The sequence below is a fragment of the Sorex fumeus genome, unplaced genomic scaffold (assembly GCF_029834395.1).
Source record: "Sorex fumeus unplaced genomic scaffold, SorFum_2.1 ptg000151l, whole genome shotgun sequence".
Classification (NCBI taxonomy): Eukaryota; Metazoa; Chordata; class Mammalia; order Eulipotyphla; family Soricidae; genus Sorex; species Sorex fumeus.
Window position 1 is genome coordinate 4,064,429 of NW_026606208.1, and position 144,179 is coordinate 4,208,607.

The 144,179-nt window shown below is 41.0% G+C and overlaps 2 protein-coding genes across 4 annotated transcripts; both read left to right on the forward strand.

Annotated features, from left to right (window-relative positions):
* The first annotated feature begins 55,021 nt into the window (after positions 1-55,021).
* Positions 55,022-68,185, forward strand: SERPINB12 (serpin family B member 12). Its single transcript, XM_056106991.1, has 7 exons — positions 55,022-55,189; positions 58,536-58,667; positions 60,409-60,549; positions 61,554-61,671; positions 65,123-65,265; positions 66,731-66,898; positions 67,781-68,185. Exons 1-7 carry the CDS (start codon positions 55,022-55,024, stop codon positions 68,183-68,185), a joined length of 1,275 nt encoding a protein of 424 aa, XP_055962966.1.
* A 19,463-nt stretch (positions 68,186-87,648) lies between these two features.
* LOC130016308 (serpin B13) lies at positions 87,649-110,201 on the forward strand. 3 transcript variants are annotated; one of them, XM_056106983.1, is made up of 7 exons: positions 87,649-87,813; positions 88,850-88,915; positions 101,936-102,064; positions 102,439-102,556; positions 103,221-103,363; positions 103,554-103,709; positions 109,806-110,201. In XM_056106983.1, exons 1-7 carry the CDS (start codon positions 87,649-87,651, stop codon positions 110,199-110,201), a joined length of 1,173 nt encoding a protein of 390 aa, XP_055962958.1. The 3 variants fall into 3 exon arrangements, with proteins under 3 accessions (XP_055962958.1, XP_055962959.1, XP_055962960.1); XM_056106984.1 differs by having other exon boundaries at positions 101,942-102,064; XM_056106985.1 differs by having other exon boundaries at positions 101,945-102,064.
* Positions 110,202-144,179: the final 33,978 nt, after the last annotated feature.

Consider the following 144,179-nt stretch of genomic DNA (forward strand, 5'->3'; position numbering starts at 1 on the left):
TATTAGATCAGAATTATATCTCTATAGCAACTTAAGTGCTTTTTATAAGCATACATATGTATATATGTATAGGCACACATATGTATACACATATATATGTATATATAACAGACATGCATGTATGTATACATATATATGAAGGAGAGGCTTATATATTATTAAAAGTTCACTTCACATTGGATATAATACCCACTTGGTCGTTGGGGTGATAGTAGACAATTGGCAGGGACTTCTAACCAACTTAAAGCTTTGCATGTCTTATACTGAAGACAGACAAGGCGGATGTTTACAGCCTCCAATAAAGAATGTTATGGATGCTAGAGGAACGTGCTTTATCTGATGTGACAGTGGGGAAAGGAAAGGAACTTGAAACCTTTGAAAGTAGTTGTCATACACTGCCATGATGCGTATTTTTCAGTCTGTGAGTCTAGTACTTTGGGTAGCAAGTTGATAACTTACACAAATAGCCATACTTAAAGTTGGCTTGTAAGTCAACCATATTGCAAGTATATGTACTAGCTTACTACCCAAGAAACGCAATCTGTGAAGATTCTATGACATTCCTTCCCTCCTTTCTTTTCTGCTGTTTACTGTAAATAGGTTAAACTTTCTACTGTTTCTGAAGGATAAACATTGGATTTTCTTAATGCTGACAACAATAAAATGCAGCATGTCCTTGACTAACATCTTTTTGCTCAATATTGTTTGTATTTAACCATAAAAAAATTTAATTTCCACATGGACGGCTGTCTGTGTGGAGCTGACACATTCCTGCCTAGTCTGGCAGGTTTTTCTCCAAGAAGAACTCTAATTCCTTCCCATATCGGGGCATGGGGAGGTCATTTATAGGTCTCAACTATCCCAATAGAAGTGAATGTGTGTGTGTGTGTGTGTGTGTGTGTGTGTGTGTGTGTATGATGCACCTGTGATAGAGGACTTCCTGTCCTAGCTAGGGGCCTGCCATGAGCTCAGAGCCGCTGGACAGACTTGGGCCACTCAAGGCTCTTAAAAGGAATAAGTGGGTTGAAAAATGAAGGAATGAATGAAGAAACACTACTGTTTTAGAGAAATGTTCTGGATCTTTATTTAGAAATTTGGTCATGCTTTTTAATCCAGAAATCTACTTCATAAATTAATCACTTGCTTGTGTCAATGAAACTCTTCACATCGCTTTTGTTCTGAATCTTTTTGCTTCAAGTAGCGGTTTCCAAGACCCTAATGCATGACTTCAAGTGAGGATCCACTATGCTATTGAACTGCTCAGTGTTTACTCAGCTAATTTTAAGTACAATTAAGGCATGTATTTACAAAAGCATACTTCTTTCCAGGGCTGGAGCGATAGCATAACGGTTTGGGTGTTTGCCATGCACGCGGCCGACCCGGGTTTGATTCCTCCGTCCCTCTCGGAGAGCCTGGCAAGCTACCTAGCATATCCCACACACACGGCAGAGCCTGCCAAGCTCCCTGTGGTGTATTCGATATGCCAAAAACAGTAACAACAAGTCTCACAATGGAGATGTTACTGGTGCCCGCTCAAGCAAATCGATGAACAATGGGGGGACAGTGCTACAGTGCAGTGCTACTTCTTTCCAGACAGGTAATATAGTAGGTGAGGTTCTTGTCTTGCAATTAGATGACCCTGGTTTGATCCTGGTCACTGAGCACTGCCAGGAATGTTCTCTGAGAACAGAGGCAGAAATAAGCCCTGAGCACTGCTGGCATGTTTTCCCCAAATACAAACAAAAGCATAGTTCTTTATGGAAAGGGTTGTGTAGATTATGAAGAAAGCAGAATTATTACTCATTCTACACTACTTCCCTTGTCTGCCTTTCTCCCCATTAGCTCGGAACTCTTGTTTATTCTGAGCCTCTTCAGCTTTTTCATCCCAAGGAGGAGAGAACTAAGGAAATGTTAGAATGGCTTTTAACCACATAAAAGTATTGGGGAAAAAGAGGACAAATGGAACTTTTCTCCATAGTTCCCATTTTGGGCTCATGCCTGCAACCCTGAATTTTATAAGCAAGCTATAGTCTCAATGGAGTACATTTTTCTCAATGTTCTGTACCTTTGAAGATTGGTTTATGTTTAGTATGGTGTTTATGATCCTAATTCCACATGGCCTTTTTCCTGTGTTCTCAAAAAGAATGTGTCCTTGCTTGCAGTAAATGTCGAGTATAAAAAAAGGGGACAAAGGCCCTCACATTCTACAAAGAAAAGATCATTTATGTAGAACTGCTGGGGCTGGCTCACATCAGGCTTTGCAACCCTTGGCTTATTATTCCCCCTTCTCCAGGCTATGAGATAGAAAGCCAGAGACGTCTGTTTCGGAGCTCGGTGAGAGTTTAGGAGAGGAGAGAGCCTGGGACCTCTTTACACTGCTGTTACAAAAGTGTCTCCTAGAATTTAGAAGAGACTGGCATTATGGGACAACATTTCCCTGGGATAATCTCATTCAGGGGTTTTCAAGCAGATTCAGTCTCATCCTTCATCGGGACATTTTTTTTTCCTGTTACCATTTAGGGAAGGGAATGATCTGGAACGCAGAGGATAGAGACCAGGAATGTTGATAAACACTACTATGCACAGCACAGGACCCCAAAGCGTAGCACCATCCAGCCAAAAGTGTCAACAGGACTGAGGAAACTGGGACTCTGAGGGAGAGAAGATGGGAGAGGGACCCACAGCAGAGCCAAGAGAGAGGGCTGGGGCAGGAGTGGAAGGGCTGGCAGCTGGTGTGAGGCGTGGAGGGGCAGGATTATTCTCAGATTCTACACTAAACGACCAGGGAGGCCATAGAGGCCCAAGGGAGGCTTCAGAAACCCTGGAAGTTTGTATTTGGCCCATCTTGCACCAAATACCTGATTACATGGCACCAGTCCAGGCAGCTCTTTCTGCACGCCCCCCCCCCCCCCCGCCCCCAACTTCCTTCCCTTGACCCTCATGTAGAAACTGAGTTTGAATGCAAGAGCATGGCAGCTAAATAGTGCAGAAGCCTCCTCTGTTGCCTGTGTGTGTGTGTGTGTGTGTGTGCAGATCCCAACTGGAGAATCTTGACATCAACAGGCACACTGAGGATCAACATGCAGAGTGTCATACTAAGTGAAATGAGTCAGAAAGAGAGGGACAGACATAGAGAGACTGCACTCATTTGTGGAATATAAAGTAACAGAATGGGAGACCAACACCCAAGGATAGTAGAGACAAGGACCAGGAGGATTGCTCCACAGCTTGGAAGCCGGCCTCACATACTGGGGAAAAGGCAGCTCAGATAGAGAAGGGACCACAAAGTAAAGGGTGCTTGGAGGACCTGTTTGGGATGGGAGATGTGGGCTGAAAGTAAGACTATAGACCAAACATGATGACCACTTAATACCTGCATTGCAGACCACAACTCCATAAAGGAGAGAGAGAGTAAAAGGGAATTTGCCTGCCACAGAGGTGGGGTGGGGGGTGGTGGTGGTGGTGGGAGGAATATTGGAAACATTGGTGGAGAGTGGGCACTAATGGACGAATGGGTACTCGATCATTGCCTGACTGAAACGTAAGCACAAGTTTGTAAGTCTGTAATGGTACCTCACGGTGATTCATTAAAAAAAATTTATGAAAAAAAAAGGCACACTGAAACTCTGAATTAAAAATCTGGGCTTCTTCATTTCCTAAGTGTCCTTTTATTACATGAAAGTGTCCAGAGAAGCTCTACCCCAAAACCTGTTTCAGAGATTTGATTAATGGGAGGTAAGACGCAACAGAGAGAATTGAAAAGAAAGAAAGAAAGGTAGAAGTTGTATTTTCCTAGCACCTGCCAGTATGGCTCATCAATAAACCCCTTTTACAGAGATGTTATCTTTGTTTCTTGAAGGTGGGGGATGCTCAGGAATTACACCCTGGGTGCTGGTACTCAGTGCTTACTCCTGGCTCTGTGCTCAAGGATCACCACAGGACCGTGCTGTGTGCAAGGTGTCTTAAGCCCTTGTCCCCTTGAATATTCTTCTGCTTCCAGATAGCTTATCTCACATAATGATCACATCAAACATGAGGAGGACATGATGGTCTTATTTTATAAACTGGATCCTGATACAGAACTCAAACCTAACCTTCACTAGCCCTGTGACCTTGAGCCAGAGGTCAGATTTGAACTTGTGAAAATGGAGGCTGAGACTGGAGCTCCTCCCTGTATCTGAAATTACCATCTTCTAGCTGGGTCCATGGATACTGAAGGCATGTGGAAGAGGTCTCTTCTCTGCACGATCGACTTCTCAAATACTTATCTTGGGAGTCCTTCTCCTGTCCATCAGTCACGGTCACGGTCATCACGGTCCTCCCGTTGTTCACCGATTTGCTCGAGCGGGCCCAGTAACATCTCCATCGTGAGACTTGTTACTGTGTTTGGCAAATCAAATACGTCACGGGGAGCTTGCCAGGCTTTGCCGTGAGGGTGAGATATTCTCGGTAGCGTGCTGGGCTCTCCGAGAGGGGCAGAGGAATTGAACTCGAGTCGGCCATGTTGGCTGCGTGCAAGGCAAATGCCCTACCCACTGTGCTATCATCTACAGCCATACCATCCTGAACGTGCCCTGTCAATCAGAACTCTTCTATATGAAACAGACCTGTTAAGGCACAGCTATTGAATGTTTTTTACGGGCCTACATTGGTATCAAAGATAAGGGACAGATTTGGCTCCACTTACTTATTCTCACAATAACTTCAGGCCTAGGACTGTATGCATATCTTTCACGAGAAAATCTGAGCTCCAAGGAATTGGGTGATGATGCATCCAAGTTGGTAAACAGCTGAGTTGGACTCCAGATCTTTCTGCCCACAAAGCCCCTCCCATCCCCTCCTCCCCATTCACTGTGACTCGTCACCTTTGGAATCTTACTTTGACACATGGATCATACCCAGAGTTGACAAGGCAACCAACCCATCCCCGTTCTTTAGGAAACCAAGAAATAAAACCAAGAAATGGGACAGATTGATTTATCCCACCAGGATGCCCCCAGCAGCAAGACCTGTCCCCTGCCCTGGGGAATGCACCATTAATTGGGTTCCCTGGAAGACAGAGCACTTCTCCCTGAACTGCCTGGGCCCAGAAGCTTTTGGAAGGGAAATGATATTTCAGCTGGAGTCTCAGCTATGTGTGAGAAGACTGCAGGATAGGGAGACTACGGAGGGGAGTTGGGTGTGAGAGGAGTGATCCAACTGTTATCACAGGAAGAACTGGGGATGCATGCCAGGCCTGAGTGGACGTGAGGCTTACCTGGGCCAGCAACATGAGCATCCTGAAGCACCCAGAGCTGCAGTGTGGACTGCATCACAGGACAGCTACGTGATGCGCATAGAGTTAGAACATCTCTGCATGTATATGCACACAGATGCACACATATGAGGGGGTCATACATCACATGCAGTGTGCCAAGGGCCACCAAGCAGCTTTCTGGAGTGCTTCTCCATGTGTCTTTCACTATGATCATCACTGTTATAGATTCTTTTTTTTTTTTTTTGGGTCATACCCGGTGATGCACGGCTCTGCACTCAGAAATTACCCCTGGCGGTGCTCAGGGGACCATATGGGATGCTGGGAATCTAACCCGGGTCGGCTGAGTGCAAGGCAAATGCCCTACCCACTGTGCTATCTCTCCAGCCCTCGTTAGTGATTCATGATGACCTTTTCCAGTTAGGACTCACTCCAACCCCTCTGCCGTTGTTGCAGTGTCTAAGAACTGGTCATTGCACGAGGCAGGGTGCTGCCTCACTCAGCTTCCACTGCAGCCTCTGAGCTCATGTTTGAGAAGAAAAGAACTGAGTTCAGAGACAAGAAGGAGCTTGCCCAGTACCTGGCTGCCAATGTGGGACCGGCAGGGAAAAGCCAGCTCTCTGCTGCCAGAGTCTGTGCCTTCCACCCGCGTGGAGCTGCTGGTTGGTGTTCACTTACTTGGTGAGTCAGACCATCTACCTTCAGGGTCTCCTTCTGCTTCTGTTAGAGCGTTATTTTATTTTATTTCAGCCCAGCCGAGCTGGGTTCAATTCTTCCACCTCTCTCGGAGAGCCTGGCAAGCTACCGAGAGTATTCAATATGCCAAAAACAGTAACAAGAAGTCTCACAATGTAGACTTTACTGGGCCCACTCGAGCAAATCAATGAACAGAGGGATGACAGTTCTAATTTTACTTTCTTTTTTTTTTTAATTTTATTAGTGAAACACCATGAAGTACAATTGTAGACTTACAAATTTTTGTCCTTGGGTTTCAATGATCGAGAATCCATCCCGCCACCACTGCCCATTCTCCACCACCACGAATCCCAGTATCCCTCCCACCCCCCCATTCCCTTCATCCCACCCTGCCTCTGTGGCAGGGCATTCCCTTTTGTTCTCTCTCTCCTTTTGAGTGCTGTGATTTGCAAAAGAGGCATCGAGTGGCAATCATATTAGGTCTATAGTCTACTCTCAGCATGCATCTCCCATCCTGGGAGCATCCTCCCAACACCTTTTCCTTGGTGTTCCCTTCTCTATCTGAGCTGCCTTTTCCCCTAGCGTGTGCGGCTGGCCTCTAAGCTATGGAGTGAACCTCTTGGTACTTATCTCGGCTATTCTTGGGTGTTGGTCTCCTATTTTGTTACTTTATATTCCCCAGATGAATGCAATTTAAGCGTTATGTTAAATGGAAGACAAACGAATGTAGACACAAACAAACCTTAGTTAAAAATTTGGTACAAGCGATCATACTGAAAACATTTCCTTTTCGAACATTTGAGTTCAATGTCAGATACTTTTTGAAAATTCAGATTCTCTCAGTCAATTGTAAACTATTTTATATTTCCACTCAAATGGAAAGACTGCTGCTCTCCTCCTCCTCCTCCTCCTCCTTCTCCTCCTCCTCCTCCTCCTCCTCCTCCTCCTCCTCCTCCTCCTTCTCCTCCTCCTCCTCCTCCTCCTCCTCCTCCTTCTCCTCCTTCTCCTCTCCCTCCTCCTCCTGATCCCTTTCCTCCCCCTCCTTCTCATCCCTCCCCTCCTCCCCCTAGTTCCCCTCTTTCTCCTCTTCCTTTCCCTCCTCCTTTTCATCTTTCCTCTTCCTTCTCCCTCTTTTACTCTTTTTCCTACCCCTCCTCCTCCTCTTCATCTTCTCAAAACTGTCCCTACAACATTCTTGCCGTGGGCCCCAGCCCTGTCCCAGAAATTTCGTGGATGGAAGTCACTTTCTGATAGAAGTCACTCTCTCTGTCTTCTCAAATTTATGCTGCTCAATTAGAGAGGATTAAATTGAAGGGAAAGAAGCATTTTACTCACAGTGACTACCTCGAGCCAAGTCCTGGTCCAGGAAGAGTGATGGCTTCCCTCCCCTCAGGGATGAGAGAGGCACGGCTGTGTCCTGGGCCTGCTCCCAGGCTTCTGAGGGCCGACTTTGGGGTGTTTCTTGAAGCCTGAGTTCATGGACTCTATCCCGTGAGCCAGAAACTCCTGATGCTACACACAAATCATAAATAAATATTTTTTCAATAAATAAGAGTACGGTGTCTGACTGGACAGGGATTTCCTATCTTGAATTGTTTTAGTAGTATCTTAGACCTGGGATTTAGATCATTCTCAGTCTATAATCAAAATATTGCAGAAACAGAGCACCTTCCAAGACTCAGTTTTCGGTGCTTTTAGCTAGTTGCAGTGATTAAACCCCAAACTGTCAGCTGGAAAGACATTTAAAGTACTGAAAAGAAGGAACTGAATAAATTTAAGGAGGCTCAAATGTGTAAAAGATTTAATTTTGAACTTTTTATATCTGCAGTTTAGAGTATCTCACTGTGGGAATTCTCTTTTAGTGGAAGTTGTTTTCGTTCTTCTTTTTCTTCTCGTTTGCTTTTAGGCTGCACCCAGCAGTGCTTAGGGGTTATTCAGGGATCTCTCCTGGCAGGGCTTGGGAGACTGTGGTGCCAGGGATGGAAGAACTTGCTTCTTACTTGGATACAGTTACTTTTTTTACCAGAATGGAATAAAGCAAAGTTCTTTGATTTGGTAAAATGTTCAGAATAATCACACATTTAATAGCAGCTTATTTGATAAGTTTTGTATTGTTGAAAAAATGTTTTTAAATGGAGACCAAAGTACATCTACACAATGGAATACTATGCAGCTGTCAGGAGAGATGGAGTCATGAACTTTGCTTACAAATGGATAGACATGAAGAGTATCATGCTAAGTGAAATGAGTCAGAAAGAGAGGAACAGACATAGAAGGACTGCACTCATTTGTGGAGTATAAAACAACATAACATGAGGCTAACTCCTAAAGATAGTAGATACATGGGACAGGAATATTGCTCCCTAGCTGGAAGCCTGACTCATGAGCAAAGGGGAGAAGGCAACTGGAATAGAGAAGGGATCACTAAGAAAAAGATGACTGGAGGGATCGATCGGGATTGAAAGATGTGTGCAGAAAGTAGATAAAGGACCAAACATGATAATTTCTCAGGGTCTGTATTGCAAACCATGATGCACAAAAGTAGAGAGAGATTATGGGGAATCATGTCTGCCATGGGCGCAGGGGAAAGGTGAGAAGGGGCGGGGGGATATTGGTGGTGGGGAATATGCACTGGTGGAGGGATGGGTGTTTGATCATTGTGTGATTGTAACCCAAACATGGAAGCTTATAACTATCTCACGGTGATTCAATAAAATTAATTACAAAAAATGGAGACCAAAGGATTGGACCTATGACAATATTAACTCCAGATCATTTTAAGTGTTAGAACACAGAAGCTAATGGGGGGGCAGAGAAGGAGCAGAGAGAGGCTAGAGGCAGCTTAAGGTCAATGGTGGAGGGCCCTGGGCACTTTGGTAGTGGTGAAGGGACAGTAATTTTGTCTAGTGAAACCGTAATAATTCTCACTACTGTAACCAAGTTGCCTAAAACACAGCTAAAAAATAAATATTTAAAGGGAAAATATGCTCTGAGCTTGCAGGTTTCTCTCTGTGGAAAGACTATATTATCAATAATTTCAATTTTAGTAATTACAAGATACAACTTTAAGATGACTTTTGACCATTTTAGGAAAAAAATAAAATAATAAATCACATTAAAATGGCATACTCCAGAAAAGTACTAGTGACATATTTAAGTACAGTAGGCCTAAAACACTTAAAATTTTTTTTTTATAATTTTATTTATTGAATCACCGTGAGAGCAGTTACAAAGCTTTCGGGTTTAAGTTTCAGTCATACAAGGAAACACCCGTACCTTCACCCGTGCCCATTCTCCACCACCCAAAACCCCACTATACCCCCATCCCACATGCAGATGATTTCCACATTACTCTCTCTCTACTTTGTTTACATTCAATATTTTGACAACAGACCCACCATTATTATTTGGGATTTTACCTCAACACTCATATCTGCTGAAAAGGCAACAGTAGATAAGTTATTTTCTATTGCTGGTTATGAATAACACATGATGTTGCGTGGCTACAGTAGTGGTCGCGTGATTTTGAAATTTCAAAATTTTAACAATTAAATCTGGAGGGATTTCTGCCAAAACCTGCTGGGTTTCGAGATTTGTTCCTGAGTCTCTTGGATCATGGCCGTTAAGCAGCTTGATCAGGAGCCAGAGAGGCCGTTCGTGGGTGGTGACTCGGGATCTTGTTGGGATGAGGAGGAAAGGGCTGGCTCCACCCCAATCACTGAGGGCCCAATCCTGACTGTCCAATGGCCTCTGGAGGATGGTGTGGCCACTGAGCCACCTAAGGGTAGCACTGGAGGGACAGCACCCTTTCCTCCCTGGAATGGCCCCGCGACAGTAACCTACTGCATAGTCTGGATGCATTTCTGCCAAAAGCCACTGGGTTCCGAGATTTGTTTCTGAGTCTCTGGGATCATGGCCGTTAAGCAGCTTGATCAGGAACCAGAGAGGCCGTTGGTGGGTGATGCCTCAGGGTCTTGTTGGGATGGGGAGGAAAGAGCTGGCTCTACCCCCATCCCGTGAGGCCCCGTGTGTCTTGTCACTGTGGGCCCAAACCTGACTGTCCAGTGGCCTCTGGAGGATGGCGGCCACTGGGCCACCAGGCGGAACAGGCCAAGAGGCCTAAAACATTTTTTTAAAAATTATTTTTATAAAGTTGTTCACAGTAATTTATTACATTTAATATTCCAACACGAATCTCACTACCATTACACTTCTCCCACCACCATATTTTGAATGTTTCCACTGGATCCCCAAAGCCTGACCCCAAAGCAGGACCTAAATAATTGATTTTATATAGCTTGTTATGAATAATCCACTAAAAATGATCCAAAAAAGTTTCCTTAGGAGAAAGTATATGAAAATGGTTGAGTTTCACCCTGGAGCCACTAGGCCATTGTCTTGGTACATCAGTGGTGGAGAGTATCAGATATTGCTCTGGGAATTGTAAAATTTTAAATATGGTGATACAGCTGGGGTTAATTTAAATTTATTTTTTTTAACTGGATGGTGACTTTGGGATTTGGAGACATGTTGCTCATATTGCTCTCTTCTGAGAGATTTATTTGTTAGTCCCTGGATCATGGCTATTAATGAGCATATATGGAGCCAGAGGCAGTCGTGGGCATGACTGCCAGGCAACCAGAAGCACAGGGAGATGGTGGAAGGTCGCTCATTCCTGACTCCATGCGAGCCTGGGGATTTCCATCACAAGTCCTGCATACCTGGTTTATTTCTGCAGATTCACTCATGGATGAGGCTCATCCAAGCCTGTGCAAGTCGGTCGTGAGCATGGTGGTGAGTGAGTTCTGGAGGTTTTTGGCTGCTGGGGCTCTATCAGGGTGAGTGTGAGGACTCATCAATTCCCCTTCAGGTTGCTACAAATGAGACAGACTGAAGCAAGGTTTGGAAGTAGCCAACATTTTTTTAAACAGTTTTTTTTTTGTTGAATCACTGTGACATAGACCTTCACAAAGCTGTTCATGACTAGGTTTCAGTGATACAGTGGTCCAACACCCATACCTTCACCATCCTATGGTTTTGTTTTGTTTTGTTTTTTGCTTTTTGGGTCACATCCGGTGATGCACAGGGGTTACTCCTGGCTCTGCACTCAGGAATTACTCCTGGCGGTTCTCAGGGGACCATATGGGATGCTGGGAATCGAACCCCGGTTAGCTGTGTGCAAGGCAAATGCCCTACCCGCTATGCTATCTCTCCAGCCCCCATCCTATGTTTTAAATGTTTTAAAACATTTTAAAAATCACACAGTAATTATTCTGCTTGTTTCTTTTAAATAGTTTACTGCTCAAATAATCAATTTAAACATTTTTTTAAATATTTTTCTCCAAAATATTTTATTTACACACAAGGTGTGGGGGTAGGGTCTGGGTTAGAATTCACAAATACATGTGATTTTAGATAATTTTATTCCTCAGTGGGAGAATGCACAGTTGGCATGTATGAATAAAATTGAGTTTGATCTCTAGCACCATACATACACACACACACACACACACACACACACACACACACACACGTGTAGGATGACATTGGTTTGTCCTTTTCGCCTAACCACAGGGAGCGTAAGGTTTATTGGGTTACTCTCATCACAGTGCTCCCATTCCTCTGTGTTTATTTGTAACTTCTTTGTGCTCTGTTGACTTGTAAATATGGTTTTCCTCTTCTCCTTAATTCCTTTGCATAGTTTATTCAGAGCAATGTCCTTTTTGTATGGACACAAGAAGACAGTAAATGCTATGCTTTTGTAACATGGGAGCTAATTGACTCTGAATGATATTTACCTCCTGGGCATCTGTTCTCTTGACTTAAGCCTCAGCTGCCCTTACTTCCTAGCACCCCCAAAGCAGGGGTCCGACGAGGATGGAACCAGGGCAAGCGGTGAGCTATGTGCTACCCTGGTATCGAGATGGGCCTGGCCAAAGTGCCATAATGCTTAACTATATGTTAAGAGCATGGTCATGGATAAATGCTGTCATGATTCGAAAAGTAATAACTAGATTCAGACCCTGCTAGGGTTAGGAAAGATTAATCCGGCCTGAGCACTATAGTCTGAGTCTGTGGCGAGATGTTCCCGGGAGAGTTGCTCTACAAGCCTCAATATATCTCTTACTATGTCCATACAAAAATAACTAATATTAAGAAGTAGAGTTAAGATGTTAATGAAGTTATTGGACTAAGGAGAAGAGGAACACCCCTAGATGATGTTTCCACCCTTGAGCCGGATGGGCAGTCAGTAAGGGCTTTCTTATGTTGATTTTGCTACTTAACTGGGTGTAGCATCTGCCCAAGTGTGGGGCATGGAGAGATGAGAGAGTTGGAGGAGAGGAGAGAGAAAGCAGGGTAGCAAGATGGAGCGCAGAGAGACTGGCAAGGGGGACAGAGGGAGAAGAATGGAGAAGAAGAATACAGGAACAGGCAAGTGGGAGGAATGGAATAAATGGCAACTGATCAATCAACTAGCTTGGACCTCGTTTCCTCCTCAGTCTGCCCCAATGGCATGGGCCACCCAGGCTGGGGGAGCAGCCTGAGGCCCCCCGAACCCAGGCAGTAAGGGGGAGAGCTTCTAGGGCCTCCCCTGGCCACCTGGAGATTACACACACACACACACACACACACACACACACACACACACACCATTAAAGAAACGTTAAAAATAGAATTCTTCAGCAATCAAAAAATAATTATTTTAAAGGTTCACCTATGTAATAAAGCCAGTTTTTCAGTCAAGCAAAGTTTTCATATAGCTTTATATACATACCTATCCATACCTGTATTGTTACTTATTTCTGGGGTGCTTTTCAAAAACATTTTAGTTTGGAAAATTAATTATATGGTACATTCCTATATAAACTCTATGAAAAAATATTTTTTCTCTGACATTCTCTAAGAAAAAAAGGAAAGATAAAGAAAACCAAGTACTATCATGGGAGAGTCAAAGTACTATAAAGACAAGACGTTTTAATGTCCGGTTCTCTTTCATCCCAACGTTACTGCTTCCTGCAATGCAGACTGTTCTGAGTTGTCACCTGAACCTTGGCTCCATAGAGAGAATTTGTTTCTATCTTTGAGCTGATGGCAAGACTGGAATAAAGACATAACTCAAGAAATAGAGTAGAGAGTGGGAATTCACTGGAGAAAGGTTCTAGAACGCAAGTGCACTTGGTGAAGCATGTGAACGGGGGTTGATCCAAACTTGGTGCAGATATTCTCGCTCATGGTTAATCCGTGTCTGAGTTCTTCCAATGATCTATGGAAAAATGTAATGAAACCCAGGAGCTAATATGCTGGATTCCCCAGAAACTGTTTTAAATTTATGGACAAATGAAATTCCCGAGAAAACTGTTTTAAATTTATGGACAAATAAAATTTATTCCTTCTCGTCTCTATTTCCCCTGTAAAAATATTATCTCTAAGGCTCATTACGACTTCAAGATGATGATCATGCAGAAAACAGATTTTCTCTTTCCTTACCTGCTTACAGTGGATGGTGGTTCTCATAAGTCTTGGATGTGCATGGTAATGCCTCTATTAGCCAACCTCTAACTCTTACTGTCCACTAGAGGGCACTGCCTATCACACTATAACTGCTGCCCTTGCTTTCAACTGTCCATTGTAACAGTTTGTCTTGAAGACACATCAATGTAGGCATGAAGACTTCCTGCTTCTTACCTGGCGATGCACAAGGGTTATTCCTGGCTTTGTACTCAGGAGTTACTCCTGGCGGTGATCAGGGGACTATATGGGATGCTGGGAATCGAACCTGGGTCCGCCGCGTGCAAGGCAAACGCCCTACCTGCTATGCTATCTCTCCAGCCCCAAGACTTCCTGCTTCTCTGCAAACTTTCTGAGGTGTTTTTTCCCAGTTCTCCCAAGACACACTGCTCTGCAAAGCTCCCTTCAATGCTAACTTAGCTTGCAGTTTTTTTGTAGGGGGTGTACAGTGCTATTATTTATACAATTTAATAGCTTGGCCCCCATTACTAGCTAGCTTAGTGTCAATCACTCTCATGTATTTCTCGCCCAGGTCTTTCTGTCGAGTTCCAGCCACATCTCTAGCTGCGCTGAGCACAACTACAAGTGCCATCGACCACCCACATAAAGTTGTCTATTTTTTTTACTTTGGGGTCACGCCCGGCAATGCTCAGGACTTACTCCTGACTCTGTGCTCAGGGATCACTCCTGTGGGCTCAGGGGACCATAGGTGGTGATTGAATCAAGCTTTACTGTGTTCAAGGCGAAAGCTCTCCCCTTTGTATTGTGACTGTGGCCCCTTCCTTTCTTGTTCCCTTTCTTTGTATGGACCGTCCACCCACAAATTCACCTATTGTTTGCTTTTGCTGTTCCCTTTCTTTAAATACACCATCCACCCGGGCCCAAACTGGAGTCACATCATTTTCCACAACAGTTTTCTTCCTTCACCCCACAGAATGAACTGGTCCACCCCAAGATCTCTCCAAATTGCCCACTTTGATCCCAATCCTAAGACCTCTCTTCCAGATAACAGAAACAGATTCCTAAGTCGACTCATTTTCTTTCCTTACATTCTTTTTCCCCCCATTGTACTATACACATGCATGTATGCACACGAGTATACATATATGTATATATGTAATATAAGCATGCACATGTAGGTATGATATACAATTACATATAGACATGTAGCACCGTAGCACTGTCCTCCTGTTGTTCATCGATTTGCTCCAGTAGGCCCAGTAACGTCTCCATTGTGAGACTTGTTGTTACTGTGTTTGGCATATTGAATACGTCATGGATAGCTTGCCAGGCTTTGCTGTGCAGGCAAGATACTCTTCGTAGCTTGCCGGGCTCTTCGAGAGGGGTGGAGGGATTGAACTCTGGTTGACCGGGTCGGCCGCATGCAAGGCATACGTCCTACCCGCTGTACAATTGCTCCTGCATATATGTAGGTATATATATATATATCCACTTATGCATATATGTGCCTATATATTCTCCTCTGAAGAGGTTTTCCCAAATTAGTATATATAAATATACAGCTTATGTATTTATTCATTAGCTCCTCCTTACCCCAGAGTAAGGCCCATGAGGGCCAACACAGTGTCCATTTTGCTGTGGGAAGTGTCCTTAGAGCTTTGAGTCTTAATACTTGTCTAATAAGTGTTTGTCAAGTGGGTGAATTCACTGCTGACCCAATCAGAGGAATGCTCTCTGTTGCTTCTCTTAGATCTTATTGTAAATGCTACTTACAAGGTGGAGATACTCAGAGATACCATCAAATAGTGATTTCCATGATCCCCATTCTGATATTAAACGTGAAGTCTGTTCTCTTTCATGACAATGGACCTACAAGATTTGGGGGGTCTGATCTAATCTGTGAAGGGGTTCAATCACCTATAGATCCTACACAGTATGATCTCGAACAAGGGGAACTGAGGACACCAGGAGTATTTCCCTCTTTCAAATCCCTTTCTGGCACTGTGCCTTGCATTCCAGTAATTGTGCAAATCCTCAAAGGATGTCTATAATGTAAAGTGGTTTTTAAAACATTATCTAATGGGAGAGGCAACCTATTAACTAGAAAACACATGAGCATGGGCTGGTTTATCTGATCATTTCGCTATCATTCTCTAATATCCCGAATATGCTGGTCTGGACGAGGAGGAGCTGTGTACATAATAAACACAGAAAGGCTGCAGGCACTGTGGGAAGCTAGACCTTTGGGAGCTTAGTAGAAAATAAAAATGAGAAAGACATTTTCGAGAATAGGTGAGCGAAGTAGAAAGCTTTCTATTTAAAATTTTTCCCCCCCTTAGGTCTGTCTGGCTTTGCTGTTAAGAGAGCATTTCAACAGTTCTAAGAATTTCTCAGCTGCTGTTTCTTCAAGTTTGTTTCTCATCCATTTCCTTCTTCTAGAGCTAAAAACAGACACGTAACTTCTTATTCTATTATCTTCATCTATTACTCTTCCTTTTATATTTTCATCTCTTTGTATCTTTATACCTTAATCTCCACTGCTTGTTCATATCTTTCATTTCATGAATTCTTTCTTCAGCTGTGACTAAACTCTATGTAGTTTTAAATTTCAGACTATGAGATTTCACTTTTTAAATTTGTTAATTTTTTTTACAAATATTCCTATGCATAGATGACAGTCTTATGACTTACTCATTTTTGTAAACTCCAACTTTTGAGTTTTGGGGCGAACATTCCACATAACATTGCTTTATTTTATGCTTATGAGAATTTCAATAGCAGAAAACCTTGGGTTTCTAAATCTATTGTTTCGTTTCTTCTGATCTTGCATGGTAATTAACTGGCAATATTTTACTAGAAAGAGTAGGTATATATCAATCTGTGGGAATATTAGGGGCCTAAGCAGAAACTGTGTTTCTCTTCAGTGGTTTGTATTTTCATTTTTGAGTCAGAGAGTGCCACTGATCTAATCTATGATTTACTTAGCACCATTTCAGAGACCAGAGCTTAATGTGGAAATTTAGGAATTAGATTTCCCACTTTTCCAGTTTTCTTACCCTTTAAGCTTCTCTTTCAGCTCCCAAGGTTTTGTTGTTGCTATTGTTTATTTTTGGATCTTGGAACTGTGTTGTGCAAGATAATAGCTCCTATTACGTGATTATGAAAATTATGTGCAATTAGAAATAGAGTTTCCCAGTTCAAATCAACCCCATTTCCAGAGATCAATGGATACCTGTGTAGATGGTTATCAAAGTGCAAGCATTTCTATTGACCAATGCTGTTTGTGAAATCACTTTTACATCAGAGGAGCCCAGCAATGCATTAAAACCTGTGCTTTGTAGGGTAAGCTGTCTTAGAGAGGAAGACTCTCTAGAGAGCCCAGTGTTCCATGCTGCCAGGGGTATAATCTGAAGATCATCTTCTGGATACAACTGCTGCAAACAAGGAAAAAGTGGTTGAGATTTTTCATAGGCCAGAGGGTTTGATCTTCCTGCCTACTACCAGAATCAATAAGACAAGGCTGCAGCACATGGGTCAGAGGGAAGAAAGACTTGAAGGAAGAAATACAGCCAGAACGCTAGTGCCGCCTGGGAAATGTCGAAGACTGAACTGAGCCACTGGCATTGGAGAAAAGAGGCCGTTATCACACTGAAATTAGGGCTAATGCTGAGAGAACATTCTGGAGGGGAGAGAAAGAGGAAGAGGGAAGTAAAATACGATTTAGGTTTCTAATAGAGCAGAATCCTTTGGAGAGTAGCGTGCAGAGGCCAGAAAGTCAGAGCAATGCTGTGCCCAAGCGTGGCTTCCACGACAAGAGAGACCAGGGAACTCCACCCACTGGCCCGTGTGTGTGCTCCAGGTGTGTAGAGCTGGGGATGGGGCTTATCTGGGTTTGCTTCCTTAGAACCAACTCAGCAGAAAGGTGCACATGACAGGAAAAGTCAACAGAACAGCCCTGGCTGGGTCACTTGGCAATCTGTTGAGGATCTGCTTTTGCTGGGCACGTGCTGGATACTTCAATTGTCATTGCTGCAGCCCCTAAGGCCAATCAGGTAGGGACTAAAGTCTTGCTGCTCACTTTTCCCTCCCTGGACTTTTAGCCAATTGCTCTATGCTTCCTCCTCACCCTCATCCCTGCCATTGCTCTTAACTGCTACCTTCCTAGCTTGGTTCCCTGGTTGCTGGTACCATTCGATGCATTGTTGCAGCTACCTGATAAGTTGGGAGACTTTCTCAGGGCTTGGGGGGAATCTAGCACAGAAGGCTGAGTGCTGGTGATGGACTACTCCTCTTTTGCTTGCTGTGGTTCACTCTTGTAGTTCTAGAAGTTTCGTGTTTGCATCAGTATCTCCTGGGAGTCTCCTTAAGACACAGAGGACCAGTCCTAGAGGCCCTGGATCATTATTTAAGACAAGGCTCAAGAATAAAGATCTTGGAGAAGAATTGCAGTGTTTGGAGGATGTTTTTGAAGCTTCCATGTTGAGAAGCTGTGTAAGCCCCACTGGGGCGGATGAATCTTCCAGACTTCTTGCTCCCCAGGCCCCTACCTGTTTCATGAGACTGGAGCAGCTGTGGGTAGGCAGGGTACAGGTAGGTAGAAGGTGTTTGTGACAGATGAAAGGAAAACAGCCGAAGGGCAGATGTGTTTGGGGAGTTCCGAAGAAGCCTGTGTGATTGCCGAGTGCTGCAAAGGGATGAGAGGGAGTCCACCTGAATGGGAAGGGCCTGGCCAGCTACCCTCAGAGTATCCTTGTAGCTGGCCAGGAGATGTGCAAATGTACATTGGCAGATGAACATACAGAGTGAAAGGTGGGGGAAGACTGAGACTGGGATTTTGCGGGCATTGGGGAATATGATCCCAGGCTATTGAAATGGTACAGAATAAAAGGGGTGTGTGTGTGTGTGTGTGTGTGTGTGTGTGTGTTGGTGGTGGTGGTGGTGGGTGAGAGAGGACTTTGACCAGTGAAGTGTGAGAAGGAACAGAGTAAGGAACAGAATTTTTAGATAGAAGCACGGGTTCTTGATATCCAGTTGAAGGTGTGGTAAAACACAATGAGAAATCAACAAGGTGTCCAAAATTGGGAATGCCAGTGAATAAACTGATATCATTGTCACTGTCCTCCCGTGGTTCATCGATTTGCTCGAGCGGGCCCAGTGACGTCTCCATTGTGATACTTGTTACTGTGTTTGGCTTATCGAATACGTCACGGGTAGCCTGCCAGGCTTTGTTGTGCAGACGAGATACTCTAGGTAGCTTGCCGGGCTCTCTGAGAGGGGCGAAGGAATCGAACTTGGGTTGGCTGGGTTGGCCACGTGCAAGGAAAATGCCCTACCTTCTGTGCTATCACTCCAACCCCTGATATAACAGTTAATCAAACTCTTCAGCATGGTCAGACACAGGAAAAGAAAGTATTCAAGGAAATAAGTGGAAGTCATCTTTGGATGTGAGAGTTTGATTTGTTGACAGTTTTCTACTGGCCCACGACTCAGTACTTTAATATATAATCATACAAAAGAGTAAATGATCTGTGAGCATTTTTGCATAAACTGCTGTAAAAATATTATAAACTCAATGTGTGATATGTATGTGAAGGTGAATTGGAAATGTCGGAGGAGTTTCAGTGAACACACAAAATGAAATAAAATAATCGATCATTCAAACACTAATGTCTGGTTCATCATTTGGGGACACAAAATTTATTTTATACACTACATTTTCTGATAACAGATGACAGTCTTATTACACGAATGTCTTAATTACCTTCTCTAAGTACCCTCCCCTACAATACTTTGTTTTGTTTTCATTTTTGGACTCCACCCAGTGGTGCTCAGGCTTTACTCTTGACCGCACTTAGGGACCACTTCTGGCAGTGCTCAGGGGGCTATATTGGACACAGGTCAGTGTAGTGCAAGGCAAGCACCCTATTGCTGTACTCTTGGTCCAACTCCCCACAATACTGTGAAAATCTGCACAATGCTTGCCCCAAGGAATCATTACTGGTTACCAGACTGTTGATAGCACTGTAGCACTGTCTTCCCGTTGTTCATCGACTTGCTCAAGCAGGCACCGGTAACGTCTCCATCGTGAGATTTGTTGTTACTGTTTTTGGCATATCAAATACACCATGGGGAGCTTGCCAGGTTCTGCCATGCGGGTGGGATACTCTCAGTAGCTTGCCGGGCTCTCCAAGAGGGAAGGAGGAATCAAACCCGGGTCAGCTGCGTGCAAGGCAAACACACTACCTGCTGTGGTATTGCTCCAGTCCTGCTATGGCTCCAGCCTGACTGTTGGTAGAAAACGGAAAAGCCATCAGTTCTGCAGAGGACGCCCAATCTCGAGACAATCTCACTACCCCTGTTGAAATGTGGGCCTCCTGGAGCCATTGCATCATTTGCCACCAATTAATTCAGTTGCCCTGAGCACGGCAAGGCCCTGCCCACACTGGTAGATCAGCCCTCTCTGCCAGACCTCTCTCCACGTTGAGCCAAGGCGGTTTCTGCCATTGCTGGTGTGACCGTGATTCAGGGAGAGGATGGGATATCTTTGGCTCTGTCGTGAAGTCTCAGCTGTCATTCCATACTACCCTAAATTGGAACTCTCATCAGCTATGCTGCCATTTTTTGCCTCCTTTTTTTTGCTCACTTCTACACACTCAAGATCATATTCTAAGTGGTGCCATGGGATGGCAAAGTTTGTACCTCGCTTTCTTCGCAGTTTCCAGGTGTCAGCCTTTGAAACAGGGAATGACGGCCCTTCTCTTGAGTGCAGGCCTTGCTTCTACTGCTTGTTCCATGACACGTATTGTTCCTCTGTTCCATTTATTGGATATCGATCATCACAGAATTGGGGAACTCCAGAAATTCCCATTACACTGCTGTCCTCAAAACACATCTTATCTTCAAAGAGGTGCCTTGTGTGCCTGCTATCACAGCATCAGTCAGCAAGTACTTATCTTGCACCCTCAATTATGCAACACATTGCACTCATAGATCTAGACCCTCCCATCAGGCTTTACAGGTGACACGTGTATAATTAAGTGCAGCACCTTTGCTGAAAGGTAATAATTAGAACAATATATTTAAATGGGAGGGGTGGGCTAGTGAGGGGGTTCAGAAATCTTTAAGAGGCCGTAGACTCTGAGCAGTCTGGAGACTCAGATTATACTTAACACACAGTCCTGGTCAGCAACAAGTGTCAGATACTGCCACACACATCGCGTTTATTTATAAGAAATAGAATTCATACCTCAGTACAGGCTGTACAGGCAAAGACAACCAATGATTCTTGAACATTATTAGAGTTCCCCAAGGCACGATAAACCTCAATCTTTATTTTTAAACTGTAGCCTGAAGGGCAAGGCATGTGGGCTCAGAGGTGCGGGAGTCTGCCAGGCGTCTGGTGTTTGCTCCCAATGCCTGGGAGAGTTCAAACAGTGCTTATTGGGAGTAATGAACTTCCGCTCATTCTCAGTAGCGGAAGGACATTTTTCAGTTTCCTCTTGTCTTACTAATTCTGCAATTTTTGAGTTTGAATTGCTGATGTCAATATCTGGATTAGTAATTTGTGTTGGCTTCATAGGGAGAGAGGAAAAAATAGCCCTGAACATGGGTAAATTCTATTCTTTTCAAACTTGTTCTGGGATGGAAAACCATAGTATTTTCATGATTGATCTCAGATAGCACTATCTTTTGGATACAAAATACAGGCATATAGGTTTTGAGTAATATAAGTCTCAGAGTAAAATGAAGTGGGTTTGAATATCCCTATTTCAAATTCAGTAATCTTTGGCAATGCCACTTAACCTCTGTTTACTAGTCCTTAGCAAAGAGATAGTATTGCTTATCTCCTATTCAGGATTTAATGAGCTAAAGTAAGAAAAAAAATTCTTAGTGTGGTCAATGGAGTCCTATGTATGTAGCTGTTAGAAAAGATGAAGTCATGAAATTTACATACATGACATACATTTACATACATGAAATTTATATACATGGAAAGTATCATGCTAAGCAAAATGAGACAGAAAGAGAAGGAGAGACATCGGAAGATTGCATTCATCTGGGAAACGTAAAGGAACAAAATAGGAGATTAACACCCAAGAATAGCCGAGATAAGTGCCAGGAGATTTACTCCATGGCTTGGAGGCCAGCCACACATGCTAGGGGAAAAGGCAGCCCAGATAAAAAAGGGAGCACCAAATAAAGGGTGTTGCGAGAATCCTCCCAGGATGGGAGAAGCATGCTGAAAGTATACTCTAGACCGAACATCATTGCCACTCAATGCCTCTTTTGCAAACCACAGCACCCAAAAGGAGAGAGAGAACAAAAGGGAATGCCCTGCCACAGAGGCAGGGTGGGATGGGGGGGTGGGGGGTGGGAGGGCTACTGGGATCACTGGTGGTGGAGAATGGGCACTGGTGGAGATGGGTATTCGATCATTGTATAACTGAAACCCACGTGCGCGAGCGCGCACACACACACACACACACAAATACTTAGTGTGGAGCTGATAACAGTAGAAATCCAGTAGAAATTGCTATTTTTGCTTTCTCCACTCTCCTTTAAATACTATAATTTTGTTATTTATGATATAAATAGCTCACAACACATACTAATGATTTAAGAAATTCTTTTTTTTTTTTTTTTTTGCCTTTTTGTGTCACATCCGGCAATGCACAGGGGTTACTCTCCTGGCTCTGCACTCAGGAATTACTCCTGGCGGTGCTCAGGGAACTATATGGGATGCTGGGAATCGAACCCGGGTTGGCCGTGTGCAAGGCAAACGCCCTATCCACTGTGCTATCACTCCAGCCCCAAGAAATTATTTCAAAGGAAACTGCCTTATTGTAGCCAGTGGGGCGTGCGGAGCCACAGAGCAGAAAGGCAGCCACTATGGAGTGTGATGTGTGATGCTGGCCTCCTGGTTGCCCACACTGACCTTGCTGGGGTCAGGGCTCATAAGAGTCTGCACGAGCCCCTGTGAGGTGCAGATACCCTGGGCACACCAGCCTCAGCTATTAGAGAGCCTCTGAGATCCACTCGATCTGCCTGGTGTGGGAGCTTTTCTCTAACCACTCAAATGTTCAGGGCTTCCCTACTCAAAGTGAACGAGATTCTGCTCTTTGCTGGCAAAGGAAAATATGTTCCACCCTCAACCCAGGTTTTTAGGTTCGTTGTTCTTAGAGAAAATAAGTTGAAGAGATGAACAGTGAAGCAAAAATAGTTTTATTGAAGAAATATGAGGAGCGAGAGGATCCCATAAAAGAAGGGAATTGTACAGCCTCAGCTGGGAAGTGGGCAACACCCTTCTCCTCAATCCTCCACAACACACACATGCGCGCACACACACACACACACACACACACACACACAGAGCAGACAGGTGTGGGTGAATCTCGGGAGTGGCCTACTTGCTTTGCAAAGCTATTTTTTTTTTTTTTTTTTGGCCAGGCTGCCTGGACGTGGGCCTTGCTGTGCTGATCAGAGCTCATTGTCCAGTGAGTAGGCCCTTGGCCTTGCTTGCTAGGCCCAATCCCAAGTACCACATATTGTTCCCTGAACCCTCCAGAGTGATCCCTGAGCACAGAGCCAGGAGCCATCCCTGATCACCACTGGGTGTGGCCCAAACACAACAAGAATCTATTGAGTGTGTGTTGGCCATGGGGAGAACTTTGAATTTATAGTCATCTTCTTTGATATTCTGTTCAAGACCTTTTTTTTTTTTGTGCTGAATCATCTCTTTTCAAGGGGGTCCAACCCTCTTCATTCGGGCTTGTCTCATTCAGAGTCTTATCATCCTTAGTTCTCATGGAGTCATCTCCAGAGGAGGTCCAGCCTTTGTGCTTCCTGGCTGGTGACTGTGTAACTCCTTTTCAGATTACATCTTGGCTATGTTACTTCCTGACACTCGTTGCCAAGGGGCTCCTCGCTATCTGCCTGCCTGTCTAAGTCAATGTCTTGTAATACCTTCTTTCTGTGAGCTGGGGAAATGTGGTCGGGGAAAGCTTTGATCCAAATTGACACTCAGGAGATTGTGGGAGCACAGCTTGAGAGCCTCTAGCCAGTGTGGTTTATAAATGCCCCTTGTTCCATAGAATATGGTAATTGTGTGATAACACTCCCATTGATTTTGAAGGTTACTTTAAAGGGATAAAATCACTGTAATTAATACAAACACTTCACATAGTGCTCAAGACAGTTGGGACACTTTTGCCTTTATTCCTTGTAGTCTGTTGGGTACAATTCTTTAGACGGTAGATAACTGAGAACCACTTGGGAGGTGTCTCCCTCCCTAAGCCAACGTCCTTAGATATATAGGACATAATCATATGTCCCAGTTCAAAGTTTCAGGGCGCTTATCTTCAGTTTGCCCACACCTTGACGTCTTCTTTCCTGAGTCTGAAAATACTCCCTATTGCTATGTTAATGGCTGTCCCTCAAGGCTGGAGGTTTCTGTAGAAGGTAGAGTTTACCATGGGAAATGTTCGACTTATCAGATCAGCTAGTGACTTGCCTTTTACTTCAAAGGAAATGATGAAAAGCCAGTTTCTAGTTGCAGCCTGAATGTTGGGGGTTTGGGACATAGCAAGAGGGTATTCATTCCACTTGATCTTAAGGGTAACCCATCTTGGGTTGGATGAACAGTGGGGATTTGGTGGGGGGAAGATAAAAACCTTGATTGAAGTTTATATAATCTAAGTTTTGTTTTTCTCTTGCCCTGTACTCATCCTCAAGACGAGGGTTGTATGAGACTTCATTGTCTCCATGAGAGTTGCTGTTGGTTCTTAAAGCCCAGTAAGAAAGAGTTTTCTAAAGCTCTGCCATCACAGACTATATTGTGCTACCTCTAAGGGTTGACTGACAAATCATTCTGGCTTCTGGGTGATGTTTGAAAAGGTAGATCACTTTATATTTAGAAAAACAAATGAAGACAGAACCAATAGCTCAGGAACATGGTAACAGAGATTAATAACCCCCAAATTATTCTTGCTTTCTTTAGGAATGAAGGTATATTTTTAGTATATTTCTAAATCTCTCTTAATTTCAAAAAGACAATGTTGGTTAGATAGAAGTCCTTTTAAGATGTAGCTTTGGTATGTCTTAATGTACATGTCCATTAGCTTTGTCAGTCAAAAACTAAGTTGTCTTAGTTGGGGCTTAGTCATGAGTATGACATTGAAAAAGAACTTTCAACTTTGACACTACAGTGACTATTCCTTTCGACACTCATGTAAACAAACTGACTGTTATGCCTCACATTGAAACTGAAATTGCAGAACATCAGAGGGGATTGTTTTCTTCCTTAATTTCATCAATAATAAAAAAAATAGAGTTATATGATCTTCTTGAAAATATGTTAATCTTTGGGGTTCTTTTCATTTTTAATTAGGTTTTCTTTTTTTTGGACCCCACTCAGTGATGCTCAGAGCTTCAGGGATGACTCCTGGTGGGCTCAGTTGATCAGATACAGTGCTGAGGACTGAACCTCAGTCAGCCGCATGAAAGGCAAGCACCTTAGTCTCTGGACTATCGCGCCTGCCAATCTGTGATTTTTGAAGGTTAGTTTGTTTAACACATTTCATAGGAATATTTGCACCATTCCTCTCCCCTTTGAATAAATCTCTCAACTGCTGTATTCCCAGAGTCAGAGGGCCAATTCTTCAAGGGGGAAGAATGTTAAAATTTGCACAGGTCTTTGAGAAACGCACGTGTCTGGATGGAATGGGAATGAGAGCTCTCCACAGCCTCTTTCTAGGCCTAAGCGTGTGTAGTCTTTCCAGTGTTTCAGGCTATGTAACAGGCTTCCTTGTTTATTTATGTATTTATTTACTCTCTACCCACCCTAAACATTGTGGCCTACAAAGCTGTTCATGATGATGTTTTACAGGCATTCAATACTCCGACGCCAATTCCACCACCACTGTCACCTTCCCTCCACCATTGTCTCCATTTTCCCAACCACTCCTCAAGCTTGCCCCGTAACAGTCCCAAAATAATTTATTTGATGCTTCTTGTTACCACTAAATGGCTAATGGAATGATTGAAAAATGTTTTCATCAAGGAAAAATTATTGTATCTTACTGTGGGGACATTACCTCCTTGTCTGTGGTTTTACTCAGCTGTTGTTGCAGTTAACCTTCTGTGTTTTTGTTAGTTGAGATTGGTTGGTCTCTAGGTTACATCCAGTCCATCTACTACCATGATGTCAGTGTTGTAGATGTTGGAGATGTTGTGTGGCCGCATGCTTCAGAAGATCCAGAATTCTTAACTGGGCAATCCAGCTGGAGTTAAATTTTTAACTGGGCAGTGGCTTTGGGGTGTGGGAGTGGCTGCCAGCGCTTTGTTTGGGAGGGAGTTGGCCCGCCCACCTCTGAGAAGCTCAGAGGTCTTCACTGGGAACCCATGTCCAAGAAAGTTTTGCCATTAGATGATCTCTTTTGAGTTTTATTTGAGTGTCTGAAACAAGGCTGGTAGATCAGTTTACAAGGAGGAAATGGTGGGATGTGGGCCTATGTAACAGATTTAAATCAAGAAGATATTGGCTGAATACAAAAGTATTGAATTGTTCAACAAATTCTACCCTATGCATCTTTTCTTGGGGCTAGGGGCCCACAATGAGACAACTGTGTCCAGAGTTTGTAATCCAGAATTGCGCCCAGATTTCTTTCTCATAGACTTGAGGCTAGCTAGGCTTGCTTTTTCTGTATGCTATTTTAAGTGGATACCCTGATCACTAAATTTTCATTCTTTATTCAAATTTTTTACAACATTTTAAAATTTTCCTTCATGATTATGTCTTCATTTATACCCTCAGTATTTGGTTGGAGGGAAAAAAAGAAAAATAAAGTGCCAAATTTTATTTCATAAAACTGTGTGAAAAATATTGGATTTACTTAATCCACTAAATTAGTTGCTTTCTTACTGACTACATAAAATTATCTTCTTTGTGGAAGCTCAGATAGAGAAGGGAACACCAAGTAAAGGATGTTTGGAGGACTTGCTTGGGATGCAAGATACATGCTGAAAGTAGACTATAGACAGAACACAATGGCTACTCAATACCTCTATTGCAAACTACAACACTCTAAAAGAAAGAGAGAGCAAAAGGGAATGCCCTGTCACAGAGGCGAGGTGGGGTGGGAGGAATGGGGTCGGGGGTTGGGAGGGCTACTGGGATCATTGGTGGTAGAGAATGGGCACTGGTGGAGGGATGGGTACTCAATCATTGTATAATTGAAACCCAAGCACGAAAGTGTGTAAGTCTACAACTGTACCTCATGGTGTTTCAGTAAAAAAAAAAAAAAATGATCTTCTTTGAGGATGTGTTTTGATAGAATTGTTCCCCCTACCCTTTTTGACTCTCAAGTGAATTTAGCTAATAATTTAGCTCAAGACTTAAATTGCATTTTTTCTATTATATGCATTTCACCTTTCAGTTGATTTTGAGACTGGCCTTGAAGGAATATCCTGACAATCTTTTATGGCTTATTTGATGTTTTTTTTTTTTTTCTGATCATAAAGTCCTTAATTTCCAATGAGCAATTTCTTCACTGAAAAATTGTAAAGGCTTTAAAATATGATCACTGGATTTTAAAGGTCTTTTTCAGTCTGGTAACATGCATTTAAGGTACACTTATACACTTTGCAATAAGGATTTTTTCCCCCCAGAATGAAAGAAACCCTCAGATTTCGATTTGCTGTATCTACATATTAAAAAGTTCTATCTAGAGATGAGTCTCTAAGAGCAGTTTCAGATTTTTGTCTTTGCCTTTCATCTGCTGGGTTGTAAAAATTGCTGGGGGATGGATCTCTAGTGACTATAGCATATTAACCATAACTATTGGTGCATTCCCTGGTTCTTTTGAGCTGTGGTGTTTTAATTTGTTCGAAAGCTTTTGCTTTGGGTCAAGCTTTTGTTTTAAATTTGCATTAAGAAAGTCAGCCCTCCAATACTGATTTGAAATGCTAAATTTTAAAGTATTTTGCTTCCAGAGGCGATTGAAAAGATAAAAGATGTGCCAGTGGCAAAAACACCTTTGCAAAAAAAGTATTTCATAATGTTGGGATCGGGAGTTCCCTAGCCCTGGGAGGCGCGGAGAGACCAGATAGATACAATTCCTGCAGGAGTAAAAACGGGGTTTATTTAGACCAGCATGCTGGGGCTCCGCAGCATACCCCAAAAATGGGCAGTGGCTGAAAGCCCCGAACTTCTTCAAAGGGGATCTTATATAGGCCTTCACTGGCCGTTACAGCAAAGCCCGCGCATTTCATAGCCAATAGATTTGTAACAACATATACTTTCTTAACCAATCCATTTAAAAGTACCTCACTCCTTAGCCTATAGATTCAAAGATCAGCATTTACGTACATCGATTGTCAGCACAAGCAAGGTTATAGCCGGAATCATTAAGTCTTAGGTAATCCCCCTTGACCATCCACATTTTGAGTTACCCAAGTCTGCAGGGTGCTTTAGTGAGACAATACACTCCAGGAAAGGGCAATTTCCCCCAACCACCACATCCTGAGTTATCCTTTACCCAAGTCTGCAGGGTGCTTTACTGAGACAATACATTTCAGGAACAGTAAATACACCTGAATCCTGTCACATTTGGTTTAGAAAGAAGTTATGCCCTGTTCACTTTCCAAGTCCCATCTCCCCCAGGTGCAAAGCAGTCAAGCAGCTTTACAGAAAGCAATGTTGCAAGTTAGCTGAAGTACACAAAAATTTGATGCCCTAATATGGATTCTTTCAATATAACGAGAAGCCCACGATAGAAGGAAAAGAGACTCTGATGGAACCTGATTTGTGCAGGAAGATGAGCTGATTTATAGAGACTCGTGGTTTTATGTGTCCAGAACAGCAATAAAATCATGGCTAATGGCTGCTCTGTTTTTGAAGGAAGCAACTCATTTAAAACCACATCTATGTGTGGAGATCTGTATGGATTATCAGAAGCGATAGAACCCTGAATTTTTCATACCTGCCCTGGCCTTACTGTTCCATCCATAGCATAAAAGGAACAGATTTTCCATTGTATTTCCCATTCACAAAAATTGGAAGGTATGGTTTGTGAGCAAGTCTCAGATTACCAAGCAAAGAACAGCTCGACTAAGGATTTGAATTCAAGGTTTGTGTTCTGAGGCTTCCATTTTATGATAGCAGGGAAGACCTTAGAATCACTTGGCTGTTTTTTTTTTCCTTTCCCTCACAGAAACAATAGATGTTTAGAAGAAACTCAGCCAACTAAATCCCCAGCAATTTGCCCTAATTCATATTCTAATATGAGGTTTCCAAGGGTTAGTCATCAGGGCTTCGAGTAGCTTGTTCTGTAACAGCACTTTTGTCGGAGGATCCTCTCAAAGATTAATCCCTGGGTGGCTGAGGAAGGATCAAATTTATTTGGAAATTGAAACTGCAATGCAGGGATTCATTCACACACTAGCGCAGAGTTACATAATTTTGTGTGACACCCTTCCATTGTCTATGAGCTGACCCAAAGTTTCAACAATGACATTTTTTCTTAAAAATATTCAAACACTTTATGCTTAATTGGTGCTTTTTATCTAATACTTTTACACTTTGTGAGTCACTTTCTAGATTATTGTGAATTTAAATAAAATATCACTGTGGCATGAAGGAAAGGGGGTAAAGATTTGTCTTTTAGGCAGAAGAAGCAGCCAACATGGAGTTTTGTCAGCTGTTTTCCAGCTCTTCAAGGGCTCACATACGTGGTTTTGCTTTTTGTCTAAAATGTATTACTTGAGTTTAACCATGAATGAATTAAAAAAAAACTTACCTAAACTGAGGAAAATTTTATAAAATAAGTGATCATCACTCTTTGAAGTGTTAATTTTATGAAAGTGAAAGAAAGAGGAACTGATATCTGGATTAAAAGACAAAAAGCTCTGATTACAAAATGCTACATGAAACCCTGAATTAGATTCTGAGTAAGAGAATCTTGTTGACCAAGGCACTGGGGGGGACATGTTGAAGTTAGAATATGGAATGTAGAGGATGCATCGGATCTGTCTTAATTTCATATTTTCATGATTATGCTGTGGTTATGGAAGAGAGCACACTTTTTCTTAGGACTTAGGTAGCAACTTTTTTTTTTTTATTAGTGAAACACCATGAGGTACAGTTGTAGACTTACAAGTTGTTGTGCTTGGGTTTCAGTTATACAATGATCGAGTACCCATCCCACCACCAGTGCCCATTCTCCACCCCCACCAATCCCAGCATCCCTCCCACCCCTCCCATCCCCCATCCCACCCTTCCTCTGTGGCAGGGCACTCCCTTTTGTTCTATCTCTCCTTTTGGGTGCTGTGGTCGGTAGCAAAATATTTTGAGATGGAGGGGCATGAGATAAAACTTACTAAGTCTTTGAAATATGTGGGTATTATGTATATGTGAAAGAATATTAGAACGCAAATGAAACAAAACATCTGTGACTGGTAAATCTGAATAAAAAGTACATAGTTATTCTTTATAATAGTACAGCTACTTTCTGTAGTTTGAAATTAGTTCCAATTAAAAGTTATAAAGATAAAGCATCGTCCCAGAAAAGTTATAAAGTGACAGGTTTTATTTAATAAGAATTAAAAAAATTGACTATACTTCCACAGAAGTAATAATCAAATTGAAAGGTTAAATAACAGCCAGAAAAACACGATAGGCAGAGTACACACATATGTTATACAGATAGAACACATCAAATAAACATCTATAAGTTAGTAAGAAAACATAAATAACTCCAACTTAAAAATACTAATGTATGTAAAGATTCAATAATAGAAAAATAAATAAAATAAAATACAAATGCCAATGAATAGAAATAAATATACATTCCTAAATGTATACCTAATCAAAGAATTGCAATTAAAACCAGGAAGATTCTATTGTTCTATTTTGGAAAATTTGTAAAAATTATAATGTTTGGAGAAATCTGGGGTTCCTTTTCACTACTCCATGAAGGAAATATAGAAGTAACATACATATTTTCCTCCACTCCCCCCTTCATCCCACCAAAGGATCTCCATTGTACTAATCTAATCAATATTTGTTGGGTGTTGTCATGTACTAAACATTATACAGAGTAAAATATGCATTATATAAATACTTGATTCATTCTTTAAAGAAATTCTTTAATATTGGGACTATTCTATTTTTCAAGTGCTATAATTTCATCATATATTACAATAACTTAGATAACCAAAGAAACAATTCCAATCAAAGGTGAAGAGGAGAAGGAGGTTGTAATTCATCAAATAACGCTGGAATAATTTTCTCTTTGTGAAAGGGGGAGGAAGAATCAGGTTAAGCCCTACCTTATATCATAGATTCAAATAAATCCTTAACAGGCTAAAAAGAGAAATTTCAAATGAAAATCTATAAGAAATTGTGGATGAAAAATCACTTATTATCTGTAAAGGGAAGACTTTATAAATAAAAAATATAACAAGACATGATTAAGGAAAAGATGCATTTACCACACAAAAAGACATATTTAGGGACTGGAGCAGTAGGGGCATTTGCCTTGCACACGGCTGACCCTGGTTGGATCCTCAGCCTCTCATATGGTCCGCCCATGCACCTCTAGGAATATTCCTGAGTGCAGAGCCAGGAGCATTGCCTGGTATAACCCAAAAAAGCAAAAGGAAAAAAAGAAAGAGAAAGACAGAAAAGAAAGAAAAAAAGAAGACATTTTCTTTAATTGGGTTAAGCCAGTGTATTCTGTTCCTACATCATGGATTGATCATCAACTATGATTTATTATAAGGACCCAATATCTAGTGTCCTAAGAGACATACATGTGCAGACATGAGCAGGTTGATAGGCAATCCTCCCTCTCTTTTGTACTAAATGGTGAGTTCCTCCACTGAGGGACTATATTCTACTAACCTACTGATACTGTAGTTACTATTTTGATATAATAAGTAAATAGAGAAATGGTGTTTAGGTGTGGCCAGAGAAGAGAAGAATAGAAGGCACAATTGGCATACCCCTGAGGCCGATGACATACCATGAGTAATGATACAGCTGGAACAATTTAGTTTTTGAAAGATAATTTGATTGACTTATACACCCATATTTCTAAATTAACAAGGAACAGGAATGAATTATATGACTACTAATTTGTTTTTGCACAATGTGTCATGATTGGAAAGCTTGGAAGACTAAAATAAATCAATGTAAAATTGTTCTTCAAGAGGGGCAGTTATGACCCAAGGACAGTAGAGACAAGGGTCAGAAAGATTGCTCCACAGTTGGACGCCTGCCTCATGAGCTGGGGGAGAAGGCAGGGGGGATAGAGAAGGCATCATTAAGTTCAACGAGGCTTGAGGGATTGCTTTGGGATGGGAGATGTGTGCTGAGAGTAGATAAAGGACCAAGCGTGATGACCTCTCATCTGTATTGCAAACCATGATGCCCAAAAATCGAGGGAGAGGAAGAGCGAAAGGGGGAGGGGTAGACAGGGTGAGGGAGGGATACAGGGGACATTGGTGGTGGAAAATGTGCACTGGTGGAGGGAGGGTGTTCGATCATTGTATGACTGAAACTCAAGCATGAAAGTTTTGTAACTGTAGCTTACGATGATTCAATTAAAAAAAAACAAAAGAGGGATAGTTATGAATAATAGTCTTACTATTGTCTATTATTAAGAGCTAGAAAATATTATATGGTTCAGACTCTATAGATTAAAGTCAATTTGTTCATTTATATCTAATAGCTAATATTTCAAAATATTTTGGTGTAGATATCTTAAAATAGTGTTAAATTTTTTCATTGTGCAATAAAGGAGCCGTAATAGGTGAGTTAAAAGGGAGGTAGGTGTGAGAATGTTGTGATGAGTCTATAGCTGATGCTTTTCTAATATACAATGGAAATTCCACAATATGTTAACTTTAGGTCTTTTTTTATTTTTAAAACCAGTTACAACAGTGTATAACAGAGCTCAGTGGTATTACTTCAGTGTAAAAGTGACAGAAACAATTGGTAGAAGAACAGAAAACTTTAAACACTTGGACTTCTGTGTTTGAAGTTGTAATATTCTGGAATTCACATAAAACAACAAAAAGAAGTTCTTGAGATATAAGTCACATGATAAATTCACCCTTTTAAACTGTATGATCTTGTGGTTTTTTTTTTTAATGCATCACAGAGTTGCACAACTATCTCACAATCAATTTCAGAGCATTTTCATTAACCACAAAAGAAACTGTAATGATTAGCAATCTATCTCCCTCTCCCCTACCTCTTTATCAGAACAATCAGCAATCCACTTTCTCTCTAGACTTACCTATTCTTTTTTTAAAATTTTTTTTATTTTGCAAGGTGGTTTAGAATATTTGATACAATTAATATTCAAATGCCAATCCCACCACCATTAAACCTTCCAACCACCAAATTTGGGATGATTCCATCCCAAGCCCCAATCCTTGTCCCAAGGAATAACCAAAATAATATATTTTGTATTGTCTGATAGGAAAAACTGCTGAAAATGTTACCAAAAAGTATCCATAGAGGAGACAGCATGAAGATTGTTCTAATTTGGCAGGGGCCATTAAAACATTCTTTAGAATATTGCTAACATTTTGTTAAAAGTTGAGTGATGTGAGCTTGTTATATGTATCTAAAACTTACCTATTCTTAACATTTTATGTTAAGAATAGAAATAGAAATGGAATTATGGGATAAGTAGCCATTTTTGACGTAGCATAATGTTGTCAAGATTCACCCATCTTGCAGCATATTTCAATATTTAACGTTTTTGTAACATAAAATAATGTTCCATTGTATAATTCTGCTGATTATATTCTTGTGTGAGGTTTCATGTGGGTATATATTTTTATTTCTTTTGAAGATATGCCTTGGAGTAGAATTGTGGGGTTTATGTTAAGTTCAGTTTAGCGTTTTGTAGAGACGTCTAGATTGTTTTCCAAAGCTGCTAAGCCATTTTATACCCCTCTCATCTTTGTCAACACTTATGATTGTCTGTCATGTTGATTCTAACCATCCTAGTGGGTGTGAAGTCAGATGCCATTGTGGTTTTTATTTGCATTTTCCAAATGACTAATGATGTTGGGAAGCTTTTAATATGCTTATGGGTCATTTGCTTATTTCCTTTTGAATATTTTCTATTAAAATCGTTTACTATTTAAAAGTTTGGGTTCAAAATTGTTGTTATAAGAATTTTTCATATGTTCTGGATACAACTCCATATTCAGATTGTAACCTTCAATGACTTCCAATTTTTTAGTCTACTCTTTTAGGTATCTGAGTGTGTCTTTTTCTGCAAAGTTTAATTATATTGAATTATTATTTGACTATCTTTTTCTTTTATACTGTGTGTTTGGCGTCCCATCTAAGAAACTATTGCTAATCCAAGGGCACAATAATTTATTTCAATGTTTTCTTTTATTTTTTTTAACTTTGAGTCTGTTCAATTTTGAGTTAATTATTATACATGGTTCCAGTTTTGGTCAAAATGTTTTATTATTTTAGTGTTATCAAGACAGTGAGATACTCAAGGGATCGCCCTGCCACAGAGGCAGGGTGGGATGGGAAGGATGGGGGTGGGAGGGATATTATCCATGGTGGTGGAAAATGGGCACTGGTGGAGGGATGGGTATTTGATCATTGTATAATCTAAATCCAAGCACAAAAAATTGTAAATCTACAACTGTACCTCATGGTGTTTCACTAATAATAAAAAAAAATTAAAAGATAAAAAACAGTGAGATACTGAAATCAAGACACAGAGATCAGTTGAACAGAACTGAGACTCCAGAGATACTCCAGAGATACATTTATGATCAATTATTTTTTAACAAGGGTACCATAATAGTTCATTCTTGGGGAAAAGAAAAACTATTCCACAAGTGGTGCTAAGACCACTCACCCAATTTTTTTTGTCCTTGAGAATAATTTTCGTAGGTCAATAAACCCTTTTAAGCAAAAAGTCTTAGGCTATCATTGTTGGGACATGACTTAATATTAGCATCATGAGAAAATAAATCCAAGAAAGAAATTAATATTCTGGATTAATTTTGGCAAATTCATTATCTAAATGGTGGAGCTATTCCAGGTAGGCCTGACCCCTGCCAGGCCCAGGTCTCTGTAGCCTTCCCGAAATTGGGGCAGATTGAGTACGTGCCCTCCTAAAGGTCCAATACTCTACTTACCCACATCCGGTTCTGGCCAGAGAAACTGCCCAATTTCATGACTGATCTCGGAGAGATCCTCCCAGCTCCAAATTTCCTGAAATGCATGGCCACATATGCAGCTGTGCAATACCTCTAACCTTCATAGAGCTGCCAGACCAGTAGATGCACAGAAAATCAGGTGGGGAACCTTGTGTAGAAGCCCATTAAATTCAGTGAGTGAAAACAATAACACAGAAAGTTCAACTAACAGCTCAATAAATCCTCAGACAATGACTTTAGCAGCACCATTATAGGATACCTATGGTAACAACCAATACAAAATAAATTATTTTGTGTCTGTGGGGGTGGGGGAGTGGAAAACTGGAGACACTGGTGAAAGAATGGTCACACTGATGGTGTATTGTGAACAACTTTGTAAATAATGATATCTAAATAAATGCTCATACCATAGCACTGTCCTCCTGTTCATCGATTTGCTCGAGCTGGCTTGGTAACGTGTCCATTGTGAGGCTTGATGTTACTGTATTTGGCATATTGAATACGTCACGGGGAGCTTGCCAGGCTTTGCCGTGTGGGCAAGATACTCTCAGTAGCTTGCCGGGCTCTCTGAGAGGGGCGGAGGAATCAAACCCGGGTTCAACAGATTGGCTGCATGCAAGGCAAATGCCCTACCCGCTGTGCTATCGCTCCAGTCCATGCTCATACAAAAAAACTAAATGGTAAATGAAAACTCCTAGAATGTGAGGATAAAAGTTAGAGTTCAAAGGTGAGTAATTGGAAGACTGATGAAGTTTGTACAGAAACTTGGAAAAATTATCTTTCACTCTGAGGCACTAAAAGAGATTATACCCAATAGCACTGAAAACAAAATCCTGACTCTATAATAATTAGGAAATCTCATGTAGGGAAAACCAAGCCACCATTTAAAGAAATATTAGCAACTAGATATAAGCAGATCAGATTTTAAAGCATCATGTTCAATAGAAAATAAACGTTGTAGAAAGTTAAAATAAAAAGTCCAAGACATCTAAAGCCAGAATGAAGAAGAGAAGAATGAAGGAAGAAGAACGAGGTTGATATGCATTCTCAGATAAAGCACAGAAAGTTGACAAGGTAGTTTAATTGCCTTTAGAAAAGATAGTGGTGAGCTGTGAGTTACCAGGAACCTCTTTGGAAAAAGTCAGATCTAACAAAGAAGGAAGATGGGAGAATACTTCTGGAAATGATGGAGGTCTTCGTGGCAGAGATGGTGAGACTGTTTTGTGAGTGTATCCTTTTTCCAGGATCCTCCAGCTGTTCACATGTCACATGCACAATGTCTCTGTATGCTAACCGTGTTGTGATGATATGATTAAAAGAATGACACGGACTTTGAAAAGAGCACAGAAAAGATTCACAGTTCTCTTCTCAGCCACCCTAAATTCCTTTATTTGTTCTCCCCCGGCTTTGGTTGGGGTTAACATTTGGAGCTGTGCATTTCTCCTACTATCCGAGATTGATGAAATCAGAAGGAGCCAAACCTTTAGGTAAACTGTGACTCAGGGAATTTTATTGACCAGGTTAATAGTGAGCCATCGAGGAAGTCTGCCAGGAAGTTTTCTGCTGTGATTCCAGTTCTTCCCTTAGTTTTAAGTGCAATTATTAGTCTGAGCTGGCACGGATCTTTTCAGCTTGTGAGTTGTTATTGCATAACTCTGCATCCTGAGATTTATGAGATGTTGCCTACAGACCTCACACAATGGAAAAGACGATATTTACATGAGAGAAACAAATTTCCAGGCCTTGCTCCTGGTACTTAGTATTTCCCACAAGTTCAAGGTGACTCAGTTATATTTTATCGGAATGAATCTTCTTGAAGCTTTCCCTGTTATCTGTGGCCACTGTTTTAAGGATGCACATGCCCATGGGATGACTAGTCGAGACTTGCAGCCACTTTTCTGAGAAATCCAGAATCAGGGCCCACATTTACAATCCTTTCTCCTTTCCCTGTTTCCTCTTTGAGGCCCTGGATCTCATTAACGGTCATCACGGCCACTAATGGTCATCACTGCCACGCCAGGGCCTGTGCAAAGGTTCCTGGCACTGAACAGGAGGATCAAAGAGAAGGAAGCTCACTCTTGGACAGCCTGTGTGAATTTTTGGTAAATCTGAAACATATTCTAAAGATTAAAATTGAAAAGAAAAACCAGCATGCACAAACGCTGACACTTCCTCAACAAAGATGTGAGAGTCAGGAGATGCTGGCTGTGGAGTAGTTTTATTGCTATATCATCTCCTGAAATGCAGACAGGGGAATCTAGGTCAGCTTGTTGTCCAAAGAGGCGACATGTACTGTGAGATTTGAGGGAGGCGCTGTAAGGAACTAGGGGGTCATAGTAGCCTCAGGTACAATTGGAGGCATCTTCTTGCTTGCTAGCATAATGAGGATTGATTTCCAAGGGGGTGTTGTTGAATCTTTCCCCACCCCCCCCCAAAGCAGCAGTAGGCCAAATAAGTTGTAGATGGTGGTAGAATCCAGGGCAGCACAAAAGGATGGGAGATGAAGCCAAAGACTGTTTTCTTCCCTGGATTATGCCAAGAACTAAAATCAGACTGCTCCATACACGCACCCTCTTTTCTTTCCAGTAAATAATATGTCAGTTACTTAAATAAAACGCTGTCATTCTATTTAAGTACTTACCTAAAATGGACATTTCTACATTGAGTTGTATTCCCTGACTCTGTGTGTGTGTGTGTGTGTGTGTGTGTGTGTGTGTGTGTGTGTGTGTGTGTGTATCTTCCTCGATGTTTTCGCAGAGGAGAGAAAACAAGTAGTGAGTTACTGCTTGGGGACATTTGTCCCATGGATAACTTTCATGTACCTTGTCTCTTTTCAATAGAAGTTGTGCACGCACAGAGCCAGATGAATGAAGGTGTGAGGTTTGCGCTCTGATTTTTGCACTGTCATGCCTTTTGGACCCCATCACTAGAGAAACTCAGAACCAGACAAAAATAATTGCAACAGGGCCAGAATCAAAGGGATGACTACAACACAGGTAGATCGTCTTTGGAGTTCAGAAAACCAGGTGGTTACACCCTGTCACCACCCCAAGCTGATGATTGAAAGAAGTTTGACACTTGGCTTGCAGAATACCTACTGGTAAAATAGACTCTAGCTCTGCAAGGAGAGTGCTGTGTGAGAGTCACACAGAGCACTGGCCATTTTCAGCCCTCTCTCCTGAGCTTCCTTTCTTAGGAGAGAGGAGCATTCATTACAAGTCATGGGTTGGCTGTGCTGGGAGCAACCAGGGCCATACTCAGCAGGGGTGAGTGTTGCTGGCAAGTAAACTTGGGTTCCTGTGCCTGCAGGCATATACCATCCTGGCCATTGAGCTATATGCTAATCCCTAGTTGACAGTTTTAGGAGAAAAAAGATGGTTAGTAAATAGCAATGTGACAATTGCCAGTTAGATATATTTGATATATCAGTGTGTATATTTGATATGATGTAGTCAACTTTTTTCTTTTAAGTTTTATCAGTGAGAGACCATGAGGTACACTTGTAGACTTACAAATTTTTGTGCTTGGGTTTCAATTATACAATGATCAAGTACCCATCCCTCCACCAGTGCCCATTTCCCACCACCACGGATCCCAATATCCCTCCCACCTCCCATCGCCCCACCCCACCCTTCCTCTGTGGCAGGGCATTCCCCTTTGTTCTCTCTCTCCTATCGGGTGTTGTGGTTTGCAAAAGAGGCAATGGGTGGTAATCATGTTTGGTCTAGAGTCTACTTTCAGCATGCTTCTCCCATCCTGGGAGGATCCTCCCAACACCCTTTATTTGGTGCTCCCTTCTCTATCTGAGCTCCCTTTTCTCCTAGCATGTGTAGCTGGCCTCCAAACCATGGAGCAAAATTCCTGGTACTAATCTCGGCCATTCTTCGGTGTTATTCTCCTATTTTGTTACTTTATGTTCCCCAGATGAATGCTATCTTTCTATGTCTGTCCCTCTCTTTCTGACTCATTTCGCTTAGCATGATACTTTCCATGTAGTACCACTTGTATGTAAATTTCATGACTTCATCTTTTCTAACCACTACATAGTAGTCCATTGTGTAAATGTACCAGAGTTTCTTTAACCAGTCATCTGTTCTCAAGCACTCAGGTTTTTTCCAGGTTCTGGATATTGTAGAGTGCTGTAGTCAACTTTTAAAGTGCTCAGGAATTTTATCTGCAAAATCAACACCTAGTTATCTGTGATAAGGAGACCTTGAGAATTATAGACAAAAGGCCCCAAACAAAGTATGGTAATGAACTTATTTATATAAAAGTCAGTAACCTTGGGACCACAGAGATAGTACAGTGGGTAGAGCATTTGCCTTGAACTTGGTGGCTGACCGAGTTTGATCCCTGAAATCCTGTATGGTCTTCAAGTAGCATGGGAGTAATTTCTGAGCAGGAATAATCCCTGAGCATTTTTGAGTGTGGTCCCAAAACAGAATAAAGCAAAAACAAGAACAAATCTAGAACCATTTAAATGTTCAATTAATATGCAATGAATTCATAGAATTGAAAATACAGTTCAATTTACATTGAAATTCATGTAGTCAGTAAAAGTAATTCTTGGTGGAGTTTTTAATTTATATATTTATTTATTCTTATTTTTATTTTTTGTTTTTTGGGCCACATTTCATGGTGCTCAGGGCTTTCTTCTGGCTCTGCACTCAGGGATCACTCCTAGTGGGCTTGGGAAACCATGTGAGGTGTTGGGGATTGAACCTGGGTTGGCATCATGCAAGGCAAGATACCTGCCTTGGTAAAGAGTTTCATAGCACTGCACTGTAGCATTTTCCTCTCGTTCATCGATTTGCTTGAGTGGGCACCAGTAACTTCTCACAACAATTTGTGAGACTTGTTGTTACTGTTTTTGGCGTATCAAATACGTCACAGGTAGCTTTCTGGGCTTTGCCATGTGGACAGGTACTCTTGGTAGCTTGCTGGGCTCTCCGAGAGGGGCGAAGGAATGGAACCCAGATCAGCCACATGCAAGGCAAACACCTTACCCGCTATCCTATCGCTCCAGCCCAAAGAGTTTCATAAACATGGAAAATATTTAAGTTGAAGCACTAAGTGAAAAAGAGTAAGGCACGAAAGTACAAATGCATGAAAGTACAAAACTCACCTGTGAAAGAGAGTGCATGGAAAACAGAAAGTTGTGGCTTTGTTGTTTGTTTTTGGGTCTCACCTACTGGCTCCTCTGGCTCTGTGCCCAGAGTGATCCCTGGTGGTGTTGGGTGACCATACGTGGTGCCAGGGATTGAATCAGGGTTAGTTGAATTACAAAAGTACTATCCCATGTGCTGTTGTACATGACCCTAAAGTTGTGGATTTTGATGAATTTCTAATTGATTTTATTTTTGTTTGTATTATAAATGATCTTTAATTTTCCTTTCACATTATTATTTATAATTTATATTCTACTATCTAAAACTTCCAGCCATTTGCCTAATTCAAAGCTTTCAATTGATTTTTTTGTGCAATCTTTTTTCATTTTTAACCTTTTTTTTAACTGATTGAGATTCTGTGATTTATAATACTATTAATAATGGTTTCCCATGTACATAATTTCAACACTACACCTCTCATCAGTATGTGTACTTTCCTCTCCCAAGGACCCCAACACTGCACCTTCTCACCTCTACAATCAGTTGTGTGGATACATTCTCCCATTACGTTGGCTTTTGTTGCTCCTTTGCTGTTTATCTTTAAGTCCCACATATGAGAGAGATCATTCTGTCTCTATACCTTTCCTTCTGACTGACTTGATGAAGCATGATAGCTGCCGATTTCATCCATATTGAGCAAAGTTGCATAATTTTGTTGTTTCTGAAAGCTACATACTATTCTATCATATATATGTACCACAGCTACTGATCCAATCATTCATGGTTGAACATTTGGATTGTTCCCATATCTTGGCTATTGAAGTAAATGTGGTGATGAACACAGATGCGTATATATCCTTCTGAATGAACATTTTGTGGTGTGTTTTGGGACTAGATGCTAAGAAATTATATTATTGGGTCATATGGGAGTTCTATTCCTACTTTTTGGGAGAGATTTCCATATTACTTTCCACAGAGGCTGAACCAGATGACATTCTCACCAACAATGGATGAGGGTTCTCTTTTCACCACAACCACACCAACATTGGCTGTTTCCAGACTTTCTGATATGAGTCATTATCACAGGCATGAGAAGATATCTCATTGTTGTTTTGATTTGCATTTCCTTGGAAAATCATGAGTAATGATGAGAAATCTTTCATAGGCCTGTTGGCCATCTGTACGTCTTCTTTGAGGAGGTATCTTTTCCTCTCCTTTTCCCACTTGTGGATTGGGTTGCTGGATTTTTTTGTTGTCGAGTTTTGTGAGTGTTTTGGACATCAGCCCTTTATCTGATGTATAGTGTGCAAATATTTCCTTCCATCCAGTAGGGTGTCTTTTTATTAAAAATTGATTTCTTTTGCTGTGCAGAAGGTTTTTAGTTATAAGTAGTCCTTTTTATTTTAGTTTTTGTTTTCTTTGTCTTTGTGGTTATCTTATTTAAGACACCTTCGTGGTCAATATTTTGGGTTTCCTTCATCTATTTTATGGATTCTGGTCTATCAAGATCTCTAATCCTCTTTGAGTTCACTCTTATGAATGGTGTGAGGTATGGCTCTAACTTTTTAAAACATTTTTCAACATGTGATTATACAGTATTCCCAGAACCACTTTTTTTTTACTTTTTGGGTCACACCCAGCGATACTCGGGGATTATTCCTGGCTCTGCACTCAGGAATTACTCCTGGCAGTGCTCAAGGTTCATGCTTGGAACCGAACCTGGGTCAGCTGCGTGCAAAGCAAATGCCCTACCTGCTGTGCTATCACTCCAGCCCCAACACCATTTGTTGAAGAGATTTTCTTTGCTCCATTTTATATACTTAGCTCCTTTGTCATAGATTAGCTGTCCATGAATCTTATATTTAACCCAAAGTTCTCAATTCTGTTCCATTGGTCTGCAGGTTTGTCTTTATTTCTGTACAATGCAGTAAGTCTTATTGATTTTACCTTACATTCTCAGACATACTTCTATTCTTCGTGTTAAATTTAATTCACAAAACACAATTTTTTATTTTAAGTTATGTGTTACTTTTACTTTTCTTTGATTTTCTGCAGAACTTTAAACAGAAATGTGGGGTGAGATTTATTCTGTAGAGGGATGGTGTTTTCATCTCTGCTATAGATAGCAGTCATTCTCACTATGATTCAACTGTAAACCAAGCTAGGTTCCCATAGAGCATGAAGAATATTATGCTTTTGATGAAGTTACATAGGGGCAAAGAAGCTTTCTATGAAAATTCATGGAATGGCTTTGCTTTGAAAGCTGTGAAATAAACCAAGTAACAGAACAACATCAACATTTCTTTTTTTTTTGTAAAGCCACTCAAAGATATTTTATAGTGCCTATGTTGACATTTTAAAACCTTTCCACACCAATGAACCACCTGTCCTGTATAAGGACTCAAGGGCTGGCAACATCTGTGGAGAGACACTGGCCCATTGGGGTAGCTGAAGACAGCTGGTCTAGATTGTTTCCTGAGGAGAGATGATATCTTGTAAGATTTTAAAGTTGAATTAATTTCTTTGGAAGAGGAGAAGAGAGGGAGAGATATATTAGAGAGAGAGAGAGGATTAAAGGAGAGGCATAAAGAAAGAAGAGAGAGAGGCAGAGAAAGAGAGAGGGAAAGATGTCTGGATGCATGACAGGAATGGGAAGCAGGGGATAAGAAGGAACCAGGGAGATAAAGAGTCATTAGGGAGAACTGGCTGATTTTTTTTAATCTAAAATGCAGGAATACCCAGAGCTGGTGAGGGTGCTCAGGGGTAGAAAATCTGCCAAGATGCCGCAGGTGAGAGAAGCATGGAGAACATGTGCTCTGCATGCCGGCTCTCCTCTTCCATGACTTCCCTTCACAGTGGACTCAGTCTGTGGGTTCGATTACCATCAGTACCCTTTCTGGGAGTAGATTGGGACAGGTATGAGAAACCTTCGTCTTGCTTGTACACATTTCATCTGCAAACTCTGAGTACACAGATTTTGCGTGTTTCTGGATCCTGTGAGAAGCTGAAGAAGTACAAGAATCAGAGGCAGAAAGTAGGGTGCTTCCAGTGACTTTTTTTTTTCTTTTTGGGTCACACCGGTGATGCACAGGGGTTACTCCTGGCTCTGCACTCAGAAATCACTCCTGGCGGTGCTCAGGGGACCATATGGGATGCTGGGAATTGAACCTGGGTTGGCTGCGTGCAAGGCAAACGCCCTACCCGCTGTGCTATCTCTCCAGCCCCAAACTTCCAGTGACTTTTGATGGAGTCTCTTCCTCTGTGCTTCTAGGACACGGCAGGGGTGGCTGGAAAGGGCCTCTGCTAGTGGAATGCTAGGTTCTGCTGGGGATGATAACAGAGACTTAGAGATAATTACCTTAATCTCTAATTAATTCAGTTAATGACCATAAGTGTATGTCTCTTCCCTCTTGTCTTATAGGCTAATTATTCTGATTCATGAATGAATTCATTATCTAGACTTGCGCAATGCTGATCCTCCCCAGCTCCCTTCAACAGGAGGACTCGCTCATCCCTCCTCTGTAGGATATAGACGCGCCTTTCCCAGAGTTCAGACCGCAGCGGGGACAGTCTCACTGGCTCCCAGGTACGTGCTGGGCTGTAGACAAGAGGTTGTTGAGGTGATTGTGCCTTTGGGGGTTGGTGTCCTCACACTGAAGTTCAGGGTGTTGCCAATCTTTAATTCTTGTGATCAGAGACACAGGGGCATATTAAATGACCATCCTGCTTTCTAATATTGTGACTGGGAGCATCTGAACTTGTCTGAATTCTAGTCTTCTCATTTGTCATTTTGGGATGTTACTCCCTCTCCCTCTCTTCTGTCTGTCCCCCCCTGTCCCCCCCCCCCGCCCCCCGTCCCCTGCTGCCCCTTACTGGAAAGACTGAATGAGACAATGAACCAGAAGAGCTTTCTTTCTATCCTCTAGAAATGCTGATATTTTTAGATGCAGGTTTCATGGTCTGGTAGCTTCCACTTCACTGGGTATCACAAATGCAGGGACACCGTCCTGTTCATTGTTTACTCGGTGGCCACCTACAGTAGGCACTTCATACTCAATGAATGTCTGGGCTTTTGCTTGGATTTGCCTAGGATTAAGATTCAACTGAAGTGCACATTTTCTTTTTCCTTTTCATTTTCCTGTTTTGGGCATACCTGGAAATACTTCTGGCTGAGAGCTTGGAGGGTCATTCCTGGTGGTGCTTGGGGAACTATAAGGTCCGAGGGTTGAACCCAGGCCTCCTGCATGTGAACCTGTGCTCAGTCCATTGAACTCTCTTGCTAGCCCCCGAGTTGTATATTTTTAATTTAAGAAACTGTATTTCCTATCAATCTGTTACACTATTCGTTCTATGAAACGAGAGATGATACTTCTAAGGATCTACCAACCTCAGAGACATTGGAAATAGTGACATTTCAATGTTTAAAGCCAAAATCAGCAAAAAGTTTCTGTTTGACCAGATGGTAAATATTTTTTTACTTTGTTCCCCATGTGGAATTACGTAACTTTACTTGACTCAAAACAAGATTCATATGCAAAATCCCACATGGTGCCTGCTCAGTGCCGTCTCATGCCCTCTTTAGCAACTGATCAATCACTGTGACATTTAGCTGCACCTAGTGGTGTCTTTCATCATAACTGATGGAACAATCACATCACACCGCGTTTTTAGGCTTGTTGGGCAAGTTATCTTGTAGTCAGATCTTTGTTGGGTGACTTGAGAGGATAAACAGATGCAATCCTAGATTGCAGATACTTATGCTTTGATCAGGCACTCAGAAGACCAACACAATATGAATAGTGATAGCCAACAATACATGGGACAATGTGATTTCTTCTGGGTTTTAACAGATCTGGAGAGTCCAGCAAAAATCAACTTCATCTACATGTAAATAGTACCCATTTTGAATGGTGATGCTAGGCAGAAGTTATTGATCAGCAGGTCTGAGATAGTCATTGATTATTAGAAACTGCTGGAATGTTTTAGCCTTCCATAAAATCATGATCAATGATGAGATTCAACTGAAAAATTATGTTTTTAGAGTCTTGTGGAAGTATTTAGAGAAAGAAAAAGACATTTCAAATGGAAGGATGAGGCAAATAAAACTCATGCTCAAATTGTTTTCTGTGGACAATGAAAAGACTGCTTGAAGCCCACTGCCCATTTTTCGGGGTTAATATCTTGCCTTATAAAAAGAGATTTTTACTTGTTTCATTTTATACTTGCTGCATTAGTGTATACTGTTCATATCAATGTATATGCACACATATGTTTGTATAGTTTATGGTCTCCATAAAGGTACTCTATATTCTTTAAAAAGATTTAAAAAATTTTCTTTAGATTTGGTATTTGTTAGATTTATGTTCAGATTTGTGTTTTCAGTGTGAAAAAATTTATGAAGAGGAAGGCAAAAGTCGTGTCAGAAAGGGAGCCGAACAGAGAAAAATCCTTTTTGTCTCTAAATCATGCCAATTTCCCAACTTTTTCTTTCCCCAAACTTCTATTACAGTATATAATCTTTGTCCTTAGCCAGGGTAAGAGAATGTTAGGGTTAAAAGGAACGACACAATTTTCTGATGCAGTTTTAGGAACTTGTGCTTTTAATTGTGGAATTTACTGTCCCATGAGACTTTTAAAGAAACCTGTGAGAAAGCAAGAAAAGAAAGAAGAGAGGATGGAAAAGGGTATGTATGGGAGGGAGAACCTCAAAATCTATTGAGATAAAAAATTTGGCATATATGAAGGAGGGAACCTTAAAAATCTACTGAGATAAAAAGGATAAAGAAACAAGCAAGTCACAAAGCACCAGAAGAGAGATTGGATTGAATCTGAAACATTAGTGCATACTTGGTTGCTTCTTCACAAATCAACTTTCTTCTAGAAAGTTCTTTCCTGCTTCCTTGTCCGTTAGTGGGTTTTAGTAAATTTAATCCTCTCTTTGGTAGTCAGTTATTAAATATCAATCTCCATTCTCACCCTACCTAAGGAATTTTTAGAAAATAAAATTGAGTTTGAAAATATCTCCAAGCACATTGTATTAGTCCTGTTCAATAAGTTCAAAAGGTTAGACTAATACATTCAAGTATAGAAGAATTCCCAAGACAATGGGAATATGAAAAAAGTGGATTTCCATCTCTTTATTCGTCTATTTTGGGGATTTGGGTGGGAAGGTATGAGTCATATATAACTATGAGGATTCTATATAGAAACCCAATTGTAAAGAGCAAAGCTAAGTTAAATATTTGACTTTGCTGAAAGCAGAGAGTACAGAAATTTGTTTTAAAATACTTAACCCCATGCATTTATTTAAATCTATTTTTGATTTCAACCAATCAATGACAGTTGTATACTGGATTCTAAAACTGCCCTTGGAAAAGTGCAATTGTGGGAGGGGCTTCACTCTTTATTCATATATTTCCATTCCCGACAGGGATACTACAGATCCACTTACCTGGCCAGCCGTCAGCTAGGAAATTCATACCAAAGAAGGTAAATAATGGCATTCTCTAATATAATTTAAAGTAAGTGGAAAATTATTTTAAATATTAGAATCCCAAATGGGCTTTGATGGAAACCAGAGAATATGAAATCACAGGACATTTCTTTGACATTGTTAAGCCTTTTAAAAAAGAACATTTGATGTATCATGTTTTTAATATCTGCTAAAAGATATTAGTAATATCTTCTTCCTCCCTCAGAATATACATCTGAATCTGGTCAGATATCTGATATGTAAGATGAATTTTTAATGTTGATTGGATATAAAATGAATTAAGCATTTGATTTGATTTTGGATATGTTTGACTAAGTTTACTTATTATATACTGAATTTTTTCTCTTTAAAACTGAATATTTGAATATTTGAATATACTTTAAACAATATGAATTTACATTTTTCTTTTGCAACTGAAGGTAGAAATGATTTTGAGTGTATCTTTCACAACTATTTCTTTGTTTTTATACTTTATGTCACTTAGATTGGGTCTGCATATTTTACTCCTGAAAAATAGCACCAACCTGTATAAAATTGGAATTTTATTCTTGGGAATGAAATTTGTGGATGAGTTCATAAAAATTGTGGAAATTAAAATATATGAGATATTAGGGAACATGCATCTTTTTCCTAATCTAAATAATAATTTCATTCAGAATATTTTGAGTTAAGAAAACCTTTTCAGTCTAAATTTTTATATTTCTCTATAAATGAAACCATGAATGAACTGTTTCTCATACAGGGAAAGATTAAAGGATGATTCCAATATTAATGCAGCTATTGATCATAAGTACCTGCAGATTATATACAATTAAGATAAAATACTGAATACTAGCTAATATTTTAAACACTGATATAATTTATAATGAAAAAGGAACAGGTGATAGCAAATACATAGAAAATTCAGTTATAAATAACTGCCACCATTTTTCATCTTTTCTGATGATATTCAAAGATGAATCAAAAATCTAAAACTTTGGATGGAGAGATAATACAAGGGCTAAGTTGCTTGCCTTGCAGACGTCTAACCCAGGTTCTACCCCTGGCACCCCATATGGCCCCCTCAAGTTCTGTCAGAAATAATTCAGTAGTCCAGAACCAGGAGTAAACTTTGAGCACTGCCAGTGTGGCCCCCAAACCAAAAAATGTGTTTTAAAATGACTCCCCCCAAAAATCTTAATCTCAAAAAAGGGTAAGTTTGAAAGTAAAGACAGAAATATCAAAAACAACTCACAGAATGAGAAGGAAAACAGAAGTATGAGCTTTGTTTATTATATACATGTAAACATATATTAATGCATGTTTATATGCGTGATCATAAATTAAAAGCACACAAGCTCACACGTGTCAATAGTGGGAGAGGAAAACTCTGAACTTCTACTGACAGCAGAATCTTGGCAGTGAGGCAAATGTTATGAGTAGTCTGTTATCTGTATAACAAAATTTGAATTTGAGAACTTTCATTTTTTCAATTATTTGGGAAATATTACAGGCAAGCTCACAATACTTTGAAAGCAAAGGGAGTCATTTATTTATTTATTTATTTATCTAATTGAATCATCATGAGATACACAGTTATAAATCTGTGAATGGTTGGTTTCAGTCATACAGACAATGTTCTGCCACTCATCCTTCCATCAGAGCACATTTCCCACCCGCAAGGTCCTCAGTTTCCCTCCACCCACTTCTTCCCCTACTCTGCCTTTATGGCAGGCACTTTTCTTATCTCGCTCTCTCCCTCTCCCTCTCCCCCCACCCTCTGGCTCTCTCTCTTTCTCTCTTTATTTCTTTTCAAAGTAAAAATGGTTCATCGACTCCTCCCTACCCAGCTATGCTTAGGAGGAGGTGGTAATGGGGACTGCGAGTCTGAAATAACATGTCAGGTCTTAATCTGGCACAAGGTGTTTGCAATCTTCAAGTTCCGATCTATGTTTGTGCTATATTTGCATAGATCTCAGCGCAAGGCACAAAGGATTTGGGGCAAGTGTTCAATCTAGGGAAGGCGCTTGTCCGCAGATTACAGGCATCGTGGCCTGAGATGCTCCTTGACAGAGCAGCGTGGATGCTAGAGCGACTTTCTGCTGTCCTGGCCACTGGGTAGAGAGAGCAGGAAAACAGGTACCTGCCAGAGGTGTCTTCTCCTCACAGGGAAGGGGATGTGTGAGCAACTGTGTTATGTGCTCCAGTGAGCAGCTCTGAGCTGGAAGACAGAGCGCAGCTTTGAAAAATCAGCCTGAGTCCAACAGGCGCACGCCAGGGGTGTGACTTCAAGGTGGGACGTGAAGGGAAGCGAATTTCTAACTCATAGATTATTTTGAGGCTAAGAAACAATATTAAATGGTAGCTACGGTTATCAAGTCATGTGTGTGTGTGTTTGTGTATTTGTGTGTGTAGTTCCTTTAGCTGAGTCGGGTTTTGAGGGATCACAGGTTTTTACAAGGTTTTTCAAGTCAGATTGAGGATAATGATGACTGAAGTAAATTCTGTACGCGTTTTTCAGGTTGTAGCTGTTAAGAAGTAGCTCGCATCAGCAATCAGCCTTAGAGTGGACTTGCCAACAGGACTTCTTTGTATGGTGGATGCTTTCCAGAGTAAATTAAAGTACCTCCGGTTAATGCTTGCCGAACTTTCCTAATTGCATCTGGAGGCTAAATTTCGCTGCAAGAAATTGCACTTCAGATTTTAATATTACTGTAGTTTTAATGTTAAACATAAATCAAACAGCACTGCCTAAAAATAACTGTCATGTTTAGTAATACATTGGTGATACATATTAAAATTGAACTATATTTTATATATACCTGATAGATATCTTTATATATGCACATGTACATACATAAATTCATACATATAGTGACATATGTCATTATAGATACATAGGCATATAGAATTATATATATGTAAATATTTATATGGAAACAAATACATATGCTTAACTATGTAAATAGAGCCGTTCATAAGAATAAGGTTCAGTTTAATGTGAACTGAGATCAAGAAACTATAACATTATCATTTTCCTAGAAACCTCCTTATTCTCACGCCCAATGATGACCTGGCGCCAACTTGTATCAGTTATGAGGACAAATTCTCATCTTTTTTCCAGCTGTATGCAGTGATTGATATCTTCTTGTCCACTTGAAATTGACCACATGAGGGTTGTTAGACCATAGAAATCAGGAAACACTTTGAGTCACAGATTTTTTTTTTGTTTACTAGAGTCAGTTTATTTGTTTTTACAGTCATTACTTTTGTTTGCTTATTTGTTTTTTTGTTTTTGGGTTGCATCTGGATCTGCTTAGGGCTAACTACTCCTGACTCTGTGCTCAGGGATCACTCCTGGAAGATTCAGGGGGCCCTATGAAAACCCATTGAACCTGGGTTAGCTACATGCAAGAAACCCCCTGCACACTGTACTATTTCTCTGACTCTGAGTCAATATATTTTTACTTAAGCTATTTGCTGTTGTGTTTCCTTCCCCCATCCATGTATCACTTTACTGCTGCTAATTTTGATCTTCAAGATGGCTCTAAAGATAGTAAGGACTGGCCACAACTTCCTTATAGCATACAGTCATGGAGGGGTGGGGGAGTCAGTAGCCCAATACGTGTCCTCATCTAACCCAAGGTTAAATGCAGATTCATTTTGCTCTTTATATCAATGGAATCATACAGAAGGAAAGTCTTTGCGTGTTGCTCTTTCACCCAGTGAGATACGTGTTATTGGCTCTTCCATCTGTGAGATACATGTTATTGGGTGTTGACTACAGATCATTAGATGACTGTAGATCATTATTTATTTCATCATGTGAACTAAGCCACAAATTATCTATAGTATAGCTGATGTATCTTTGAGTAGTTTCTGAACTTTGGTTATTACGAAAGCATTGTTATGAAGATCTTTGTAAATACAAATTTTTTAAATATAAAATTTTGCTTTGATCTCTTACCTTTTCTGTTTTCCTCTAAGTTGGTATTTATAAGTATTTATAGATCCAATGAACTTGGAAACCATAGTTCAGTCATTATTTTTTTTCAAGAGTAATTTTAAGATTAGTATTTGATGTAAAATAACTTTTTGATGAGACCAAGAAAATCAGTGCTATCTGACTCTTGATTTGATTCTTTGTTATAAGGACACATCCTAGAATGACTTTTATATACTGAACTTTATGTTAAAAGCATTATATTTTGAGTCACGTTTTTTGATCTGTATTACTAGAGTAACTAAATTTTGCTGGGTACTGTTAAAACAATCTTCCTACACAATGCTTTTTTGCCTTTCCCATTTTATTTTGTAAATTGCTACCAAATTGAACTCTGCTTATTTAACTATTTCTTTCCTGTAACTGCTGACATTGTCGCATCTACTCTGATCCATGGTGGATTGCTCAAAGGCAAAATTGTGTTTTTATTTAAAAAAAAAGTCATCCTTTTAGATACAGCGACTAACCCAGTGGGAAAACCTTAAAAATATTCATTGACCCATAGGTTGATGTCAGATTAAACAGGTTTCTGATACGATAACTATGAAAGAATATCATGCTCAGCTTGGAAGATGGGCCAGCAAGAAAGCTAGGTAGTCTGTAATGGAAGTTTAGAACTAGTTTGCTAGGGAAGATGCAGAAAAATGTTACTGGGTGAGAACTTGATAGTAGAAAGTCAGGTTAGGGGACCCCTGAGAGTTCACGAAACTTAGTGTGGATTTCATGCTCTTTGTGCATGAGTGAAGAGGGAGAATTTGGGGGTACCCTGGGGCTCACAGACTAAGGGTAACAGCAAAGTTAGAAACGTGGCAAGGCAGAGTCTGTGCTTGGGAGACCTGAGCCTTGCTCTTGGGTTGGCAGGGACGGGTGTGCGCAAGTCGGTTCCCATCCCCTGGCTTTCAGTTGTTTGCATCTGGAGAAGAAGGGAGTTGACCCGCATGAGCAATCGTGTCCTTTCCAAAGGCACGTAAGACTCCTAGCATCTGTGCCTGCTCATGCCAGAGAGAACCACCCTCCACTCGCATGCCAAGAGCACATCCACACCGCGAAGCAAGAGTGAAATTGAGCAGAGTTGTGACATTTAAAGGGCCATCCTGGGATCATTCAGTTTTCAGTACAACCCCCCTCTTTTCCTTTAAGAGTCCCTGTCTCTAGTCTTCTTTAAACTGTAGCAAACAAATAATCAGAAGGTTCTTTACCTTCTCTGCTTAAAGATTTTGACCCAATATTAGCCTTGGCAATAAAACCAAGCATTAAAACACAGGCTGCTTCTTCATCCAAAATTTTATTTATTTATTTATTTTCTTTTTGGGTCATACCCAGCAGTGCTCAGGGGCTACTCCTGGCTCTACACTCAGGAATCACTCTGGCGGTGCATGGGGAACCATATGGAATGCTGGAAATTGAACCCGGTTGGCTGTTTGCAAGGCAAACACCCTTCCCGCTAGACTATCTCTCCAGCCCCCCAAATTTTATTGTTTAACAATTGCCTGTGAAACCCTCTTAGACCTTCTTAATTTATTTGATTTCTCTAACTAGGTATATTTGCTTTTAAGTTAGTGAGAAAATTTTAAGTGAGCAAATTTTCTTGAAAGAACAAGTTGGATGTAGTGATATTTTTCAACATGTGCAAGTGCGATTTTTGTATTGAATACATACCCAGGACCAGAGTTTCTTAGAAAACATCTCTATGAACCACTCTTTTCTGGCACAAAGTGAAAATACAAACCACACAGGAATTTGGCAGTTGATAGCCATAGTTGAACAAGGGAGAAAGAACTAGGACGTGTAATCTTGTATTTGATCAATCTGTCCTACATTGATGAGAAACTTAGGAGCAATGACAGAATAGAAATGACACTTAATTGGGCCAAAATTTTGTAATTTGAAAATTGATTCCTCAGTTTTATCTTCTGTAAACAGGCAGTGATAATACTACCTCCAAGAGTAGGATTTGAGTCCTTCTATAGAAAACACAGAAAACACAAGCTCCCCGTGACGTATTTGATATGCCAGACACAGTAACAACAAAGTCTCCAATGGAGACGTTTACTGGGCCCACTCGAGCAAATCGATGATCAACGGGAGGGCCTTTACCTTTACTTACTTTATAGAAAACACAGATCTGGCATATATTTTAAACTTAAAACAAGAGCCAGAGAACCTGAGGAGCACGTGTGTGCGAGCATGCAGGAGGCCTGGGTTCATCCCTGGTACTGCATGGTCTCTAGAGCACTGTTGGGAGTGACCCAGGCACAGAAGTGGATTTTATACTCATTGGGCATCATTGGGCATGACCCCAAAGACCCCCTCACAAAGTGTCTTGTTTTCTTTTATTTATATATTTTTCAAAGAGGGTTTATTCCCAGACTCATGTAACAGCTGTAGCACGACCATTCATATCCAACGGGGACTTGAGTTGAATCTGGTTCAAAAGGGGTTGGCAACTCTGGAAGTGTGTGGCAGGCCCCACTGTGGCCACTTCCAAGGCCAGAATTCCATGAGTAACTGCCTGAGTTAGAGCAGAGACCCCTAACCACCACAGTCGTTTCATGGCCTGGTCTATTGTATCACTAAGCAGAAATGACAGATCTTCTGACAACCCCCCACCCAGAAGATTGACTTCTTGGAGAGACATATTCTCAAAATTTAAATTGATCCATAAAACAGGATCTGAGTTACGTGCATGTAAAGCAAAGTCACCGAGAGTGAACAATAAAACCACAAAAGTGTTATCTTTTAAAATTAGGTTTTGTAGACTGAAAAAGTCAACAATATAAACTGGGTATATGCAAAACTCAATTCTTGCCACAGAAACCAGTGCAATAATAATTTCTTAAGGTTTACTCTGTGCCTCATGTTTGATAAAAATATCAGATGGGAGCTTGCATTTCCATCTTGGAAATACATGATAACCATCAGCAGAGTGACAAAAGATGTTTAATATGAGAGCAACAGTTTCAAGGCAAGATTTGTAGAAGGATATCTTGATATTTTGGACTAGATTATTGATGGGGGTCAAGGAGCCCATTGCAAAGGAGTCACTGTCTTATTTTGGTTTCCTGTTACTGTGGTTCTACTCTGTAATGAGGCATTAAAACTAATCATACTGCTCCCTCTTCCAGCATCTCTCAAGATGCTGTAATCTCTTGAACATTACCAAATTTATAGTGCTCCACTACTATAGATTATATATGCGAACACCAAAAGAAAGTGAGATTGTCAGCAGAGGGCGTGGCCTTTGACAAAAGCTGGAGTTGTCACTCACGGAACACTGAGAATTATGCTTGGACAGAAGCATGTAAAGAGGGGTGGAATGAGGTTTTCTTGCTGGTAACTGGACCATGAGGAAAAAAGAGCTAGGGCTTTATTTTATGGGAATAAAGGAAGTTATCTTATAAAATGTGTAGAATCGTGTCCCTCAAAAGATGTTCAGGTTCTAATGCCCAGTACATGAGACTGTGACCTTATATGGAAATAGGGTTCTTGCAGAGGTAATCAAGTGACAATTAGAACAGAGTGGAATTAGAGTGGGTTCTAATTTAATGACTCATGTACATTATAAGAAAAGAGAAATTTTGACACACACACACACACACACACACAGACACACAGAACACACAAGATTCAGGGAAAGAAACCAAGTATAGGTGGAAGAGAGAGGGAAGGGATGCCGCTGCAAGCCAAGGACTTCAGAACACCCCCAAAACCTCTCCCAAGAGGAATTAAAACACGTTTTTTGGAAGACGCTTCAGAATGAACCAATTTCAATTCTATTCTATTTTGGGTTCTGGTCTCCAGATCTCTGGGACAGCAAATCCCTCTTGTAAAAAATAGACCCCTCTTGACAGACGTAGAATGACTGTACTCATTTGTGGAATATAAAATAGCACATTATGAGACTAACATCTGAGGACAGTAGAGACAAGGACCGGGAGGGCTGGTCCTCAGTTGGAAGCCTGACTTAAGTGCTGGGGAAGAAGGTCGGTCTGGTCCAGCCCTCCCGTTGTTCACTGATTTGCTCGAGCGGGCCCAGTAACGTCTCCATCGTGAGACTTGTTGTTACTGTGTTTGGCATATTGAATACGTCACGGGGAGCTTGCCAGGCTTTGCTGTGCGGGCGAGATACTCTCGGTAGCTTGCCGGGCTCTCCGAGAGGGGCAGAGGAATTGAACCCGGGTTGGCCATGTTGGCTGCGTGCAAGGCAAACGCCCTACCCGCTGTGCTATTGCTCCAGCCCGGGGGAGAAGGAAGTTGGGATAAAGAAGGGACCACTAAGTCAACGATAGTTGGAAGGATGGCTCCAGATCAGAGATGTGTGCTGAAAGCAGAAAAAGGACCAAACACAACGGCCTCTCAGTATCTGTATTGTAAACCATGGTGCCCAAAAGTAGAGTGAGAATAAGAAGGAAGGTGTCTGCCATAGAGGCAGGGGATGGGGCGGAATGGGGGTGGTGGGAGGGATATGAAGGACATTGTTGGTGGAAAATGTGCAGGGATGGGTGTTTGATCTTTGTATGACTGAAACTCAAACATGAAAGCTTTGTAACTGCATCTCAGACGATTCAAAATTTTCTTGAGCAGCCCTAGGAAACATATTCCACACCACTGCATAAAAACCCCTGTCTATTGTGGCATCACTATTGGAGTAAATATCTGTCATGAAGATGTGGGTGACCTGAGTGTTGCAGTTTTTTAACACATACCATTGTGTATAATTAAGTCTCAGGTACTTAATGTGAGAATTACTTACTTCATCCTAATTATTATTATGTCTCTCTTTTTCTATATTTTAGCCTATCTTCAATTTCACAATGGATTCTCTTGTTGAAGCAAACAGCAAATTTTGTTTTGACCTTTTTCAAGAGATAAGCAAAAATCACGAGGATAAAAACATCTTTTTTTGTCCTCTGAGTGTTTCAGCTGCTCTCAGCATGGTCCGCCTGGGGGCCAGACATGGTAGTGCCCAACAGATCGACAAGGTGAGAAGACAGGAACAAAGGCCACTGTGAGTGTCGGGCCTCAGTCCCACTGTGGCAAGCCGTGTGCATTCTGCTACAGGCCTGGCTTGATTTCTCTTCCATTCAGCTGCTCCTTAAGGTCCCAAGGAGGCCTCCCCTCTCTCTGACTTCTCTCCAACCTCAAGATCTGACAGCTTTCTCCTCCACCCTCCTTATCTGTCTCGTAGTTAGAGACAATTGCAAGTCTCTTTTAGAGTGTGTTTGTGTTTTCTCGCTCATTCCTTCTATGAAGTACACATTCATGAACATGAACATCAGTCTCAGGTCTAGTGACTGAGGATTTCCCATCCGCTTTGTCTTGTCTCTTTCCAACAGCACAAACAATTTGTCAGAAAATCTGGCTATCTTTTCTTTCCAGAATGATCCAGACCTCAGGGACTTTTATCATCTCTGAGATCTGAGGCACCATTATCTGCTTCCGTCCAACCTGGACACCACTCCCTAGCGTGCTTCTGCTGCCTAGAGATCCACTTTAAACCAAAGTTGTTCTGCCCCGAACTCAGGGATTCCTTCTGGCAGGCTTGGGGGAACATATAAGGTATCAGAAACTTAGCCCAGGTCAGCTGTGAGCAAGGCAAATGCTTGACATGCTATACTGTAACTCCAGCGCTGAAGTCATTTTTATCTGCAGAGAACCTGGAATTCTTATTTTGCTGACGAAATGCAGATATGCTCACTGTCTAGGGATATGAGCTTCAGAAAACCTGGTGATTCTACCCAATTCTCTCTGCCCTCTTTCACACTGACCTCCTGGCTTCCTGGGGCCATGGCTCCATGCCTTGTGCTCATTCCACCCCAACAAATTATCTCTGATGTTCTTTCTTAGGAGGGTGATGGATCAGTTTATCATCACTTCAGTGAGAACTTTCCTCTACTTTCCTTCTAAGACTGCTGCATCCTGCCCCATAACCTTCCATCCTGGTGACTTTCACCAGGCATGGTGTTTCTCTTGTGTCCACTATGGCCTATAGTCACTTAATTACCATGGGTTTTGCTTTGAGTCTGCCTTGTTCGATGCAGAATGAATTTTTGTCCTAGAACAGAACTCCGCTTCTAACAACCACCCCAAAATCAATTTGTAGAATGAATAAAAGTGGCAAGAAAAGCTCTCCCAGTCAACCACAGACTCCAGAGACTCGGTCTCCTACTTCTCTGGAGTTGGCACAGGGTTTCTGCGTTAACAGTGTTCTTCTTTCAGCTGGGGAATGCATTCTCTGATTAGGGTGGAATTGAGGATCAGCCTGCTTGATGCACTTACTTTTCCTAGACTATGACTCCATTAGCAAAACTGATCTCCAAAGTGTGGCTGTTATCCTCCAGCACTGATTTCATAGGGACTTCTGCCTTCCAACCTATCCTAAGCTGAGCTAGCTGTGTCCGCAACTTTCTGCACTCAACCATTTCTGTAGCACCTGGACAATTTATCCTCTGCTGCCTTCACTTGCTTGATTGATTTATAACTAGATCAGCACTACTGAACGCAAGTATAATCGGAGTCAGGTATCTTGTTACAATTATTTTAGTGTCGTACCAAGAAAACAGAAAGAAAAATGTGAGACTAGCCTCACAGTATATCATAATGAGATACACAGTTGCAAAATTGTTCAAGGTTGGGTTTCAGCCATTCTATGTTCCAACATCTGTCCCTTCACCAGTGTACATTCCCCACCACCAATGTCCCCAGTTTCCCTTCCTCTACTACCCCCTAACTTGCCTCTACTGCAGATACTTTTCTTCTCCTTCCCTCTACCCCCTCCTTTTACCATCGTGGTTTACAATACAGGTACCGAGAGTTTATCATGTTTATCCCTTCACCTCCTTTCAGCATCCACTTCTTCTCCAGCACAATCATTTCTGTCTTGTTATTGTGGTCCCTTTTCCGTTTTAACTGCTCTATCCCTCCCCTGACTTGTAGCAAGCTTCCAACCATGGACCAGTCCTCCTGGCTCTTGTTTCTACTCTCAAAGATAGTAGAATCTATCTAGATCTACCTACTAGATAGAAGGAGATATCTATCTAGTAGAAGATAGTAGATAAGATACTTTTCTGCTATTTCATACTGATTTTTTTAATATCCTGAAAATGAAAACAATCATTTTCTATGTCTGTCTCCCTCCCTCTAATTCATTTCATTCTGCATGATACTCTCAATGCTCATCCACGTATAAGCAAATTTCATGACTTCATTATTCCTAGCGACTGCATAGTATTCCATTATGTAGATATACCATAGTTTCTTTAGCCAGTCATCTGTTCTCAGGCGCTTGAGATATTTCTAGATTCTAGCTACTGAAAATAATGCTACAATGAACATAGAATTGCAGACGGCCTTTCTGCATTGTGTTTTTGGGCCCCTAGGTTATATTCCCTGGTGTAAAATCGGTGGGTCAATTTCTAGATTTTTGAAAAATGCCCATATCATTTTCCAAAAAGCCTGGACCAGTCCGCAGTCCCAGTGAATAAGAGTCCTTTTCTCTCTGCATCTGTGGCATCTATCTATCTATCTATCTATCTATCTATCTATCTATCTATCTATCTCCATTATGAGATTTAACGGGTTTTTAAAAATTGAATCACTGTGTGAGATCCAACAGTTACAAAAATCTTCATGATTGAGGTTCAGTCCTACAATGTTCCAACACCCATCCCTTCACCAGTGAACATTTCTCATCACCAATGTCCTCAGTTTTCCTGCCCCCTGCCCCTCCATCCCCCCAGCCCACCTCTATGGCAGACTCCTCCTCTCTTATTTTCCCTTTAAGCACTGTAGTTTGCAATACTGTTACTGAAAGGGTATCATGCACATCACATCACCTCCTTTCAGCACTCAGCTTGTCCAAAGTGATCATTTCCTGCTATCCTTGTCATAGTGGTCCCTTCTCCCTCCTAACTGCGCCTGTCCTCCCCCTTGTTCTTTTTTGATGTTTGTCAGTCTCTCACAGTATATTTTATTTATACCAAAATTTCATATTGACATGTTAGCAATGAAAATCTATGAGATATTTTACTTATTCTTCTACTGTCTTCAAGATGCAGCTTTCAGACAGTTCAGAGGGTGCTGTGATCTCATGTCTGAGCTGACCCTGACTTTGAGCCATGGTCATTCCTCAGTGCAGCACCTGGGGGGCGGGTTCCTTCTCCTCATGCACCTCCCAGCTCAAGCCCAAAGAAACATCTGCTTTGTTTTGTTGTTGATCACTTTGCCTGACGTCATCACCATGGCCACGGCACATCAGAAAAACGTTTCTGGCACTGCTTAAACTTGTGCCGCTCACGTCATCGAAAGTCCCGTCCTGTCATCCCGCAGGTGCTGCACTTCAGTGAATTTTCCCCGAAGGAAAGTGAGAATCCAGAGCCGTGTATGAGAAGCAAACCACGAGGAGAGACTGGGGACTCTGCGAAAGGGCAGGAAGAAACAAAAGGGTCTTCTGTGACTCAGGTGAGACTCCACAAACCCTGCTGTCTTCTGTGTTTTACATGCTCTGGCTTATCTAAGAGGAAGGACGAGTGTCTTCTGCTTATGAAAAAGGGACTAGGGTCACACCTTCCGGTGTCCCCACTGTGACAGCGCCAGGATGGAGTATGATGGAGGATAAAGAGCAGTAGGCATAGGATTCTTCTTCCCTACACATTGCCCTATTGGAGTGATAAAAACCTGTGTCAACAAACTTTGATGGAGGTCCCATACCAGGAGTAGGAGAGATTCATTGGGTTACGTATCTTCCACCTTTAGTGAGGGCCTGGGGTTAGGTTCCGTGGTAAAGTGTGCATTTGCCTTGCATGTATAATATGTGGGTTCTATCCAGCAACAAATACACACAGTTTGGAGAGGAGTTAAAAAAAAACTGTATCTTAAAGCTGTTAGGAAAAATGAGATCATGAAATTTGCTTATAAATGAATAGATTTGGAGCGTATCATGCTGAGTGAAATGAGTCAGAAGGAACGGGACAGATGTAGAATAACTGCATTTATTTGTGGGATATAAAAAAAACAGTATGAAGCTAATATCCAAGGCCAGGGAAAAGGTCCGGGAGGACTGGTCAGTGGTTGGCCAGTCGTGTGGGAGATGGAGGATTGTTAAGATAGAGGAGGGTCCAATATGAGAATATTAGTTAGAAATGATCACTCTGGACAAGAGCTGAGTGTTGGAAGCAGGTAAAGGGATAGACATGATAATCTTTCAGCATCTGTATCGCAAACCATAATGCCAAAAATGAGAGAGAGAGAGAAAGAGAGATTGAAGAGAGGTGCTTGCCATTGAGGCAGGCTGGGCTGGGAGGGGGCTTGAATGGCTTGAAGGGGTGGGAGGGAAACTGAGGACACTGGTGCTGGAAAATTACACTGATGAAGTGATGGGTGTTGGAACATTGCATGACTGAAACTCAAGCATGAACAATTTTGTAATGCTCTAATCTCATGGTAATTCAATAAAAAAAATAAATTAACACCTCCTCCCCCAACAGTATCTTGTTGAAGTCAGACAGGAAAGAGGAACACTCACAGTGTATTCTGCTGAATATGGGGAGCACAGGCTTGGATAGTTCCTCCCTGTGACCTGATATCTACTATTCCTACTTGTACACCTGGACCTCGCTCTGGGAACTATTTTATCCTCTCTTTTGTCGGCGTGCCCCCCCACCCCACTGCCTCCTGATGGTGACAAAGCAGTAGGACAAGTTGCTTTTTTTTCCCCTTAAATTTTTATTAGTGAAACACCATGAGGCACAGTTGTAGACTTACAAATTTTTGTGCTTGGGTTTCAGTTATACAATGATTGAATACCCATCCCTCCACCAGTGCCCATTCTCCACCATCAATGATCCCAGTATCCCTCCCACCTCCCATCCCCCCCACCCCACCCTGCCTCTGTGGCAGGGCATTCCCTTTTGTTCTCTCTCTCCTTTTGGGTGCTGTGGTTTGCAAAAGAGGCATTGAGTGACAATCTTGTTCGGACTATAGTCTACTCTCATCACGCATTTCCCACCCTGAGAGGAACCTCCCAACACCCTTTATTTGGTGCTCCCTTCTCTATCTGAGCTTCCTTTTCCCCTAGCGTGTGCCGTTGTCCTCAAAGCCATGGAGTAATCCTCCTGGCACTTATCTCGGCTATTCTTGGGACAAGTTGCTTTAGTGGCGTCTAACTCTTGGGATAAACTGTCCCCGTTTGTTTCTGTTTTAGTCAGAGTCTTCCAGAGACCAGAGTGAAGTGCTCAGCTGCTACTTCGGGCAACTTCTGTCCAAACTGGACAGGGTCCGAGCGGATTACACCCTGAGTATTGCCAACAGGTTGTATGGAGAGCGGGAATTCCCGGTACACCAGGTGAGTTCAGATTGCTGCCACTAGCGGTAGCGCCTGGGTGGTCCCCTGTACAGGTGGACTGGAGCAAGACTCGCTCTGGTGGATGACTCTTTCCCAGTCAAGGTGCGTGACAGCTGCACCTGGTAATACTTCTGCCCGTGTCCCCTGGCCACTCCCGGCAACAACTCTCTAAAATCACCCTTTGTGCCAAGATCAGGCTGCCCTCCTCCAAGTAAGAAGTGAGTGGTGTAACAGGAGGGTGTTGGGGACCAAAAAGCATCTAGAACGAGGTGTCTTGGTTGGGCGCCAATTGCCTCTCCGGCCACTAGAGGGAGCCACACACTTAGCAATGAACGGGCTGCCCCCCCCGCGCCGACGCCCAGCTCCTTAGGGGAGACGGTGGCGTGCCTCTCTCCATGCAAATGAGAAGCCAAGTACCCAACTTTGGAAAACGAGCTTTAGTGTGTTTATATCACAATACACATGTAAAATAAATCAGCCATCTAAAAATGTACAAATAAAAGCTTTTGGCATTTAGAATTGTAAAATATCTGCAAGCAAAATTTGCTTTTTAAAACGCAGCAAAGTAAATGATTCAGGGCCAGTAATTACAGTTCACAGTTATGTGCGCATCACCTTATCTATTTCCAAGACTTTTTTCCCCTCATGATGTCACATAGAAGGTCTGTAGCCGTTAAGCCAGGTTTTATTTCTTAAAAAAAAAAAGGAATATTTTAAAAGCCAAGCTTCTCCATTTATTTGATATTGTTTGTCTTGAGATGTCTTTACAAATGGAGCATTCAAATAAAGGAGGAAAGGCGTGTGCAATGTAACTGTGGGCAGCTTTGCTGGATAATCGTTCCGCACCCTGATTGGTCAGTGCAATGGAAATGCCTCTGGATAACCAAGCCGGTCCTAGAGTCGTTTAGTGCTATGTAGGGTACCAAAGGCGCATCTTTCTCATTATACTTGTAACATTAGTGTAAGGCTATGACTTTGTCGCACTATTTCTGTTCACTTAACAGGAATACTTGGACGGTGTGATCCAGTTTTACCACACGACTTTTGAAAGCGTGGATTTCCGCAAAGACACTGAAAAGTCCAGGCGAGAGATTAACTTCTGGGTTGAATCTCAGTCCCAAGGTACGGGAGAGCAAACATACTGCAGCTGCTGGTCCCTGTTTCAGAGAAAAACAAGTCAAGTCATCCTCCCCCCATCTCCACTCCCCCCCACCCCCAACACACACTTCAGAATTACTTCTCTGGAGAAAGTTTCCTGGGTGGACCATGAAAACTCCCTGTCCAAGACTTAAACGCTTTGATGCTCCTTGTTTCACTGAGTCTAATGTCCACCCATCTTGTTGCGCAAGAAACGACCTTCCCCTTTCTTTATAACTGAGTAGATTTATATCATGTAGTTAAGTTTTTTTTTAAGAAAAAAATATGGAATCACCTTGAGGAACACAGTTACAAAGTTATTCAGGATTGGGTTTCAGTCATTTAAGGTTCCAACACCTGTCCCTTCACCAGTGCACATTTCCCACCCAATGTCCCAGTTTCTGTCTCGCCACCCCCCTCCCCACCTGCCCCAGCCTGCCTCTGTGGCAGACACTTTTCTTCTCTGTCTGTCTCTGTCTCTCTGCGTTCTCTCTCTGCGTTCTCTCTCTGTCTCTCTCTGTCTCTGTCTCTCTGTTTCTCTCTCTCTGTCTCTGTCTCTGTCTATCTCTCTGTTTCTCTCTCTTTCTCTCTTTGTCTCTGTCTCTGTCTGTCTGTCTGTCTCTCCGTCTATCCTCTATCCCCTTTTGTGCATTGTGGTTTGCAATACAGGCACTGAAAAGTTATCATGTATATCCCTTCATCTCCTTCGTACACAATTGTCCAGACTGACCATTTCCAACTATCACTATCATAGTGGTCCCTTCTGTGTCCTAACTGTGCCCCTCCACACCACCTGTGGTAAGTTTGTAGATCATTTTTTTTTATAGATGGGTCATGCTCCTCCTCCCTTCTGGGGGCACTGGAAACATCCAGGGGGACTGTAGTTGTCTCTGAGGTCATTGGCAGGTGCCTTCCTTTTTTTCACTTAAAGAGAGTAGACTTCAAGAAGGAGGCTCAAGAAATTATTTTTATGAAAACAGGGTGATAGGCCAAGTAAGCTGGGGAACTCAGGCAGATGGACCCCGTATTCTCTGTGTGCCTCTAAGTCTACAGATACCCAGGACATTTCCAGGTCTCAGCTATTGTAAACAATGCACCGAACATGAGGGTGCATCTATCTCTGAAATGTTGGGGTATTTTTGCATAAGTATGCAGAAGTAGGGGGGCTGCTATGGAATTTCTCCCTTTAATCTTTTTCTTTAAAAGTTTCTATATTGATTTCTGGGGTCCCTTCTCTCCCCATCAGCCCCTGTCCTTGTCTGTTTCTTGTCTTTGGGTAACAACTATTCTCCTTGCTGTGAGCTCATATCGCACTACGATCTTTGTTTATTTGTTGGTTGGGGGGGGGGCACACATCAATCTGTACTCAGGGCTCACTCTTGGCCCTGGGCTCAAGGATCACTCCTGGCAGGGCTCCATGGACCGTATGGGTGCCAGGGATCAAACGGATCAGTTACATGCAAGGCAAGTCCCGTATGTACTGCCTTGCATGCAGCAGTATTACAGCTTATTATGAATTTGATTTGTATTTCCAATTTGTAACTTTGAAAATTGCTCTTTTTTTTTGCTTTTTGGGTCACACCCAGTGATGCTCAGGGGTTGCTCCTAGCTCTGCACTCAGGAATTACTCCTGGCAGTGCTGGGGGCCCATATGGGGTGCCGGGTATTGAACCTGGGTCGGCTGTGTGCAAGGCGAACACCCTACCTGCTGTACTATTGCTCTGCCCCCCCCCGAAAATTTCCCTTTAGTCATATTATAGGGAGATTTGAATCAATAAGATTTGTCTTAGTGTCTTCTATTAATTTGTCATCAGCATAGAAATTCATGTTGCCTTAATAGGAAAACAGCCAAATATAGTTCTGTTGAGTACTGCTTTACATGATGAACTCAGGTCAGAGTGATGGCATAAAAGCCAGGGGATGAGATTTTAGAGGTGACTCTGACTTTAGGCTGGAAAGTAACTTGTAAGAGGAGACTGTTGCAGTTGGGTACAGATGGTTGTATGTGCCACAGGAATTATGAGTCCTTCAAGGCTCCATCCATTTGCCAAAAGACAGCAGCTGTTCTAAAAGTTATTCATTCTTTTGGCACAAATATCTAGTTTCTCCTTAGTTAGCTTGCCCAAAGCATTGTGAGTACAGATGATGACAACATAAACAATTACTATTCATTTTATTTTATTTTTTTATTAAAATTTTTTTAATAGTGAGACATCATGAGGTACAGTTGCAGACTTACACATTTTTGTGCTTGGGTTTCAATTATACAATGATCAAATACCCATCCCTCCACCAGTGCCCATTTCCCACTACCACGGATCCCAGTATCCCTCCCACCCCCATCCCCCTCATCCCACCCTGCCTCTCTGGCAGGGCATTCCCTTTTGTTCTCTCTATCTTATTGGGTGTTGTGGTTTGCAAAAGAGGCAATGGGTGACAATCATGTTTAGTCTATAACAATTACTATTTTTTAAGAAGAATATTCCTTAGGTAGAAAGGTCTTGTCATCTGAAGACTTATGAATACGTTCAAGTCATGGCATTTTGAGGTGGGAAAGAAAGAAAATATTATTGCCTGAGAGCAGGGGATTTTTCTAGTCACCTTAGGGTTGTGTGATTGTACAAGACACCCCAGATTTGAGTCAAGACAGAGAAGAAAGGCCCAAGGCAGATCTCAGGTGGTATTACTGCTTGTGGTTGCATGACTTCAATCATGGTGTCTATTCCTCTACAAAGAAGGGAGTTACTTCTTTACAGAAGTAAAGACTTGTCACAGTTGATGTGGGAAGAGCTGAGAAAAGACATGTGGATGCTTTTCTATCATAGCTTCATATATTTACATGCAGTTTTTTGATAGTTAGGAACATACTCTCTACTTCCCACTAAGAAGTTACATCATAGCTCTTTTACACAAGGGGATTATTCTATATTTGGGTAATGGGAATTACACTTTGAGTGACCCACAGAGGAAAACATCTGATGACAAATTCAGACCATAGTGAGAATTTTCTCAATCTTTTTCCTATGGTAGCACCCTTTCAACCTTACTTACATCCTATGTCTCTCTTGTCCAAACAGCTATCCCTCACGTATTCCCCTCACCCCCATTTAAATGATGCTCTACCTGTGGCCTCCTTGGAATGTCCTGGATGTCTACTGGAGGACCAAATGGCTCCCAATCATTAAAGGTTGATACAGAGAATCAAAGGAAATTCCATGATAGGGCTCTGGAGTTTCCTTAGATTAGGGTGAGAAGATTCCTTTCCCGTGCAACTCCTCCACTACCAATCTACCTATCCTTCCCTCCCTTCCACCTCACCCAGACTATAAGTGTTTGAGACATGCAGTGCCTCAGGGATGCATGGAAACCTCTGTCTGTGTGAATATTTCTGATACGATTCATATTTGGAATAATCTCTTGGTGCCCTTCTCTGTAGGTAAAATCAAGGAGCTCTTTAATGAGGATGCCATTACTGATTCCACGGTGCTGGTGCTGGTGAATGCTGTTTATTTCAAGGCCAAATGGGAAAAATACTTTGACTGTGAGAACACGGTGGAGGCCCCATTTTTACTCAGTGAGGTACTTTCTCATAACATGGGGATTTTTCAATGTTCCACTCATAGTTTCCACAGAGAATATTGTACAAGTTGTAGACTCAAATCTAAGAACAAGATCTCTGGGTTGCAACTTTTATTTATTTATTTATTTATGCTATACCCAGTGATGCTCAGAGGTTACTCCTGACTCTGCACTCAGGAATCACTCCTGGCAGTGCTTGGGGGTTCGTATGGGATGCGAGGGACAGGACCTGCATTGGTTGTCTGCAGGGCAAGCACCCCACCCACTGACAACTTAGGTCTATAGTAACATTTTCTATAAATCAGAAGCAATACCTGAAGTTCATGAAATCTTATATTTCACTATTTTCATTCATTATTTTATTTGTTCTCCCAAATAAACTGGTGTTCTTAATGTTTCCATATAGAAGCTGAGCACAAAATGCAGTGGTGAAGTTGTTTATTTGAGGGCGGAATATTTGGGCCACACCCGCGAGAGCTCAGGGCTCATTTCTGGCTTTACACTCAGACTTCCTTCTGGCTGTGCTTGGGGTTGGCTGCGTGCAAGGCAGGGCCTTATCCCCTCACTATCTTTCCACCCCAAGGATGTTACTTGCCAAGTGCATGTCTTAACATCACATCTGTGAATGTTTTCTTCTAAGCCATAAGACTGGAGAATCAGCGGGAAGGGAAGGATCAGATCCCAGTTCTCCACTTGTTTTGCTAGTTATTCTTTGAAAAAATTTATTTTAGGCTCTGTGGTTCACAATGCTGTTAATGATGTCATTTCATGCAAAACACATTCTTTTTAGCTTTGTACATCTTTATCTGTAGGTTAATGACTCCTCAAACATCCTCAACCTATTATCACATTTAAAGGGTCTAGGTGGTACTTTCCTTTGATGGAAGCCAATGGAACAAGTGTCACTTTTAATAGATACATGGTTATTTCCCTATTAAAGGATCTCAGTGGCTTTGTAATAGTATCATTCAGGTCAGAAGGGATAGAGTGGTTGTGTGAGCCCAAGAGATTGAGTAGAACAGATCTTAAGATAGAAACCCAGCTGGGTTTGTTCCCATTGCACTGTGGATTCCTGATTGCATAGCCAATGGACACATCAACCGTGATCTTCGGAGTGAAGAACACTGTCCTCCCGTTGTTCATCGATTCGCTCGAGCAGGCCCAGTAATGTCTCTATTGTGAGACTTCTTGTTACTGGTTTTGCGTACTGAATACTCTCGGTAGTTTGCCAGGCTCTCTGAGAGGGCCAGGGAAGAACACTGAAGATCAAATATTGGTAAAGGAAGGGCAAGTCTTTGAGTGGCCAGAGAGCTCTCTTAGGGTGGATCACTGATGCTGCTCAGAACTTCCAGTAAAGACCCAGACCCATGTTTTGGGGGATGTTGGGGACCGTGTCAGCTGGTACATTTACCATGGAAGTTCTGTGATTATCTATCTTGTCTGTTATCTCCCCTGTCTGCTGCAGAATGAAAGTAAGTGTGTGAAGATGATGAACCAAAAGGGTCTCTTTAACATCGGCTTCATAGAGGAGCTGAAGGCTCAGGTCCTTGAAATGAAATACACCAAGGGAGGGCTCAGCATGTTCATCCTGCTGCCGGCGGCCTCGGAAGACAACCTGAAAGGCCTGAAAGAGGTGAAGCTCTGTTTTCATGCCTTTGTAGAATGTTCCATTACAGATCTGTGGAATGGGACATGTTGAGGAAGGACAGTGGCTGAGCAATCAGAGATTTCAAAGAATCCATAAGGATCTGAATTTGATGTATGATTCATTCCATATTTGTTTAGAACAAAAGAACAAATGTCAGATAGGGCTTTCCTCTCTAAGGAAATCCACCCCTCACACAGTCCAAGGATAGCAATGTTGGGTAACTTGAGAATTGCTCTAAATAAAACAGCGTTTCATTTTCTCTGACAATGCTGACCTCTGGTCTTTTGTTCAGACTATTTTGCCACAGCTCAGCTAAAAGTTAAGTCCTGTTTTGGGATGCATGGAACCTTGACATTAGATGATATTAATCATGGATTAGATGACTTGTGAAGTAGCACTGACTGATGACTCGAGAGGCACTGTTTCATATTATCTGGTGAGATAAAAAGAGATAGAAGGGAAAGTGAGAAATACCAGCACAGTAATAACAGAAATAAACAGTATTGAAAATTGATTGTATGCCAGCAATGTGTTAAGTGCTTTCATATGTTATTTTCTAATGCTCCTGCAAGCATTCAATGGACACCTCTATATTTCAGAGGTGAGACTGAGTCTCATCTTAATCAATGGAGCTTTGCTGGGCTTTGAATACTTGTCTGTATTCAGCAAAGCACACCATTTTCCTTCTAAAGAGGAAAGAGATATTCTTAGAGCAGTTATAAATAAAATCAGAGTATTCTGAAGGTCAGGGATAGAAACTGAAGACTTTTACCTCTTCTTGAACTAGACTCAGGCTCTTTGAAATCACTGGGACATTCTTTGCAACCTCGCAACTTGATCCTACGCATCTTTTTCTTCTTCCTGTAGCTTGAACAGAGCATCACCTACGAGAAACTAATGGCCTGGAGCAACTCAGAAAACCTGTCAGAGGAAAGAGTAGCTGTCTCCTTGCCCCAGTTCACCTTGGAAGACAGCTACGATCTTAATTCTATTCTCCAGGACATGGGGATCACGGATATCTTTGATGAAACGAAAGCGGATCTTACTGGAATCTCTCCAAATCCCAATTTTTACCTATCGAAAGTTATTCATAAAACCTTTGTGGAGGTGGATGAAAATGGCTCAGAGGCAGCAGCAGCCAGTGGGGCCGTGGGCATGGAAAAGTCCAGTCCCTCCTGGGTGACGTTTAATGTCAATCATCCTTTTCTCTTTTTCATCAGACACAAAAAAACCCAAACCATTCTCTTCTATGGCAGGGTTCTCTCTCCTTAAGAGAACACAGCCTCTATCACTTGGGAGCTGAAAGAAAAACAGCAATGCAATCTTCCCCTGGTCAAATATGGGTACTCGGATCTTGGTTACTGTTTCAAGTATCCTTTCTTCCATCATTGCTTGCAACAAGGCTGGAGTCCCTCCCGGTCCATGTTTGTCCTTATCTTTCTTTCACCCTGTAGCTGATTTTTCTGTTAGTGTCAAAGGGCTCTTCTTCCACCTCTAATGTTTTGCTTCCTAAACTTTCAAGAGTGTAAGTTTAACTCCCCTCCCCCGTCTGCTGTGACCTGCAAGTCCACATCATTGAGAATGACATTCACTTTATTCAAGTTGCTGTCATCCTCACGAAGGAATCTTGAAAGTTGTTATGAGACCTCTTCTTGGGGATGGTGAACTTCGAAAACAATCGAACGTGGTGGCAAGAGAAAACACACCCATACTGTGTGTCCTGGACACTCAGCCCTCTTTCTAGAGGAGTGAAATCACTGTGCGTCACGGGCAGAGATGACTTGTGTCTCCCTGCTACCAGTTTACTGCACAGAGGCTGGCTGTTCTATGAGATGCTTCTCACTTGGGGACAGGAGGGTTTGTGGGCGACTTAAGTGATAGTTTTAAGATGGAAGACGGGGGCCAGAGTGTTAGTACAGTGGGTTGGGCATTTGCCTCGCATGTGGCCAAGCTGGGTTTTATCTGTGTCATCTCTGTCTGGTCCCCAGGAGTACTTTCTGAGTTCAGAGTCAGTAGTAACCCCTGTGTGTCACCGGATGTGACTCAAAAAACAAACAAACAAACAAACAAATAAAAAGTAAGACTATCCCCAGTCAGCTTTTTTTTTTCTTTTGCTCAGAGCAGGAAAATGGTATCTGGTGAATTTGAGAGAAGAGATTACCAAGTCAATTTAAAACAGTTAGTCTTGGTCTTCCTGAGTCTTATGATAAAACTCTCCCCCCACCTCTCTTTTTCTTTCTTCCACAAAGCATTCTCATCTATAGTTACTCCCAAATACCAAGTACAGTGAGCTGGGCAGAGAATCACTGCCCTCGCTGTGGACAGAGAAGCCTTAGTCTCAGGTGGACCCCACTCCCAGGCTCCGCATTTACCTCTTTTTATCCTGTCGTCACATGCGAGTGTCCCAAGAGCTGGGTGCAGGATGTTGGCCATGGAAACCGGCGGGAAAGCTGTTGACTTTCTCCCACACCAAACGAGCTGATTGAAAGTGGATCTCTGAGTTCTCAAGACTCTAGGATCTTGCAATTCTCTTGCAACCTTCGTTTCCCCTGCTGTTGTGAGTTCTTGATCTCTCTGCTTCAGCTGAGCGTGCTGGACTGACCACTGACATGCCTAACTCACGCATAGAAGGTCGATTTCTCATCTTGGTAGTGGTCATACCAGTCTTCCTCCCAGTGCCTTTATGGTTAAGGGTAGCCGAAGCAATATTGGCAGGAGAAGGGATGTGGACTATGTTGACCATGCCTGTGTCTTGCAGGCCCTCTGCTCTGCTAGTTCTCTTTTCCTCCTTTGTGCTGTGGTGCAAGATCCACCTTCTTCATGGCTTCTCATTATTAAAGATTACTGATGGATGGTATAAAGGTTCTCATTGGTCATGTGACGTGCTTTGAGGCAACTCCACCAAAAACGTATTGGGCCACAGACTACACTTATCTCAGATGATCAATAGTTTCCTGGGGTTGCTTCCTGGGTTGATGTTTTCAGGGTTGATTGTTGGCTAACCTGATGGATGTGTGCGACCTTCAGTCCAGAATGGCATTGGCTGGCCTTGCTGCTGCTTCTTTTCTTCCATAAACTTACATTTGTATGAAAAAATTTTCAGAATGTTAATCACAATGGGAAAATATGTCTATTTACAATAATGAGAAAGGGTGAGATTCTTAAATCTTTCTGTAAATTAGCAAACACATTCTTGAATAAAGCACTTTTGCCTTCAGTTGCAATACGTGTATTGTGTTGCCAAGTGACTTTTTTTTTTATTTGAATCAATTTAAAAAAAAAATTTTTATTAGTGAAACACCATGAGGTACAGTTGTAGATTTACTATTTTTTGTGCTTGGGTTTCGATTATACAATGATCAGATACCCATCCCTCCACCAGTGCCCATTTTCCACCACCATGGATAATATCCCCCCCACCCCCATCCCCCCATCTCCCCCTGCCTCTGTGGCAGGGCAATCCCCTGTGTTCTCTCTCTCGTTTTGGGTGTTGTGGTCTGCAAAAGAGGCATTGAGTGGCAAACATGTTCAGTCCATAGTCTACTTTCGACATGCATCTCCCCTCCTGGGAGGATCCTCCTAACACCCTTTATTTGGTGCTCCCTTCTCTATCTGAACTGCCCTTTCCCCTAGAATACCCGGCTGGCCTCTAAGTTATGGAGTAATCCTCCTGGTGCTGATCTCAGCTATTCTTGGGTATTAATCTCATATTTTCTTACTTTATATCCCCCAGATGAATGCAATCTTTCTATGTCTATCCCTCTCTTTCTGACTCATTTCGCTTAGCATGATACTTTCCATGTTGTACCAGCCAAGTGACTTTTTAAAATATAAATTTAACAAAAAATGTTGATCCCCAAATATAAAAACACATAATACTAACAATTCATCTCAGGTATGTAGAAAATGTACATTTTGTACCATTCATAATTTCTGCTGAACTTTCACCATAATTAACATAAGAAAAGGAAAGAAACTCACAACTCTAAAAGTCTATGAAAGGGAACCATCAATCATCAGAATATGGAAGGGATGGACTGGAGTGATGCTACAGGGGGTAGGATACTTCCCTTGCATGAGGCCAACATGGGTTTGACCCCTAGCACCCCATGTAGTCCCCTGAGCCACCAGGAGGGACCCCTTAGTGCAGAGCCAGGAGTCAGCCCTGAGCGCTGCCAGGTGTGGCCACCAAACAAAAACAGAATATGGGAGGCAGGTCTCTGGGGAAACAGAACGAAATCACCTGACACCACCCGCCTGTCATCTGCAGGGTTGCCCAGTGCACTGCCTTCCTCGGGGCCCCCCAATGCAAGATCTTTTCCAAGTCCAAATTCTGGCAAGCCAAAATTTGTTTTGTGCTTGTTGCTGTGTAGCGGGCTTGATCTTTGGTCTTTCTTTGAGGTTATTTTCCCTGCCATCATCCGAAACCTTGGAGGAAGGTGAGGTGAGGGTGACTCCACTGCCCACCCTTCCCAGTTCCATTCCCAGAAATATTGCCTCTATGCAGCAGTGGGAAGGGCAGAACCATGAAGGGAGCATCATCCATTCATTGGCAGGGACAGGAAACATTCTGGGAAGAGGACAGGAGGACTGTCAATGTGTGACTCATTGGGAACAAGCTCCCTCGCCTTCTCTCTGTCCCGGGCGTTTCATACCAGGAACCCCTTCTGCTTTTATGCATTATCCAATGTCTGTGTTTCCCCCTCAGGCTCCTCCTCAGTTTTTCCCTGAGATGGGGCGAGCCAGAACTTGTTGCTTCATCCTTGATTGCTGTTTACTTCTGCGAATGTGCACACTGTAGCACATTACAGGATCATTAATGTCAGGTGGAGTCCTGGGGAGGAGGCAAAGAGGGGAGGAAGCATTATGCTCGTCCCAGGGGATGCCCTGCTTCACAGCTGCACACCAGCTGCAGATGGGCTCTTCATCTGTCCAGCTCAGTTGCATTCTCGTGCTGCTAAACTGACTTCCTTTTTTCTTTTTCTGTTCTTCTCCATAAAAACATGTAATTTATGCCCACACCTGCAAGCCATTTTACCAATGTATTCTACTTAATACTTAATTTTTCCATGTACTGTTTCCCTTCCAAATCATGTTCTTCAAAGCCTGCATTAATGTCTTAGCTAGAAACAAACAAACAAAAAAACCCTAGAAATAATCAAATCCATCAGCACGGGGATGACAAGAATTTATCCAGAGATTCCGAATAGATGGTCTAATGCCCAAGTTTAAATAAATGGGAAAAGAGAAACAAGGGAGAGTTTCATAACACTATACACAGTGAAATGAGATTTCATAAAATAACTTAATGACAAGAACCAGAGAGGAACTTAGAAAACTTGCAAACACGTTACATAGAATTTTAGAAGCCAGGGGTTCTATAGAACCGAAGTGGAAATTCATGAAGATAAACGGGGATAAGTTGTGAAAGAACTGAGTAAAATTTAAGGTTGATGAGGAATTAAAAATTATAGCACTGTAGCACTGTCCTCCTGTTGTTCATCGATTTGCTCTAGTGGGCACCAGTAATGTCTCCACTGTGAGACTTGTTACTATTTTTGGCATACTCCACGGGGAGCTTGCCAGGCTCTGCTGTGCGGGTGGTATACTCTCGGTAGCTTGCTGGAGTCTCCCAGAGGGACAGAGGAATTGAACCCAGGTTGGCCGCATGCAAGGCAAATGCCCTACCCGCTGTGCTATCGCTCCAGGCCAATAATAGTAATAATAATAATAATAATGTTTACTTCTTAAAAATAATTCATAAAAAGATGATGATTTTCTGGGGAAGGGGAACCAGGGAGAGAACTCAATTAGTAGACACATGCCTGGCCCTGAATTTGACCTCTGGCACCCCATGCCCTCAGCAAGGCCTGATGCGGTTCCTATAAAAAACAATCAAGGTAATTCCAGGGGCCTGGGGCCAGCTCCTGGCTGAGCACCTGGCGTGTAGGCTTGAGGCTGTAAGCTGCAGCCCTAACCCTGCCCTGCATGCCAGGAACGACCCCGCAGCATCATGGGTGACCATCCGATGTGGCAGTGATGGCCAGGGCACCGTGGGTGATCATATCGGTGTGGCAGTGATGGCTGGGGACACTTTGAGTGACCATCCGGGTGTCGTAGTGTGGCAGAGGGGGAAGTCGTTTCCTTTCGGAGGAAGAGGGTTACTTAGACCACACCCAGCGGTGCTCAGGGCTTACTCTAGGCTCTATGCTCAAGGATCACTCCTGGTGGGGCTCAGGAGACCCCAGTGGTGCCCTGGATCGAACCAGGAGCAGCTGCAGTTTCTTTCCGGCCTGAAAAACATACAGGTTCTTTGTAAATGCACCAATATCAAACACAAAGACGGTGGCTCTGGGCTCCGCGCGCCCGCTCCCTGGCTCCCCGGGCCAGTTTGAGGAGAGCACCTGAGGAGAGGGCAAGGAGTAAGGGGCCCTTTCTGCAGGCTCCAGGGACGTGCCCCAGAAGCACCAACACCACAGGGCAGCCGTGATCCTGCCAAGAAGCAGGAAAAAAATTATAGAAGAATTTTAACTTGTTATTTTTATTTTTATGGGGGGGTAGGGAGTGCAGGGATCAAACTCAGGGCTCACATATGCAGTGTCTGTCCCCTGCCACTTGCTCCACAGTCTCAAAAAAGGTTTGAGAGAAAATAAAGACACGAAACAGACGCACAAGAAAGTTTAATTAGTCATGACTAGGCTATGCTTGAGTGTCTATTAGGATGCATATGACATGATAAGAGAGACATTGGGAAATAGAAAAAAACTGGAAAGCAAATCCAGGAATTGTGATTGTTTTTCAGAGAAGGCAGTTGACAAACTGGCATGAAATTAATAAAGACTTGATAAAGAAAAATTTCTTTTTCAAGTAACCTGGATGAATACCTGATTACACTGATTGATATTCAAAAAGATAAGCAGAACTAGACATGCTAAAATTAAACGTTAAAATTTCAGGGTCTAGGGACTAAGCTCAATAGCAGAGCTCATAACTTGCATTTGTCAGGTCCTGGGTTTGATACCTGGAACGAATAATGACAAACAAACAGACAAGCATAATAACCCAAAATAACCACATTAATTCTCTACCCTTCCCTTTCCCAAGCCCTTTCGACTACCTCCGACCCCGCCCCACCCCAGCCAAAGGAAAAAATCAGATGAGCTCAGATATTTGGTTGTAATAAATTTCCAAGGAAAAGAGCCAGAGATGGCCCAGTGGTAGAACATCTATCTTCCTTGCAGGCTTGAGATCCTGAGTTCCCCCACAGTATCACCTCATATGCGGTGTATGACCCAGTTGGCAATGCTTTTATATATGCCTAGTATGACACCAAAGTATGTGTGAGAATCACAACCAACTGTGCAACCCCTTGTTATCACAATGAAAATAACTAAGAGAGAAGGAAAGGATAATATTAAAAACATATAAATAGGGGATTGAAGCAATAGTACAGTAGGTAGGATGTTGATCTTGCACTCTGCCTATTTGGGTTGGACTTCCAGCAACGCCATATTGTCACCTGAGTCAACCAGGAATAATCCTGTGGCAGAGCCAGGAGTCACCTCTGAGCATCGCTGGGTATTGGCTCCCAAACTAAAAGTGAATACATAAATAATAAATTTCTGAGGATGATAAAAAATATATAAGTAAATAATGTCATACTCAAGAATTCTTATTTGAAGAAAGAATTGCTGAGAGCTTCCACGAGCTGATATCAAAATCCAGGAATCTCAAAAGCGTTTCTTTTTCCTTTTCTTTTTTACTTAGGCTCCATGATTTACAATAATAATTCAGGAATACAATATTAATACACCATATTTACCACCAGGGGGCAAGAATCTGTTCAAGGCTGTCTCCTCTCTTCCCCAGTCCCTCCTGCTTGGCAAACTCCATTCTTTAGACCCCATTCTAGCCTTGGTAATCATTGGTCTTTGCTTCCATTATTTAGTCCTTGACTACATCCCTTTATACTCCACATATGCTGTGGTTATATAAGAGAATGTTGAGGGCCTTGAGAGATAGTAGAGTAAGCAAGATGCTAGACCTGGGTTTGATCCTCCTCAACCCATTTGGTCCTCTGAGTGCAGAACCAGGAGTAAGCCCACAAACAAAAAAAACAAAAAAGAAGAAACTTGACCCAGATATTATAGCACACATAAAATTAATTAAAACAGATGAAAGGGTTCTCTATTAGCTCAGAGTTACAAAATACATCAAGGAACTTTCCATGATAGAGACTTCAGTGGCGTTTTCAGGGATTTGATGCCATTGGTTAAGAAAAGAACACTAAAAATAAATAAATGAATAAATAAATACATCAAACCATAGAATTTCTGCACTGTGAAAAAAATGAAGGATTCATTAGGTACCCTACCGGATGAAATGAAATATTCGTAGACCATACATCTGACAAAGGGAAAATAAGCAAATACACAAAGCAGTGGAAAAACTCAACAATCACAACAAGAACAACAACAAAATAACTCATCAAAAATGGGGAGAGGGGATTGCCACTCAATGCCTCTCTTGCAAAACACAGTACCCAAAAGAAGAGAGAGAGAACAAGGGGGAATGCCTTGCCACAGAGGCAGGGTGGGATGGGGGATGAGGGGTGGGAGGGATGCTGGGACTCGTGGTGGTGGAGGATGGGCACTGATGGAGGGATGGGTACTTGATCATTGTAAAACTGAAACCCAAGCACAAAAATTTATAAGTCTATAACTGTACCTCATGGTGTTTCACTAATAAAAAAATAAAACTACATAACCAGAAAAAAAATGGGGAGAGGAGATGCACAAATGCATCCTCAGGGATTGCATACAGATGCCTATAGGTATATTAAAAAAGTGTTCATCATTTTTATAAAACAGGAAATTAAAATAAAAATGACGATGAGGTATCACCTCACACCTGTGAGAATGGCATGTATCAAGCACTGGAAATAACCAGGGTTAGCAGATAGGCAGTGGAAAAGTACCCGCATTCACTGTAGGTGAAAATGTCATGGATACTAATCAAATTAAAATAGAATTTCCATATGACCACTTCTTGGAATGCTTTAATGCTCTTGTACTAGATACAAGAGCATAAAAGCATTAATTGAAAAAGATATATGCACAGCTATGCTTGCCACAGCACTATTTCCAAGAGCCAAGAGCTGGACACAACTAAAATACCCAACCACAGATGTGTGTACAAAGAAGTTGTGGTATGTAAACAGAATCAATTATACTCAGCTATAAGAAAAGATGAAATCCTGCCCTTGGCAACAACTTGGATGGAGCTAGAGGGTGTGTGTTTAGTGAAATAAGTCAGCGGGAGAAGGACTTATGCTGGTTGATTCACTCAGATGTAGTATATGAAGAATCCAAGCAAAGATGATTAGGCAACGGAAACAACCCGTCTTCCCCTACTCTTCCAACAGAATATTAATTACAAAGGAGTGATGGTGGGGGAGAGTGTTGGGGACTCCAGAGAAAACTTAGAAATAGAGATGTGTTTGTGTGTGTGTGTGTGCTTGTGTGTGCGTGTACGCTTTGGAAGTTGTGGTGGAGATGATGGTGATGATATAAAGAACAAAGAGTAACATTTTATAAACCATGTTGTTATCTCAATTTTTAAAAAAAGTGTGGTTTATATAAAAAAAATCAAGATCTTAACAATCTGGGAACAAAAATGTCCATACATTGATTTGTGCTTGTGGAGGGTTGACTTTGGAGTGAGTTTCTAGGAGAGCCACTGTTGGATCAAAGTGCAAATGTATTTGTGTTCTCAGAAGCTCTGTCAATATCTTAAGGGGTAGAACATAGTGCTCACCATTAGGAATGCATTTTTGGCTACTTGCTTTCTTACAGGCATGTCAACAGAATGTTGCAAAGATTTTGGGTGTGTGCCAAACTGCTAGGTATGATGTGGTATATTAGCATAGATTTAATTTGAATCGCTAATGATTTGAGTGAATGAATATGAACCTGCTATCAACCAAGAATTTTGTATTTCTATTCCTCTCTAATATCTGTCCATGGCTTTTTGGAACTGGATTCATGTAATTTTTTTCTTGATATGCAGCAGCTTTTGGGTGTTAGGAAGTATTAGACTATTAGATTTGGAAAATATTAGATTTATAAATTTTTTCGTATTCCACCTTGTTGAGCTGCAATGGGTTTTCTTCCTTGGTGAGGACATCTCTCTGTTTCTAATCTGTCTAGTTGCTGTCCATTAATCCCAGACTCTCTGTTTCCAATCTGACTAGTTTCTATTCCTTTGTTCCTTGCTAGAGAAGCTTTGTTGGGGTGGTTTCTGTTCATGGTTCATGAAGATTAGTTCAAATTTTGATGAAGATGATATGATCACGGTTGGAGAGAAACCCAACTTCTCCTAGTTTTCTTACCATGGCCCTGTGCCTCTGAAATGCAGAGGGATTTGGGGTTGAAAAGGACAGTTAATTTAGGGAGGCAATGTTTGTTTCAGTAACCTATCAGTCTTGTTAAATCTACACTTTTTTGGGGGGATCACACCCGGCGATGCGTGGGGATTACTCCTGGCTCTGCACTCAGGAATTACTCCTGGCGGTGCTCAGGGGACCATATGGGATGCTGGGAATCGAACCCGGGTTGGCCATGTGCAAGGCAAACACCCTACCCGCTGTGCTATTACTCTAGCCCCCTAAACCTACCTTTTAAAAGAAATAATACTTTTTTGCTATACCTGTTGAGTTACGTGCACAAGGATTGAAATTGGTGGCTTCCATTATACTGAAGAACAGTTTCCACCAGAAGAATTAATGTTAGTAAAGAGAGACCAAATTGTTATTCAGAGATGTTATCAGTATCACTCTGGAAAACACAAATGAACTGACAATTATCCAAATAAGAAAATACATCAAGATGAGTTGAAATCTAAGATAAAAGTTTCTTAAATAAGTAATAACAACTTTCAAGTTTAATTTAAGTCATAGTGCTTAATTTTCTGGCTGTTTATTATAAAACATATCTTTCCAATAGAATGAGAATTTATTTATTTATTTGTTTTACATTTTATTGATTCACTGTGAGATATAGTTTCAAGCTTTCATGTTTGAGTTACAATCACACAATTATCAAGCACCTATCCTTCCACCAGTGCACATTCCCCATCCCCAGTGTCCCCAGTATACCTCCCCTTTCCCACCCTCCCCCTGCCCCCATGGCAGACAATATTGCCCATACTCTTTCTCTCTAGTTTTGGGCATTGTGGTTTGCAATGCAGATAATGAGAGGTTATCATTTTTGGCACACATCTCCCATCCCAACCGATTCCTCCAGCCATCATTTTCTTAGTGATCCCTTCTCTATTCCAGCTGTCCTCTCCCTGCCTTCTCATAAGGCAGGCTTCCAACTATGGACCAATCTTCCTGACCCTTATATTTACTGTCCTTGGGTGTTGGTCTTGTGTTATGTTATTTTATACTCCACACATGAGTGCAGTCCTTCTATATCTGTCCCTCTCTTTCTAACTCATTTTACATAGCGTAATATTCTCTATAAGATGTCTCCAAAAAAGATGTCTTATCAGGACATCTTTTTTATGACATCTTATTATCTCATTCCTACTCTCATTCCTACTTTGGACAACTTGCAGGCTATCGAATGTAGCCTGCCCACAGGGCAGAGTCTGGCAAACTCCCCGTGGCGTACCAAATATGCCAAATACCAGTAACAATGATGGGTCTCATTCTCCTAAAGAGCCTTGAATATAATCTCAGGGCTAGGATGAAAGAGACGTTACTGGGGCCTGCTCGAGGCAATCGACGAATCGACGAATATTCTCCATGCTATTCAATTCTAAGCAAATTTCATGACTTAATCTCTCCTAACAGCCACATAGTACCACATTGTGTAGATGTGCCAAAGTTTCTTTAACCAGTCATCTGTTCTCAGGCACTGGTGTTGTTTCCAGATTTTGACTATTGTGAACAGTGCTGCAATGAACATATAGGTACAGATGTCATTCCTACTGTGGTTTTTTTTGCACTCTTGGGATATATTCCCAGAAATGGTATTGCGGGGTCATAAGGAAGCTCAATTTCTAGTTTTTGAAGGACTGTCCATATTGTACTGGATGTCCTGGCCATAGCAGTTAGGCCATCAAAAGATATCAAGGGCATACAGATAGGAAAGGAAGAGGCCAAGCTATCACTATTTGCAGATGATATGATACTATACTTAGAAAACCCTAAAGACTGTACAAAAAAACTCCTAGAAAAAATAGCTCTGTATAGTAAAGTGGCATTCTACAAAATCAACACCCAAAAGTCCATTGCTTTTATATAAAAACAACAAAAGAGAAGAAAGAGACATTAAAAAATAGTCCTATTCATCTGCACTTGTTTGTTCATTGCAGCACTGTTTACAATAGCTAGAATATGGAAAAAATCTGAGTGTCTGAGAACAGATGACTGGTTAAAGAAACTTTGGTACATCTACACAATGGAGTACTATGTAGCTGTTAGAAAAAATGAAGTCATGAAATTTACACACAAGTGGTACTACATGGAAATATCATGCTAAGCGAAATGAGCCAGAAAGAGAGGGACAGACATAGAAAGATTGCATTCATTTGGGTAACATAAAGGAACAAAATAAGAGACTAACACCCAAGAACAGCTGTGATAGATACCAGGAGGTTCACTCCATGTTTTCGAGGCCAGCCGGACACTCTAGGGGTAAAGGCAGCTTAGATGGAAAAGGGAGCACCAAATAAAGGGTGCTGGGAAGATCTGCCCAGGACTGAAGATGCATACTGAAAGTAGACTCTAGACTGAACATGATTGCCACCCAATGCCTCTTCTGCAAACCACAGCACCCAAAAGGAGAGAACAAAGGGGTGTGCCCTGCCACAGAGGCAGGGTGGGATGGGGGATGGGAATGGGTGGGAGGGATACTGGGATTGGTAGGGGTGGAGAATGAGCTCTGGTGGTGGGATGGGTACTCAATCAGTGTATAACTGACACCCAAGCACAAAAACTTGTAAGTTTACAACTGTATCCCATGGTGTTTCACTAATAAAAAAAATATAAAAAAAATAAAAAATAAAAATAAACTGAATCCTATGGGGTTTACACACATAAAAAACAAACAAACAAACAAACAAACAAAAAATCAGTCCTATTCACAATAGTACCTCAGAAAATCAAGTACCTCGGAATCAGCTTAACCAAAGAGGTGCAGGACCTATACAAGGAAAATTATAAAACACTATTTCAAGCAATAAAAGAGGACACTAGAAAATGGAGACACATCCTCTATTCATGATTAGGGAGGATTAACATTATCAAGATGGCAATACTGCCCAAAGCGCTATACAAATTTAATGCGGTCCCTATCAGGATACCCTTGACATTTTTCAAAGAAATAGACAAAACACTCCTGAAATTCATATGGAACAGTAAACCCCCAAGAATAGCCAAAGCAATCCTTGGGAAAAAGAAGATACGTGGCATCACCTTCCCCAACTTCAAGTTGTCGTACAAAGCAGTAGTAATTAAAACAGCATGGTATTGGACTAGTAACAGAACCACAGACTATTTGAATATTCTGTCACAGACTCCCAAATATATAACCACTTAATCTTTGACAAAAGAAAAAGAAATGTGAAGCAGAATGTGAATTTAATGAGAAAAGTGTTCTTTTTTGTGTAAACTCAAAAGGACAGCAGCGGCTCTATCTCTCCCGCTGCCCACATTCGGTTGTCTCGAGCCACTTCCCCCGCCCTGGGGAGGTTGATGGCGATGGGCAGGCGAAGGAAGGAAACGAGGGCCAGGCTGGTTGGTGTCAGTTGCAGTTTATTCTATTCCCATCTCCATTCTCCTCTGATTCTCCTTCTGTTTCTTCCTCCCCCATGCTACTTCATTTTCCTCGATCCACCTTCATCCTCCTTCTGTCTCTGGACTCTGGATCCCTTTTCTCTTTCTCCTTCTGGAGTCTGGATCCCCCAGCCCCCTCTTACAGTCTAGTTAAATCCCCAAGCATGAGGTGTTGGGGCCTACATACAGGTGTGGTCACAATCAATAGGGGCAAAGTTCTTTCCCTCAAGGGAAAGCAGCTTCTAGGACAGATTCTTATTTAGCAGATCGACCCACCCTAGAGTGGAATCACATGAGTGTGTTTCTCCTCTCCTTGTCCAACAAACATAAAGCATTCATAATATTAATCATTTTGTATGGACACAGAAAGAAATACAATAAGCTTATAGAATTGCTCTCCTAGGGCCTTCTCAGTCTCAGACTACAGTGCTCAGGCCAGATAGTCTTTCCTATCCCTAGCAGGGTCCTAGTCTCGTCGTTACTTTTGGATTATGACAGCATTTGTCTATGATCAAGCTCTGAACTTATAGTTAAGAATCGTGGCACTTTGGCCTGGCCCATTTATATGCCAGGGTAGCTTGGCCTGGGTCCATTCAGTCCCTCGTCGGGACCCTGCTTTTGGTGTCTTAGGAACTAAGGGTAATTGAAGCTTAAGTTGAGAAAGCAGATGCCTGAAAGTGAATAATGTTCAAAGCCAATTAAATCCTAAGTTGCAAAAGCATAATATTAACAGTCTACCTGTATCTGTACAAAAAGGACACTGCTTCAAAGAAAACTGTTCAAAAGATATAAGGAGAGGAGAAAGGCACTATTACCTTATGATACAAGTTCAGTGTCCTAGAAAGATCTGACCTTACAAATTAACAGAATCTGATTAGGGGGAAAAGCTGATTAACTGGTTGAGGAAGAGAGCATAGAGAAGTGGTTACAGATACACGAAGGAATGGGAGTGACTTGGGAGCACTGTGATGGGTATAACCTGATAAACCTAAGCTCTGTAGCAAGGGAGAAAGGACAAATCAATTGTTACCCTACACTTTGGTACCTATGTCAGTGTCTAACAGAGATGATCAAATAATATTTATTCAATGTAAATTAATAAATGGAAAAGTCAAAGGCCTTATTCATAAGAATGTCAAAACTACAATATATGTAAGTAAATCTGAAAAGAATTTTTTGATGATTAGTACAAATGTAGAACTAATAAAAATAAAAGAAGTCAATGACTTAAAAAATATAAACATTAATGTAACCAACAGTCAAGTGGTTACATATATTCATTTATATATAATATAAGACTATCATCATCCCAAATCCCCCTTGATTTCATTTTAAGTAATTAATTTCATAATCCTTTTAAAGATAATATTAGTAGTCTAATTTGTAGCAAAATCGAGCAAATTTGTAGCAGTATAGTTTAGTACTGTTTGCTTTTGAACACTATACAAGAGGAACTATACAGTCTCTTCTTGTATCTGGCTTTTTAAAAAATACTGTTTGCTAATCGCATCTATTTTGTTGCCTATGACTTCAGTTTATTCATTGTCATTGCTGTATAGTATTTCAATGAGTCAATATCCCATGATTAATTTCTATGTTTGTTGTATGTGCCTGTTCATGTCCATGAAAACACATGCCTCAAATGAAATTGCTGGATAATAAATAAAATTTAATAATATTTTTATTGTCAACAAGATCATAAAATTTAATATTTTATTGTCAACAAGATCATTCAACTTTTATTTAATCTAATTTGTTAATAGCCATTGAATTTATTACTGCTAATGTTCTTAATATATTAATTTGCTCTTAAATTCACCTTGAAATGAGATTTTGTACAAGTATGAGGAAGTAGTTAAGATTTATTTTTCTCCATATGGCTATCCAATTTCCTTAGCATAATTTATGAAAACACCACTCTCTTCCAATGGCTCTGCAGTTAGACTTAAAATAAAAAAACCCTGTGTGCCCATATGCATAGATACTTTTTTAGTCCTTTGTTCTACCCGATCCTTTGCCAAAACCACACTTGATTTATTGACAAGCCTTATTATCTGATAAAGCAGACAATATTTCCTCCTCCTTCTTCAAGAAGGCTTTCGCTATTCTTGGTCCTCTGCTATTTCAAAATCAGAGTCTGCCAGTCAGCATTTTTGAAAAATAAAAACTCTTGGAATTTAAACTAAGATTTCAGTGACTAATTTGGAGAGGAATGCCAGTTTTACATGGAGGAGTCTTCCAAGAAATAAATATAATATATTGCTATATATATTTATCTAAGCCTTAATTTCTCTCTGCATTGTGTTTGACATTTTCCACAGCTGTCATTTTGACCAGATAGTTGATGATTTTATACTCCTTTAAATCATATATTAACAAATTTCAACCTCTAACTATATCTTGATAACGTGTAAAAATAATTAATTTTTAATATAGTGATATTGCATTTACTATATTACAAAATTACCTTTATTTCCCCTGTTTTAGTTTTGACATTTTAATTAATGAATTAATTGACTAATTTCACTTGCTGGAATCTGACTCAAATTTGAATGAAAACAGCAGTAGAGGACATCCCCTTTTGGATTTGATCGCAAGGAGAAAACTGGTTATCAATTTTTTCTCTATTTCTATCTATTCTGCCAAGGGATATGTAAGATGATTATGTTTCTTGCTCAAGAGGTACAAATGAAAACTTTTCCCAGTTTTCATCCGCAAGATGAATTTTTTGATTCAGAAGAGTCACAGTTTAAAGCCCCTGAGAATTTTCTTTTTTTAACGTGGTCTTGATAAATAAATGAATGCCAACATTTATCTACTGGAAAATAGATACAAGAAATACCAATGAAATTTTGGAAAGCAAAAGCAACCAGAGATCTTGGCCTAGATGTTATTGCACGATTGTCTTCTGTCAACTTCTCTGGGGGTAGGGGGGAGGGCGTGCAAAGACATATTTTGTAAAATCACGGGGAGAGGACCATTGCTTTGAGGGACAAAGAAAAAGGCGAGGGAGAAATGTTCCTCACCTCTGGCCTCAGTTCGAGATGAGCGTTTCCATCTGTGGGGGAATCTGGAGGTCACAGTGCACCAGAAAGTAATTTCTGTTTTAATGCCAGGGGCCATGCTGACTATTTAAGCCTTTATGCTGGTGAGTCACGTCAAGGTGTGCCAGGTGGGGGGTGGGGTGCAGTGTTGCTTCTGCTGCTGGGGTAGGTGCTCCCATTTAGCTGAGTCTTTCACGGAGTAAAGGGCAGCGATGAGTGATCAGCCCAAACAATAACTGGCTTAATAGATGCCCGGCTGGGACGGGAGTCTGCCTGAGAAGCATCCATTACAACATAATGGGCTTGGGGAAGAAAAAGGTTACTAGCTGGTAGCAGTGTCTGACATGCGGAGGTTGTGCTGTCATGTGGGATGGCGTGGGGGGAACCCATTAGGGTTCTGGCTCAGAGTGTCATTATTATTCTCTCCTTAAATCATAAGCACTTGAGTCATTTTTAGAGTTTCTAATCACCCACACACATTTTCTGTCTTTGGGACAGTTTTCCTGCTAGAAATAAGAGACAGAAGAAGGGATAGGGAAGGGTCCAATGGTTGGAGGTTGTGACACTGAATTTGCTCTACAGAGAAAACATCATGAGGACCTGTCACCAGAATGAAGACTTTAGGTGCCCAGCAGTGGAGAGCAAGATCTGTCCTTGGTGGTGATCACTGTCAGCACATGATTGTGTAGGTGGGTTTCTCGAGGAGAGGAGGTGAGGATCCGGGGGTGAACACCCCAATCTATGACTGAAGTGGTTCAGAAAGGTGGAAGAGGGAAGACTCTATACCAGGGATGGATGGAGAAAGTTGCCATGAGGTGATGGTGTAAATCCAAAGCACTATGGAAGGAAACTAGAAGAAGAAGGACAGGCTTAACAAGAGGCTTAACAGGACAGGCAAGGACTGGGGACTTTGCTTCTGATTCCAAGGTCTGAATGGCTGTCACCAGTGAAGATGTGACTGAATATGGTGGCTCCCGGGGGAATTCCAGATTTCCCTGTGAAAAGCCGATGGCACATGGAAATAGTTAGGCAATCAAACAGGCTTCCAGAGAAAGGAATTAGAAGACATGAACTCTGAGGGGTATTAAGATAGGAAGCATCATCAACTTGAAGATTTCAAACCATTTAAACATATTAATCTTTTCATTCCATTGCAACCTGGGTTAACTCCCTAACTGCTAATCCTGTCCGACTCCTACTTTGTATATTTCCCATGACAATTAGAAAGCAAAGCTGATTAAATACTGCAGAGAGTTTGATGAAATAGCTGTAATCAGAATTTTTAGAACCCCAATTTGTGAGGTACAGAGGGGTGGAAATAGCATATCTAGCCCCAATGCCCTTAGAAGTGTGTGGTCCAAGATCAAGGTGATCTTTGGGCTGACAAGATAGGTGATCAAATGGAGATAATTTGCCCTTCTAGGATTTGTTGCTGGGCAACAGGGCTGAATATTCATACCCTCTACCAAAGACTAAAGCTGAGAACTATCTAAATGTTTCTTTTTAATCAACTAGTAGAGTCAGTAGGGACGCTCCTAAGATTGGCAGGAAAAACTGGAATTTGGAGGTGTAATTCCCAGCTAAATTCTTTAAAATTGTGTTTTCCTGAAACCAAACGAGTTTAATGGATACTTATAAATCATTGACACTTAATCTGCTGTCTGGCACATAGTAGATACTCAGTTGATATTTACTGGATTAATTATAATGAGAGATTTCATAATCAGTACTCAGAATACTTGAGAACAAGAATGACTTGTGTGTGTGTGTATGTCTGCGTTTAGCTACTCCATTTCTCATTACTTTTTCTCATTTCTTCTAGCAATATAGTGTCCTCTCCTTTATTTTCCTGCGTTTGATATCCCAAATAATTTTACTGTAAAGTTAGCTTTATTATAGAACCTGCTCTTGTCAGAACACAGTTCTTTACGTGTGAGCTGAGTAAAGTATGCATTAATTCAGATCTTCATCAGTCCATAAACCAATAGTTCCGAACGTGGCTGCATGGCCTAATCACCTGGGGTAACAGAAATCATGGTGCCTGGTTTCCACCCCATAGATGATGACTCAGTTGTCTGGGGTGGGGCCGGGGTAGATAGATAGATAGATATATTTTTTAAGTTACCCAGGAGATTTTAATGTGCATTCAAATTGGAGAACCAGTGTTCTGAACAATTCTTTCCAGTGGAGCCCGACATCATTAAGGATGAAGTTCCTCTCGTGATCTCCCCACCTGGGTCATGATTCATTTAATGGGGCCATTCTAAACTATTTTGTAAGTTCTGGGTCTTATTTTGTTGTCTGGTTAATTTAGATTTCACTATGCTTGCCTCTCTCCACCTCCACCAAGGGATATCCAAGGGATTTTTAGAGAAGACAGAATTTAACTCTATTCTTCTATGATTGAGGTACATAATATTTGAGGTGTAGTTCTTACTACAATTGCTGACAATTTCAAGTGCATCATGTGAGAGCCATAAATGAAAGAAATAAGAAATTCAGCCCTCAGCTTTGTCATAAATCTGGCGTGCTAATTTTATTAGAGAAATCACCATTGAGAAACCAAAAGTTGTTTCACCGGAAATTCAAACTCTAATGAGGAGGGAGAGGCAGAGAGAGGGAGAGAGAGCCAGCTATAAATTAAAGATCACAACTCCTGGCTTTACGCATGCTTCCTGGTTCCTTGCCCAGACAACTTGTCTCTCCAAAAGCCAGGTAAGTTCTTTCTGTAGCTCCAGTTTTGACTTCTGGGTTTTGGGAATACTCATGTTTGCTAAACTGAGAGAGGTTCTATCGTTAGACATAACTTTGCTTGGGATGGTTTTATTTAATTCACTGTCTACAAGGCTCATGGACATATATTTTCATTTTTTTCTGACAGCAAGTTAATTCCTTTTATTCCTGAGTTAACCTGCAAGGAAGCAACAGCTAGGGAGAAAGTTTGAACTACAGATGCAAGATTCTTAAGCAGGGCTGGACCCTGGAGAACAGTTCCATTTTTTTGTAGGTTTTGAATTTTTATAATCTTCACTATTTTGTTTTAGGATTTTTCATAAAGGACTTTAAAACTAAATTCAATATAGCTTGTGATAATGAAAGTATAAAATCATTATTATATTTATATGTCTTTGGTACATAGAAAATTATCTTTAGGAATCATTTTACTGTGAAACCATGATATGACCTCATAGGTAAACCCGAAACAATATAGAAAAGTACAAGAAAAGGAAATGCTTTCCCTACTTAGTAATCGGTGGCCAGCCATGTGTCATTGCCTTTAGGAAAATTCAGCCCCATGTCACGTTTTCATGAAGATAAAGTTTAATTCTCTTATTTTAAGAGTGTCTAACCTTCTTCTTCTGCGTTGGTTTAGGATTAATTGAGAAATATTATTTTGGTAAGGATGTGACTGTTGGCTATTCCTATGCTGAAGTGTAGAACCTGAGGCCACTGGGGTTTCCTGGATTGCCCCTGGCCTCTCATGCTGGACGGTGGAGGGCAATGGGCTAGACTTGCCTGAGAGACGTTATCACATTGAGTAGGCGGTCAGCAGGAGCTCACGGGGGCAGGTTCTGACAAAGAACAAGAGATAGTAAAACCATTTGAGGCATTGACCCTGGTCCCTGGGGAAATGGTTTCACACTGGATTCCACCCCCTGTCCAGAAAAGGCCGGGGAAGGAGGCTGCGTTAACCTTCCACGTAGGGGTGAACATTTCCCATTTTGTGGGTCACTCCAGGAAGAGGCAAAGGAGCAGGAAGGGATCCAGTGACATCAGGCTGTGTAAATGAGTAAGCGATTGTGCTCCGTTTGATTGTTGTTGCTCTTCTAGATTTCATTGCGATTGTCATGGATTCCCTTGGTGCAGAAAACACTCAGCTTGGGTTTGAGCTTTTTAGGAAGCTGAGTAAGACAAACAATGGCAACATCTTCTTTTCTCCTGTGGGCATCTCCACTGCTGTCGGCATGCTCCTCCTGGGCTCTCAAGGAACCACTTCCACCCAGCTACAGAAGGTAGGATGCAACTAGGCTCAGTTCCTTTTGGGCAGCCCCCCCATCATCACTAAAAAATTAGGCTTCTTTGGCTTGTGGCCGAGGAACTAGAGCCGCTGGAGACGCAAAAAGACACAGGACCATTGCGGGTCTATCCCAAGAGATCTCTTCTCTCCTTACGTGCTGCTCTGCCATCTGTTCCCTGGTGCTTGGAATTGTTTTGAGTGGGCCTGGAGAGTGACCTATCCAAAGGCATTAACCTCATAATTAAAGATGGAGCATGAAGAACAAAACCTTTGGTGCAAGTTGCACAATCCCAAGTAGGATATAGAAGACACATCAAAGAGGAACAAACGAATGAAAATACCAATGTAGGCACCTCTGAAGACACTGTGACAGACAAGATCTTTCGGTGATTTGAAAGGAAAGATCATTCCTCATGTACTCTCCCTTCCTTCCTTCCTTCCTTCCTTCCTTCCTTCCTTCCTTCCTTCCTTCCTTCCTCCCTCTCTCCCTTCCTCCCTCCCTCCCTCCCTCTTTCTTGCTTTCTTGCTTTTTCTTCCTACTTTAATTTCATTATAGCCTAGGTGTGGTTTCTACAATAGTGTTAAAGTATGTGGTACTGACATGCACAGTTGTTGCATGCTGCTACAACCATAGTGCTTACAGACCTTTCACCACTGTCCCTATTCAGTTTGAGTTCTGTCTCTTTTTCTACTTGTCCCTTCCCTCTCTGCTTGATAATCAATCAGCTTTGTAATCCAAGGTGAAAGACTTATCATTATTTGATACTGTTTATTGGTTTCTTTACAATCAGTTACTTCCCACTAACTCAATGTAAGTTTTCCTCTGTTCTTCACGCTGAGATTATATATATATTCTATATATAGGATTTTTTCTTGCCACACCTGGCATTATTCAGGAATCACTCCCGGCAGTGCTCGGGAAACTGTTAAGGGATGCTGAGGAATCGAACCCAGGTTGGGCACGTGCAATGCAAATGCCCTACCTGCTGTACTATCACTCCAGTCTCTGAAGTATTTTCTGTTCCTTCCAGATGCTTTGCTCTGAAAAAGACACAAGCTCACGAATAAAAACAGAAGAAAAAGAGATGGGGAGACATGTGCTACACCTTCAGTATGGTTGTTTTTCAGATGTGGATTCACTGGGGAAATATGTTGAAGAGGTAACCCTTCCTACTTACTTTTTTAAAAAAATTTTTATTAGTGAAACACCATGAGGTACAGTTGTAGACTTACAAATTTTTGTGCTTGGGTTTCAGTTATACAATGATCGAGTTCCCATCCCTCCACCAGTGCCCATTCTCCATCATTTACATTTTTTAAAAAAATTTTTGTTAGTGAAACACCATGAGGTATAGTTGTAGATTTACAAATTTTTGTGCTTGGATTTCAATTGTACAATGATCAAACACCCATCCCTCACCAGTGCCTGTTTTCTACCACCACAGGTCCCAGTATCCCTCCCACCACCCCCCATAGCCCCATCCCATCCTGCCTACTTACTTTTAGGCAAAAATAACCTCTGCAGCCAAACACTTGCTAGGATGATAGAATAATAGTAAACCCTTAATGTTTAGAAACAATTTTAACTTTAATACTCAATAACCATTATGAGATACAGGTTATTATCAGCTATTACAAGTTATTACAAGGCTCATACCCGGAAATGTCCCTGGAGCATAATGGGTGGGTTTGGGGCTAAACATATTTTGATTCAGATCCTGGCTTAGTCATTAATCAGGGACGTTGTTTGACAGTGCCCTGCAAAATGTCTGGACCACATCCGTAACTCACTCCGTGCTTGTGGTAGCAGCAATTACTAAATGACATTTTAAAGTTTTATTTAAAGAACTTTGGCTCAGCACCAATGACTTCTTAGAGTCTCTTCCACCTCAAAAAACAAAACAAAACAAAACAAAAACAAAAAACAACGATCTGCACACATTTGAAAGAGTCTGAAGTGCAGAGGTCCTGGATGGTAGGTAGAGGAAAAGCAGGGAAGGGTCCAATGTGGTGATATTGGTCGGAGCACATTCCCAAGCCTTCGTGAGGTCCTGGCTCAAATCAGCCTCCAGCAGGAGTCTTAGATTTCCGAGTTCCACAGGCCAGTTAGTTTGAGTAAAGCGACTGCACACCTGGGGACTCAGGGTCTTGCAGTTTGTATGACTGATTTGGGTCAGAGCCGCTGCATCATATGCTCAATGGAGGCGCACGGTTGTTTTCAGAACCCTTCCCTGCCAAAGAAAGGCAGCCCCTGGGCTTGGTGGCGGGGGTGAGTGCTGGGTTTCGACTATGTGTCAGCTGTCCAGTGTGTAGCTGCTCTCCTCCTTCCCCAATGTTTCCAGGGAGCCACAGAGGGATGAAGAATAATACTATGAATTTAAAGGTACTGGCACTGGAAAACATCTTTGAGGTCTTCTACTCTAACCTCTCATTTAATAGTTGAGGTAAATGAGGAGTAAAGTAGTCTGCTCAGAGACATGCCAGATTATGACATGTGCTCAGAAATTTCTGACCTCGTTTTCTGCGGCGAATGACCCCAGACTTTTGTTCATGAGCATATTGTAGAGATTTTTGAAATAAAAAAATGCATGCATGAAACATAAAATTATAAAATGAATAGACAATAAAAATAAAATAGAAACAGTCTTTTAAATTATGAGGACCAAATTGTGCCCTTCAGAGATAAATGGAGATGTGAATGATCAAATCACGGAAAACGGTATAGCACTGTAGCACTGTCCTCCCATTGTTCATTGATTTGCTCAAGCGAGTCCAGTAACGCCTCCAGTGTGAGACTTGTTGTTACTGTGTTTGGCATATTGAACACATCCCAGGGAGCTTGCCAGGCTTTGCGGAGTGGGCGAGATACTCTCGGTAGCTTGCCGGGCTCTCCGAGAGGGGCAGAGGAATCAAACCTGGGCCAATTAAGTCGGCCACGTGCAAAGCAAATGCCCTAACGCTGTGCTATAGCTCCAGCCCTGTAAAAAGGTATAAATCTAGTAAATTGTTTGATGATTGGTGGAAACTATACTATAAGAGTACAGATGCTCTTATTTCTTTCCCTTTAAGTTTTAAGTCTTGGCTAATCATGAGTGGTGATTTCTCTCTTACTCAAATTGGAAGCTTATTCACTTTTCTAGCTTTCCTAAATTCTGAATTGAAGAATATAGTTCTGTAAAATTCCCTTGGAGAATAATTTAGTTTTAATTACAAACCTGCAGTTAAAAAAGTCAAATTCTTCCTATTCTACATGTTTGTAAACTAGTGCTGTATGACATACAGTGAGACCTACAGGTCTTTGAGCAGTTCCATTAATTCTTACAAGGATAGTACCACGAAGTCCCACAATCTATGACTGTGACCCAGGAAGAAAGCGATCTTTGCCAAGAACAGTTCTGTGTCTTGCCATGATCTAGTTTCCACTGGTAAGCATTATGATGGACTTTAATCATTGTGGATTAGTTCTGTCAGTTTGGGAACATTCACAATTATTTGGCTTTATTTATTACCACATTATGCCTGTGGTACTTACTCATGTAATTGGGTGTATTAGTAGTTTGCTTTTATTGATGCAAATGTTCCATTACATAACTATGTCACAATTTGCTTATGTTCCTTGTTAATAAATGTATTTTTAAAGATTTTTAACTATTAGGAATCAAATTAGAATGAACATTCTCATACATATCTTTTGTTATAAATATGATTTTAATTCTCCTGAGTATTTTCCAGAAATGGAGTTTCTAGATCACAGAGAATATACTCAGCCCTTAGTAGACATTGCCAAATAATTTTCCGAAGTGCCTTTCCAATTTAATTTCCACCAAGAGTGGATGAAAATCCCAGTTGCTCAGATTCTTGCCAACTTTTGCTGTTGTCCCTAAAAATTAGCATCTCTGATGGGACTATGTTGGTATACTGTTATTTTAATTTGTGTTTCCTTGATGAGTACCACACCATATGCTTGGTCACCTGAAGATTTAAAAAATTAAATGTTTTACTTCAAATTCATCCCCGTAGATTGTTATTTAAAATTGTCTTACTGATCAGTGAGAATTCTTTATAAGTTATTTATGAAAATTTTATTAAATACAAGTATGATCTGTCTGTTACTTTTCACTCTTTTGACAATGATCCTTGATGAGCATTCATAATTTAATGAAATCCAGTTTATCATTTTTTTCTGTTGAATAATTTTTTCCCTGCTTCAAGATTATGAACACTATATTCTATATCATCTTCATTTACTGACATTAATAATATATTGCTTGGCAACAGCGTCTTTGTCATAAGTCAAGCATTCATATGTGATTATACCTTTATTTCTGTAATTTGTTTCATTCCAAGGGTCTATTTTGTTCTACTTGTGCTAATTCTCTACTGTCTTAATTATAATGGATTTATAATAGATTTTGAAATCTGCAAGTATTCAACTTGTTTTTAAATTTTTTATCACCAACTTATTCTTTTAATTTCTACATATATTTTATTTTTTTCTACATATATTTTAGAATTAGTTTATTGACTTCAAAGAAAACCTACTGCAATTTAATTTGAATAATGGTTCATCTTTGGGAGAACTGACTTTTGAATTTTCTAGTCTTTAGAAATTACAGTTTATTTAGGACTTTGGAGCGATAGCACAGCGGGTAGGGCGTCTGCCAGACACAGTAACAACGAAGTCTCCAGTGGAGACGTTACTGGGCCCGCTCGAGCAAATCGATGATCAACGGGAGGGCCTTTACTTTACTTACTACTTTTATATACTTACATGATACTTTATAATTTTCTTGTGAGCAGCTTACACATCTTTCATCAGATTCATAAACTTTGATATAAAATTGCTAATTTATAGCTTAATAGTCTTGTGGTAAATATTCTTCCCTATAAAAGATTTTCTGTAAAGATACTCCACAATTAGAGAGAGAGAACAAAAGAGAATGCCCTGCCACAGAGGCAGGGTGGGATGAGGGGATGGGGGGTGGGAGGAATGCTGGGATCCGTGGTGGTGGGAAATGGGCACTGGTGGAGGGATGGGTACTCGATCATTGTATAATTGAAACCCAAGCACAAAAATTTGTAAGTCTATAACTATACCTCATGGTGTTTCACTAATAAACAAACAAATAAATAAATAAATAAATATTCAGTTACCACAAAAAAAACACGATTAAATTTGAGTAGAAAACAAACAAACAAACAAGATACTCCACAATTATCTTTAAATCACTTCCTGTTTGTCCCACCCCTTTTGTCCCCCCACTCCTTGGTAACCCCAGTTCTGTTGTCAGAATCCTGGGTTTGTTTTCATTAGACTTATTTTTCTTTACTTATCACATCTGAGTGATATCACCGAGCATTTGTCCTTTCTCTGACTTATTTTCATTAACGTGACTCCCTTAGGTTGCTTCCAAGTTATACTAAAAGGCAAGATTTCATCTTTTCATTGTATATGTCGACCACAACTCCTGTGTCGACTCATAGGCATCTAGGCTGTTTCCAGAGCTCGGTTATTGTAAACAGTGCTGCAATGAGCATAGGTGTGCATACATCTTTTATGAATCAATGTTTTTGTGTTCTTGGGATAAATGCCAAGAAGTAGAATTGCTGGTCATATGGGAGATCTATTTTTAATTCTTCACCAAGTCTCCATACTGTTTCCCATGAAGGCTGAGCCAGACGACTTTTTCACCAAGAGTGAATGAGGGTTCCCTTTTGATCACATACCTAACATTGCTTGTTTTATGTCATTTTCACTGGTTTGACACTGCATTGCCACTTTGATTTGCATTTCCTGATAATATGTAGAGAAGAAATAGTTTTCCTTATGCCTGTTGGCCATCTGTCTGTCTTCTCTGAGAAAGTGTTTATCTCCTCTTCCCCTTTTGATGGGATTATTTTATTGATGTTGAGTTTTGTAAGTGCTATACATATATATGAATATATATAAACATATATATATAAACATATATATATATACTTTGTTGAATCTTGTTAGGTGTATGCTACATGAATGTTTTCTCCCATTATATGGGATGTCTTTTATTTTGCTGTACAGACACTTTTAAATTTGATATAGTCTGATTTGTTTTTCTTTTGTTGTCCTTACCAATGGAATCAAATAATTGAAGATCCCTTACAAGTCAATATTATGAAGATCTCTAATTATATTTTTTCTTGACTTATCTTGATGATTTGGATCTATATTGAGATCTTTAATTCATTTTCAATAAACTTTAGTGTAAGGTGTAAAATATCAGTCAAGTTTTATTTTTTTGCATCTGGCTATTTAATTTTTCTAATACTGCTTGTTGAAGAGGTATTCACTTTCCTTGCTAATTACCTTGCTTCTTTGTCATTAACTATTCATACACCTGAGATGTGCTTTTAAAATTTTTTATGACCTTTCCAACATTTTCTTCTTTTTGATTTATCAACCATTAGAAGAAAAGGATTTAAATATCTTCATACCAGTGTTGATTCAATACTTATTTTAGATTTATTATTTTTACTTAACAATTTTAAGGTCATGTTATTTGGTACATCAATTTAAAAATTGTTATATCTTTCTGGTGAACTAAAATGTTTTCTAATATGTATAATTATTTTAAGCTTTAAAATTCTTTTGTTGCATATAAACTCTCTTTTTCTTTGGTATTATTATGGAATAGTATTTCTTTCACTTTTTCTCACCAATATTTGTTACTACTGATTGTCATTCAGTGTGTAGTGGAAAAGTTCAGGTTGGGATTGATATTGGGCTTATGGTAGAATGGTAGCATGGTCCTCCCGTTGTTCATCAATATGCTCGAGGGGGTCCAGTAACATCTCCATTGTGAGACTTGTTGTTACTGTGTTTGGTATATTGAATACGTCACAGGTAGCTTGCTAGGCTTTGCCATGTGAGCGAGATACTGTCAGTAGCTTGCCGGGCTCTCTGAGAGGGGCGGAGGAATTGAACTTGGCTCTGCTGGACCAGCTGCGTACCAGGCAAATACCCTATACAGTAGGGTTACAATTGGAGTTAGTGGCCATCCTAGAGTGTAGGTTGTAGAGTGTAGATGGTATCTCTTTGTGATTTTTATGTGTACATTCTTGTTATGTTTATGTATGGTGAGCGTCTTTTTTAATATTCCATTGGTCATTTATACATCTTCTCTGGAAAATTGTCCTTTCAAGTTCTCTGTTTTTCAGACTGGATTATTATTAGTTGTTGAGTTCTAAGTTTTTTTCTTTTAAATAATGTTTTTGACACTAACATTTAAGTAAATAGCATGCAAATATTTCTTCCACTTTCATGCTGTTGATGGTTTGAGGAACAGAAATTTTTAGTTTGGTGTAGTTCAATGGTCTATTTTTGTTTTTGTTGAATGTGGTTTTGATGTTACATGGTTGTTGTAAAACCATATAAACAAGGATTTATTTCTAAGCTGCATTAAATTCAGGACTTCATACATGTGAAGCATGCACTCTACCACTGACGCACGGCTCTTCTCTGATTTTAAAGCACCTTTTCATAGCTTTTCGTACACATTACTGACATTAGTTGTTATATCTATGTATCTATCTCTTCAAGGTTATGTATTTATTTTCTTATTTTTAAAAATATTCTTTTGGCTTTTGCTCAAGCTCAGGGCTTATTCTTGGCTCTGTACACAGGGATCAATCCCCAAATCTGCTCAGGAGATCATACGTAGTGCTCAGAATGGAAACTGACTCAGCTCATTCAAGTTAATCTCCTTGCCTAGCTCTGTACTATCTGGCCCAGTTTTGAATTGGTCATGTGTAGATACACAAAATTTGGGGGGGTAGAGATTTTATATTTTATAACACTGCACTGTAGCACTGTCCTCCCATTGTTCATCGATTTGCTGGAGCGGGCACCAGTAACGTTTCCATTGTGAGACTTGTTACTGTTTTTGGCATATCGAATATGCCACGGGGAGCTAGCCAGGCTCTGCCGTGTGGGCGGGATACTCTCAGTAGCTTGCCTGGCTCTCCGAGAGGGGTGGAGGAATTGAACTTGGGTCGGCCGGGTTGACTGAGTGCAAAGCAAAAACTCCCTACTTGCTGTGCTATCGCTCCAGCCTATGTCATCTATAAACAGGCATTATTTTGCTTTTTATTTTTTGTTTTATTTTGTTCTGGGGCCACACTCAGTGGGACTTAGGGTTTACCCCTGTTTCTGTGCTTAAGCATCACTCCTGGCAGGCTTAGGGAACGTATGTGGTGCTGGGGATTGAATCCACGTCGGCCATGTGCAAGCCAAGGGCCTACCAACTTGCTCTGTCTTTGGTGTCTGCTTTGTTTTAATTCCCTGCCTTGCCCTGCCCTCCAGAACGCCTGTTCTGTTAAAAGTAGTAAGGCCCTCCTGTTGATCGTCGATTTGCTCGAGCGGGCCCAGTAACGTCTCTATTGGAGACTTTGTTGTTACTGTGTCTGGCATATCGAATACTCTCGGTAGCTTGCCGGGCTCTCCGAGAGGGGCGGAGGAATCGAACTCGGGTTGGCCATGTTGGCCGCTTGTAAGGCGAGTGCCCTACCACTGTGCTATCACTCCAGCACAGTAGTAGTAGTATGAATGAATATCTTTGTTTTAAGTTAAGTAGTTAAGTTAAGTAGTAGTGTGAGTGAATATCTTTGTTTTAAGTTAAAAATATGAAAGAAATTTAAATTGTGGTATCATAGTTTCCAATAGTATTGAAATTGTTTATATGTGGAGTGCTGCTACATCCATCCTTCTACCAGGGTCAAGACACTTCCGCCATTGTCCCAGGGTCCCATTCTCCCTTACACTCATTCCACAGTTCCCAGTTCTGTTGATCATGACTCAGGATTTTCTTCCACAAAAACAGTAACAATAATGGGTCTCATTCCCCTGACCCTGAGAGAGCCTACAACATGGCAGTGTTGGGAAGGACGAGAGGAGAGGTTGTTAAAATCTCAGGGCTGGGATGAATGGAGACGTTACTGGCGCCTGCTCAAGCAAATCGATGAACAACGGGATGACAGTGCTACAGTGCAGTGCAGTGGTTGTCTAATCTTTTTCTTTGTTTATTTTTACTCTTCCTCTGAGCAAAATCAGCCAGTATTTGTCTTTCTCACTCATCTCATGACACGTTCCAATTTATCCAAGTGCAGCAAATAATAAAATTTCCTCTTCTCATCTGGCTGCATAGCTTTCCACTGTGTATTTTAAGCACCGTTACTTTATCCCCTGATCTGTGGCTGAGCATCTGGATCATTTCCAGATGGTCACAATTGTGAATAATGCTGTCATGGCTTTTCAGAATGGTCTTGCGGTAGATGCCCTGGAGTGGGATTTAGGTCATAGAAAAATTCTACTCCTAAAATTTTGAGGAAGTCTCCAAACTGTTTTTTAAAGAAACTGAACTGTAGCTGACATCTTTGCCTGGTCTTAGAGGAAAGTTTTCAGCTTTCACCACTCAGCATGATGTTATCTGTGGGCTAAACAAGGCTTTTATGATGCTCAGGTAGGGTTTTTGTTTTTTCTTATTTGCTTTCAAGGTTACACCCGGCCTGGCTCTGCACTCAGGAATTATTCCTGGCGATCCTCCGGGAACCTTATGGGATGCTCCGGGAAACCCAGGTGGGTCACGTGCAAGGCAAATACCCTCCCTGCTGTACTATCGCTCCAGCCCCTTTTTTATGTTTATAGTTCTCTGAGTATTTTTATCATTAATTATGTTGGGTTTTGTTTAATGCTTTTATATATCAAATGAGATGATGTCAGGGGCTTTTTTCATTTGCTCCTTTTTATATAGTATTTTATATTGATTAGTTTCCCTGGATTGTATCATTCTTCTGATCGAGGTGTAATCCTACTCAGCTGTGGACTTTGGTATTTTAATGTGCTGTAGTATTTGGCTTGCTAATAGTTTGTTGAGAATTTGTGAATTGGTATTTATTAGGAATGATACTTTTATGCTTTCTTTTCTTATATTTTTGTCTGGTATTGGTAACAGTTTAACTCTGGGAATATAGGACGAACAGGAGACTGTTCTCTTTAGGTTTTAGAAGACTGTGGAGTGGACTGAAATTCATTCTTTAAATGTTCTGAGACTGTTTCAGTGATACGGTCTGGTCCCAGGCTTTTCTTTGTTAGAAACTCCTGATCACGGATTCAGTCTTTCTGGGAGTTACATCTGTTCATTTTTTAAAAAATTTCTCTTCATCCAGTTTTTCTTCGTTGTCAGTCTTCAATAACCCGTTGTAGCACTGTAGTACTGTCCTCCTGTTGTTCATCAATTTGCTCGAGCGGGCCCAGTAATGTCTCTATCGTGAGACTTGTTTTTGGCATATTGAATACGTCACGGGTAGCTTGCCAGGCTTTTCTGTGCAGGCAAGATACTCTTGGTAGCTTGCCATGTTCTCCGAGAGGGGAGGAGGAATCAAACCTGGCTTGGTCGGGCCGGCAGCTTGCAAGGCAAATGCTCTACCACTGTGCTATCGCTCCAGCCCATTGTATTATTTTGTAAATGGAACAATTTCATCTTTGGCATAATTCATTTGTGATAGCTTTATAATCACTTTTATTTTATAACACTTTCTGTAATGTCCTGTTTGGTCTTTAACATCTAATTTTAATTATTTGAGTCATTTATATATTTTAGTCTATTTGAGGGCTTATCAAGTTTCTCATTTTAAAAAAAAAGGCTGTTGCTTTTGTTGACATTTCTTATTGTCTATTTTACTTTTTCGGTCTTTGTGGTTAGGTTTAATACAGGGAGAGCTTGTTTCAATTAACCTGACTAGAGACTTTCGAGATTTCGAGGTAGTTTTCAGCTATTTCTGGGAAATGCTTCCTCTCTGGGCTTGTGCAATTTGGTAACTGAAATTTGCAGGTGCCATGAGGCCCCCTGGGAACTGTCTGTGATACTGCACATCCGGTGCATTCGATTAATTTAGGGTCGACTAGTCTGCCAACGCGTAGATTCAGGCCAAATGAAGTCAATAATAATCAGACTATTGGTTGTACATTTCACTCTTACGTTTTTCTTCTCAGGGAGAAGTTGGGTGTTAAGAGTTTTCTCCCAAAGGTACAGGGCTGTGTGTGGGGAGGAACTCTGGTGAGTGAGAGCCCTGAATTTACCTACCTTATTCCCAAGCATCCTTCCTTACTCCCAGGCATCCTACCTTACTTCCAACCCCTTGGTGTCCCACTCAGTTGGGACAGAGGAACTCCTAAGTGGTTTGTGGATTTCTAACAGAGATTCCTAGTCTCTCGACAGTTGCTAAATCAATATCTCCAAAGTCAGAAGGAATGTTTGGGACTTCTTATTCTTCACTTTTGCTGAAAGGCAGGATTTCTGGGAACTATCTTTAATGAATATTTCCATGGTGAATATTGTTGTCAGCTTGTATTTGCATTTGTTCTTCAAGTTTCACTTTATGTTGATTTTTTCATAATAAATAAATAGGTTGGTATTTTCTCTCAACTCTTTGAAGATATGGATCCTTGTCCATATTCAAGGTTGCTGTTAGGAGTTTATTTAGCTGATGTTATCTGGTTGGTAAACTCTCAGGCTCCATTTGTTTTGTTACTTGTTTTTTGTTTCCAAATTTTAGTACATTTTGGTAAGGTATGAATGAATTTTGTTACCAAGACTGATTTAACACTCTTATTAGCTATAAAGACTCCTATTTTCATCAGTTCCATAAAATTCTGAACCATTTAATTTTCTGAATAGTGTGTTTCCACCCCCACCCCCCATTCTTGCCATTTGGAAAGGTTAGGATTTAGAATTCCCATTCTGACTTCTATATTTCTTCTGTATATACTTTTGAATGTTTAAGGGACTACTCCTGGCTTGGTGTTTTGGGGACGATGTGTTGCCAGGAATTTAACCTGGGGCTCTAGCAATCAAGGCATGTGTTCCAACTCTTGCGTTATCTCCCCCATGTCATATGTATACATATTTTATCATTCTTAATCTTTGTGATGACTTCTAAGAAAATGATTTCTAACTTATTGATTAAGAAGTTTCTAATTGGCTGAATAACTCATCTGTTAAGCTTTTGTACTTTTAAAAAAGCCCTTTAATTTACAAGCAACAGTAATAATTCAGGGTTAGGGTGCTTGCCTTGTACATGGCCAACATGGATTCAATCCCTGGCACTCGGTATGACTCTGAACCAAGCCAGGACTGGTCCCTGATGCTGGTGATGGGATTGGTGTTAGAAAATTGTGTACCTGAAACTTGATTATGAATGTTTCTTAATTGTGGTATCTCAAATTATTTTTTAAAACCCTTTAAAAAATTTTGGGGGGTTGCCACAACTGGTGGTACCCAGAGCTCACTTCTGGCTCTGCACTCAAGGATTACTCCTGGCAGGGTTCGGGAGACTATCTGGGTTGCCAAAGATTGAACCCAGGGTAGCTGTGTGCAAGGCAATTGCCTTACCTGATGTACTATCTCTCTAGCTTCCCCCAAATCTTTTATTTTTAACCACACCTTCCCTTCCCTCTATTCACTTTCCTTCAAGTAACCCTAGATCTATTATCAATGCCCACTGGTTTGTCATTTTTATTTATTTTGACTGTTCATCAAATTTTATATCCTTACATAGCATATATTGGTGAAATAATCGAATCCTTTTCCTCCTAATTGATTTTTGCATTGCACAATCACCCCCAGATTCATCCTGTTGCAAATGGCAAATTCTCATTATTTTAGTAACTGAATTACATTCCATTTATAACTGTTCCACATCTTCTTTATCTCATTGTCTATCGATATTTATCTTCAGTTACTTCTGTATTTATTTCCCCTATTGCAAATACTTCAGTGAATGTTGGCTGAACAGTTAAGTGAACAGTTATGCTGTTGTTTTTGTATCTTCAGATAGATACCCGAGCTGTGATTACCGAAGGATATGGAAACTCTATCTATAGCTTCTAGTTTTGGAGGATATATGGTGTCAGGAATTGAACCCAGGGCTTCATATATTGAAGATGTTTTCTTTTTTTTCTTTCTCTCTCTCTTTTATTGGATCACTATGAGATAAACAGTTACAAAGTTGTTCATGATTTGGTTTCAGTCATATAATGTTCCAGCCCCCATCCCTTCACCAGGGTACATTTCCCACCACCAATGTCTTCAGTTTCCCTCCTGCCCCCTGCCCCCATTCTGCCTGCCTCTATGGCAGGCACTTTTCTCCTCTGTCTCTGTCTTTGTCCCTGTCTCTGTCTCTCTGTCTCTGTCTCTGTCTTTCTGTCTCTCTGTCTCTCTGTCTCTCTGTCTCTCTCTCTCTCTCACTTGTAGGAGATATGTTGGCTGCATGCAAGACAAACACCCTACTCTCTGTACTATCATTCTGGTCCTACCTTTAGATTCTTAAGAAATTTCCATGGCATTTTCTAAAGTAGTTATATCAAAATCTCATTTTCATGATCTTTTAATGTAAATGCTTATTGAATATTCATGTTTAGAATTTATAGTTGATTATAAAATAAATATGAAAGTTTTTGATGATCTCTTGTTTCTTAACTGTGTTTGTTTGGTTAACATTCTCAATAACTACTTTTAAAATTGACATCTAATAATGCCAATATCTAAAGTTTTGGAGTGTTTCATATGTAACTCGGAATTCTTTCTTTTGATTCCTAATATGGGACTTATTTTCTTATTTGAAGTTTCTTTAGTATAAACTAACATTTTATTTACAATTGATGGAATTCCAGCAAAAAGTGGATTTTATTTTTTTGGAATAAGATCTCAGCATTGTCATTTCAGGGCTAACGTAAGGGTAAAAATAATTTAAAAACTATTTTTCTCATGTATTAAGGAGTCTTAGAAGTAGCTAAAAGAATCAGAAGTTTTTTTGGTAATTAAATTTGATATAAAAATACAATTAACACCAGAAAAGCAATATCTATAATGGTGGACCAGAGGTGCAAGCTTCTTGAGGAGCTGAGTGTGTTCATGAATTACAAGAGCAAAAGATTTATGTAAAATCCACTGGATAGTCATGCCCATACACACACACCTATGTGCCAAGCAGAGGGAAAATCCAGCAACTGTGTCATCTTTGGAGATCAATCTAGGCTTGTTTTCACCAAGGTAACTCATTGTAGTTCTGTTTTCATTTTGAAGACTGAGAAGGCAGAAGAGATACACCAGCAATTCCAAAAGCTTCAGGGGGACTTAGGGAACCCATCAGATGATTTTGAACTGAAAATAGCCAATAGGCTATTTGGAGAAAAAACATACCTCTTCCTTCAGGTAAGTTTAGCTGTACCCTCCCTCCCCCCCCCCACCAACCTTTGAGCACTAGTCATGAGTGGTCAAATAGCTCTTGTTAGAACTGTGGGTCTCAGAGGCAAGTTGACTTATGAATAGTCTGGCTCAGCCGACATCATTTTGTGTATCCCCTGCCCATAATCCAGACCTCCTTTGGGTGCTTCTGTTTGACCCTGGCATTCTAATCTGGCTTTTATCATCAACCTATTGCCCCATGCATAAAAATATTTATGAGTGATTTGTCCTAAAAGTGTGCTTACATAAGGCATCTTGATGTACAGATTATTTAGAGGTATTTCAATAGAAAAAAAATGAAATTTTCAAGCTCCTTTCTATTTCTTCTGTTTCTCCTAAAGAAATACTTAGATTATGTTGAAAAGTATTTTCATGCTTCTCTGGAACCTGTCGATTTTCTAAATGCAACAGATGAAAGTCGAAAGAAGATCAATTCCTGGGTTGAGAGCCAAACCAATGGTAGAGTATGGATGAGTCATTCATCATAAAAGCCAACTTTGAGTCCCTGCCGTGAGTGAAGCTCTGTGTTGACATTGGAGGGTGCTGGGCTGCACACACTTTGGAAGTGTATTTGAGTTTAAAGGATGAGAGGGGGTACGAATGGTGGAAGATGGCTCTGCACAGGCGGGAGACTATGAAAATGTTTAGTGGAGACTTATTTGCACATAGCTGTGGATTTTAATTCTCTTTGGGGCTCCGAACAGTAGGCTCAGATCTATCTTGGGTTAATTTTCCTTTGTATCAAAACCTTTCTGAGGCTGGGTTCACAAAAGAAGGTGCAATAGTGAGTTTCTCTTTGTCGAGTGAGAAACATCTAGATCTTGCATCAGGATCTGCTTTTGCTATGTTCAGCTGGGATAGCATGGAACTCAGGTCACTTGAGCATCCTGCAGAAATGACGACTTTCAGAAGCATCCATAGCAAAGGATGCTTCTCGTCCAATAGGATCAATAGATGATGGGCAAAATGAGACTATCTCTAGGATTCTTCCAGTGAACCTTTTGTTCTTCAAGTCTCCAGGTCTTGAGGTTTGGCTGAGGATTTCTTGATCAGTCAAATCTACCATGCATTGCACTTGTAATTGTGAAGATGGGTTAATTCTGTCATTGTCATTTATTTGCAGAAAAAGTCAAGGACCTGTTTTCAGATGGTTCTCTCAGCAGCTCTACCAAACTGGTGGTGGTGAACATCGTTTATTTCAAAGGGCAATGGGACAGAGAGTTTAAGAAAGAAGACACCACGGAGGAAGAATTTTGGTTGAGTAAGGTATGGATCGTTTGATGCTGTGTTATACGTGGAAAAGCAGACCAGAGTCCTAGTGAGCAAATGCGCATGGGAGAGAGCCTGTGTGGATTCTTCCGACAGTTAGTGTCAGTTTAGGGTGACCTAGCTGTTTCTGGTGCACTGATTGGTTTGTTTTACACCTCTATGACCTTGTTCTGTGAATCTCTTGCAGAGTCTGAGTAAGCCTGTACCCATGATGACACAGTGCCAGCCCTTTAGCTTCACTTCCCTGGAAGACCTACCAGCCAAAATTCTGGGCATTCCGTATAAAAACAATGACCTCAGCATGTTTGTGTTGCTGCCGGACGACATAGATGGTCTAGAGAAGGTAACATCTGACTTTTACCTTCTGGCTTTCTGTTCCCAAGAGTGTCTCTGAAGCTCATTCTGGATGAGCCTGGGGACCTGGTGTCCGATTTGGAGCCAAGGTAGGATGTAGGGTCATCTGGGAAAAATATATCTCACTCACACATACAGGCTGGAGCGATAGCACAGCAGGTAGGGCATTTGCAATGCATGCGGCCGGCCCAGCAGACCCAGGTTCGATTCCTCTGCCCTTCTCGGAGAGCTCGACAAGCTACTGAGAATATCTCGCCAGCACAGCAAAGCCTGGCAAGCTCCCCATGACGAATTCAATATGCCAAACACAGTAACAACAAGTCTCACAATGGAGATGTTACTGGGCCTGCTCAAGCAAATCAATGAACAACGGGAGGACAGTGGCAGTGGCAGTGACTGCACAACAGATACAAGGGAACCATTAAATCCCTTGTTCATTGAGAACAAATGATAGTAAAATATATGGGGACAAAGTAAAAATCAACATTGCAAGTTATGGGAGTGTAAAAGTTGCCCACCATTATGAGAAATGGTGGATCTTTCTGGATCTTCTTGCCACGAAAAAGCTCATCTATGCTATATACACTGGAAATCTTTCCTACCCTCAGCAAGCTTTTGGTGCTTCTTAATCTCATTCTTAGACTTTGAAGTACTTAAAACTTGTTTTTTTTTAAAGCACGGTGATTAACAGTACCATTTCTGGTAGGTATTTATAGATGCAACATTTCAAACCACAACCGAGCATGCCCCTCTCTCCACCACCATTGTCCCAGTCTCCCCACCTCAATTCTCCCCACCTCCAAAATTAGTTCTGTGGACCATTCCTGTTTCTGTTGTCATTGGGCATTTGTGATTCTCTTGTCTCTTTATAGTTCACAAATGAGAGAGATAATTCTGGATTTGTCTTTCTCCTTTTCACTAAAATCATTCAGTACAATGCTCTCTTCCCATGACAGCAAATTGCATGATTTCATATTTTCCCAAGTAGTATTTTATTGTGTATAAGTAGGAAATAGTTTCTTTATCTAGTCATCTGTTCTTGGACACTTAGGTTCTTTCCAGATTTTGACTATTGTGAATAGTGCTGCAATTAACAGGAGCCAAGATGTCTCTATAGAGTTTCTGGGCCCTTAGGGTAGATACCAAGAAGTGGAATTGCTGGATCATATGGAAACTCAATATTTATTTTCTTATAAGGAATATCCATATTGCTTTCCAAAAGGGCTGAACCAGTCTACATTCCCACCAGCAATTGAAGAGGAATCCTTTCTCCCCATATTCATGCCAACACTGGTAGTTTTTTTTATTATATTTCATGTGTGCCAGTGATATCTTGTTTAAATTTACATTTACCTAGTAATTAGTGATACAGAGCACTTTTTCCATATACCTATTTTTCATCTGCATTTATCTTTAAGAAGTTTTTGTTCATCTTTTTTCCCATTTTTTGGTGTTTTTTTTAAAATTCTTGTTTAGTTTTATGAGTACTTTATATATTTTATCTTGGATATTAATCTTTGTTGGATGAGTAATGGGTGAATATTTTTTTCCAATCTGTGAAGTATCTTTTTATTCTGGTCATTGTTTCTTTTGAAGCGCAGAAGCTTCTGAGTTTTATGTAGTGCATTTATTTATATTTTCTTTTGTTAATTTAACTTTTATTGAGGTTCTTTTACTTACAATATTGTTACTGGTGGTTTCCCATGTACATAATTCCAACACCACACATATAACCACTGTGCCCACCTGCCTTCCCCAAGGACCCCATCACCTTGCATTTTCAACCCACCCTCCCTACCCACCCAGTTGAGTGGATTAGATCTCCTGTTGTGTTGTCTGTTGCTACTTATTCACTGTGTATTTTTAAGTTCCACATATGAGAATTTACATTAAGTATATCTAGTCTCAAAACCTTAGTTTTTCTCATAATCATTCAGGCTAAAATAACAACTGCTTCTGTTTGTGGGGGATATCCTTGCCTATGGACTCAGTATAGCTATACTATATCATTAGTTACTTTCATCATATATGTAATTTCCCGTTTCAAAGCCTTGTAGTATAAGAGGATGGTTGACAGGATTCCCATCTTCTTAATTTTGTGGAGCTATGTTTTGTGATCTAGGATGTGGTCTATCTTAGATAATGTCCCTTGTGCACCTTTAGGGGTCTACTAGATCCATATCTTCTGTGTTTTTTGTTTTCAAGGCTAGAGTTTTTTTTTCCTTATTGAGTTTTTTCCTATTTGATCTGGCTAACAGCGATATCGGTATGTTAAAGTCTCCTACTGCTACTATTATCTTTCTTCATGTCTCATAGAAATTTTAATTATTTTGATGGACAACTATGTTTAGGAATCTGAGCTTTTAATGTATTGATTCCTTGATCATTATGAAATGGCCATCCTTGACCCCTTTTTAACTTGAAGTTTATGTTGTCTGCTGTTAAGTATGGCCACCCCAGACTTTTTTAAGGACATTGTTTTGTTGCCTTTGCTTTTGTGCTTGTGTTTATCCTAATTGTTCAGGTATGTCTCTTGTAGGCAGAAGAAAGTTGGGTTTAATTTTCTGATCTACTCTGTGTCTTTTGATAGGTGAGTTCAAACACTGGTGTTAAGTGACACAATTTGGAAGGATGAATTTATTGCCAACATTTGTAGAAATTATTTACTTTAGTGGAGTTTTTCTTGTCGTTTAAAACAGCCCCCTTGATACTTCTTGAGGACCTGGGTTCAAGGTGATAAAATTCCTAAACATTGCTTGTCCATGAAGCTCTGTATCATTCCATCAAATCTGAATATTATCTAACTGGATGAAGTCTTCATAAGGTGTTTATTTCATTAAGTGTGTTTTTTTTTTTTAAAAAACTATACCCCCATTCTTTTCTTGCTTGCAGAGTGTCATTTGATAGATTTTTTGGTGACTCTTACAGAAGATCCTTTATATATAATTTCCTTCTTCAAAATCTCTGCCTTTACTGTTTAGTCTCTGTCTTTGGCTTTTGCCATTCTGATTACACTGTGTCTTGGTTTATTTTAATTTGTGTCTATTTTGGCTGGAACCCTTTGGGCCTCTTGAATCTGGATACAGTCATTCCTTAACTCTGGAAATTTCTCAGTTATGATTTCATTGACTTAATCTTGAGGGATTCCAATGTGTCTTACATTGTTCCTTTAGAACTCATCCCATAGTTCTCTGGAGTACTATTTATTTATTTCCAAAGTTTTAACATTTTCTGCTGTTTTCCAGGGGTGTCCTGCAAATCATCATAGTGCTCAGAGTCCTTTTTCTTAGCTGTTGTGTATTGTGTAACTCTGCCGCTGAGGCTTTCCATTAAGTCTTTTCATTTCTCCTACCTAGTCCAATCCTGTCACTTGTCGTTGTAATTCTCAAACTTCTGCTACTCTAGTTTCTTTTGCTTTACTAAGCATATGTACCGTTATTTTCTTGTGCTCATTAAAAATCCTCATCACAGTGTCCCTGAAGTCTTTATCTGGGAGGTTAAGTGCTGCTTGGTCCTGGTATAGCTTTCTCGACTGCTGTCTGTCCTCAACAGTCTTGGAAACTTTGATGCTGCTTCCTCACTGTGTCTTCTGTGCTCTGGGTGACTCTTTGCAGCTCATCCCACTGGGATTTCTCTAAGGGAATCAGTTCCTAAGGGCCCTGTGGTATATCCCAAGATGCTTGGATTCCACTGGAGATACTCGTGTTTTCAGTGTGAGGGCTGAAAACTGGTCACATGGTTCTGTATTCCAGCACTGGACAGTGGAATTAGGGGTCATGTGTTGGGATGGCTCAAAGTGTTGGGATGGCTGGGTGTAGGAATGGCACAGACTGCTTACCTGGGCGGACAGAACACCAGGTGCACAGCAGGTAGGGCGACAATACCTTTGCATTTCTAAGACTTTATTTCTTAGAACATTTTGAGGTTTATAGCAAAATTTAGAAGGAACGAAGATTCTCCCCCTCCCATACTAAATCTGTTCACAGACATGCATTCCTTCCCCTAAAATCCACCTCCCCCATAGAGTGTACATTTGTTATAACTGAGGCACATGCACTGATACATTATTATCATTATCATCATTCAAAGTCCACAGGACCCTTAATCTTGAATTCTTTAATTTAGTTCACCCACTTTGCATTTACAAAAGGAAGGTGGGCAGTATCTTATATTTTTGAAACCAGGAAGGCCCTGCTACATACAGTAGCTCTCTGACTATGGAAGGTCTTTATTTTCATAATTTCCTTGACTGATGATTATGTTCTACCAGTAAAAATAGGCCCTGTGGTTCTTATGGGTAGTGTTGTTATAGGAATCTAAGATATGTCCAAAAATGGATCTAAGATAGGGAAAAATGTATCTCCTAGAATGGGCCTAGAGTTTGGAAATCATTGAATAAATGTTGGAAGATGTGTTTTATTCTAATACTGGATGTTCCTCGGTTGCTGTGAAACATCTTTAGCAGCAGATGCTCAAAAATATTTTGTGCTAGTCAAAGGGTAGAATGAATGAAAGCTTTCTGTGTCAAATACCCCCGGGTGAAAACTGTCTTAGGGATAATTCAAAAGGAAAGAATTGCCTTCCTGAGTCAAATCAGCAATTTCTGCATTAAATGCACTAGGGTATGTAGCTTGAAATAGTAATAAAAGAGCAGTAATAATAATTACTTGATCACTTGATCTCCTGTTATTCATCGATTTACTCGAGCGGGTGCCAGTAACGTCTCCATTCATCCCTGTTGCGTGCTAGCATAGCCCAATGGCATCTGTTCATTCTAGGAACATGCAGAGTCTCAAACCGATCATTCAGGGTCTTGACGAAGACCTTTTCTTTGTCCTCTTAGTTATTTCTTCAACGCTCTTGAAGGCGTTCCAAGCCGCTCTCTTCCTCCTGTGCAGCTCGGGTGCCAGGTCATTTGTTATGTTGACTTCTCGACCTAGGTACACATAGCTGTTGCATTCAGAGATGGTGATTCTATTGAGAGCGAATGGAGCATCAGGAATGAGGCTGTTTCTTATAAACATTGTCTTCGTAAGATTCAACTGTAGTCCGAACTTTCCACACTCACGGTCAAAGTCGGCCAGCATTTGTGCCGCTTGGCTGATGTTTGGTGTATTCTAATAGTAAAGTAAAGTAAAGTAAAGGCCCTCCCGCTGATCATCGATTTTGCTCGAGCGGGCCCAGTAACGTCTCCATTGGAGACTTTGTTGTTACTGTGTTTGGCATATCGAATACGTCACGGGGAGCTTGCCAGGTTCTGCCGTGCGGGCGAGATACTCTCGGTAGCTTGCCGGGCTCTCCGAGAGGGGCGGAGGAATCGAACTCGGGTCGGCCATGTTGGCTGCGTGCAAGGCAAACGCCCTACCGCTGTGCTATCGCTCCTTTTTGCAGCCACAGTATCTATTAACATAGATAATAATTCTTGATCTCTATCAGGTATAAAATAAATGGTGAATGTTGGGTAACATTTGATTTGATAATCTGTGTGTACAAAAATGAATGTAATCACTAAGGAACCAAAATCAGCCTTGTCTCTTCTCCTTTTGGGGATGCAACCCTGGGGAGTAAGAGGATTTGATCTGAAATCCGTGTAATGGAAGAGTTGGGTAACTGAACGGAAATATTTTCTAGCAGTTCAGAGATGTGGCTATGTGAGAAAGCTTCCATTATAACATAGACGCTCACTATGATAGCAGTGGTCAATGTAGCTTATATGATAGTATAGCATAAATCACGTTGATTACAATACTGTATTACACACAACTTGTATGCCGATGAAACTATGTATTCTATGTGTATAAAAGACAAGAGGGGAAGAGAAAACTCCGAGGTAGAAATTAGACGGCTAGGAACAGACGTGATTTATCTCACATCTCCAAGTGTTCATTTAGTGTCAGGGAGTTCCCCCAGAGACACAGGTCACTGAAACAGAGAAGCAAGCCAAGTGGCCAGCATAGTAAGACAAGTCCAGTGGAACAAAGCGTCCTCTTCTGTTGCAATGAATCATTTTCCCTGGCCTTGCGCAAATCCGCGTTGCATGCACTGAAACTCCCCCAGTAACGACTCCATCCTTTTCCGGGCACAGATAATAGACGACATCAGCCCGGAGAAGCTGGTGGAGTGGACCCAGCCAGGGCGCATGGAGCAGAGGACGGTGCACGTGCACCTGCCCCGCTTCCGCGTGGAGGACAGCTACGACCTGGAGGCGGCACTGGGTACCAGCCAAGCCCCGCGCGAGCGCCGCGCCCAGAACTCCGAGCATCCTTCCGGCTCGGGGCTGCACGCCCAGAAGTTCTTGCACAAGTCCTTCATGGTGGTGACGGAGGACGGCACGGAGGCCGGGGCTGGCACCGGAGTGGGCTTCGCCGTCACGCCAGCGCCAGGCTACGAGAAGTTCCTCTGCAATCACCCCTTCCTCTTCTTCATCCGGCACAGCGACTCGGACAGCGTCCTCTTTTTCGGCCGGTTTTCTTCTCCTTAGGACCACGTGGGCTGGGCAGAAGATACCAGGGTGGGGGAGTGGGAGCCTAAGGAGGAAACCCGCCTGTTCCTTTTTTACTCGCATGAAAACCTCCATCCAAACGGACCATCCAGGGCCAGAGTTATGGTTCAGGGTGTAGGGCGCTTGCTTTGACAAGGGGCAAGCCCTGAGCATCGCAGGGTATGGGCCCAAACCCAAAACCAAACCAGCAAACACATACCTAAACCCAAACAAAAAAACCCTTTAAGATTCAATAACTGGGAATGTGTGTGTTTGTGTGTGTGTGTGTGTGTGTATCTCATTGTGATTTTAATTTATGCATCTCCCTTTTGATTGACGATGCATCGTGTGCATTTGGCCATGTGCGTATCTTCTTTGATGTGTTTTGCCTTTGTCTATTAGATTGCTTTCCTTAATTATTGATTTTATTTCTTCCTAATACATTTTCAATAAAAGCTCTGTGTCATACATAGGAAACATCTTTTCCTGTTGGTGTCTTTGGCAGTTTTGAATCTTAATGTAGCCCAATTTATTAACTTTTTTAAGGGTTTATTTATTGTTCTGTCTTTGCCTATGTTAAATTTTCAAAAAAAATTCTTGTAGAACTTTTATGCTGTTCTTCACATTTGGATCTATAATTTTGAATTAGCTTTTGTGAAGTGTTCAGAGTCATTACTTTTCATGTTGACATTCAATTATTTCAGAATCATTAGTTGAAAAGACTATCCTTATTGCATGAATCAAGTGGCACATAATCCTGTTTCTGATTGTTCATTCACTGACCCAGATGTCTTTCAAATGCCTCCCATCTTTATTAAAAGTCCTAGTCCTGAGCTTTAATTGTTCTAATAATAATATATCCAGTCAAGTACTCATATGGTAGTATTATAATGGTGTTACCCCCATCATTTAGTTTAAATTAGATATGTCTTCCCATTTAAAATGAATTTTGAAAAGTAGCTATGTAATGGGATGTGAGCTCATTCCCTGACACAATCCATCCCTGAGAAAGCCTGTTTGGCTGTGAGAACAGGTGCCACAAGCAATAGAAGGTATGGGGGACTTTATTGTCACGCAGTGAGGCTTTCTGCAAAGAAAGTGTCAGAGAGTATGCCTTTTTTTTTGTTTGTTTGTTTTTTTAAATTCTGCTGACCCTTTGGATTTGTGTGAGTGGCTCCCGTGTAGGGTCAGGGTTGACTTGACTGAAGTTTCTGAAGCTGTCACTGGAGGGCGCTCAAAGACTTTTTACCAGCTTGCCTTACTGCTCAGAAGAAAAGACAAAGTGGTCGGAGGTCAAATCTCAGAAAGGGAATCAGGTTCTTGCTTGGAAAAGCATCCCAACGACTTCTCTCCTAGAAACAGGGATAGATCATCAGCTTGTAGTGTAATGATCAGCTTTAAGTCTTCTGCATTGCAGTGTTCTATGTCTGTCTTATGATCCTTCCTCTTTTTCTTCTTTTCTTGACTTCCTTCTGCTCAAATACTTTTAGCATCTTTGCTTCCTATTACTGGCTCTTTAGAGCATTCAACATTATCTTTATAAAATAGTGCTTCAATTCATATTGACTATGACAATCTTCTGTGGAGGGCAGGAGGATGGACGTGGGGGGACCAATACTGTCCGTTGGGCAAAATTGTCTGAAATCTAAACAAGCGCAAAGGCAGGGAGGCCTTTGAGACAAAAGACCCCTCTCAGGAGCCTGGAAAGCCTTTGAGACACAGAATTCCGGCCAGGGTGCTAGGAGGTTTGCTGCGGAGAGTTCAGAAGGGGAGACTGGAGCACCCGGATGAAGGCCCTGGATCCTCACCTACTCCACACTCTCCTCCTTGAAAACCACCTTGGCAACAGTTTGGGGAGGGGGTGGGGGGTGGCTGTTTAGGAAAAGAATAAATTAACTAATGTAGCAGCAGAGGTGGCTGTAGAAAAGCAGTAGCTGCCCCGGGTTCCAGGCTGCCACCTCTCTCCTCCCCACCTCACCTAAGAGACCTCGGGAATTGGTACTGTCCGCACTTCCAATTATCCTTCTGTCGTTATCACCCGCCGGTCCTTCCTGGTAATGCAGTTATGCATTTTATTTGTACATTCTATTGCTTCCTCACAATACACTGTTATTCTTTATGCTTATAACAGTCAATTTTAAAAATTGCAAAAAACAGCTTTTGCAGTTATAGAAAAAAAAAGTGCCAGTTACAGAGGCAGGCTGGGGGGTGGGAAGGAGAGGGGATGGGAAGGCCCGTGGCATTGAGACTCCAGTGGAGAAAAGTAAACAGTGGTAAAGAGACTGATGTTGGAACATTGTATGCTAATTATGAATAGCTTTGTAACCCACAGTGATTAAATAGAATTTTAAATTATCTATATTTTGCATTTATCTGCAATTTAACATTTTGCTTACTCTTTATTCCCGTGCATCAAGTAGTTTCTATTTGATATCACATTCCTTTTGCCTTGATGATTCTTTGGGGGTAACAGACAGGAAATGACCGCTGGTCAGAGAAGCATGCTCAAAGGTAATAAGCATTGAGGCATGGAGAAGCCCCAACCTCTCTCTTATCTCTTGTAAAAATGGCAAGACCCTAGATTACCATCTTCTGCTGTGTTACAACCAAAAACATTAGTAACCTGCGTGAAATTATTTGAATGAACTTGCCTATCCCCTATTATACCCAACTGTGTGTATGGTTGCAAATGTATTGTGAAATACACAAGCCAAGATGTAATGTACTACTTAAAAAGTCTAATTTCATCAAGTCTTGAACCAAATATAAAAACTTAGCTATACTACTGAAATTGTAAACAACAAAAATCTTTGTAATTAGCTTCTGTCGAGACAATTTCACAACCCACTAAAGCTGGCATCCTATTTTATTCAGTTAAATTTAAGCAGACCCTGTGTCTTTAGATTTAAATGCTTTTTTAGAAAATCTGACAAAAGGCACATTTAAGTTAAAATAGTAAAATTTTGAAGATACCCCAACTTTCCCAAACTAGACAAAATTTCCTCAACTTTACTGATACTCAGGTGTCTTAGATTAATTAAATTTTCAGAGACAGACATGTCCCTAAATCCAACCTGTTAGGGTAGCTTAATAATTTTAGCAAGACCCTGAAAAGATTTAGATGAGCATTTTTACTCCATAAACGCTTAGATTTTGTCCCAGACCTTTTACTAATTAGTAAAAATATTATACTTTGTCAGATACCAAATCATAATTGACTTAAAAAGGGTATCAAGCACATGAATAAATATCTCGCCCCCCATTTCTTGACAGCACCCCTCATGCCCATTACTGGGATTAGATTTTGCTATGTTGAATGCTAAAGCCAAATAATTGTTAAAATAAAATTATTCACCAGGTGTAACTAGCAACAGCCTAAAACTCAAAGGACTTGGTGGTTTTTCACATCCCTCCATAGAAGCCTGTTTTATAATCCACAAACCCCAAATATATAATTGATAAACCTCAGCAACTATTGCTCATATTGCCTATAAACTTTAACCATTGACAAACCCTCAAAAGGAATTATAGCATGCATAAGTATCAGCATTAAAAAGTTCGGTCAATGGCAGGTGCCCTGTGTAGCACAGCATAGCTGGACTGTGTACAACAGTGTTTGCCTTGCACACAGTTGACCTAGCTTTGATTCCTGGCATCTCCTGAATTTCTCAGGAGAAATTTCTGGGTGCAGAGCTGGTAGTAATCCTTGAGTAATTCTGGGTGTGGCCCCCCAAAAAAACCACCAAACTTAAGTCAAATCAATTTATTTTTTACTAATTAACATTTTTAAATTGACATCTATGGTTTACAATACTATTAATAATGACCCTTGAACCCATACCCTTTGCCAGTGTGCCTATCTATCTCCCACCAGGACCTCAACATCCCTTCCCCTTAGTCACCCACCCCAACTTAATTGTGTGGATAAGTTCTCCAATTATGTTGCTAAAGGAGTAACTTATAAAAGTGGAGAAAAGCAAGCAACATTTTTTTTTAATCAATAACACATGTAACTCTAGGGGGACAGGAGAGAGTGCACATGATTGGGTCTTGGGTACACAAGGGTCCAAGCACCACTGGAATGACTCCTAAGAGAGAAAGAAAGGTAGGAAAGAAGGAGGGAGGGAGGGAGGGAGGGAGGAAGGGAAGGGAAAGGAAGGAAAGTAGGAAGGAAGGAAGGAAGGAAGAGAGGGAGGGAGGAAGGCAGAGGGGATATGCAACTCTATAAAAATCTCTAAACCTTCCATTATGGAATGGAAAACTTAAAGCAGGATTTAGTAGACAATAAAGAAAGGAGATATTTAAAATAAGGAGAGATGAATTAGGCCATATCAGGTACACACTACCTGTCATCATCCTCAAATATCTAAACATATATATGCCTATATTATATATATACACACATACATATAATATCTATAATTGTGAACATAGAAAAGAAGATATATTTCAAGGTAAGCATGTTGACTTTCAAATGAAATGTGCTTTGCAAATACAATGTAGTCAAGGAAAACATGTTTATACCCAGGACATTTCATTATAGATGACCATTTTGAGTTCAAACTAGCCAACCAACCAGATTAATTCATTGACCAAATAGCAATAAGACAAAAAAATTAACTTTCAAATGTACTTACAGAAGATGTGACCTAGATTGGTGATAATGCAAAGGTATCATATGGAATAATTGAGACAAATTTTAAAGTACTAAACAGCAAAGCTTACTTAAATTAAGTAGTGTGGACTTAGTTAAATACCTATGAACAGGCTACCTCTGAGCTTGGGGATAGCTGTGTCTTTAGTACAGCTTTATATGTACTTCTTAAATCAAGTATTTATCATATAAATGTAAATGTCAATCTAAAGAATTGCAGCCCTGTAGATAGAGGATAGAACTTTCCCTGGACATAGATGACCTAAAAATAGTAATCACCAATTAAGAATGTGTTTCAGCTCAATAACACACACCTGTAAGTTCCATTGACAATTACTAACTTCTAAATTAACCCTGCACTCATCTGCACCTATAGAAACAGTATTGTCAATGAGTAGAATGAATGATTTTTTTCCATGCATAAGTAGCATTATAGCACTGCTGTTCCATTGTTCATTTTTGCTCGAGCAGGCACCAGTAGCGTCTCCATTGTGAGACTTGTTGTTACTGTGTTTGGCATATTGAACATGCCCCGGGGAGCTTGCCAGGCTCTGCTGTGTGGGCAGGATACTCGCGGTAGCTTGCCAGGCTCTCCGAGAGGGACGGAGGAATTGAATCAGGGTAGGCCATGTGCAAGGCAAACGCCCCACCTGCTGTGCTATTGCTCTAGCCCTGTGCTATTGCTCCATAAGGATACATCAGAATAATCACTAGTAGTTAACAAAATAAATTTGACCCAATACTTAATTATTAAAAAACTGTTAGAACAGTAATAGTGAAAGTCCAGTTCTACTGTTGCTCCAGTGCTGACCAGATGAAAGAAATGTTGATGTGTGAAGAAAGCTTTAGGAGCCAGAGAAATAGCACTGGGGGTAAGATGCTTTTCATGACTGTTGCCCATCCATGTTAGATCCTCAGCACCACATAGAGTCCCATGAGCACTGCCAGGAGTCATCCCTGAGCATAGCCCAGGGTAAACCCTGAGCACCATAGGATGTGACCACAATCCATCCCCCACAAACAACAGAGAGAGAGAGAGAGAGAGAGAGAGAGAGAGAGAGAGAGAGAGAGTACTAATGACAACAGGCAAGTAGTTTGGACAATAACTGACTCATACTCAAAGTAATATCTTTTCTGCACAATCACAACAAAAGAAAGATAGGGTGGGCTGCAAGCTAATGGAACTAGAGTAGTAAAATACCCTCCTAGGGTGGTAAAGAAGAAGATTAAGAAGGGTGGTCCCTGAAGCACACTTTGTCTTATTTACCAATTGAAACAAAGAAATTTTGGGGGTAGGGTAAAGTGAGGCGAGGACAAACATCCTTATCTTTATTACTATTTTCTGGGCATCACTGGGTATAGTACTGGGGACAAGGACAGCCGTCATTATCTAATATGGACTGGCTTCAGTACTATCCAGTCATGCAATTAAGGAAACATTAAGAAAGATTTTCTGAACTGAGTGAACTTCAAATTCAAAATAAGGATTACTGGAGTATTAAGGTCAGAAGCACAATTTCGTGTAAAGTGATACTAGCAATTATCTTAATATCAGTTCTACTAGTGGGACATTTATATCTTCAATACTAATCATTGCCCAAGAGTATATCTGGTTAATTTTCCTCTTCTAATAATAACTAATCACAATGTGATTTATTTAATCCTGGTAGAAATTTGAGCATTCCCCCTTCAACTCACAAAATTTGGGACAACAAGAATTCATTTCTGGTATCAATTTTAAGTAAGCAGCAAGTCCATTGATACAATATTTTTGGCTGAATATACCAATGTTATCATAACAAATATTTTTACAATATTATTCCTAGGATTACTTCACAATTTTCATGTTTAATCAATAGTAGTATGAAGACTGCTTTTATTTCTTCCCATATAGTGAAGTACAATCTGATATTTTCAACTTATACACATTTTATTGAGTGTTTTCTAACCATTATTAACATTAGAACTCTGCATAAGACATGTAGAATTAATCTTCTTCTTTATAAAATACCTAACAACAAATGAAAGAAATATGCCTAGCAAAAGAGTTATTTTAATAAATTTAAACCCTCTAGTCTAATATCCAAGGAACACAATACTCAAAGTGCAGCAGCAAAAGCCTTAATAAGCCCATCAAAAAGTGGAGAGAGGAGATGAACAGACATTTCCTAAAATGCCTAGTAGGCATATGAAAAAGTGTTTCTCATCAATTATCAGGGAAACTGAAATCAAATAAAAATGAGATATCATCTCACCACAAGAATGGCACTTATCAAAGATACTGGAGACAACCAGTGTTGGTAGGGATGTGGTGAACTCGGAATGCTCTTTCATGGCTGGTGGGAGTGTTGCTTGGGTCAACCTTTATAAAAAAGGACATGAAGACTTCTTGAAAAAAATATGACTAGAGCTTCTGTATGTTCCAGCAGTTCCATTTCTTTGCATCTACCCCCAAACACGAAAACATTAATTTGTAGAGATGCAAGTACACCTATGCATGTACAGTGCAGCATTTAATACAAGAGCTAGGATATGGAAACAATCCAACTTTTCAATAACAGATGAGGCAAGAGGTTTGATGTATACACAATGGAAGCCTATGCAGCAGCAAGAAAAGATGAAATCACTGTTTTCTGCAGTGTGCATGAACTGGATGACATCATCTTAAGCAAAATAAGTCAGAGGGAGGACAAATGCTAAGTGATCTCATCCACCTGTAGTATAGAGAGTAACAAAGGAAGAGAATAGACAAACCCTTTAGCCTTGCTTGGATTACAAAACTGAAATTATCAAGTACTATGGCGTGGGGAATAGTAGGAAGGAAGATGTGGGTTCAATACTATGGTCTGAGGATACATTGATGCATGGACTCTACAGTGCCTCTGATCATGGGGCTACTCAAGGGGGCTCATGTATCTCCAGCAACAACCCACTGGTGCTCAGGGGTCACGAGGACTGTATCTGGTGATACTCTGAGACCTGGCTGGAGATGAACCAGGACCGGCTGCATGCAAGGCACTGATTAAACCCCTTACTATATCTTGCGCACCCTTTTATTTTTTTTTGAAGTGTAGGAATTAAAACTACTTCTTGAATTCACACATGCCTTCATGTTTCCACATTACAACAACCTTATAATAAGGTCAGTTAAATAAACAACTAGGCTGACAGCTTGAAAATGTTAGTGCTGTACTTAGTCCCAAACTAACCACACATGAAGAGTTCTTTTTCCTTTCTCTTCTACTTTCCAACAAACTTTTCTTCTACTTTCTTAAAAAAAAAGTGTATATTCTTCCTGGATCAGGAAACCTCTTTATTTCAATAATCTATTTGTATTAAGTTAGGAGATGTAAATAGTAAAACTAAACTTATACTCATTAGTAATCTGAATTGACTTTGAAATAAACTTATTAACCATTGTTCCAGATCTAACTAAAAATAGAATGCATGATCCACAGAAGCATAAAGCACCATGAAATACCATTCTTCATTATAGAAATTAGTGTGAATTGGTTGAGGTAGTCCAGTCAAGGAGCAATTACAAACATTTAAAACTGAATAGCATCTGGCATAGCAATAACATCTGGCATAATCTCAAACCACACTTATTTCATTTCCCAGTGCCTGGTTATGTAAGGAATGCCACTATTATCAGGGCCCATCTTACCAACTTGACAAAACTTGCACCATTCTCAATCTGATATCAACTTTCATCATCCATCAGGATACATGTGACATGAGTCTGTTTAGTTGAGTCGTTGTAGGAACATGAGGCAGATTCAGCCAATCACAAATAAAAAATAGATCTTTATATATAATATATAGATTATATCTCAATGACACTGAATAAAAGCTGAATAAAAGCCATTTTACATATGATCCAACCATAAAAGCCCTCAATGTATTAATTTATATTATTATAACTAACTTATCACATTCACATTATTAGATTCAATTTATCTACAACCATTAGATCACTCATATACATGAAATAAATGCTCCACAAGGATTGCATTTCACTGCCTAATCATTTCAGATTTCTAGTCAGTATTTTGTGTGTGTGTGTGTGCATATGTGTGTGTGTGCGTGTGTGTGTGTGTGTGCGCCAAAATGTGGGATATGTGACCATAATGTGAAACTTTAAAAGAAATGTACAGGTATTCACTCCTAAGCACTCTTTCACACAAGATTAAAATGGATGGCATACTTGTGAACATGTGTTAAAACTGAGTGACCCAGTACCATAGAGGCCGTTGATGGGGGAGGGAGGGGGAGGGATTGGTGATGGGAAAAGTACACTGGTGAAGGGATGGGTGTTAGAACATCATATGACTGAAACCCAGTAATGAACAACTTTGTAACTGTGTATATCACTGATACACACATCTGATATACAGTGATATATCACTAGTCTATCACATCTATTCAATTAAAAAAATTAAAAAATTTAATCTCCATTGGAGACTTTGTTGTTACTGTGTTTGGCATATCGAATACTCTCGGTAGCTTGCCGGGCTCTATTAGTTAAAAAAAACTTAGTATCCCAAACTGACAGATATCTCTTCTTTGTGATGATTAGTGAACATTTTTCCAATCTGACAAATAAAGTGACCCCACTGCTCTTACTGAACTGTGCATGAGAGCATCACACTTGAGAAAACTTACTAACATGCTCTGGAATACAGATTTACAAAACGTCAAACTCTGTGTCTAAAAGTTCTGCACTGCTCCCATTGGCTTTGGTATCTAGAGCAATGTCTGAAAACCACTCATGGAATATGTGCTGACTTTCCTCTGCCACAGTGCACCAGCTGAGCACTCTAAACTCCCATCTTTGTGAAGCTTTTCACAACTCTTTCATGTGGTATTAGATTTCAATTCTTAATTACCCATATGCATAACAGTTCCAAAGATGGACAGGCATTTAATATGTCCAATGGGCATCTACATAGAATAAGTCATCATCATCCACTTGTTACAGAAATGAGCAAGGGGTCTAGAAAGGGTTTGCACTTACACAATATCTGTGGCCACACAATAGCCCTAGGGTCATGGGAATGACAGCCTATTGTGTCTCATTTTCACGAATAAGTTGCTTCTCTTTATTTTTGAAGTGGTCTTGGAAACAACTTAAAATGAGCAGAGAGGATTGTTTCCTTATAGCACTGGTCTTTTGTACCATGTGACTTTGATTCTGTCCACCGTGAGCTCTAAGTCCATCGAAAGCTTAGGTTGCACAAATGCCTGGAACTTGTAAAGAGATTGCACTTGCCTAGGCACTGTTTTGTCTTGAAAATTATGTATGCTGGCAATGTTCTTCCATCAGCTCTAGCGGCAAGCATGACCGCACATCATAATCTCTCATTATCAGTGTTTTTCATAGATGATCCCTTTACTACAACAGTGCTATTGTGAGTTCTGTGGAAAAACATGGGTGTCTGACCAGTATTACTGATTTGAGAAAGTATGAAGTCTCTTGGTATATGCACAAGACAAATGAATGAAAGCTTAGTCTTCTGCTCTACCTAGCTGCCAACTTTTGTGTTTCTTCTTTACACAGATTGCATCACTGCATGAACCTTATAACCCAGCCACACCGACTTATGCTGGCTTATAAGACTGTTGTCTATGTGTGCTACCTCCTCTACCTTCATCTCAAACAACAGAACAGCCATTGTTATGTATTTCCACGATATACGTAAACACTTTATCAATTTGTGGAAACTTGCCTGGTTTACTACCTCTCAATGCACATCTACTAAGGTTTATGTTTTTTTTCTTATTTTTTTCCCCAATTTCCTCAAGTCTTATTACAATAGTCAGAAACATATATTTTATATATTAATGCATCAAGGGCAGAACAACTGACAGTGTAGTCAACACAGGAAGAGGTGAGACTTATATCATATGACTCGCTCATGGCAGCCAGTTTCCCTTGCACCACTGGGGATTCCTGGAGTGATCAACAACACCATTAGTGCTACAAACCACCTCAGTTGGCGTTTGAAAATATAACAATGAGAGTGTGCTGAGAACTCTAGACTTCTGGCTGGCAGAGCATGAGAAGACAGATGTGCATCCGTATGTCACTGGCGAATAAGTTGCTTCATTTCTCATACTCCATTTATAGTGTGATGAACAGAAATATACCATGTGATGATCATGCATGCAACTAAAAGCTGTAAACCAATTTTTTAAAAATTTTTATTAGTGAGATATCATGAGGTACAGTTGCAGATTTACACATTTTTGTGCTTGGGTTTCAATTATACAATGATCAAATACCCATTCCTTCACCAGTGCCCATTTCCCAGCACCATGGATCCCAGTATCCCTCCCACCCCCCATCCCCCTCATCCCACCCTGCCTCTGTGGCAGGGCATTCCCTTTTGTTCTCTCTCTCCTTTTGGGTGTTGTGTGTAAACCAATTTTTGAACTGAAAATTCAGGTGCAACAACTTTGAAATAAACTTATTAACCATTATTCCGGATCTAATTAAAAATAGAATGCATGATCCACAGAAGCATGAAGCACCATTAAACACCATTCTTCATTATAGAGGCTAGAGTGAATTAGTTGATGTAGTCCAGTCAAGAGCAATTATAAACATTTAAAAAGTGAATAACATCTGGCATAACAATAGCTCTAATCATGAATGTAGTGAAACAGCAGTGCTGTACTTACATTAGAATATTTGCATTCTGATACTAGAATACTATCACTGGGACATCTCCTACCACTATTAGGATTCTTATCTCAATGAAAAATTATTTGAATAACAAAAATAATCTTAAATTTTGTCTGTAATAATAGCCATCATAGTATCCTGCAATTTATATTTCTAAACACAATTAACTATTCAATGTCATCAGCCTTATTTACTTCAATAAAAACAGCATAAAATAAAATTTAAAAGCATGTAACAAATTAATTTATTTCTACTTCTGTTTATCACAGCATTATTATCACTCCTTCCCACTATCAATATTTTTTTAATTGGAATAAAAACATAGATTGACACACCTATAGTATTCCAAGCCCTAAATTTATTGTTTACTTCCTTCTTGAGGCTAAGGATTCAAGGGTATTTTATATTAGCAAACGGGCCAGAGAAATAGGATACTTGCCTTGCTCCTTGACAACCCAAATTCTATACCCATCACCCGAAAATGTTCCCTGAGCCCTAACAAGAGGGATCCCTGAGCACAGCCCCTGGTGTGTCTCCAAAATAAACTCTCAAAAGTTAAAAATAAAGCAAATCAAACCAAATTCTTATTAGATTGATGAGCTTCTCCCCAGGGATATTTTTTGGTTTTGTTTTGTGATTTTGGGACTATCTGGGACAGTGCTCATGGATTACTCCTGGCTTTGTGCTCAGGAATAACTCATGGCTGGGCTCAGGGGGCCATATATGGTCACTGTCACTGTCACTGTCCTCCCGCTGTTCATCGATTTGCTCAAGCAAGCCCATCAACGTGAGACTTGTTACTGTGTTTGGCATACCGAATACGTCACAAGTAGCTTGCCAGGCTTTGCCGTGCAGGCAAGATACTCTTGGTAGCTTGCCGGGCTCTCTGAGAGGGGTGGAGGAATTGAACTCGGGTGGGCCAGGTTGGCCTCTTGCAAGGCAAATGCCCTACCTGGTGTGCTATCGCAAACTATAAACTAAACTTCTGGATGTACTTGGACTTACTATATATGGTGCCAAGAATTAAACCCAGTCAACTGCTTACAAAGCAAGTGCCTCACTGCTGTACTATGTCTTGGGACACTTAGGGAACTTTTTGTAAACAGTTAAATAACCTAGTCAACACCCTTCAATCTATTCCCACCATCAGGTCAAAAAAGACTGAAAAACCTTAGGAAGGAAGCTGTTTCACTGCTGCAGGTCAGGATGTTATTCATCAGTAGGCTTGGTATAAAAGAGGGTGGAACCTTGTGTAAACTCAAAAAAACCAGCAGCAGCGGCTGTCTATCTCTCCTGCCGCCCTCGTTCGGTAGGTAGTCTCGGGCTGCTTCCCCCACCCTGGGAAGGTTGATGGAGATGGGCAGGCGAAGGAAGGAAACGTGGGCCAGGCTGGTTGGTCTTAGTTGCAGTTTATTCCAGTCCTCTCTCCATCCACTCCTGTCTCTTTCCTCAGCATCCCCCTCCCTCATGCTACTTCATTCTCCTTCTCGATCCCCCTTCATCCTCCTTCTGACTCTGGAATCTGGATACTGATCCCCCAGCCCACTCTTACTGTACAGTTAAAGTCCAAAACCATGAGGGGTTAGTGCTTACACATAGGTGTGGTCACAATCAATAGGAGTAAAGTTCTTCCCCTCGGGGAAAGCAGCTTCTAGTACAGATACTCTTTCAGTAGGACGACCCACCCTAGAACAGAATCCCCTGGGTGTGTTTCTCCTCTCCTTGTCCAACAAACATATAAGAATACATAATATAAATCATTTTGCATGGATACAGTAAGAAATACCTTAAACTTATAGAATTGGCCTCCTAGGGCCATCTCAATCTCAGACTACAGTGCTCAAGCCAGATAGTCTTTCCTATCCCTAGCAGGGTCCTAGTCTCTTCGTTACTTTTGGATCATGACATCATTTGTCTATGATCAAACTCTCAACTTATAGTTAAGAATTGTGGTACTTTGGCCTGGCCCATTTTGATGCCAGCGTAGCTCACAGCTTGCCCTGGGTCCATTCAGTCCCTCGTCGGGACCTGCTTTTGGTGTGTTAGGAACTAAGGGCAACTGAGGCTTAAGTTGAGAAAGCAGATGCCCGGGAGTGAATAATATTCAAAGCCAATTAAATCCCTAGTTACAAAAGCGTAATATTAACTGTCTTTTCTGTATCTATACAAAAAGACATTGCGTTAAAATAAACTATTCAAAAGACATAAGGAGAGGAGAAAGGCAATGTTAACTTACAATACAATTTCAGTATCCTAGAAGGATCTAACCTTACAAATTAACAGATTCTGACTAGGGAAAAAGCTGATTAACTGGTTGGAGAAGAGAGCAGAGAGAAGTGGTTACAGATAAACAAAGGAATGGGAGTGACTCGAAGCACTGTGATGGGTGTAACCTGATAAACTGTCATCCTACAGAACCTATTGTCTTTATATTTATAATCTATTGCTTTCTCAGTCATTCTATCCATATTTATAAATGACTGGTCATTCTCAATGAACCAGAACATATCTGGTTTTTGTATCTGTTGTTTTATAATGCAGGTAGAACTAGCTCAACCTGGGGTTGAACTGGTGATCAAGTCTATATCTGCTCAGGCTTTATTAATAATTTTCATCATTTTTATGCAGCACACTTGGAGGGTTGAGAAATGGGTCGATTCCACTAACTAGAGAACCCAACGGAGCATTTCCCTGAAAAAAGAATAGCAGCTTAGGACTGGAGAGAGAGTTCAGTGGATAAGGGACTTGCTTTGCACTCAGCTAAACTGGGTTTGATCCCTGGCATGTCATCTGGTCCCCCTAGCAACCCTAGAAGTAATTTATAAGTGCAGAGCCAAGAGTAACCTCTGAGTATTGCTGGGTGTGACCAAAACCCTAAAAAGAAAGAAAAGAAAAAAATAGTATTTTATTAGCTTACCACCACACTACTATCTCCTGCCTTTTCCTGGGTCTTTTCTCTTCATCATATTGATGCTGGAGGGGTCTCCAGTTGACTTACGTGATGTGGAGAGGAGAGAGACAGCAACCTCAAGAAGTGGGTCTGCTGTTTTCTCCTGATCCACCTCTGCCACTCGGGGACCAGCTGGGAAATCTAGGATGATACAATCTGAAATGAGCCCCTACACTGTCTGGGTCTCAAGTCCCGCCAGGTCTGCTAGACAGCTGTCAAGCTTTTACTCACTTCAACTTGTTCTGCGAGACAGGGGAGTTAATTCCCACCATAGGGTTTCAACTCAGACTGAAGGGAGGGATTGCTCTCCGCAGGAAAGCAAAGTCAAACCTTACCCAGGTTTTTTTTTTTCTTTTTGGGTCACACCCAGCAATGCACAGGGGTCACTCTTGGCTTTGCACTCAGGAATTACTCCTGGCAGTGCTTGGGGGACCCTATGGGATGCTGGGAATCGAACCTGGGTTGGCATATGCCCTACCCGCTGTACTATCGCTCCAGTCCCTACCCAGGTCTTTTGGATCCTTCGCCTTTTCTCAGAAAAGAATTTTAGGGGGAGATGAGTAGTGAAGTAAGAGAATAGATCTTCTTGGAGGTTTTGAGAAAAGAGGAGGGGAGGAGAGAGAGAGACAGTTTCATGCTCAAGGAAGAATTGGCCTTTCCAAAGGCAGAGGAGCCCCTGTACACTTTCCCACATTAGACATGACAGCATGACAGCACCCATCTCAAGAGGGGAGAAGATGTGGGTGACACATTTGCTCCGGCATCACATGTGCTCGGCCATGACACATGGGCACTGGCAGTATATGGCCCTGTTTCCTTTGTTCAAGTTGGCTTTTATAGGGTTTCTCTCAACCTTCCCGACATGGGGTTTCCTAGTGAGGTAGGAGTTCCTTGCTAGGGTGGTTCTCAAGGGGGTGGAGTTGGGAGCAGTTTGATGGTCTTCTTTGAAATTTCTTTCCTGGCCTTTGCTCATGCTTCAGCTTCTCCTTGAGGGGGGTCCAGCCTTCTCTGGCTCTATGCTGGCACCACGTAAAGGTTTTCTCAGGCCTTAGTTCCTGTGTCCACAAGGTAGCCTTTTGCATCCTGGGGGCTATTGGTTTGATTACTTCCCAGGAATTTGTTGTCTTGGGAGACTCTTTCCTATTTACCTGCCTGTGTTTCAGCAGTGCATGGTGAGGCTTCATCAAATTCATCCCTGCTGTTGTCTGTGTAAAATGGCAGCCCCCGTCTCCATCGTTCGAAGGAAAACAGTCGCCTATTTTCAAAGTTATAAAACAAGTTTATTTTTTAGTACCCATGGTAAGATTTATTAAAGTATTTATTGATTTAACTAATCAAATACATTAAATATTTAATTAAATAAACACTTAAAATTAGAAACATAAGAGAAAATGACAAAAATATTAGAAAAGGAAAATTCTCTTGTGGAATGAACATGAAAGCAGAAAGTGATGCACATCACAGGCTGTTTGCTAATAGATTCCAAAGACAGAAGGGCCTCATTATATAGTCAGAGGGATACAACTCATGTGTATTCTTTAACATTCATGCTACAGCCGTGTTCTTGAACAATTCCAAGTGCCATTTGCCACACAGAGTTCAACATTTGCCTGGAAATGAGTAGTACGGGTGTTTGCTAATTGTTTAGTTTAGTTTCTGTCTTTGGGCTGGAGTGTTAGCTCAGCGGGTAGGGCGTTTGTCTTGCACGCGGTTGACCTGGGTTTGATTCCTTCGTCCCTCTCGGAGAGCCCGGAAAACTACCAAGAGTATCTCGTCCACACGGCAAAGCCTAGAGAGCTACCCATGATGTATTTGATATGACAAAAACAGTAACAACAAGTCTCACAATTTGTTGTGAGACATTACTGGTGCCCGCTCAAGCAAATCGATGAACAATGGGAAGACAGTGCTACAGTTTCTGCCTTTTTAAAAAAAAAATTTTATTAGTGAAACACCATGAGGTACAGTTGTAGGCTTACAAATTTTTGTGGTTGGGTTTCAGTTATAAAATAATCGAGTACCCATCCCTCCACCAGTGCCCATTTTCCACCACCATGGATCCCAGTATCCCTCTCACCCCCCACCCCCCATCCCACCCTGCCTCTGTGGCAGGGCACTCCCTTTTGTTCTCTCTCTCCTTTTGGAAATTTCTGTCTTTATTTTGGGGCCATAGCTGAGGGCAGTTCTCAGGGCTTACTCCTGTGCTAATTGTTTTTATGGAGAGGAAAACAAAACAAATTTCTATAATATTCATTTCACAAGGTGTTGGGGATTCCTTCAGTAGACACAAAATAAAACATTGGGTGAACTGCTAAACAAACAAGGAAAGTGGGGGAGGAGGAGGCTTAACCCTTGAACTAACAGCTGCCTTCCTACCTAGAGGGGTACTAGGTGTCTCTTGAAGTTTGCATTTCGAAGGCTGTTTCCCAGGTTCTAAAGGAAAAGCAGCCCCTTGCCTTGAAGCTAACTAGAGAATCTATTTGGCCTTCAAAAGGATTTATGTATCACTTCAAAGCGGAGATTCATGCTTTAGAATTACTAATTTTCTACAGTGAAGACAGTGAGAAAAAGGAGAGGAATTTCTTATCAACATGAAGAATCACGCTTCTTATTTTTAATTCACATTTGTTCTTACAATCAGTGTGTTGATCTTGTGATTTTTCATTTAACATAAAATTTAATAAGGTTCAATTCATGTAACACTAAGGTTGACCATAATTTATCACTGTCATCATTTTATGTAAGTGGAAAATATGCATAAAACAATGCCATCATGAATAATCTTTCAGTTCTCTTTCTCTTTGAGTTCATTTCTTCATCAGTGTTCATACTGTCTTCAACTCACATTACCAGATGTTTGGGAAAAGGAGTCACCCAAGCTATTAGGATTACAGCGTCTAGAACATAGTGACTACTTTGTATAATTGTAGAGTACCCTGCTGTATTTAATGCATCATATCTTATGCCAACTGCAATGACTTATGATGTACTCTGAGTTCTTGGCCAGTGACAATTATATAAGTACAAATTATGATATTTTTCCAAATGTCAGACTAAGATCACAGAGATCTTTTAGGATTTGAAACAAAAATAACTTTACAGTTCTGCTATGATAGTTCCTATGTTTGTGTCATCTCTGAACTTGATTCAGTTGATTGCATTGTCCATGGATTATTTTTTAATGTGGGTCTCAAAAATTTTTATTGTATACCAAGTGCTGTGTGTGGCCTAGAAAAGACTGAAGATGGGAGAGAGGGTAATTCTAGAATTGAATTTGGAATTCCTTGGTGTAATGGTTGCCTCGGTGCTTCCTGGAATTCAATTCCCATGAGATTCTTGTGTTGAGGGGATCTGGGGGAGGCTTGAATTCAGACATTCTCCTCCAAGTCTCGCTTCTCTCTCACCCTTCATTTTCCCCCTCTGCATTGACCTCACCGGGACACTTTCTGCCTGGTTGGTGCTTGCTGGACTGGGTTGAGAGCTACCATGGTCTCCTGTCATCTCCCAGGAACAAAAGACCTGTGGGGATGCGGGCCTGAAGAGAAGAGTGTGCCCTCCGGTCCCCTGTGCCCTCTTCACTGTGAGTCTACCCTCTCCGTGGGAGTGACAGGGTTTTTGTTCCGTCTCAGAGGCTAAGCATCAGGGACTTTTGTCTGTTTGCCTGCAGCTTCTTTCTTCCCTTCTCCACACCACAGAGGCTCCTTGACCCCAGTCTGTCTCTTGCGCACCCCAGGGAACTCTCTGGAGAATCTTGAGTGGATCTAAACTCCTCCTAGGGGTCTACACTCTGGTAAAATCCACACCTGGCCTTTGGTACTTGATGGGGTGCCAAAGGTAAGTCAATGCCAGAGTCATTTTTCCTGGAGGGGCTAATCTTCAGATTCCAGATTGCCGGTTATCTGGGAATCAGGACTTTTTGATGATCTCAAGAATCTGTATCTGATCCAGATTTTTCTGTTCGAGTGAAATAGTGTTCTTACCAGCTTTCTCCATTATAGCAGAAGTTGAAAAGTTGTGTAATTACTGGGGTGACTCACCTCCTCTCTGCCTCTGAACAAGATCAGGTTCTGGAACTTTCCCAGAGCAGACCCTCTGTCGGATCCTGTGCAAATGGTTTCAGTGAAGGCCAGCTACTTCCACACTCAGGGAAAGGCTTTTTACTGTTGGAAATTGTTTTTGCTGAGGTTTTCTGAAGACGCTTGGTTGCTCCTGAACGCTCACGTCACGTCTCTCTCCTTGTATTTCACTTCCTCTTCCTGCTCAACCTCTCCTGCTTTCTTTCTTTGGCAGCCTGACTGTAAATTATACCTGTCAACTACTTTTACCCAAAATGGAATTTACAGAGCTATTTTATTCCCTTCTATTTTTTACCTTCTGATTTGCAAAGGAGAAGGAGAGGAAGATACGGATATGCAGAGACATTTTATATCAGAAATTCTATTTAATTTTTTTCTTTTCCTTTATTGACCAAGAAATTTCCCATCTGCAACTTGATCTGGGGACTTAAGTTACAGACAGGCATTCCCATGGATAGTTAGTTTGACATAGTTTGCTAAAGATTTCCTTTAAAAAGCTACTCAGGATATTGTGGATTTGAAATATGTAGATCAGACAATTCTGGTTTTGAGTCATGTGAAACTTTCTCTAGACAGCTTTCTCTGCCTCTCCAAAACTCTCCCACCCAGTCCCTCAGAGCTTGGTAAAACTCATTCTGTTTTGTAACGTAACATTCAATCGAATATTATTAATTTGATTGTATGGACACTTGTTTGCATGAAGTTTCCCATCTTTGTTTGCTCAGCCTTTAGTCCAATGGCTGGCAATGCAAGTACTTCAAAAGTCTGATCAGTCCTTGAGCTTCTTAGATCCAATTCTATTAACCAACGAAGAGGGGGAGCATGAGAACAGCATCAAAGTTACTAAAGACTATGTTGAGTTTCCAGGAAATCTGTTAGACATGAGTTGAAGTCAAGTCAACACTGGGCTTATGGTCAGTGGTCAAAGTGGAAAGGAGAGCCCGGGCATGTGGGGGTCAGTGCTTATGGAGGACGACAGGCCAGTGCCCACTGGGCAGTCAGTCACATAAGATTACCTATTTAAAAGGAAAATTCACAAACTTAGAAATCTAATTAGCATTATTAAAATGGTTCACGAGTCAGGCAACATCCTACCTATCAAAGGAACGGTGAGAACTAATGCAAAGCTTAAGGCTGATCTAGACAGCAGGATGGGTGGGACAAAGTTACTAGCAAAAAATAAGTTAAAATATTTATTCGTCCAAAGATGCTGGACAAATAAGATAAATTGAAGATATGTTTATTAAAGAATCTATAGTTATATATTAATCTAGAACTAAAGATATGAAATGGGAGACAATCAAGTATTTATAGGGGATCAAGGAATCACAATTTGGGATGTACAGTTTCAGGTTGAAACTGAAAATTTTCCCCAAGAAAGAGTAAAAATCAAGGAATTTTGAGTAGACCATTCCATATACCTGAGGGGAAACAAACATCTGCCATCCCCGAATATGTCTTTTGTGGATGACCTGAAAAAGTAGGACGAAAGGAGTCTTTGAAAGAGACATTTGCATGTAAACTTCTCCCACGATGATCTGACTCAGCACATCTTCTGCCCTTCGCTGTCCCTCCCTAACTGACATTCCTTTATTTCTTCCCAATGTCCTCTTTGTTAGTTGATCTATTTTAAAATGGTGTCTATGACCATGCAGTGAGTCACTCAATGTTTCTGGATCTTTCTCATAAGACTAGGAAGCAGCCAAGTTATTCATATAATTCTCCTATCTGTCTAATGCTTGTATGATTATTTATCTGCACCCTGAAGAACTCGGAGAGGTATAGCATTATCTCTTTTATTTAAAAAAACTTCTTTTAAAATTTTATTTTGAGCACTGTGGTTTATAAATTTGTTATTGTTATAGTCTCATGCATACAGCTTCTAGTTTCATAGCCTCTAGCTGTGTCCACGTTCCTCCCCCATTGCCTGCCAGTGTCTCCTCCCATGTCCTATTCTCCCCTGGGCGATCCTGATGGAAACTAGCTCTAAGTTTCTGCTTCCTATGTGCATCTGTCAATCCCCTATCATGTCTTTATATCCCACATATAAAAGAGATTATTTTGTGTCTGTCTCCTTTTGGCTAACTTCACTCAGTTTTGTACTCTCCACACCATCCATGTAGCAGCAAATTAAATTATTTCACTTTTCTTATAGAGAAGTAGTGTTCAGTTGTGTGACACACCATGGTTTTTACACGCAATAATATATTCTTGGACATCTGGGCTTTGTTTTTGTTTTTTCTTTCAGATTTTGACTTTGTGAATAGTGCTTTAACAAACATATTTGTTAAACAAGTATATTTTTTGCATAGAGGGTTTGGGCTTGAGGGGCCGGGGGTGGGGGGTGGTAATGCCAAGAAGTGGAATTGCTGATTCATATGAAAGCTCAATTTCTTGTTATTTTGAGAAGCATCCATATTGTTTTTTCAAAAGGTTGGAACAGTCGACATTCCCACCAGCAGGAATGAAGGTCACTTTTCCCCATATCCGTACCAACACTGGTTGTTTTTGTCCTTTGTGGCGTGTGCCAGTCTCACTGGTGTGAGATGATATCTCACTATGGTTTTGATTTGCATTTCCCTGTAGATAAGTGGTGCAGAACATTTTTTTCATATACCTTTTTGCAATCTGTATGTTTCTTTGAGAAAGTTTCTGTTGATCTCCACCCTCCTACCCCCCATTTCTTGATGGGATAGGTTGTTAGTTTTTGTAAAGTACTACCAGGGCTTTATATATTTTGAATTTTAAACATTTGTCAGATGAGTAGTGGGCAAATATTTTTTCCCCAGTCTGTGGGAATCTTTTTATTCTAGTCATTGTTTCTTTTGCAGTTCATAAGCGTCTTAGTTTGATGTAGTCCCATTGGTTTATCTTTGTTTCTATTTGCTTGGCTAATGACATCGATTCATCAAATATACCTCTAAATTCAATGTTATGAAATGTTCAACCTATGTTTTCATCAATTTAATTTATAGATTCAGGTCTGGTATTGAGGACTTTAATCCATTTTGATTTGATTTTTAATCCATGGCATTATACAGGAGTCTGATTCTTCTTTCCATCTTTCTTTCTTTCTTTCTTTCTTTCTTTCTTTCTTTCTTTCTTTCTTTTCTTCTTTCCCTCCCTCCCTCCCTTCCTTCCTTCCTTCCTTCCTTCCTTCCTTCCTTCCTTCCTTCCTTCTGAGCAACCATTTTTCCCAGCACTACTTGTTGAAGAGGCGTTCTTTGCTCCACTCTATACTTTTCCCTTCTTTGTCAAAAACTGTCCATATACGAAAGGATCTGTCTCTGGGATCTATCTTCTATATCTGGTCTTAGAACCTGCCCTTATTCCAGTACCATATTGTTTTGACTGGATGATTTCTTTTATATCCCTAACCTTTCTGGGTTTCTCTAGGCAAGCAAATAATCAAAGAAGCATCATTTTGATGAGAAAGAAATACTAAGGAATTTCATAAACAGTATATCTCCTATAAACAGATGGAACCCAGAAAGTCGAAACAGATGGAACCCAGAAAGTGGCTTCAGTCTTCTCCTTAAGCTAAGATAGTAGCTAAGATAAAATGGGAGTTGGTGTGGGGTAAGGGACGAGGAAGTCCCCAGGACAGTGGCACTCAATGAAGGCATGGCTAGTCTTACGGTTCTGTCATGTGCCTTTAAACAGGATGCTGATCTCTCAGAGAGAGAAAAAAAGTGAAATAAAAAAATGTTATATAAAATGAGAAATGACTGTTCTCTTTCCCCTTTAAATGGCCCCTTTAAATGCTCCTTGGAGCTCTTTCAGTCCTAAGCACTCTGACTCACGTACTGTTGTGTCTTTGTGTTTGATGTTTCCCGTGGTGCCGAGGACCTGGAAAAGACAGAAGGGGAACACAAAAACGTTACTCAATATAACTGCATACAAAACAAGGAAATCTGTTTGTAAAGAAGGACAAGGGAAAAAAATCCTAACCGAACACAATCACCCACATCTAAAACCCCCACACCAAACCAGAATAAAAATAAAGAAATAGGGGGAACAAAAGTTAATGAGGAAAAATTTTCTCCTTGAAGAGACACAGTCAAGTAGGTTTATGATCGGCCTCTTAGCAGAATTCTACTTGACGTGTAGTTGTTGCTTACTGAATGCGATGGTGTTCCCCATGTGAGTCAACGAAACACACTTTCCATTCAAACCGTAGCTCGGATTTCTGGAAAATTGCAGGAGTTTATCCAAGCTGACTAAAAGAACCTAAGCTCAGGGTAGCTGATGGACAGAGTGCTGCGGAGAGCATGGGCCCGCACAGCCTCCTACACCTGGAGGCCCACTCAGCTTCCTGTGCTGTTCTGTGACTGTCTTGCCCCAGAAAACAGTGAAAGTGCTTCAACTATGCCACTGTAAGAAAATCTAACGCATATCTTCTGAATTTCGCATGCAGCTTTTATCTGGGACCCAAGTAAGTAATGCATGTGGCTGAAGATATATTGAGCGGAGAATAGAAATTGTTTTCCCTTATTGATTGTCTGATCCAGTTCCAAGTGACATCTGAGTGAACTCATGGTGACCTCGGTATGATCTGGTACTCCGGGAAAGGCAGCGGACTCATCATATAACAGAAGGCTGCTGAGTAATAAGATTTCCTTAAAAGAAAAAACTTATATTTGGTTTCTGGGTTTCTGACTTTTTTCTTTACTTTTAAAATCTATAAAGAATTTTGTAAATGGCAAGCACAATGATAACCTTAAAAATATCCCACCAGCTGTCTAAATATCTCTCTGCTGTTTCTTTCCAGGTGATGTGGCTCTTGGACATTCTTCATCAGTGCATGTAAAAGTGTGATTGTTTACGGGGAAATAAGTGCATGTCATAGAGGTAAAATATAATTGATATCCCTCCCTGTTCCTGCCTTTTATTACTCATAGAAGGTGCTGTTTCAAGTCAATCAACTTTGATTTCTCAACAAGCAAAGAGAAAGCAAACATAAAATCTTTCTGTTTGTTTGTATTTTGTTTTTGGATCACATGTGGCAATGATTAGGGGTTACTCCTGCCTATGAACTCAGGAATTACTCCTGTGTTTCACGGATCATATAGGATGCTGGGGTTTGAGTCCAAGTCAGCTGTGTGCAAGGCAAATGCCCTACCCAGTAGATTATCTTTTGGGTCCCTGAACATGAAATCTTTATGATTTGATTACTGTTTTGAGACTACACTTTTTTCTTATGTGTAGAAAATATTCTGAACCTGCAATCAATGGGCTCCCATGAAACAGAAATTCATATAGGTGCCGATGCCAATGACAATAAAGGTAAAATTCCAACTACCTGACATTACTTTATGAGTTACCCAGAACTAACCCTTATAACCCTCTTCCAGTCAATTCTGGATTTTGATCCCCGGGTGTATGTGTGTGTGTGTGTCTCTGTGTGTGTGTGTGTGTGTGTGTGTGTGTGTGTGTGTGTTTTGGTTGTTGCTTTATTGGAGGAGGGAGTTGGGCCACATCTAGCCGTGCTCAGGGTTTACTCCTGGCTCTGCACTCATAAGGGGTGCAGGGGATTGAACTAGGGTCATCTACATGCAAGACAAGTGCATTACTTGCTGTACAATCTTACCACCCCACCATTTTTTAAGGTTAGTAGAAAACTCATGCTTCGTACATGTTCACTATAAGAGCCATTGAAAGAATCCATATTAGGGCATCAAATTTTTGCGTGCTTCAGCTAACTTGCAACATTACTTTCTGTAAAACTGCTTGGCTGCTTTGCACCTTGGGGAGAGGGGACTTGGAAAGTGAACAGGGCACAACTTCTTTCTGAACCAAGTGTGACAGGATTCAGGTGTATTTACTGTTCCTGAAATGTATTGTCTCAGTAAAGCACCCTGCAGACTTGGGTAAAGGATAACTCAGGATGCGGTGGTTGGGGGAAATTGCCCTTTCCTGGAGTGTATTGTCTCACTAAAGCACCCTGCAGACTTGGGTAACTCAAAATGTGGATGGTCAAGGGAGATTACCTAAGGCTTAATGATTCCGGCTATAACCTTGCTTGTGCTGACAATCGATGTACGTAAATGCTGATCTTTGAATCTATAGGCTAAGGAGTGAGGTACTTTTAAATGGATTGGTTAAGAAAGTATATGTTGTTACAAATGTATTGGCTATGAAATGTGCGGGCCTTGCTGTAACGGCCAGTGAAGGCCTATATAAGATCCCCTTTGAAGAAGCTCGGGGCTCTCAGCCACTGCCCACTCTGGGGTATGCTGTGGAACCCCAGCATGCTGGCCTAAATAAACCCCGTTTGTACTCCTGCAGGAATTGTGTCTATCTGGTCTCTCCGCGCCTCCCAGGGCTAGGGAACTCCCGATCCCAACACCATTAGTCTAATTAAGAATCAATCTGTGGGCAGAATCTACTTTTTTAATATAAATCTCTCTCTCTCTATATATATATATATGACTCTTGAATAGGGTCAGGTTACTGACTCCGCCCCCAGTAAACAATCCACATAGAACTTATACTTGGGGTGTACATCTGGGGTTCAAGCATCTGATAACTGCTGCTGGTTGAAACTGGTCACGCAGGGCTCAGTCAGAAAAAAAATAATCCGTATGTAAATGGACCCATGCTTTTCCAATTTATGGGGGGGTCAAGATTCAACTACAGCCTGAGCCACTGGAATAATCACACTTTCTATCACCTCGTTTTTAAATATAGCAGCTTCATGGACTGAACTACAGTTAAGTGCTGTAAGAAACGAATGAGAAACACATGTGCTTTGAATACCAATTCTGTTATGAGTGGAATTTTATTCTCTTCATATTATATGTGTTCCCAGAATAATATTAAACACGCTGATGTTTGTGATCTGGACTATATATTTTTCCCCTTGAAACCTTTAAGAATTCATTGAGCTGTTTCCCTATCTACTTTGGTGGGAAGGAGAGAGTTGTTTCCCTTAAATTTTGTAACATTTTCCCTTTAAATTACTTATTTTCTTGGGCTGATTGAATAATCAAATTAAAATCAGTAGAAAGCAATATTATTACTGTTAAGAAACAAATTGATATAAAAATTAAATTTTTACAAAATTGTTTTTTTCTTTTTCTTTTCTTTTTTTCCCCATTTTTTGTAATTTTATTTATTGAATCACCGTGAGAGCAGTTACAAAGCTTTTAGGTCTAAGTCTCAGCCATATAATGAAACACCTGTACCTTCACCAGTGCCCATTCTCCACCACCAAAAATACCCCCATCCCACACCCTCCTGCCTGTGGGGCAGATGATTTCCACATTACTCTCTCTCTCTACTTTGATCACATTCACTATTTCGACACCAGACCCACCATTATTTGAGATTTTACCCCAACACTCAGATCTGCTGAAAAGGCAACAATAGACAATTTGTGTTCTATTGCTGGTTATGAATAACATATGATGTCGTGTGGCTGCAGTAGGGCCATGTAGTTTTGAAATTCCGAAATTTTAATACTTAAATCTGGAGGGATTTCTGCCAAAAGCCACTGGGTTTAGAGATCTGCTCCTGAGTCTCTGGGATCATGGCCGTTGAGCAGCTTGATGAGGAGCCAGAGAGGCTGTTCATGAGCGATGACTTGGGGTCTCGTTGGGGTGGGGAGGACAGGCCCGGCTCCCCCCCCCCCCCCACCTCGTGAGGCCCAACAAGTTTCGTCACTGCGGGCCCAAGCCTGACTGTCCAATGGCCTCTGGAGGTTGACAGCCACCAAGTCACCAAGAGGGAGCAGGCGGAGGGACTACACCCTTTCCTCCCTGGGGTGGCCCGGCAACAGTAACGTACTGTGGAGTCCGGATGCATTTCTGCCGAAAGCCACTGGGTTTTGAGATTTGTTTCTGAGTCTCTGGGATCATGGCCGTTAAGCAGCTTGATCAGGAGCCAGAGAGGCCATTCATGGGCGATGACTTGGGGTCTCGTTGGGGTGGGGAGGACATGCCCGGCTCCACCCCCATCCCATGAGGTCCTGTGTGTCTCGTCACTGGGGGCCCAAATGTGACTATTCAGTGGCCTCAGATGGATGGCGGCCACTGGGCCGCCAGGGGGAATAGGCCAAGGCACGAAACCTATTCCCACCTGGGTTGGCCCAGCACCGGTAGCCTACTCCAGAGACCAGACGCATTTCTACCTAAAGCCACTGGGTTCTGAGATTCGTTTCTGAGTCTCTGGGATCATGTCCATTAAGCAGTTCAATCAGAAACCAAAGAGGCCTTGCCTCCAATTATATAGCTGAGCCAGAGGTGGTTTGTGGGTGTGTTTCCCACATACCTAACTTTTGGCCATTTACTTTCTTGGTAAACTTTGCCCCAAGTTTTTGGGGTCTGGTCAAAGGCACAGCAGCAATTTGGGGGTATCTGGAAGTCTGAAGGCACCATGAGGCTGCTGATGCACTCACCTCACAGGTACAGATTGATCTGCTGGCGGCACCATAACCCCATACAAAATTGCTTTTGCTTGTTTAATACCTTTTAATTTTGACAATTGTCAGAGCCTTTTTATATTGAATTGATTTTGGTTTCCTGGTGTTTTTGTTACTTAAGTTTATATAATCAAAATGTCTATGTTGGGGGTATGGTGCTGTCAGAAGGTCAGTCTGTACCTGTGAGGCGAGTGCATCAGCAGTGTGATGGCACCTTCAGATTTCCAGATACCCCAAAATTGCTGCTGTCCCTTTGGCCAGACCCCAAAAACTTGGGGCAAAGTTGACAAAGAAAGCAAACCGCCAAAAGTTAGGTATGTGGGAGACACACCCACAAACCACTTCTGGCTCAGCTATATTATTAGAGGCATGGCATCTCTGATTCCTGATCGAACTGCTTAACAGCCATGATTCCAGAGACTCAGAAATGAATCTTGGAACCCAAAGGCTTTTGGCAGAAATGCATCTAGTTTCTGTAGTAGGTTAGTGGCGAAGGGCCACTTCAGATGGGAATAGGTTTCATGCCTTGGCCTGTTCCCACTGGCGGCCCAGTGACTGCCATCCTCCAGAGGCCACTGAACAGTCAGGTTTGGTTCTGCAGTGAGGAGACATGCTGGGCCTCACCAGATGGGGGTGGAATCGGCCCTTTCCTCCCCATCCCAACAAGACCCCGACTTGCTGCCTATAAACGGCCTTTCTGGCTCCTGATCAAGCTGATTAACAGCCATGATCCCAGAGACTCAGAAACAAATCTCGAAACTCAGCAGCTTTTGGCAGAAATGCATCCAGACCGCATACAAGGTGGCCGCCACCTCAGACCTTATTGGAAAGCCAGGTATGAGTCGGTGGTGACGGGACAACTGCAGTCTCATGGGAAGGGGGATGGTACTGGCTTGTCCTTCACGCCCTACAGAGGTCATGAGTTGCACCCCACAAACGGCTCTCCAGCACGGCCATGGCTCCAGATGCACAGAAACCAATCTCATAATTATCTGGCTCTTTGCAGAGATCCAAAATCGCATGGTCGCTATCTCGGTCACACGACATTATATGATTCTCATAACCAGCTATAGAAAACAAAGTATTTCACAATTCATTTTTAGCAATTCTGATTGTTGGGGGAAAATTCTAAACAATAATGGTGCATCTTTTGTCAAAATAATGAATGTAATCAATGTAGAGAAGAGTTCAGTAGAAATCATCTGCCTCACAGGCATTGGGAGGGGTGGGAGGGGGGTATATTGGGGTTTTTGGTGGTGAAAAGTGGGGGAGGTGTTTGATTATTGTATGACCGAGACTTAAACCTGAAAGTTTTGTAACTTTTCCCACAGTGATTCAATAAATAAATATAAGAAGAAAAAAAGTAAATAAATAAAATTATGAAAAAAAAAGTAAGGTGGAGTTCATGCCCAATTCAATCAGCTAATCAATGTCTGAATATATAGCAGTACTTCTACATAAAAAAACAACATCTATGTAGTTTCATGGATATTATAACTCTGAAATTGGAGTAAATTAGTCACATTTGTTTAAAAAATTAAATTTGGTAGGGAAATTCATGTATTCAGACGAAGCACAAAAGATAGGCAAAATGGGCTTGGGTGTATATTTTGTGCTAAGAAGTAGGATGAAGATCAGGAAATTCAAGGAGACAAGGGGGTTTAATGATGAGAAGGGTACTCATATGATGGCAGATAGTTGCTCTATAATGGCATTTTGCTACATCATAGAGATGGGTTATTTAATTACAGATATTATTTCTGCTTATAGGTGCAATTCTGGGTAAGAGTTTCCTCTCATCTCAATTTATGTTACACTGGGTAGTTAAGAAATTGGTAAAAGTTTCTTCTGAGTCTGTATGGCTTTTCACAATCTTGGATCATAAATAAGCCATATGATGAAATGGAATATCTTGGAGTGGGGTGCATCTGAATATCTTGGTGGGGAGACCATACTTCCTCAGATGACAGAAATGAGGCACAATGCAGTTAGACCCCATGATTCTTGAGGTAGTGAATTGCAGGGGCCTGGGGTATACTTAGATAGGTCATCAGTTCCACGGTCTGCCTTTTTCTGTCACTCACACTATAGTAGGAAGCCCTTAAGATGAAGTTTAAAATAGTTATTTTTAAAAAGACCTAAAAGAAATAAAACTAGGCACTTTATGCAGTAAGCTTTGACAAGACTATCCATTTCTGATAAAAGCCATTAACAAAGTGGTCTTTAGTCTTTGTGTATTTTCTAAAATATATGTCAAAGTCAGGGATACTGGAAATCTAGGAGCCCAACAAAACGAAAAAAGAATTGTACTTTCAGGAAGTATCTTGCTATTTTTAATACTGTTGTAGATGGGTTAAGAAAAAGTTTCTAGGCTGGGGATCAGCCATTTGAACAATTGGGGTTCAATCCCTGTCACCACCAGGCCTCTGAACCATCAAGAGGGCAGCCCAGGAAACCCCCAGACCACTGTCAGGCTACCTCAGGGCCAGAGTAGAGCAACATCGTTGGGTCTTTGTATGGAACCTCAGGTCCTGGGGCTTTTCCTTGCAATTCCAGGCCAACATGTTGGACAAGATCACTGGAAGCAGCCTTTTGGACCTCCTGAGCATCACAAGGTGGATCCCCTCCTACAAAAGATAAAAAAAAAAAAGAAGAAATATCTCCTAATTTTTTGGAAACCTGGGAAGTATGTCAACCTTATTTAGAAAGATCAACCTCTTCTTCCCTTAATGTAACTGTGCCTGTCTCAGAGAATGAGGCCGAGTGTGACTGAGTCACCTGGTTCCAGAGCTCTCAGTTAGTTGCCAAGGGACGGTGACTTTAGTCCACAAATCCTCTCAGAGAGCCTTTTCTGAATTCAGGCAACCAGCATTCCATTTGGCGTCTTAGTCCAAGGGGGCAGTGTCTCCCCATTGCTCTAAGACCAGGAATGATCCACTGTACTGTCGTGGCGTTTCTTATTTCTGGCCATCCATTGACATTCCAACACCATACCTAGCATCAGAGTGCCCACTTACCATCGCCAATATCCCAAGCGTCCCTCCCACCCACCCACCTCCCCTATCCAAACTCAGTTCTATGGACCAACTTCCCAGTTCTGTTGTCTTTGGCTATTTGTTGCTCCCTGACTATGTGCTTTCATACCCCACACATGGGCTGGAGTGATAGCACAGTGGGTAGGGTGTTTTCCTTGCAAGTGACCAACATGGCCGACCCAAGTTCGATTCCTCTGCCCCTCTTGGGGAGTCCAGTAAGCTACCAAGAGTATCTCATCCGCATGGCAAAGCCTGGCAAGCTCCCCATGAGGTTCTCGATATGCCAAACACAGTAACAATGGTCACAATGGAGACGTTACTGGGCCCACTTGAGCAAATCGATGAACAAGGGAGGATAGTGACAATGACAGTGACCCCACACATCTGGTATGTGCTCCTTTTCTGCTGACTGACTTCACTCATCATGAGACTCTCGTGTTCCATCCACGGTGCAGCAAATTGCTTGATTTCATTGTTTCTTACAGCCAGAAAGTATTCCATTGTGTAAATATACCACAACTTCTTCATCCATTCTTCCATCGTTAGAAATTTGGATTGTTTTTGTATCTTGGCTATTATACAAAGCATTGCAATGAATATAGGTGGAACATATATTCTTTGGAATTAATGTGGTTTGGAGATAGAAACCAATAACTTGTACTGCTGGTTTATATAGGAGTTCTAATTTACTTTTGGAGTTTTTTTTATTAAACTTTCCATAAAGTTTGAACCAGATGACATTTTCACAAACAGTGAATGAGTGTTTCTTTCTTACCACATCCCCTCGAACCATGGTTATTTCCAAACTTTTGATAGATGCCATTCTCACTAGTGTGAAATAATACCTCATTGTTGTTTTGATTTACATTTTCTAATAAGAGTAAGGAACAGTGAGCACTCTTCTTCATATACCTATTGGCCATTAAATGTATTTTTTGGGGAATTGTTTGTCCATCTCCTATCCACATTTTTTGATGGGGTTATTAGATTTTTTGTGTTGTTGAGGTTTCTGAATGCTTTGTAAATCTTGGATATTAGTTCTTTACAGACATATTTTGTGCAACTAATTTATCCCATTTGGTAGGGTGTCTTTTACTTTAACTTGACTTTATTTTGTCATTAAACTCTTTTTTAATATGATGCAATCCCACTTGTTTATTTTTAGTTTTGCCTCTTATATTTGTTAAAGACAGCTCTGAGGTCCATTTTCTTTCTGTTAAACCAACACAATAGGTAAATGACTGTAAGAAACAATCTCGAAATGGAATTTTGGTATCAAATCACTCATATAGAAAAACCCTCCATGACATTGAAGCTAATGGTATCTTCAAAGATGCCACGCCACTGGCCGAGCAAGTGAAAACAGAGATAGATAAATGGGACTATCTTAAACTAAGAAGCTTCTGCACCTCCAAAGAAACAGTGACCAAAATACAAAGACAGTCTACAGAATGGGAAAGGATATTCACCGAATACACATCTGACAAGGGGTTGATATCCAGGATATACAAAATACTGGTTAAACTCCACAAGAAGAAAACATCCAACCCCATCCAAAAACGGGGCAATGAAATGAACAGAAACTTTCTCAAAGAAGAAATCCGAATGGCAAAAAAGCACATGAGAAAATGCTCTACATCATTAATCATCAGAGAGATGCAGATCAAAACCACAATGAGATACCATCTCACACTTCAGAGACTGGCCCACATTCAAAAGAGCAAAAGCAACTGATGCTGGCGTGGATGTGGCGAGAAAGGGACACTCCTTCACTGTTGGTGGGAATGTCCACTGGTTCAGCCCTTCTGGAAAACAGTATGGACGATTCTCAAAAAATTAGAAATTGAGCTCCCATTTGACCCAGCAATACCACTCCTGGGAATATATCCCAGAGAGGCAAAAATGTATAGTCGAAGTGACATCTACACTTGTTTGTTCATTGCAGCACTCTTTACAATAGCCAGAAACTGGAAGAAACCTGAATGCCCAAGAACAGATGACTGGTTAAAGAAACTTTGGTACATCTACACAATGGAGTACTATGTAGCTGTTAGAAAAGATGAAGTCATGAACTTTACATACAAGTGGTACAATATGGAAAGTATCATGCTAAGCGAAATGAGTCAGAAAGAGAGGGATAGACATAGAAAGATTGCATTCATCTGGGGGATATAAAATAACATAGTATGAGATTAATACCCAAGAATAGCTGAGATCAGCACCAGGAGGATTACTCCATAACTTAGAGGTCAGCCGGGTATCCTAGAGGAAAGGGCAGTTCAGATAGAGAAGGGAGCACCAAATAAAGGGTGTTTGGAGGATCCTCCCAGGAGGGGAGATGCATGTCGAAAGTAGACTATGGACTGAACATGTTTGCCACTCAATGACTCTTTTGCAGACCACAACACCCAAAAGGAGAGAGAGAACACAGGGGATTGCCCTGCCACAGAGGTAGGGGGGCATGGGGGGATGGGGGTGGGGGGGATATTATCCATGGTGGTGGAAAATGGGCACTGGTGGAGGGATGGGTATCTGATCATTGTATAATTGAAACCCAAGCACAAAAAATTGTAAATCTACAACTGTAAAAAAAAAAAGAAATAAACAAAATTTTTTTTTTAAAAAATCGCTCATATATTAAGAAATACATAGAAATACATGGTGAAAGTAAATATGCTGGTAGCCTGCAACAGTGTCAGACAATCAAGGATAGAAGCAAGTGAGGGGTTAGTGGAAACCAGGTGCTGGGACATGGAGTGTGTGATGCCTACTTGCTTTAATGACGCAGTGGGTATAAAGATTGGGGACTAGCTGCTAACTGACATGGGAATGGGAATGGGAAATGGAATCCAAACTGAAATCTTAAAAATCAATTTTCTTGGACTGGAGCAATAGTGCCATGCTGGGACCACTCTCCACACACTTGGATGAGCCTCATGCATAAAAGAACTGACAGAGGAACCCAGGTGTGTGGGACCCGGGGCTGAGATCTCCAAGCCTGCACAGTTTGGGACTGGACCTGCCAGTAACTAGACAGTTACACCCACCAACTGCCGTGTAACTCCAACAACGGCCAGGATCCAGAGATTATCACACCCAGCTCCCGGAAGTGCGCGGGCGCATTTGCGGCCGCGCGACCGACATCTTATCATCTCATTCCTAATTTGGTCAAACTGGCAGGCTACCAAATGTAACATGCCCACACGGCAGAGTCTGGCAAACTCCCCGTGGTATACCCAATATGCCAAATACCAGTAACAATGATGGGTCTCATTCTCCTAACCCTGAAAAAGCCTTGAATATGGCACTTAAAAAAAAAAAATCTCAGGGCTAGGACGAAGAAGACGTTACTGGCACCTGCTCGAGGCAATCGACGAACAACAGGGCGGTCGTGGTCGTGGTCGTGGAGCAATAGTACAGCAGGTAATTCATTTACCTTGGACATGGGTTCCATCCCTGGCACCTGAAATGGTCCCCTGAACAGTGCCAGCAGTGATCCCTTTGTGTAGAACCAGAAGGAAGCTCCAAGCATCACCAGATATGGCCTCCAACCCAAAACCAAACCAAATCAACAAATTATTTGTTGGGTTTTGAAAAGCAAAGGCTACTTGTATGTGTGTTCTACAATTATAAAAGCCAGGAAATGCAATTAAAACAAATGAGATTAACACCCATAATACCAACCATTCTTAGATTCTTAGGATTGGTGTTTCTAGGGAGAAGGGAATTATAAAATACCAGTGACAGTGTCAGGGCATTTAATATGGGACTGCTTGGACACACGTGATTTGTCTTTTTAGGTTTAGCCAGATGAGTGTTGAATAGGATTGATTTCTCTATCTGCGGTAGTTGAACCCAATTAAAACTCTTCACCATTCCTCCTGAAGTCTGTCAGGAGACTGATTCCTTCTAGGCTTCTGAAGACCTTTTTCAGCCCTTAAGAGTGAATTTTCTGTAATTTTCATCACGGTTGACCTTTCTCCTTTGCAATTCTATCTTTAGTTCTCTCCATGACTGACTTTTATCTTCAACACCATTTTTACTGCTATCCCATAAATGCAGGCTTTTAAGTCTCACGCTCTACTGGCTAGTGAGCTAGGAACTGTCAAGTGCAGGCTTTTAACTTTTCCCTGGGGGTCTGTGTCAGGCATTC

What these genes read in the sequence shown, in the direction of transcription:
- SERPINB12 (XM_056106991.1), top strand. Translation starts at nt 55,022, where the DNA reads ATGGATTCTCTTGTTGAAGCAAACAGCAAATTTTGTTTTGACCTTTTT. An exon ending in GTGCCCAACAGATCGACAAG is followed by an intron (nt 55,190 to 58,535) that starts GTGAGAAGACAG and finishes GTCATCCCGCAG; the next exon opens with GTGCTGCACTTCAGTGAATT. An exon ending in GGGAATTCCCGGTACACCAG is followed by an intron (nt 60,550 to 61,553) that starts GTGAGTTCAGAT and finishes TTCACTTAACAG; the next exon opens with GAATACTTGGACGGTGTGAT.
- LOC130016308 (XM_056106983.1), top strand. Translation starts at nt 87,649, where the DNA reads ATGGATTCCCTTGGTGCAGAAAACACTCAGCTTGGGTTTGAGCTTTTT. An exon ending in AAAAAGAGATGGGGAGACAT is followed by an intron (nt 88,916 to 101,935) that starts GTGCTACACCTT and finishes TTCATTTTGAAG; the next exon opens with ACTGAGAAGGCAGAAGAGAT. An exon ending in AAGAATTTTGGTTGAGTAAG is followed by an intron (nt 103,364 to 103,553) that starts GTATGGATCGTT and finishes AATCTCTTGCAG; the next exon opens with AGTCTGAGTAAGCCTGTACC.